Genomic DNA, 135,526 nt, shown 5'->3' with positions numbered 1-135,526 from the left:
TTTAGTTTTACATCTTTTAAAACAAATAAATAAGTGTCCGAGAAAAATTACAAGTAAGTTGCCGTACCTTGTATAATCACAGAAATTCAACATTAACAGCAGTGAAAAAATCAATGGGGAGGGAGAGACTTCCAAAATTAACTTATTAAATTAAATTTAATTATTCTTCTCTATGTTAATATTATATTATATAATTTCATTGCAGCTGTAATTTTAATTTTAGTTCCCATTTTATTTTATTTTCTATATTCCATTATATTAATGTATTATATTATATAATTTCACTGTAGCTGCAATTTTAATTTTAGTTCCTATTTTAGTTTATTTTGTATATTCTCTTATAGGCCTATTAATAATATATCTGAACTGCGACCGAACACGAGCGCTGCTCATTCGGTCCTCAAATTTTGTTAATATTACTGTATCTTCTTTTTTATCAGGTTTGTAATCGCAGCTCGCCTCAAGTCCAATGGCTACAGTACCTATTAAGAAGTCCATGGAATAGCGGATACCGGAAGTCTTTGGCGTATTGATATTATAACATTTAAACCTGGAGAGACAAAAGGTTATATTCTGGATCCTACCATCAGATTCGAGACGTATCAGAATCAACCTGAGGAAGTTAATCTAGAGAAAAGGAGAATTTATGAACCAACTATCCCGTAGGCCCTATTGCAAAACATCATATAAACTCAGAGATATAGAAGTCATCGGATTAATGGTGGGCGCTAGAGGGACCATAACAAAACAATTTGTGTCATTCTGTCATAAATTTGGAATCCCAACAACAACAATTAAGCTATTTTCTGCAGATTTTACGGCGACATTTGTATTTCAATTCAAATTACAGTTGAATTTTCTCAGTCTATTTTTTTATCTGCATTTTTATAAATTATCATTATGTGAAATATTATCTACTGCAAATTTTAGTTTCTTGTAAACAAATTTTTTTAAGTCATTTTTAATATCATCTTAAATGTTACTGTTTAACATTCTTTGTCTTTGGCAACCTCACCAAGTTGAGGAAGATTTAATTATTTAATTGAATTAATTAGAGCTTACCCTGAGCTAAGTACACTTAACGCACATAGATTTAAGAAACAAATCAGATTAATTATTTAATTGTTTAAGCTAATTGAGTTAAAAATTGATACTCTAATATTTATGTACTTTTGTATTTTCTATTTGTATATAGAGCCTATTATTACATGCTGTATTATTTTACCATTTATTAATGTTATTGTGCTCAATGAACTCTCTTAATTTTGTGATATATTTTGTATAACTGATCTGAACTGCGCCCGAGCACGAGCTTCTGCTCTTTCGGGCTGCAATGCCTAATGTAGCTCAAGTGTAAAGTATTAAATAAATAAATAAAATAATTAAATTATTTTTTTATTTCTATTTCTGTTGTAATTATATTCTGTATTCTATATATTTAAATTTAAATAATAAAATAATAAATAATAATAATAAACTTTCGCATATACACCAATAGGACGCAGAGATCAGGGAAGACCGAGATATCGGTGGAGGGGTGAAGATCATCTTTTTTAGAATACCGTCACAGATCTCATGATCTAAACGAAGAAGTTCATGATGATGAAAACCAATAGATATGTTATTTTCATTAACTTGTCAATGTTGAGATCTCTTGCGCACTTTCATAGAACTGTTTCGATCCGAAGTTACAGAACTTGCTTTCTCAGTGTTGTACAGCTCGTAGGCATCAATTCAATCGTCGTTGCGGGAAAGTTTGATTGAGAAACTTCGTGCGCCTGTGTGATGATGCAGTGAAACTGCTTCTTTCTTCCAACACTGGCGACATCCAGCTGAGAAATAAGACCATCCGTAACATGTACACTGTCTGGGAAGGATGAATCCATGAATCTGTGTTCGGCTAACAACACAAGACACGTTGTATCTCGATACTTTAATAAGGTTGTTCAGAAGTCCACATGATTATGTTACGGTGATTGACTTTGCCGGCGACATTGAATGCTGCAACGTCACTTAAATCTATCAATCTATCTTATCCGGTAAGAAATTGTCCTTCAGTAGGCTATATAGACACAAAAGCTGAGCTACAACTTTCTGTCACCGAAGTGTAGCTTGTACATCAGCTGTAAGTTGCTTAACACCCTTCACTCTGTGAAATGACAACCACCACCAACTGCTTCAGTCGCTGGCCTTGCTCATATCTTTGGGGGAAAAAAAAAAAAAATGCATTTCCTTACAGACCTGGGAACTCTTAACCTTATGCACAAGATCAATATCACTTACATTTTGTATCATATTATTATTTAAAGTCAGAAACCTTAGTGTCAGTCTGTTCCTCATTAAAGCACTGTATACATAGAAATGAATGCCACGTATTTAATATATTTTTTTCTACGGTAGAGCCTAAAGTTTTATTTTATCCACTGTTGTCAGCGCTTAAAGTGAGCCTTTAGAACTCTAGGACGTAAAAAAATAATAACTTTATGCACTGCTATTGATTTTACGCATTGCCAAAGAAAATTCAAAATCCAGTGCACAAACTTTATTCAGTAAGAAATTAATTAATTGTCTCCATCTTTCATGATGTAAATATTACACGTAACACAAATAAGTAACAAATTTAACATTCATATATACATTTTAGCCCGTATTATTCTGAAGTTACGTTTGTAGTACACATTGCAACAAGTTAACCGCCAATTTAGACGGCCATGAAATCGTGATTTTGAATGAAACAAGCTATCATTCTATAGATACTTATTTTTTAATGTCTCAGAGTTTATACGACCGCGAAATCGTGATCTTATAATTTCTCTAACAAAATATTTATTTAATTTAAATTTGTGCTAACATAGAAAAACGTTATATGATACACATTCGTAAAGTTATATTATTGGCCCTCGTATGTTTATGAAACTCAGTTTTGCCTCTTTTCACGAACTTATACTCGTGTCAAAATGATAACCTTTAAGAACTTGTATCATAAATAATTACAATGCATATTATTGCAGCAAACAAAAGGAATAGATAAAAATATGAGGATGGTGATAATTAGAGGCGGGAAGTTTAGCAAAATGCCTTTTTACTCGGTGGAAGTAAATCATTATTTTCATAGATATAAATATGATTTGGAGTAAATCAAAGTGATAGAGCTGATTTTTATTTTGTCTATTTTGCCTTTTTAAGGTGTTTCTTACTAATTCAATAATAAATGCCTTTTTTGTCATTTTAAAGCAATAGTTCTTGTTTATTTTCAATTTTCTAATTAATCGTAATTTAATGTGTATGAAATTTAAATATATAAAACAATGACTCACTTTACTAACAATAGTAAATAAAAGTAATTTATTTCGGTGCTTAATCTGCTAATAATCGTGTTTTAATACTGTTGGTGTAATATGAATAATGGTGGACAATCGACAGTTAAAATATAATATTGTCATGTCTTCACGGTATCAACAATCAGCTTTATAATTTTAAACATTAAACTCGTTCTCATAGAAGTTGTCACATAGCATTTTTAATTGTTTGCTTTCATATTTTAAAATCTTACTGTTACAATTTTGTGCTACACGTGTTTATTATTGTAGGAGAAAGAAATTTGAGTGAGGAACAGTCACCTATTGTCGGGTGACAAAAGGTATAAGATCATTAGCTAGAATGCCTAAATTCAGTAAACCATTGAAAAGTAAACTTCATGCTTACGTTAGTGAATTTGGTGCCCATGTGTTTTCAACCGATGGAACAGTTTTCTTATGTAAGGTTTGTGAAAATACAGTTAATCACGAAAAAAAAAAAGTATTTTATAAGTCAACATTGTGTCAACTACGAAGTAAAAATGTTAGTTATGTTGACATAATTTATATTTATTGCTAAAATATATTATGCTTTTTGTAAATTTATAATTCCTTTTTCAAAATTTATTGTGCCTTTTTTACGTTTTTATTGCCTTTTTGCCTGCCTATTTTAACTGTTATAAATGCCTAAACATCGGGGCGCTAGTGATGATGATGATGATGATGATGATGATGATAATAATAATAACAATAATAATAATAACAACAATAATAATACAGCAATGATAACGGGAGAGGCCTTCACCTTTTGGGCCCCATGCTATTTGCCAGTCCAGTCTCACCCTGTAGTTACGCCTCTTCTTGTTTTTGTCTTTGCTTTCACTTTTATTTCTATTGATTAAGGTAAAGATATAAAATATAACTACAAAATTCTGCAAAACTTCCAACACTAATAACTGATTTGAATAACTATTAATAATTAATTAATTAATCAATGAATTAATTAAATGTTCAGTATCTCCATGGATTACAAGAACATGTGTACAACTATAATTTTATTTTTATTTAAAAATTAATTAATTAATACTTGTGAACCGCCTTAAGCTTAATTTCCTTCTTAATAAGTGTTGTTACACAAAACCAGCAACATTGCATGTTTCTTGCAGTGCATTATAATTGTGTAGTAAGCACAGTCATTATTAAAAAATAAATACGTAGGTATTTAATAACATGTAATGAGAAATAGCGATAATTAAATTTTTCCAGGGTCGCATGGAGTATCATGAGGCGTGAAAGGTGTTTTCTGACGTCATATCCTTTACACCTCGACCACACAGTACTCTCTCCTACTTTCAATACAGAGCTCTCGAGACAGAAGTGCTCTTTCAAATGGAAGACCTGTTGTCAGTTGAGTCCGTGTTTATCGATGCGTATACTGATTCATGTCCATTTAACAATTGAAGACCTATCTTAACTTACCAAATGCATGTTGTATACCCCGAATAATTTGTCGCACGAATGAGTCATTTGAAGGGTTCAGAGCCGCAGTGGGCTAAGCGCCATTTATTAAAAATGGAGAAAGCAAGGGTTAAAGTTAAGTGAATACCATAGTTTAATGAAGATTGACATATTATTTAGTTTTAATGTGTATACTTTATATTATTTTCTATATAAACTAGGGTCTGTTGGACAGTCGGACATGTTGGACACTCCGTACTTTAACGTGTTACCACGCCACTTGTGGGCACCACATTCTGCTAGAAGTCAATGACGGAAGTAGCCCCACTCATGGCTACTTCCGTCATTGACTTCTAACAGAATGTGGTGCCCACAAGTGGCGTGGTAACACGTTAAAGTACGGAGTGTCCAACATGCCCGACTGTCCAACAGACACTAGTTTACCCTATGTGTCCATTGAATTGTCCACACCTGTGGAGTAACGGTCAGCGCGTCTGGCAGCGAAACCAGGTGGCCCGGGTTCGAATCCCGGTCGGGGCAAGTTACCTGGTTGAGGTTTTTTCCGGGGTTTTCCCTCAACCCAATACGAGCAAATGCTGGGTAACTTTCGGTGCTGGACCTCGAACCCATTTCACCGGCATTATCACCTTCATATCATTCAGACGCTAAATAACCTAGATGTTGATACAGTGTCGTAAAATAACCCAATAAAATAAAATAAATCCATTGAATTATGATAATAACTTCATTTTAACCCTTGTTTTCTACGGTTGTAGTAAATGGCGCTTGGCCCCTATGGTTCTGAACCCATTTACAGGTGAGAAACAACAGAACCCATTTATATGATATTCTCGTATGGATGTACACCGTTTGACACGGAAATTGGTCGCTGTTCAGAGACTAACTCCCTCTTAGGATTGACTCGAGAATCATTGTATGCGCTTGTTTATGCGCGTGCGTTTTACATATAGAGATTCAAAACCCGGTCTTTATAACCAAAAGAAAAAGCTCTATCGCTAAGCCACAAAGATTTCGTAGGGAATATATCGTTTCATGACATACAGATACGTCGCTGCTATGACTTCACTTCATCCTCGGACCTCTATATTTCCCCGTTTCAATCTGCTGTAACCTGGACGACACTTAGACATTCACTTTACAGGAAAGCAACCATTTGCTGTGTCAAAGAATGTACCTCCATTAGATTGAATAAAATTACATTAAAAAAATTGGTACTTAGCCCCTTTGGGAAAATATATCTTCAATTTGTCTCTCTTTGCCCACCTCTGTGGAGTAACGGTTAGCATGTCTGATCGTGAAACGAGCGGGCCCGGATTCAAATCCTGGTTTCGGACAAATTACCTGATTGAGATTTTTCCGGGGTTTTCCTTCACCTCATTAAGAGCAAATCCTGGGTAATTTTCGGCACTGGGCCCTGGACTCATTTCCCTGCCATCATCATATTCATCTCACCCAGACGCTAGATAACCATAACAGTTGATAAAGCGTCGTAAGATGAAGGGTGGGTGGAACGGAGAAAAATTCTCTCCGGCACCGGGATTCGAACCCGGGTTTTCAGCTCTACGTGCTGACGCTCTATCCACTAAGCCACACCGGATACCCATTCCGATGCCGGATTGAATCCTCTGAATGGGCATCCGGTGTGGCTTAGTGGATAGAGTGTCAGCACGTAGAGCTGAAAACCCGGGTTCAAATCCCGGTGCCGAAGAGAATTTTTCTCCGTTCCACCCACTCTTCATCATATGATGACGCAGAATTTCTGCATGGAAATATCATATGTACTTCGGTACATCGTACTAATAAAGCGTCGTAAATTAACCGACTAAAAATTGTCCCTCAAATCTGACTGTGATAGGTGTTCTCCCAGCAGAGCATTTCAATATAAACTTAATCATTTTGCTCCTGTGATATCAGTCACTTTACAATTCACTGTAACTCAAACGTTTCATTTCTACCTGCCTCACTAATCCGATGGTGTTGAGAAGCTGAAGCATTTCGATGTTTTGGTGCATTTACAGCCTTATGCCTTCTTGGCATATCGCCGAATCTCATCGGGGACCGAGGTAATTTTTGAATCCATAAGAATGGCATCGTTTCATATGTACCAATGAGCATTCATAATCCACCTCTGTACCTTGTTCTGGTAGGCTTATGTAATTTTATGACACGTTTCTTGATGCACCCCACAGTTGCACACCATAAGTCCAAACGAGTTTTAACATTTGTTTATAAAGCAGCAGTGGGCTTGCTTACTTACTGGCTTTTAAGGAACCCGGAGAATCATTGCCGCCCTCACATAAGCCCTCCATTGATCCCTATCCTGAGCAAGATTAATCCAGTCTCTATCATCATATCCCACCTCCCTCAAATCCATGTTAATATTATCCTCCCATCTACGTCTCGGCCTCCCCAAAGATCTTCTTCCTTCCGACCTCCCAACTAACACTCTATATGCATTTCTGGGTTCGCCCATAGGTGCTACATGCCCTGCCCATCTCAAACGTCCGGATTTGATGTTCCTAATTATATCAGGTGAAGAATATAATGCGTGCAGTTCTGTGTTATGTAACTTTCTCCATTCTCCTGTAACTTAATCCCTCTTAGCACCAAATATTTTCCTAAGCACCTTATTCTCAAACACCCTTAACCTATGTTCATCTCTCAAAGTGAGAGTCCAAGTTTCATAACCATAAAGAACAACCGGTAATATAACTGTTTTATAAATTCTAACTTTCAGATTTTTTGACAGTAGACTGGATGATACAAGCTTCTCAACCGAATAATAACAGGCATTTCCCATATTTATTCTGTGTTTAATTTCCTCCCGAGTATCATTTATATTTGTTACTGTTGCTCCCAGGTATTTTTCCACCTCTTCAAAGGATAAATTTACAATTTTTATATTTCCATTTCGTACAATATTCTCGTCACGAGACATAATCACATACTTTGTCTTTTCGGGATTTACTTCCAAACCTCTCTCTTTACTTGCTTCAAGTAAAATTCCCGCATTTTCCCTAATCGTTTGTGGATTTTCTCCTAACATATTCACGTCATCCGCATAGACAAGCAGCTGATGTAACCCGTTCAATTCCAAACCCTCTCTGTTATCCTGGACTTTCCTAATGGCATACTCTAGAGCAAAGTTAAAAAGTAAAGGTGATAGTGCATCTCCTTGCTTTAGCCTAGAGTGAATTGGAAACGCATCTGACTATATTTTTTTATTGATAATTCGAAATGTTTTCCTAGAAACCAATAGATATTTCTGAATTTAAAATTAAGCTTTCCTTCTTAACAAACATTTTTTTCAGCGCAACATCTGGTAATTCTAAATAGACATGCACATAATGTAATTTCCTCTATTTGCTTTATGTTTTGAGGGTACTTGTGATATCGAATTTGTAATTTCTGTCAATTTTCGGTGTTTGTATATTTAATTTAAGTCCTGTTATATGTTCACACAGCCTAATTAGATCCCTTAAAGATACTATTTTGGGCACCTGTTATATAACGTATTTAGAACCCAGAAGCACGCTAATTGCTACACAATTCAACCCATTTGTCTGCACCTAAGCAATGCTTCGACACAAGCCAGCATTTCATTAACACCAAGTACCTGTACATTTCTTATATATCTTGTATATTGAAAGTCCTTATAGGTGCTAGTCCCTCATAGATGGCAATTATATGCTCTACTAACATTTCTACTCAATTTTCTTCTCTTAAAATTTCAATGCTCACGCTGAAAACGACATATTCACCTCTAGATTTCGCTTTGGCGTAACAATACTGTTCGCCGAGGTGGATCGGCAACTTCTCTGACACTTTGGTGCTGCAGGTAGTCTACCCGTAGCGCTGCAGGGTGAGGCTTTGTGTTTCTCGAGCAATGCCGCAGATGGAGTAACTAACCTACTTATGACAGAGAAAGAGCTCTAACCAGAAAAAGAAAGAGAGAGAGGTGCGGTAATTGTTATAAGATGTTATACCTTCATGGTGACAGTTCAGAAGAATTTTAGATTTTCAACATGTGCTGAGATGTAATATTTTCAACATTTCCGAACGACGTGGCCTACTCACAAGAACCATCCAATCGACGGGTCCGTTATATCTGGCTAAATCAGGCAACCGCATCTTTTACTGCTTTTTTTGTAAGAATTAGAAGTAGGAAGAGAAAGTATTGTAAGGCTTGCAAATCGCAAATCGTTTTCAAAACTACTGAAATACATGTTTTCAGCTGATTTTACACGCCGGGTACTGAATTGGAACACACACCACAGGGATTTCAATGCTAAAATATAATTTGTCTTGTCATATAAGTTCCCCTAATTATTATATAAAATAAAATTATTATGCCTACAGTTCTTTGTAAAGAAAAAATTCTCCGGTCATTCATACCATTAATTTTTTTTTTCTTTGTACAACATCATAAATCTAAAAAACCCGAGGCAGTTGGCTCAGAGGTAGCGTTTGAGACTCGCATTCGAGAGGTTTCGGGTTCAAATCTCGTGGCCAACCAATTTGACTGGAGCTTTCCTGGTTCCTCTCAGTCACAAACGACAAATGCCGACTTGGGGATTTGCGTACCATGATTCATCACCGCCTCAATCACCGATATCATGAACATTGATCGGGATCTGAAGTCAGTTACATGAACACCAGCCATCTGCAGCTTATGGTTGAAACGGAACTCAACAATAGTGACAAAAAAAATTAAGGCATATTATTTACCAACTGAACTGATTTTAATGGGTGCTAATCATAGTTGGTCGTGGATTAGTAGGCCTGAAAAAATTTGAATTCAAAATTTTGTCTCATTTTATTTGTTATTCACTTTAACACTTTTATGGTATCTATAAAATTCTGTTGTTTACGGTTCATTTATTAAACTGAGAAAGTGTATTCCATGAAAGAAAAAGTTCACATTATTAAATGGTATTATCACAGTCTAATATATACAGTCACGAAGCTCAATACGTAGTAAATATGCATCCATAGATAGTTGCTAACCACTAGGATCGCTACTATCGCCTCATTACAGACAATGCGAAATAGTACCTGCACAGTCTATTGTTTCTAGTACCCTCAACAACTCAAGCTTCGTGACTGTATATATTAGACTGTGGTATTATGCTGGAAATCGTGAACATAGGATAGGCCTATGTGAGATATTTAATGAGAAATATCCAATAAGACCGCACTAAAACCCAGTTTCCATGGTGCTTGTTTCCTTGCTGACCAGCAAGCTTGGTGCTCTGATGGGTATGCTGCTGGCTACCTTGTTTGTTACTATGTTGGTTACTATTCATACGCAACTAGCTCTTTTCACAGTTCAAATTGGAAAATCATCTGCTGCCAACACTCATGATCAAAAAGAAACTAAACCGCGAGTGGAAAACGACTAAAGTCCTACATTAACAATAGTAAATGTCGTAATAAGGTAATTAAACCAGAAGTGTAAAACGGCTAAAATCTGATATTTAATTGCAGTTTCTTAGAAACTAAGGAATAGAGAAAAAAAAACATATATAACGAGTGTTTCAGACCACCCGTATCAGCCTTTTTTCTCGAAAACTGTATGATACTGGTTGTTCTTAAAAACATTTTGATAACTAAAACCTATGTAAAGAATCGATTGCTGGTAGTACCATTTAATGGAATGTTAATAAATACAATACAATACAATTTTTCGTAACAAACCGGAAGTAGGGTTACCTGTGGTCAACTTCGAAATTTCAAATGAGAACATGGGTCATTGAAGGTACCATTGGAAACTTTTGAAAAGAAACAACTTTTACTGAAACTTTATGTTTCTAACTTTTATTCTTACTACCACCAGCAATCGGTTGTTTACATAGGTTTCGGTTATCAAATTTTTTTTATGAACAACCAGTATGATATTTTTTTTTAGAAAAAAATACTGATACGAGTGGTCTGAAACACCCGGTATATGTAGGCCTACGTTAGGTATATTTCTTAGTAGTTATTTATATAGTATTTAAAGTGGATAGATTCTCAGTACGAGACATAGGTGAGTATCGAAATTATACGAGTGCAATAAAACCACATACCTGCTGCAAATAAGCTGCATACATAATTTTGTTATTACCAAAGAAGAACATATTTTCTAGAAGAAATTGATTCTACCACAGTCTAGTATATACAGTCACGAAGCTTGAGTTGTAAGGGTGCTAAGAACAATAGACTGTGCAGGTACTATTTCGCATTGTCTGTAATGAGGCGATATTAGCGATCCTAGTAGTTAGCAACTATCTATGGATGCATATTTACTACGTATTGAGCTTCGTGACTGTATATACTAGACTGTGATTCTACTCTCATATTAGAAAGAAAATATATCCTGCCCTGTCCAAAGACAACATACTCTCTAGTAGGTTACAGTAGGTCATGGACTGATTTTTAACATTAAGGGGAGAGGATGGTATTTTTTTATGAAAAATGACTAAATTTTCAAAAAAAAAATTTAAAATACTCTGTGATATGTGTGGATCGCCATTTTTAAACTTCCTGCATTGTGGATTTTTAAATCACTCGCCCACTTTTACTGTTGTTTCCGGTAAATTAAATTTTCAAAAATTTTGTTTCCTTTAAAATACCCTTTGATATGTGTGGAATACATTGTATAACATTTTGCGGGTATTTGTGCCCTTATCGGATGTTGAGACGTCATTTTAAACTTCCTGCGCTATGGATTTTTAAATCACACGCCCGCTTTTATCGGTTTCCAGTAACTTACATTTTTTTGCTACATTGCCAGACAAAATGGATAGAATTTCTGAACTATTAAAGATACATGCAAGAAATTTAGAACACACATTCTTTAGACTATTAGGAAACTTTTCTCTGTAACAGAATTTTGTTAATTGATTTCATTTTAAAAATACATCCGTTTGTTTGCAAGAAAGGAAATCAGAAAATTGTTATTAAATTTTAATTGTTTATTTTACAAACGTAGGGACTAATATCAAAATTCTGTTACAGACAGTTTGTAGAACATACTTTTGCAAATACATTGCAAAACTGTTTGAATCTATCTTTAAAAACGGTTTAGATATATCGGTTTTAGTACAGTCCTGCATTGGGTATATTTTTTTTTTCAAATTTGGGCCCCCAAATATTTCTTTTTTCAAAATATTTTTATTTGGTTGACTTGCCACAGCTATGAGCTCTCTATATACAAAAAATTAATAATTTACACCAAATAGGAAAAAAGTTTTAAAAAATACCATCCTCTCCCCTTAATAGTAATACTAATGACTACCTCTGCGTGGCTGAGTGCTCACACCTTCAGCCTTTCACGCAGGCGGCCCGGGTTCGAAATTCTGTCACTACGGATTTTTCAATGAAAAATTGTAGGAGTGACCGGGACTCGAACCCGGAATGCCTGTGTGATAGGCTAAAGCGTCAGTCATCGCAGGGATCACTGACTACTTGCTTCTTGTTTTGTTTCGACATGTTGACTGCCTTACACACTGAACAGCAGACCTGAACTTTGTGTCTGAGGTTCAGTGCCACTGATCTATACCCCATACGCAACTACACTGTTGCGGATTGCTTGGTGGCTCTAGGTCACCAAACGCAGGACTCTACTAATGACATTCTATTACTATGGTGGCAAGTGATATAATAGAGCAGGTCATGAAGTATGCGGTGTTCAGAAAAGGCTTAGGTCTATTTGCCATGCACAAAATTGTTTAAAAAATCTCTACGTTTTGTTATGGTAGTAAATAAAAGTAGTTTATAGGCCTACTGCCGAAGAAAATAAATTATTAGACTAATGTAAAATGCAAATGATCTCTTATGACTGGATTTGAAATTATGCCATCTTATTGTCATAATTTCAGACTTCGACAGTGCATCGTATTAAGTTCGAATCATTGATTCTGAATTCTGATTGTTGCTTTCTTTCTTTCTTCGACTTGAGCATTCTAAGGATTCTTCCGATACAAAAAGAATAAAACAGGATGTGTTAGTCCCTGGTACATCACAATATTAATGGACTACAATATCTAACTCCGACACATAATTTAATGTTAGTAAAGTAGGCTCTTTGTAGAAATTACAAAAATGCATATTATATTATCTTGTAAATTATAAAATATAACGGTAAGATATTCGGAAGCAAGAACTGTCAGCATGATATAATCGATTCTGTTAGCCCATTTCGAGCACCTGCTTTTGACACGTTTTAATTTTTATTTATTTATTTGCTTATTTATTTATTTTTTCCATTTTTGTCATAGATTTATGATATTATATCAAATTCTATGGTACCGGTATCTTTGTATCTTTTAGAGACGGATCATATGACCGAATTTCAATATGCATTCATCCTTTGTATCTCGCCTTTGAATTTACGCTCATCTCTATTTAAAGTATTATGTAATTGTACGATCTGATTAAGTTCAAAATTGTCATCTTTTTTCGTATTTGTTGTTAACGTTTAATATAGTTTGTGCGCTTGCCGTAGTATGTCGCTAGCTTTCGGACAGTGTAAAGCCAGTACGAGTGTGCGCTCTTCGTTCCTGCAGAGTTGTTGTAAGGTCTTTGCTTTTGGAAACTCAACCGAAGGTGAACTTTCTACGGCATATTTAAGTTTTTCTTTGTGATTTAAATGGGCACTAGTAGGTAAACTTCGTGTTACAACAAGAGAAGGATTCATCAGCTAAGTGAAAAATACATAAATACGTGTTTTAAAACAAAATGTTCTTTGGTTTAGAGTCGCAGATGTGCTGAAGGCTCAACTCTGTTGGGGTATGATCATCCATTTTTTTGATGTAGCAAAGCTTTACTTCCGTGGCGTAGGATGAAAAATAGTTTAATTTTGTTCATTTTTGATCGATTTGTTAGAATTAAAACCACAAGCGGAAGTAAACAAAGGTTAGGAGTGTCTAATGTTTCACAGTAAATACAAAACAGATTGAGACGTTTTAAGTAGGTCTTTATTTCTTTAATGGCTATTCTTCGAAAGTTTAATTACTCGCATCCAACAAAAATTAAGTATTATTATATGTATTTCTTAACTTTATTCTTTTCAGATCGTGCTAAGAAACAAGATATAGAATCCTTGGGACCATGGTTTCAACTCGTCAGTCCAGCAGTGTTTGTAGTGGTGGTGGTGAGAGTTCGGGGGGAGTATCAGAAGCAGGCCCCTCGAAGTCCATACGTCACAATAATGTTCCACCCCCACCTTTGCCAGAACCGAGTACATCAGGAAGTATTGCAGAAGTTTCAACCACCCAGACTATAAATTTGATGAATCTTCCGCCAGAAATATTGCTGAAGATACTGGGATATCTCTCCTACAGAAATGTTGCTCATTTACGTCCGGTGAGATTTAATCAATAAAGTATTTATTCTCCTGTGTTGTGTTAAGAAATGTATGTATGTAGGTACTTAACGCTTTATTTTACATGCATAAATGGAAGGTTTGATATTTGATATACAAGACCAAGCAACCAACGTAGATCTAGTTTTGCTGTTTGTTCAGCTTAAAAACCACAACCTAACTACATTGCTTTGTTTTCTGGGTAGCAGAGAAAAAATTGTTCATATAAATTTTAAGACCAACATGGGGAAAATTGCAGTATACAGTTACCTCACAATAATTAGGCTATCTCAAAGTACCGTACTAAAAAAAAAAGAGCAGATTTGTCTGTGTTTGCCGAATGTGCATCATCATGTTTACGAAAAGGCACTTTTCAGTGCCAATAATTTATTTTATGTGCACATGTTGGAATTCTGGAGGAAGAGGGGAAGGAAGGTAGGTCTAACTATGTTCTGAAATTTATCTGTAACTTGCTTAGATTGAAAGAAGTAACTTGTGAGGCGCATAATGGAAATACAAAGTATAGTATTTAGAAATTAGGTTGCTGAACAAGTCAAGGTTATGTATGTTCCAGATTTCACAGGTATAGTGTATTTATTTAAATGTGAATGTATCTTTACTCTTCAACTGTACATAGGTGGCCTACCGCCAAGTTCTTGTTTTCTTTCCAAGAACACCTAGATAAGTAATTTTATCTGAGGTGAAACTAGCGCTGAGGTCCCGTGATTTTGGAAGTGAAAATAGTTGAATTTATAAGCGATTTTATGTGAATATGTAGTTGATCGTATACGCAAGGAATAACAAAAGTTTAAACTAGCCAAACCTAACCTGTCACAGATTCGTATATGCAAGGTCTGTAGGCGGAGTACAAAAGGAACTATTTCAGCGCTAGTTTAGCCTTACCAGGTTGCATTTAGCCCATTTTGTGTTCATGAATTGCTTAATATGGAAATTAAAAACCTTTGTCTTTCTATATGGAACACTTCCTATCCTTCAATATTCAGCTTTTCTTTTAATTGATATGATTTTGCGGTCATTTCGTTTCCGGGTTTCCCTTACGCCATTGTTACAGCTTCTTCAAAACCTTGAAATATTTTTACTTTAAGACAACACATTTTCCGAGTACACTTCATATACTGTTAAATGAACAGTTTGGATTAGAGAAATTCTTACTGTTAAGCTTGACTTCCCCGACAGCAAATAGAAGTTGACCCTTTCTCGAGTATGTTAGCACAGTCTAGTATATACAGTCACGAAGCTCAATACATAGGAAATATGCATCCATAGATAGTTGCTAACCACTACGATCGCTACTATTGCCTCATCACAGACAATGCAAAATAGTACCTGCACAGTCTATTGTTCCCAGTACCCTCATCAACTCAAGCTTTGTGACTGTATATACTAAACTGTGATGTTAGTGAGTGATTAACTTCTCACTCTCAAAAGATGGGTTGTGGAAGTTCGTATGTTTCGATTAAATGTTGTTTTTGCAAGTCCTATGATTTGTAGTGCAAATGGAATGAATAGCGACTTTGGTATGAAGATCTTGCACTGGAATACAATGTTCTCCCCTCCCCAATAGAAAATAATTCAGTAATTTCCTAATTTTCAAGGAAACGTCGTTGTCCCTTCATCTAGTCTCACCTAACCTCAAGGAACAAGACTGAAATGCAGGAGCGATAAGAGCACAGGGGAACACATCGACCTTTAATTGAAAATAGGCCTAATCATTATTTAACTTTGGATTTCTAGATACAGTTACAGCACTGTAAGTTAAGTAGTTTTATGAAAACACCATCTGAGTGTAATACAGTGAGAATCTTTTAAACTATCGGCTCGCAAGTAGGCTTCTTACTGGAAAAACCCCCTCGAAACTGCCTGCATCTCCTTCCATGAACGCACTGCACCACAACATTTCACCCTTTTAAAACATAGATACTGCGCTTTATATAAATAAATATTCTTACAGAAGATACTGAAAGTGTTGCCCTTTATATTTGATGCACAATTTCTATCTTCTTAACGAACTTATTTACATCAGTCAGTTCCTCTGCATTGATGCTCCTATCTTGAAGTTTTTCTTCTGTCAGCACAAGACATATTCGTTTCTTCTTCTGACCACTCACAGAACCTGTTCAGTCAAGCTTATTCACTAAATCTAATATTGTTGTTTTTCATTTTTGGATTGGGCTGTTAGGCAATTTACGTCTAAATTTTTGCCTTGTTCTACTGCGCGATTCCTTGAACTTCCTCTGCGTCTTCAAATTATACGATGACGCATTGCACAACATGTTACATATTACTGCACTGCCCCAAATGAAGTGTGACTCTCAACTGATCTTCCCACAGTCCATGACTTTGTGACTTTGATTCATATGCCTTGTCACTGAAAAATCTGGATTTCTTCTCAACACTTGCCCATTTAGCCTTGTAATAAACACAACTTACAATACCAATATGTTACAATTAGAAAAGTTGTGAAATAGCTGTTTATAATTGAATTTGTTGATTGTTTTTTATTTTATTTTATTTTATTGGATTATTTTATGACGCTATATCAACATCTAGGTTATTTAGCGTCTGAATGAGATGAAGGTGATAATGCCGGTGAAATGAGTCCGGGGTCCAGCACCGAAAGTTACCCAGCATTTGCTTGTATTGGGTTGAGGGAAAACCCCGGGAAAAACCTCAACCAGGTAACTTGCCGCGACCGGGATTCGAACCCGGGCCACCTGGTTTCGCAGCCAGACGCGCTGACTGTTACTCCACAGGTGTGGACTTGTTGATTGTCTATAACAGCAGCTATGTAGGTAGATTGTGCACAAGTATAGTAATTGCAGCCAATAACTCCAACACATTCCAATCTTCAACAGAAGCAAATCTCCTTAAAATATGTGATTGGTTCTCAGGCAATAAATAGTATTAAGTTGTAAAAAAAAACTAACGTAATCCAATTTAAATTCTGCCGAAATGCAACCTCGCAAATTTAAAGCGCAATAATTAATGAGAGGTCCCAAATAGAAACAACAGCAACCAAATTTCTTTGCTTACAAATCAATAATATATTAAATTGGAAAAATCATATTAAAGAAATTGCCCCCAAACTAAATTCAGCATGTTTTGCTATTGGGTATCTTAAAAACAATATAGCCTACTTTGCATAGGCCTACTTCCTCTCAATAATGAGTTTTGGAATAATATTCTGGGGAAATTCTACAGATAGTAACAGTATATTCCTACTTCAAAAAAGAGTAATTAGGGTAATAGTAGGTGCGAAATCTAAAGTATCATGTGGGACCATTTTCAAAATAGTAATGTCCATGGCTTATCAGTGTATTTTATCATTAATAAACTTCCTCCTATGTAATCGTGAAAACTTTGTAACTAATTTAACAGTTCATAGTATAAATACTCGTCAAAAAATGACTTTCATATTCCATTGACAAGTCTACCGTGCTATCAGAAAGAAGTGTGTTATAGGACAGTAAAAATTAATAGCCTCCATAGATGTAAAAAAATCAAACTGAAAACATTAGATTATTTAGAGCCAAATTAAAGAAGTACTTCATTTCTCATGCCTTCTATTCTGTAAGTTCATTTATGATGTTCGACAACGATGCATGAATATTTCTGTCTTGCATTTATCTATACTAACCTCTTGTATTGTATTAGTACTGTAGGCCTATATTGTAAAATCCTTCTGTATATATTTTAACAAGACTATGACTATGAATTAAGACTTTGTAGTACTATTAAGATTTTTTTGACATTTTCCATATTCTAGCTGTGAAGCGATGTTCGAATACCATGGAATGTAAATAAATAAAATACAAATTAGAGACTGGTTGCTTCATAGTGGTGACCTGGTGGTGACCAACCATGGTCAAAGGCAAAGCATTTTATAAAAGTATACAAGAGTAAGACGGGCCATGTAATCTGTTTTAAACAGTCCTCTCCTGTTTTGTGATGTTATTCTGTCGAATGTAATTCAAACAATGGTTTTTTTATGAAGACAAAAGAAACCAAAAGTAATGTTCCAGATCACAGAAGTTATTAGTTTATTGCACAAGGTTTTTCAGTCTGAATTGAATACAGAATGAAGAAAGATTCATTAAATTAGTAAATAGATGCTGCGCACATCTTACAAGTAAGAACAAGTATTATTACGAGGTACCAAAGTACATATGATATTTCCGTGCAGAAATTCTGCGTCATATAATGAAGGATGAGTGGAATAGAGAAAAATTCTCTCCGGTACCGGGATCTGAACCCGGGTTTTCAGATCTACGTGCTGATGCTCTATCCACTAAGCCACACCAGATTCCCATTCCGATGTTAGATCGAATCCTCTCAGTTTAAGTTCCACCTCTTGGGTTCCCTCTAGTGGCCTACCCTCATGCACTGCGTCATAGATGTATGACAGTGGCACAATGTCCATATATGTGCAGAGGTGCATTTGTTATAAGTTACTAAGTGGCCAGGATCCGATGGAGTAAGTGCCATCTTACCCAAGAGGCGGAACTTAAACTGAGAGCATTCGATCCGACATCGGGATGGGAATCCGGTGTGGCTTAGTGGATAGAGCGTCAGCACATAGAGCTGAAAACCCGGGTTCAGATCCCAGTACCGGAGAGAATTTTTCTCTGTTCCACTCATTCTTTATCATAAGAATAAGTATGTTATGCGGAACTTTACTCTTAATTTTTTCGTTACTTTATTCATAGCTACCTATTACAAAACAAATTAAAAGAAATTTTGACTTTATTTCAAACAATTATGAGGGAAATGGATAAATATTGTATGAATTTGTCACTTCATGTACGGTTATGACATTGTAAGATATATAAGTTTTGTAAGCTTATTTTACTGAGCGTGGTAGAATAATGGTTGTAGTTTCAACTTGTATGGGAGATCTGTTGTTCGTACCCTGGAGCCAGCTATCCTGAATTTAGTTTTTCGTTGCTTTTTAAGTTCCTCAAAACCTAGTGCTGGAATAGTACTTATTCAGAAGGTCTCAACATGCCTCCACCTTAATTCTAATTAACTTTTCACCACCACTTTTCATGTCATGTCATCAGTCATAATAGACCTGTATCTTATGCAGGTATTGCCTCCAACATGTGCCCTCTGTGAGCATGATTGAGGATCACAATTTGTTGATTTACTTATACACATCATTTTTCAATAAAACTAAAAATTAAAAAGTTACCAGATAAGTTCCATACGTTTACATCACTGTGTGTGTGTGTGTGTGTGTGTGTGTGTGTGTGTGTGTATATATATACAGGGTGTTTCAAGAGGAATAATAAGTATTTTAAAAGGTGGTAGTGTGGACTGTTCTGAGTAAAAAGTGTCCAATTTTCAATGGATATGGAGATACAGCTGTTTGTTACTCAAAAAAAGCCTTACGAAAGGTATGACACACATTATAGACCTAGCAGTCAGGTGACATCTAAATTTAACTTATCGTCGCTGTGCCTCCAAAATCTGCTGTGTGTTTTTAAAAAGATTTTGCAGGAGAAAGAAAAAAAGCATTGTCACTTATAACTTCAAAGCTACTTTCTGTATAATTTTATAATTTTTCTGCTAATGATTGGAATTATACCGAAAATGGCTTTGAAAATTAAGAGAATTAAAAGCGACTATTTCTTTTAAAACACATAGTGGGTTTTGGAGGCACAGTGACGATATCCTGAACAATGAATTGGCCACAGTGGTCTAATCCTTGAGATTATATCTCTGGGGATGGATGAAAAGCGAAGTCTACAAAGAAGAAGTAAACATAAGAGATGAATTGGTTGCTCACATTATGAATAGTGCTGCTCTCATAAAAGAACTCTGAGACGACCTTTAACTGTTGCAAATTGATATAATTCAAATAAACAATAAATGTAATCAATAAGTCGTTTTGTCTTTCCTTCATACCTTTTGTAAATGCAGAATCATTTGTCCCTCCTCCTTACCACTATTATTTACTATTCCTCCTGAAACAGCCTGTATTTAGTATATAATTTTATTTTAAGGTGTAGCAGCTTAGAAGTTGAAAATTATTGTTCTCCACAATCTCTAAGCTATATTCAGTGCTTGTGTGTGTGTGTAAATCATGTGTGTTTGTATTAGTGTTAGTCTTCACTTGATTTGATTGTATACTTGCAGTACAAGGTCACGAAGACCTTTAATGCTGTGCCTTCTTTTTACCATGAACATGAAAATTAAAGCTAATGGAAAGCTACTGCAGTAAAGTGATGTAGCATAAGTAGTCTCATTTAAATGGCATAAACCATATGTTTCCAAGAACGTTAGTTGCTGTTACTGCACTTTTTTTCTTCCTTTGCTTCATCATCATCATCATCATCATCTACTTCAAGATTTAAACACTCGAAAAGCTTAATCTTGGCCCTCCATCACAGAAATAAGGCAAGAAAGAAAGAAAATCATTTATGCAGTCATCTCAAAATTGTTCCACATTCATTGTAATTGCTGTGTTAACAAAGAATGGGCTTTTGTATAAAATAGTACATAAAACTGATGTAGATTCGTAAAAACTAGTAGTAGAGTCCCAATTATACAGACTTTGATTTTCTGGTCTTCCGTGCTATCAAGATCACTTTTTTTTTCAATTACAGTAGTGTACGTATATACAGTACTGAACAATAACAAAGTTTTTTTAAAGTCAATTACATAAATAATTTTTAATCTCCCTCAACTTGATGAGGCTACCAAAGACAAAGAATGTTAAGCAGTAATATTTAAGATGTGACATCAAAAATGTCTTACAAGAACTTTGTATACTGAAATTTATAGTAGATAATGTTTTACAATAATTAAAATTTGCAGTAAAATAAAAAAACAATGAGAAAATTCAATTGTAATTTGAATTGAAGTACGAGTGTCGCCGTAAAATCTGCAGAGAACCCTTCAAAGCTATCATAGAAATTATAATTATAATTATTAATTGTTGTTAGGACTCCAAATTTATGACAGAATGAGACGAATTGTTTTGTTATGGTCCCTCTAGCACTCACCATTAATCCAATGACTTCAATATCCCTGAGTTTATATGATGTTTTGTAATAAGGGATAGTTGTTCATAAATTGTCCTTTTCCCGAGATTAACCTCCTTGGGTTGATTCTGTTGTGTCTCGAATCTGATGGTCAGATCCAGAATATAACCTTTTGTCTCTCCAGGTTTGAATGTTGTTGTTGTTTTCTAATGCCAGGTGTTTGACAGTAAAGTCATTTGACCTCTTGCACTCCAATATTTTTCAAAGATATTATCATGGTCAGCCACTGAAGCACAGATTTTGAGGTGTTCCGAATCCATTTCTTTGTTTGAGTTGCACAATGGGCAGTTAGGGGACTGATATATTCCAATTCTATGCAGGTGTTTGGCCAAACAATCATGGCCTGTTGCCAACCTAAATGCAGCTACAGACAATTTTCGTGGTAAATCGGGAATTAACTGTGGATTATGATGCAGAGAGTTCCATTTTTTTCCCTTGAGATTGTGTTATCAAATTTTGTTTGTTGAAGTCTTAAGTATGTAGATTTAATAAATCTTTTCACAGAGTAATACGTAGATTTAGTAACAGGTCTGTAAGTAGCAGTGCTGCCCTTCTTTGCTAAAGCATCCGCATTCTCGTTTCCTAGAATTCCACAATGGGATGGTATCCATTGGAATACAATTCTTTTATTGAGTGATATTAATTGAGAGAGGTTTGAATGTTATAATATCAATACGCCGAAGACTTCCAGTATCCGCTATTCCATGGACTTCTTCATAGGTAGTGTAGCCATTGGACTTAAGGCATGTTGTGATTACAGACCTGATCTTGTGATGCCTGCTGTGTGCTGTATTATGAATAATAACTCGTTTATTATGTACCTGTGAGTAACGTCTTTCTACGTTACTAGGTTCAACCTTTGTCCCTTTACGGTTAGCCTACAGAATCAAAAACCACATAGCATTCCCTCCCTTCATATATGGATTGCCCTTGGCCTGTATAACCCGGATAATTGGAACTCTACTGTATATGTAACACATAAACTTTTATCATACAATTACTTCATGATCGTAAATTTTCTTCCTCGACCCAGTATATAGCCACTGCGATATTTTGATGCTAGGAAATAAATACTGCACATACTTCCTCATTTACATATTCCAGCAGCAGTAAATAAGTAACAGTTCTTTCATATAAATGGATTGTGCAAATGTTTATGAGAAAGATGTATGTTTAACAGCAGTCATAGTAAAATGTTTTGACAGCATGGACAACTAATAGGTTCAAAAGTATGTGGATAAACCATTTTTGATAATAGATTTATGTCTGGGCTTACCCAACGCAGGTTATAAATCAGGGGTACACAGGGAATCAAACCTGGGTTCACGGATTCATGAGTCCAGTGTTCTGGCTGCTAGACTTCCCCATGACAGCTAGTTTTGGAGACATACAGTCTATATTGTATCGTTTGCTACTTCATTGTGTAAAAACATAATTCAAGAAGAAAGTCATGAGTATTATTTCTTAATTAAAATGCCATTTTGTGTTATTTGTCAGAAGATACAATACATTTTAGTAAAAATAAAATATATAATTGCAGTTCAGGTATAACTTGACATCTAAAAGCATAATCTGAACAAAATCATGTCCATTGGTTTAGGAGAAAACTGTACATAGACCAGTGATGAAACTATATAAAAAAAATTCGGTGTGGGGAGATATTGAAAATATGTATTTTCGGAAAAATCTCTAAACCACTTAATTGCAATATCACAACACTTCATACTCCATGCAATGAAAGTAAATATATTGAGTTCCAAATAAGTTGCCATTTTTGTTACTTCCCTTATTTTTCAAATAAAAATTGGCAGTTTAGCCATTACAAGACTTTCTCCATACGACCTACTTTCAAAAAAGCTGATAAAGTTCAGGGCCTTCTATAAAATAGTCGAACTTTCAGTTACTTTTAGTTGAGGTTGTGGCTAATATATACATCTGTTATCAGGCAGTACATCTCACTTGACGTTTTGTGTCAGAGGAAGAACAGTATTGTTTGTATACATCTGAAATCTGATTAGTCTAATATGTTATTAGTCAGTGATGTGTGCAATGGAGGAGGAAGGGAACTGGCCATCCTACCTCATTCTCTTCTGGCTTAGTTGTCTCATACGTGATGCCTTATTGGTATCACTTATGAGGTTCAAACTTGTCTTCAGACAGTTGACTGAATAATAATAGTTGGGATTATTCAACTAAGAATCTGTAAATAATATTAATTTAAAATGTGATCATATTAATGAATTGATCAGTTATTGAAAATGCACTGAAAGCAGACACGAAACTCTTCAATGAACATCAGAATTAGACCTCATTTTTTTAATTCTGAATTCCTCTGAATGTTTTGTTATACTGAATTTGAAGAATTCTGGTGAGATAGTATTGAAATTACGTTATCCAAAAATGCAAATATATTTCTTTTGTAGAATATATAGGATTTGTAAAGTAAAGGTATTCCTGTTGTAGGTCATGTAGGCCCACAGGGCAGTGGGAGGTTAGGGCCCCCACTTTTGCAAACATTTGGCATTAATAGTAGTAGAGATGTCATTTCTATGTTCTTAATATAATGCAGGTAGGTTGATACTGTTCAGGCCATTGCATTCTTCAAGATGACTGCTATTTATTACAGCATTTTCATTATTTATTTTATACATCTAACTCCGATAAGATTTGTCCTTAGACACAGAATACTAAAACAGTAATTTCATACAATGGTTTTTGATTAGGTTAAAAAGAAAGATAAATTATTGAACTGTTTCCTTAATAATTAAACACTATCTTTCAACAGATCTTCCTTATCAAGTCTTTCTTATGATTATTTCAAGTTTTATCATTTATAGTCATTTAAATCTTGTATCCTGCGTCGTGGTCTAAGACATCTTGCCTAGAACTCGCGTTACAGAATGTGCGCTGGTTCAAGTCCTCATGGGGGAAGAAATTTTCTCATGAAATTTCGGCCAGTGTATGGGACCGGTGCCCACACAGCATCGTGATGCACTTGGGGAGCTACGATAGGTAGCGAAATCCAGTTATAAAAGCCAGCTATAACAGTTGGGAGAGAGAATCATTGTGCTAACCACACAATACCTCCATTCTGGTTGGATGATCATTCATCTCTGCTTCGGCATGTGGAAGTGAGCCCAGCAGCCGGCTGGTCAGTCATGGTCCTTCATGAGCTATGATGCCTCAGATTATACAATAGATATCTGCTTTATATTGATAGTTCTTAATCCTTGAAGGAAAATGGAACAAAGTATTAAAGATAGATGAAAATAAAACAGTAGTAATGAAGATATGAAGAAACCCACACCCAGTAACTAGAATTAAATTAAATAGGATATATTTGAAGGGTACACGGGAATAACGATCAAGGTCCATTTTAGAAAGTTTCGAGAAAAACGAATTTTAAAGTTTAAGCACTTAATACTTTGTTATGTGTGTAGTTAATAGAAATTAACGTAGTGGAATGTCAAGAACGATGATTTCTTATTACTAGCTAGACCACATGGTAGTACAACTTTTCCACTATAAGATAGCATTATTATTTCGATTTTTGATGGACCTTGATCGTTTTTCCCGTGTACCCTTCATTTAGGAGTGGAAAATTTCAGTTATTTATGATGTGAAGCGAATAAGGACAGAAGAAAGGAACATGAAATTAATAGAAAAATATATTTTTTTACTCGTACTAATGACGGGAACTTTACTGCCCATTTGAAGCCAGTTGTGTAGACCAAATTTACCGTTAGAGTTGTTACCCAGGGTGTGCCATTTGATCTACACTACTTGTGAGATGAGATGATGGTGGAGATTTGTTGGAATACCATGGGAATGGAGCTCCCAGAGAAAACACCAGTGTTACCTGGATCACGGTCTTGCTCAATAGAAGTTATAAATCGAAGGTATGCCAGGGATTGAACACAGAATTATAATTCTAGTGCTCTAGCCAGTGGACCAGTGGCAGCTTGTAGAAAAATATGTACTAGTTCTGAATGTTGCCGTCTAGTAAAACATTTATTATGAAATAAAGATACACCTGTAAACTGCAAGATAATTATGTATAAGTAATATATTTAAACCAGTTTTGACAGATGGTTTAGAAACATGGATAATTGCAAAGCAGAATCGAAGCAGAATTCAGGCAACAGATGAAATTTCTTCACAGTATAGTACAGAAAACAAGGAGAGAGAGAATGAAGAAATACGAAACATTTTGCGAACTGAAAAATTGCAAGATAAACTAGAAGATAACAGGATTAGATGGTTTGAACATGGGTGATGAAAGACCTAGGACAAGATAAAAAGATCAAGCTGTAGAAAGATGAAGAAATTCATGGTTAGAAGTAATCAAAGGGAATATGTAGCATGGTCGAGAAAACTGGAGGCTGATATCTCACACTCGACCCCATAATTGGAGAACATGATGATGGTAATGATGATTGTGATTGTAATTTCTTAATCCAGAGTAGAAATACAAAAATATTTTCCTTTCAAACTGAATTTCTGAATTTTCACCTTAATAAAACGTAGTCACATGGTTATTACATGAGCTGCTGCATTGATTGTTTAGTGAAATGCACTGAATTTTAAGACTTGTTCTTCTTGCAAATCTAGTCTTTCAGGTAAAGCAGATTTGAATAATTTTAAGGGAAAAATTGTTCCGGGGCTGGGTATCGATCCCGGGACCTCTGGTTGAACGTACCAGCGCCCCGGAATAATTTTTCCCTTGAAATTATTCTTGTTCTTCTTGTTTGGAAGATGTTGGCTTCCAACATATTTTGTCTTTTCCTGCTGTACCTTCTTCACTACTTTTCTGTCCTTTCTTTGCTGGATTTAGACAATTCGTTACCTCAGAATAACAGTGGGATATCTTGCAAAAATCATATTTTAAATAATGAGGATAAAAATTGCTATTGAACATCGAGTGCAATGTATAAACAAACTTTTGATTTAATATGAAGCTAAAACAACAAAAAACTTGCACTTGATGTTCAGTAGCAATTTTTATCCTCATTATTTAAAATATGATTTTTGCAAGATATTCCACTGTTGTTCTGAGGTAACGGACGTTACCTCTTGTGACCTCAAAAGACCTTTAACCCCCTTTTCCTCATAAATCCAGTACTTTAATTGTTCTGTGTGAATCAACTGTCTCCCATTTTATGAAAATGTTTCAAACATTTTGAATGATTTATTCAAAGCTTCTCTTGTGTCATTTAGTTAGTCAAAAAAAATCTACAATTAATGGTTGTAATATACAGTAAATGAATATTTATGAGTGTCTGACATTTCTGTGGCAGGTGTGTCGCAAGATGGACAGCATATGCTGCACCATCCTGAACTCAACGTTTCAGCGACTGCAGGCCCAGATGTTGCAGCGCTTTCAGGGCATCAAGGCCAAGATGCCGCGCCGTGAGTCTGCCCGACGCAACCACCCACTGGCATGCGAGTCCGACATCATTGAGACTTTGCACATGCGTCTCACCCTGCTGCAGATGACATTCGGCAAGCACATCGAACGCAAACACTGTTGTTTTTTTGCAGGCGAGGTTAGTGCCAGAAATTACATTCATTGACAAAGTATGTGCTGTTCCATACTATTGGCTAGACCTGCTGATGACTAGATTTGTGGGTGGCTTCAGTAGGCGGTGTTCACTTTTCAAATGCAAGTTCAAATGAACGGTTCTACCATTATTTACAAATAGCAAAAGTTGTTGTTTTCTAATGCCAGGCATTTGACAATAAAGTCATTTGTCCTCTTGCACTCCAATATTTTTCAAAGATATTATCATGGTCAGCCACTGAAACACAGATTTTGAGGTGTTCCGAATCCATTTCTTGGTTAAATGGCAAGTTGTAGCTGATTTAAGTGAATACCATATTTTAACGTTTTGGTGGCTACTTCATTCACACACAACCCCCAGAATGTCTGGAGGACCATACCTGCTGTTGGTCGATGGGTCCATTGGACTTAGCTGGGAGATCTTGTTGATCACCAGCTTTCCCTCCTTAAGGGGACACTCAACTTAAAAATTGGAGAAAAAGTGTCATAGAAATGAAAAATTAAATTTCTACACTAATTTACGTGACAGAACTAAATCAATATGCAGAATTCTTCCCCTATTCATTGAGAAGTCACAGTCAAGTGCACAAAGCCAAAAAATAAAAAATGATAATTAAAAGTGATATTTCAATTAATGATTGATTAAAAATTGAAATATTTTTCATTTTGAAAAGTATTGGATCTAATGAGCTGAGATTTTGCATGTTACTTTCCATGTGTATATTAAACTTTTTCTCCAAATTTGAAAAAGATTGGTCAAATAGGAAAAAAGTTCCAAAATATAGTTGAGTGTCCCCTTAAGCCACTGGAGGACGATTTTAGTGCCATAGCAAGTCAGCACTAGGAACAGAAAAGTAGAAAGAGGAGGTGGGAAAGAGAAATGAACCCCTAGGCCTCAAATGCTCTAATGCCGTCGGGGTCGAAGAAAGTAAAGAGTTCAGTCAGAGGACTGGATAGGAAAGGGTAAAGAGGGAATTAGGTATTGAATAGAGGAAAATTATACCGAATTCAATCATTAACTCATCAAGCTGACCGGTGCTAATTGATGAGTAGCCCCTCCCTTTAGTTCAGCTTGTAAAATTATGCCTACTAACATCTGCATCACGGGAAGGCAGGGATGGGGCATTGGGTATTTGTCCAGGTTGGTTCCTTAAACCTTCAATGGGAAGGATTAATGGCTCTCTCCCCTGTATCTGACAGATACCCTTTTGCAGCCACAAATAGATAAGTACATCACTAGATTCATTCTCCAGTCTATTTGAGCCAGTCCTGACATCATATTCACTCGAGTATACTCAGTGCCATTTTTAGCTTTTAAATAATAAAATCCATTGCCTACTTACAACATTGTAACTTAACACATATCGTAGGTTTGCTTTATGAAAGCACTGCAAAAGGATCTTGATCCAGTTCTGTGATATCATTTTGTTGCAGATACTGGACGAGGTGTACCGAATCCTGTACTACATTAAGGTGACTCAAAAGCTGTCCCGTCCATACAAGGTGACGGACGAGCTGTTCGACCTGTCAACAATGGCCATGGAGTACTTCAAGGAGCACATTGAACCCACACTGCCAGAGATTGCATATTTTGGCACGGACTTCTTGGACTTCACCGGCACTTTTACAGGTAAACTAACACAACATAGCCAGGGATGTTTAGAGCTACTGTACAGGCTTGGAAGGACATACATTTTAATTATCACGTTTAATTTTTCCGTGTTACAGTAATTCATAAAACTAGAACTACATTGGCCTCCGGTTAATACACGGAATTTCTGCATTACAAACCCAAAAACACAAACATTTCAAAATTATAATAATCTCTGTGAAACTGGAAGAAACCAACACTCTTGTTGATATTGCCAGACTCTTCCCATCTCTCTACAGCTGTCAAAGCCAAAGAAGCGACCTCTGACATTTTTAGTGAAACACATGGAAGGTACAGACCTAGAACAGGGCATTGCAGCTAGCAGCATCCCCTCCCCCAGAGGCAAAGAGTGACAGGCATTACTGTTAACTGCAGAAGGAAGTGGTTACATTACGAGACATCTGAACTAAGGAGATGTATGTTACACCATCATCTTCACTTGCGTTGTTGCACTGGAAAGATGAGTGACAAATTCGGTCTTTGTTGGCTGGTCCAAGTGGGTAGAAGGGAGTTCAAAAATAGATCTTACAGAGCTGTCAGAAGTCGGTTCTTTGCTTGTGACAGCAACATCAATTACTGCTGAGCCAAAGCTTGAATGAATTTATGGTAGATTTAAATTGATCCTTCGGTATGTTACATTCTGTGACTGGGAGATTTCATTCACAGTGAAGACTTAGTCGCAAATCACACATCAACACAAAAAGTAAGAACCTTTCCATTAAATGCGACAATTCACAATGTATTTATGTAAAGGCAATCATAGTAACATTGAATTAAAAGTCTGATAGTTTCAAATTCAAGTTAGCATCAAAGTGAATAATTAAGTAATTTAAAAGACAAAAATGACAGTAATAGAAATCGAGGGAGGGAAATATTATTTTTAGTGTGTTCTGTACTGTAAGAGGGTACATCCACCTTTGAGCTTTATAAATAATAACAAAATTAAATATTTTTTCCTTAGAAACCAGAAAGTGAATTGAACTCAGAATTGGTGTGATAAATACTCACTACCTCTACTTCAGGATCCAATATTTAGATATTAAAAATAATGTATAGTTACCAATAATTAAATATCCAAAATGTCCTTATGAAAAGTGCAGTGGAAATCGTTCCTCATCTAATTTCCAAATTCTTCAATACATTTTGATGATTCCTTTTAAAATGTATTCTTAGAAAATGTACCAGACTCAGTTTTGTAACCTGAATAGTTTAAATAATATAAAATATGTTGTTTTCCAGTGGCCGCTCTTGGGATCATTTAACCCATTTTGCTTCTTGCCTCCCAATAAAGAGCACTCATATTTCTGCACTGCTATACTTCTTTCTTCAGTTTAGTGCACTGAGCAGATATAAAATATTAACTGTCCTAAAAGTTACAAAATTCAGTACTCATGGAATCAATCAATTAATCAATCGTCTTAATGTATCCAGCTTTTTGCTGACAACATAAAGTCCACTATAGTCCACTGTAGTCTATTCAGTTTCTGTTTTTCATGAGAAATGAGGGATATTTTGATCGGTGTTCATTATAGATGCCTGTCGCTAGTAGCCAGAGTTGGGGTGTAGTCAATATATACTGCAGGGCTGTGTCTTCTGCAACTGGTACTGATGATTTTAATTCACTTCTTTTGTGGTTCACGGATGGACAGTATAGAAGAATGTGTTCCAGATCTTCATCATGATTATTACACCACAGACAAGTAGGATTATCAGAAATGTGAAATCGGTTTAGGTACAATTGTGTGACAATGTGACCTGTTCTGGCTCTTATTAAAAATGTTTGAACATGTCTGGGCAAGTTTTTCTACATTTCCAGGTCATTTGCTTTCCTTTGTCAGAAGAGAGCCAATTGTTGATCCATAGGTTTATAAAATGAGACTTTACTGAAGCAAAAGCAGTGGATAGAGAGATCACTTGAAGTACTTATGGAAAAAAAATTTAAATAAAAATATTGTGCTTGTTCCTAAAGAATAAACCATGCCCCCAAATTGTGATAACTGTCCCATAATTTGTTCAGTTACATCATGATGTGTTACAAAATGTTTCACTTTTTCTAAAACGGTAATATAGTCTTTAAGGACACACGATTGAAGAAGGCAAACCAGGGCTGCTTCGAATTTCCACTAATTTCAAAGTGATCACATCTTAACAATTAACACTCATAGCCAGTCTAATTTTGAGCAAATTTGATTTAAAACGTATAAATGACATTTCATATTTCCTGGGGTTTAAAATACGATTGTATAAGTGTGAAAAAAAAGTATAAACGAAAAACATGTAACTGAAATAAATTAACATGGAAAGTATAGGTATTTTGCAGGACTTGAGAGAAAAACGTACCTCTAAGTGTGAAACATATAAAAGAAGTTTTACTGTATCGTTATTTGACATTCTGAAGATAATAAGTGAAAACAAAATATGTTCTCTCTTTATTCGCCAATAATGTGTTTTTCTCTGAACAGAGCACAAATAGGAAATATTCACCTTTATTATTCATTCAATAAGTGTATACCCATCTTAAGTGAATATTGGAGGAGGTTTCCATTTGATACGTTAAAATGTATGTTGTCATTTACTGCAACAGAAGCGCATGAAACATACTGTATTTATCCACATAATGGACGCACACCAATTTTTCGCGTTAAAATTTAAAAAAAATTCCCCATGTAATAGGCGCATCTCATTTTAAACAAAGATCATTTTAATAATATCGAAAGTCATAAGATTAGATGCTCAGCATATGTTTAAATTCAGGTTTTTAAACAACAATGCATGGTATCGTGAGGTAAGGCTAATGTTAATAATAACAATAAAATGTCTCGTCTTATTGTCGCTGTATTCATTGTTACAAGTTATCTGTTTATACAACTGCTGCTAACTATCGATCGTCTTAAGTGCGACGCAATTGATATATAAATTAGTCACCGCCCATATTTCATTACGAAATGTATAGATTATTTCAGCATTTGAGCTGGCACACTTTTTTTCCTCCTCTCATAAAGGACGCACCCTAGTTTTTTATTATAAAAATCGAAAGAAAAAAGTGCGTCTATTACACAGGTAAATACGGTAATTGACAACATTGAATTTATTTAATCTGTGTTTCTTTGTTTTAAAAACTCGTATACAAGTTGGTCCACCTACTAACTAATGTTAAGGATGAATGCACTGTTATGCATATGCCAGTAACAAGAAAAATAATTAATGGCATACAATTATTGTTGATAATGTTAAATCCTTATATTTAAATAATAGTAATTTGTATAAGTATTTTTTTTCAGGCCCATTCGTCTATTGGTTAGGACGTCAGGTTTTCATTCATCATAGTTTTGCAACCAGTCTATTAGAGTCCAGATCTAGACTGCTTGTGAAATTCCATTGTGATTTTTTCAAATGAAGATTTCATATTTTTCTCTTTATTTTTTTATTATTATTATTATTATTTTTTTTTACTCTTACGTATCTCCTTCATTTATTTAATTCTTGTTTCCCCCCTTCCCCATTGGTTTGTCTTTTGGCGTGATTTGTGGTTCATTTTTCGAAGTTCAAGCCATGTGTGTGTCTGTTCGCAGCCTCCTCCAATACTAAGACATATCTGTGCCTGGACTCGCCCCCCCACAACAGCATCAACAAGGGAGACGAGTCACCCAACATTGAAGAAAGAACTCCTGAGCCTCTGCCCCAGTCCAACATGGTGCTGCGTAAGCGCATCCGCAAGATTAAGCAGGGAATGAAGAGGTGAGTAGAGCATTGTTGCGGTTGTTACCAGTATGTTCAAGGGGAGAGGAAGGTTAAATATGGTGAAAATCAGTAAATTTTCTTTGAGATGTGAAAAATACATTTCTTAAAATCTAATGTCTGCGCATTTATGCCAAAGTTAGCTGCTGTGACGCCATTTTTTAAGCTTTGGTGCACAGTTTTTTTAAATGACACTAACATTTGATCGTAATTTCCCATAACTTTAACTTTCTCCTTCGTTCCATACAAAAAGTTATATATTTTCGGAAGTATTAATAGTACTGCCCGTGTCTCACGTCCTGAACCGAGAGTTCCCTAGTGCTTATAACCATGCCTCTTAGGTCTGCTCGGAACGTCACGGGAGGTGCAACGTGGCGGCACGGCAGCATATTACATGTTCTGAAAACATTATCCTACGCCATCGCAGAGATCTTTACTGGTTATAATACTGGATACTCTAATCGTGGTTACCACTATCGCTATTATCTCTGATGGCGATTTCCTAAAATGTAAGTACACACTACGCCACTCTTCGTTCAGTTTGGACAACTGCTGAATTACCATAGAGCAGCATTTCTCAAAGTATGTTCTGGGGTTCCGTGAACCTTATATGATTTTACTTGGTTATTTAACGACATTGTATCAACTACTAGGTTATTTTGCATCGATGGGATTGATGATAGCGAAATGATATTTGGCGAGATGAAGTCGGGGATTCGCCAAAGATTACCTGACATTCGCCTTACAGTTGGGGAAAACCTCGGGGAAAAAAACCAACCAGGTAATCAGCCCAAGCGGGAATCGGACCCGCGCGCGAGTGCAACTCTGGATCGATAGGCAAACGCCTTAGCTGACTGGACTCCTCCGGTGGCTATTTTATACTTAGTGGATATTATAAAAATACATAAATGTTACGGAAATATGAATAAAAAAATACATTAAACCACCGATAATAATAATAATAATAATAATAATAATAATAATAATAATAATCCAAGAATATACGTAATAATAATAATAATATGTTTAATGAACATCTAAAACGGAAAATACCCATAATATTTATCACTTTCATCACTGGATTCTCTGCGCATCTGTTCACTAAAACAAAATATCGAAAAGACAAAATGCAGAAGTACAATAGAAATGAGACAACTTTCCGCCATAAAACCAGATTGCAGGCTTAAAAAGCAAATACATTCGTCCCACTGAACAGAATTATTGAGATACTAGCTTTCACTTGTCTGTTAATTTAAACACTAATAAAATATTACAGAGATTCCTCAGTTACACTTTAGATTAAAAGGGGTTTCGCGGTGGAAAAAGTTTGAGAAACACTGCCATTGAGGAAAGAGTTTAAGGATGTGTACACGTGATAACCGTAATCGCGATTAGGTCTATAATGTCTTGTAGAGACTGTAGTCTACAACTGGTATTAGTGTTTAGTTACAGGAATTGATGGGGACATAATCTGTTTCGTGAGGGGACAGCCTATACATTCGCTTGTCAATGGCTGATCTTGCTCCATAGCTGACGAAAGGAATCCTGAAAAGGCCGATGTGTTGAACGTAGGGTAGTAGGCACATGCGGTATGCAGCTCCTCCTACCCCTTCCCTCTGCGTCTCGCCCTGCAAAGAAACAGCTCAGGAAGTGAGGCACGGGCAGTATGTGTATATTTGGAACATACATTCTTTAATCTATAGAGAAACTTTTCTCTGGCACAGAAATTTGTTAGTTTGTTCATTTGAAAAATATGCCTTCATATTTCTATAAAAGTACCTCTAAAATTAATTCTTAAAATGTTATTAGACCTACTTATTTCAAAATTTTGAAAGCCAATCTCAAAAATGTGCTTCAGACATTTTAAAGAACTTGTTTTTAGGAGCAAAGTGTTGGAGAAATTTTGAATTATTTTTTAAAATGGCTGAGATAAATTTGTTTTAGTGAATTACTGTATTCTTCCCCCTCACATGGAACTCTCTGCATCAAAATCCACAGTTAATTCCCGATTTACCACGAAAATCATCTGTAGCTGCATTTAGATTGGCAACAGGCCATGATTGTTTGGCCAAACACCTGCATAGAATTGGAATATATCAGTCCCCTAACTGTCCTTTGTGCAACTCAAACCAAGAAATGGATTTGGAACACCTCAAAATCTGTGCTCCAGTGGCTGGTCATGATAATATCTTTGAAAAATATTGGAGTGCAAGAGGTCAAATGACTTTATTGTCAAACTCCTGGCATTAGAAAACAAAAACAACATTTGAGTCCCAATTTTTTTCTTCAAAATCTAACTTCGAATTTAACTTGTTGAAGCAATAATATTTCTTACTTAGAAATGTTTTCAAAGAACCCGGAGGTTCATTTCCACTCTCCCATAAGTCCACCATCGGTCTTTATCCTGAGCAAGATTAAACCAGTCCTTAGCATCATATCCCACCTCCATCAAATCCATTTTAATATTATCCTCCCATCTACGTCTCGGTCCCATCAAAGGTGTTTTTCCCTCAGGTCTTCGAACTGACATTCTTTATGCATTTCTGGATTCACCTATACCTGGTACATGCTATACCCATCTCAAACTTCTGGATTAATGTTCCTAATTATGTTAGGTGAAGAATACAATGTATGCAGTTCTGCGTTTTGTAACTTTCTCCATTGAAACATATAATTATTCATTTTTATTAAGATACACAGCTCCAATACAAATATGCATTAGCATTTCTCATCACTACTTACCACTTTCATTTTCTCTAATAAGCACAAAAATCAGATAGTACATATGAGGCGCCCGAGATCAAAATGGGCTATGTCATAAAAAGTAAATTTCAAGAAAACAGCAAAAATTTCCTACATCTCATACAATGCTGGTACAAATGCGGGAATGCATCTAATTGATGAAGACGACTATAGTAAACATGCCTACCATGTTCATTCAAATCATAGTGTCCAAATATTTGTTTTGTAAGAAAATTAAATTTAAGATATCCCATTTTGATGCATTTATTTTGAAATTCGTTACTCTAATTTTATATTAATTGATATAATGATGCTTTTGAACATGATTTTTTTAAAATCAAGTTTTCAAATTAATTTAATTTTATTTATAATACCACTATTCACAAATTAGTTACAAAACAAGTACAAAATTGGAAGTCTTTTAGAATATTATTATCGTAATTGCAACGTATTACAGAAATCACAACAAAAACACTCTTCAAACATGTACACAAGTATCTTTATCAAGACAAAAGCATGTACCAAGGCCATCTGCGTCCTCTTCTCCATCTTCCTCGCTTTCTGGTACTTTCCCGGCCATGCGGATTTGCAGGTATATCTGCAAACGGGCATCTCCTTCCCAGGACAATCCAAAATGTTTCTGCAGCAATCCTTCTACGTCTCTGATTTTTAATGGATTGATACTTCCAACTTTCTTAGATACAGAGGGCATTGATGCCCCGCGGAAGCATTTCCCTCGTTTGCATAGTCCATTTGATAAATACTGATTGCTCTGAAAGCGAAAACATGCTTCTCCTTTGAATTGGACGACTGTTCCCATTCTACGGAGAAAAAGACGTTTAACTTCTGAGATCTTAAATGGAAGGGCACTGGTCGGTTTCATCATGTCTTTTGCAAATTCCTTCCACTCACGGATTGGACATTCTTCATTTCCAACCTTGATTATAGTTGCATGCTTCCCAATGATAGTATGATATTCTTCTGGCAACACAATCACCTCTTCCTTTTTTATTTGCTTCTCCACGTTTCCGAATACCCTATCACAAGGTAGAAAACTGTGTCCAACGACAGGGAATAGAACCTCCACAAATTTGAGGGATGATGGAGCTTCATTGTAGAACCACCAACAGATCATCGATATCATAATAGAATTTTTGTTTTGAGACCCGCATCCATCTGAGACTAGACGAATCTTCTCAATTCCAATCAGATCAGTAGATGTCAGTCTATGATGAATAATAGATGCAACTTCAGAACTTCCTTTAGGAGACTCATGTTCCATCCATGTGTAAGAAAATACATTATCTGGTGTCAACGTTTTGTCTTGTCTCTGCTCAACTACTGTTTCATTGTACATGTAATACTGCCTAGCATAATATGTTGCTTGATCAGGAAGACGTGGAAGCACCAAATTCTGCTGACAGTCAAAGATCAAAGTGAGAAGGCCTGGAGACATCTCATTCATGATTTCATAAAAGCTTTTCGCTCTTAACAGGTGAATACGTTGAGTAGTCATAGCCTGCAATCTTCTGTCTTGATTTCCAGATTTGATTATCTCTTTGTTTTGCAGACATGTTGAACAAACATCTTTTTGTGGCACACCGAAAGCGAGGTTGAATTTTCTAGTAAATATAGATTCGAAGAATCCGTATTTTACTCTTGGTAAGCCTTCTGTTGGGGCATATTTTTCATTATACAATCTCCAGCAGTTTCGGATCGATTTTAGCTCCTTTCCTACATACACTTTTTTGGAACCTTGGCGACTATAATGGGCTTCCCTGCCAGGCAGCATCTGTATAAACTTTGTCACAGACTCACGGCATAGTCTGAATTTACCTTCTTTTCTGTCTCCACCACGATTCTCTTTTCTGCATTTACCTGTTTCATGGTAAATCTTCAGAAGCCGACCAAGTCGTCCATTGCTGATATTTGGAATAATTGCCAGGAATAGTTTTTTACAAACTTGAATATTCTTCTTGCTTTCTGTCCTTATGAAAAACGAAGCAGAATAATTCTTTTTTCCTTTGTTTCCTTTCATGATGGGCTGTGTACTAACATGTTTCAAAATGAACTCATCTTGAGATTTGTTATCAGGTCTACTCAAGAACAGATTGCTGAAGTATGAAGCATCAGAAGGAGTGATCCTGAAACATTCTAGTTTTCTCTGTGCATGCTTGCAAGCAGGAAGTGTGACTGGCCTCCTCATACGAGAATATCTAGAAAATACACATTTTTCCCTTTACAGAAATTATTACTTTTATATTTCACGTTCTTTAACTTTATAGTATATTACATTATTATTATTATTATTATTATTATTATTATTATTATTATTATTATTACATAAATTTCAATGCATGTGTAGACTATACATTTCATAAACACGATATAATAAGACTAAGTTTTTAAATAATGCGCAATTTCACGTAATTTATTCGTACCTAACATTCTTTTCCTTCAGTCTTTTCCATTGTTGTGGATTTGCTTTCCTCTTCCTCCCCCCTTCAACAGGCTGTAGATGTCCAATAGTCGAGAAGCCTTCCATTGTCGCAATAAATGTAAAGCTGTTGTGTCCAACACCTAACCAAAAAATATAAAATAATATTTTACTAAAGATTCCATAAAGATAAAAGACGTAGTATTTTAGTAGCAATAATTCATAAAATGATGCCTATTACGTTAAATTACAACAAAATTTTATATAGCAGTACAGTCCTTACCTTATAAATTAGAACATAAATGAAGACGTATATTTACTGTGTAACTAAGATCTCAACCATGTTAGTTTTCTGAAAAATCTGGCGGCAAAACTAAAAAAACAAGCTTTGGCACACATAGACCATTATGTTTCATGTGCTCTGGAAATATAACGCAACACTATGAAATATGGCCCATTTTGTTCTGAAGAAAATAACGAATCACATATCCCATTTTGATTAATTCATTAATAATAACATAGCCCATTTTGATCTATGTACTGATTTTCTCCATGCATTTACTCGTCTAAAATAAACAACTTTGAAATTGAACTATTCACTGCTGAAAGCCTTCAACCCATACTTGCCAATGACGTCAATAACTCAATTTCCGAAAAAAGGTCACATAGCCCATTTTGATCTCGGGCCCCTCATATGGAGTAAAACAGTGTTAAAACAGATAGGGAAAGATCATTTGTTCCTGAGAACTAATTTGGTATTAGAATTTTTTGTTGTAGGCTACTTTATCCAAGGAATGAGCTGTTAAAATCTGCAGTTATATAGCTTCCTCCCTATATGTAGATGCAGTGGCGGCCGGTGAGACATTCTGGTGGTGGTGCCAAAAATGAAGAAAGTTGTACGCAAATTACCCTAGTGAAATTAATAATCGCAGTTCACGTTTGCATTATATTAAATAAAACACATTAATTAAACCAGCTATTTTACCAGGTGTACAATTAATAATGTATCTAGTAACAGTTACAATAACATTTCCGAAACTAATAAAGAAATTTACAGATACAGATAATCAAAACTTTCACAATATTGTTAGTCAAATACAAATAATTTTTATAACTAGTAAAATTACTGGCAAAAACACACGAGGTAAACAATGACATAGATAATAAACAAACACGTTTGCACTTTATTTAACAGGCCGATGAATCCAAGGCAGCGGCCTGAATAACACATGTTCATGTCCTGCACAGATCTCGTGTATCGTTAACAGAAGCATCAATACTATAGCAACATTGTTGCGATATTTAGTTGCCGCAAAATAAAACAAATATTACACAAAATTAACAAACAGTTTTACATAATATGAAAAAAATATTTATCTTTCTAAAAAGAACCATGACTATCTCTGCGTTCAATATAGCTAAATGGATAATAATTTACACATTTAAATCCAAGTTATGTGCATTAGTTTTGAATTGGCAACATTACATCAACATTTGGCGCGGAACTCTAACTCATAGACAAATAACGTCTCCAACAACCCTGCCATCTAGCGAAATTTCTGCATTACTGTGCTCTAGCGGTCGGAATATTAACTACTGAGTCAAATTGAATGCGGCTCAAAGTCTGACATAAGAAACGCATATAAACTAGAAGCAGTAGCCTTTTGTACAGTGTTATATGGACGCAGGTAGTGCCTCAGCGAAGTGCCTCCAACGTTCGGAAAAACGCTGCAAGAGTGCGTCCGGATATGTGCTCGCGCTCGTTCAAATGAAATATGAATAAAATGTATAACTATTACAACTGGTTTCTAGGATATTATTTTTGTTTCTTTCATTGGTGGTGCCATGGCACACTGGCACTACCCCAAAAGCCGCCCCTGTGTAGATGCTTATTGTGATGGCAGTGTGTAATCAGAAACCCAGTTCATCATTCATTCTCTGTACTGTGCAGATACAACAATCAACTGGCTCTGATGCGTCGTGACTTGCGCAACTGCAAGGGCAAGATTGCTGAGCAGCAGAAGCAGATCCTGGAGTATGCAAGTCGCCTGGATGAGAATGACAAGAAGAACGAGGAGACATCGCGCAAGTTCAGCACGCTGCTGCAGGAGCTGAACAAGTGCAAGACAGAGCTGCAGTACTGGCGCTCCAAGTCGCCTGCCAACCCGCCGATGTGTGTCACTTGCGGCAAGGTGGTGGCACCCACAGGCACCGAGGATCTGCAGGCGTTGGCCAACCAGGGCGTGATGCCCGAGGACCTGGAGGTCATGCCCATGGCAGGCACCAGCGGCGGTGACGTTTCTTGGCCCCAAGTGGAGGAGGAACAGGAGGTCGTCAAGAAGGAAGAGGAGAGCAAGCCTGTGGGCGTCGCTATGAAGCGGAAAGCTACCGACGAGGTATTTTGTAGCTTTAACTTGCAGGAGACTCGGAAACCTAGACGCATACACAAGAGTCGTAGCAAGCGTTCCAAGTTGTAAGCAGATCAAGTACCGAGAAGTAAGGAGTATTGCTGTTAGAATTGTTTTAACACAAGTAGTTCCTTTACGCGTGGGTCCACTGTGCAATTGGGGCCTGGCCAACTGACACATGGGTTCACTCTTAGTCGGGGACTTGGCTTCCATTTTCTACACCTTTCTGGCACTTTCAAAAATCTGTCAACAGTTGTGCGGCAATGTTTTGGGTGTCGGAGGTGATTTCTCATAGGATATTGTTGTTCAGATGTTCAAACTGGGCGTCTATTCATGTAATATTTCCTTCGTGAAAACACGTTTCTTCTTCACTGTCATCTCTAGTAGCTCTACCCTCTCCATTTGTCTAAATTTAGCTACTATTCTACGAGCTGTAGGATAACACTGGGTTCGATGTAACCCACAGTAACCAGGGACTTGATCATGAAATTTTCTTCGTACCTCACAACCTGATGTAGTAAATGTATAAGAACAAATAAACACTTTTTTCATAAAGTTCGAGTCAGCTTTAACAAACTATGGTACAAATGATTGCTAACACATTTCTGAATTGTCAGCTGAAACTTTGGCAGGAATGCCTAACAGATCAGTTGCAGTAAACGTGCTCCCGTTCATATGCAGGCATTTTACGTAAGCTCTATCCCAAGCATGCTGTCCCGCGCGTGAGGGAACGCTAAAATAATATTTTTGTTTGTCTCCTTTTCTGGTATGTTACTTACTTCTCTCACAAATTCCTAATGTAGCATGATGCAGTACCTAAAGCTCATTATTAACGTTTCCTTTGAAGATGATGGCCAGTGGAACGGGATTGTTCCCCGCCACCACCAGAGGCTGCGGACTCTCTATAGTTGTTACAGAGTAAAACGTAGGGAACTTTGTTTCATTTTATATAGTTAGAAATTTTGAAAATTTTTAATTTAAGAGAGTGTAGTGTGCAGAGAAATTTTTATCATCAGATTTGTGTAGTGAAAGGATTTCTCTATCAAATTTTAAAGCATGTATTATTGTTTGATGTAATGGCGAGCGGACGGCTGTTTCTGGTTGCGTTCCCACATGTATGTAACATAGACCTGCATCGATGTCTGTAAGTAATATTATGCCTTACAAATATTTGTAGCATTTTATGTTGTGAGGGCAATAGGAGTGACGTAGGAGAGGAGCAGCCGATTTGTTCGAGACAAATGGGAGCAGGCTGGACGTCAGTCCATGCGTGAGTTGCGGAGACAGTGGATAGAAGCAGCATAAAGTACAAAAAACCTGTTTGCTTTGAAACAAAACTTTTATCCTGAATCATATTTATTTTCATACTGTGCAGTGCCACTTGTAGTGGGGGATGCATTTATTTGGCATGAGAAACAATCGACCACCTTGAGAAAGGCTTCTTCTTTATGTTTCTAGATGTTATTATGAGACATAATGAGATTAATGATTGTAATAATAATGATAATAATATTAATAGTAATAATAATGAGGAGAAGATGAAGAAGAAGAAATAATGACTTGGCTTCGATAGGGCATTTTGATTTACATTAAGTTGTCATTTGTGTGCGTTGCGTGCTTGTAGATGTGTTACATCCTCACTCGGACACACTGTGATAGCGTCTCACCATGCTGTTCAGTCTGTAGTCACATCCGATGTCTGCCATTGATCTATCCCCACGCTATAATTTTCATTTCTAGTATGAATAGAGTTGCAGAGCAATATATTGGTGGGAAAGGACTTGTGTACTGTGTTGGAACTATGCTTTTTGTATTTTGTAATGGCTAAAATGAATTTAGTGATGCATGTATGTTCCTTCTGTCTTATTTGAAAGAAGATATATTAATACAAATTAAAAAAAAAAATAGTAAAAATATATTTGCTTGCGGTTACACTGTTCCACCTTTCAGCTAAACATTAATTGTTGCATAAAAGGAGTAACATGAAAAAGTGTAGGACAAGATTAGGGCAGAATTAAATACTGTAAAATCATTGCTGTGAGAAAATTTTGCACTTGTGCCGTCCTCTCACTATTGTCTCAGCTTCTATATTGTAGGTAGCACTGTCTCTTCCTCGTGTGGTTTAAGATAACTTAACTCAGGTTTAAACTAGTCACACTGTGATTGTTGCTACATTATTGGTCACAAATCGCATATTCACTTTGGAACTTTCACGTCACATCACAATGATAAACAAAAGAATATATACAGTATATTTTCTTTATGGAGACAGAATGAAGAAGCAAAGAAGAGTTTGTGTTAATTTAACATATTTATCATTATCGAATTGTGACCTAAGCTTAGATTATTATTTAGTTGATAAGGACGTCTCATTCACTTGCATTGTGAGAGTTTCGTTCTCTCACTGTTTTCATATTTTGTAGACATATCGTACACATATAGACATTGCTAGTGATGATGCAGTTCCGGTGAATGCGATTTTTTTTTTTGTATAATTATTAAAATGTAGGGTAAAATTTTATACTTGCAGTTTCAGAAAATTACACAAAGGAACTGCAAAACTGTGGAAATAATGCTGCCATTGCTAAAATTGACATACTAACAGTTGTAAAATTGGAAAAATTATGTAATGTGTGACAAATTCACTCTGTGATTGGTAAGCTGTGATAAATTCACTGGATTTATTACAGTGATGGTAGAAAGAATTCTCAGAATCAAAAATATTTGAAAAGTTGTGAAGAATATATTCTGAACAGTCGTGACAAGAGACTTTGTTTTGAGCTACGCAGTCGCGGTTCACTTGGTGGAGAGGTGTTGCTGCAAGTCCCTCCTCTGTAGCTTCAAATGTGTGCGGGGTGTGAGCAGACTGAACAGTGTCCACACGATTGTAACTGTAAGGTAGAGACCAATATACTTTCTAATAGAGGAAAATTTTCCCCCTTATCTTTAAATTTTTCAATGCATAAATATTTTATGTAAATGTTAAGGGTAAAGAAAGAGAAGGGACATGCTTATCTTCGAATGTAAGTTTTGTGAAGACAAATTAAAAAAAAAAAAAGAGGTGAAAAGAATTTTAAATTTAAAAATGAAGTTTTCAAATATATTAAGAGAGAAGACGCCTAATGATATACTAACGTGTGGAATAGTTTCATTCAAGACCAAAAACATACATACATATACATATATATATATATGAATATATATTGGATTAACTGTCTAGAAGTGACCTTGAAATATCTATTGTATTCATGTGATTTTATTCGTATTTTTACTCATGTTGACATGTTTTGAAAATAATTCCCCCTACCCTTAAGCCTATTTCAAAACAAAAGGTGCAATGTGAGAGCTTACTAATAATGCAGTTTTGTGTGCGTGTGTGCGTGCTTGTAAGAGAACACCACTGGATAATGATTCCCTATATTTTGAACTTTATTATTAGACAAAGAGCAAAGAATATGATTATGTCCAATGTGTGTGTGAATGTTTGTGTGTGTATGTGTGTGTGTGCATGGGTGTAACTGTATATATATCACCTCTCTAATAAATTGGATATAATATGCTTTGTACTTTTTTTTCTTTTCATCCTTCCCTAGACTTAACTGGGCTACAAGAATAGTTTTGGTCCTTAGCATCATGGTTTAAGGCATCATGCCTATACTAAAAGCCAGGTTATGAACCGACTAAACCAGAAGCAACGTTCTGTTGCTTTCTTTCTGAGCTCTATTGCCACATAGTGGCGCCAGATTCAAAGCATGTACAGCGTTTGTCACCGATATGTTTAAAATAACTACTGTCTATAGTTCTCGATAACACTATCAACAATATTAGTAATTAAAATTACTGTTTTTAAGAAAGCACTAGCTAATGACGCTGGTATGAAATGCGACTCGTAATGCACGTGGTACTGCAAATGAACTGGGAAGTTTGGCTACACTGTCTCCGTGATTCTGTTGCCAGATTTTCGTTAGCAGACGACATTTTCGCGTGAGGTCCAATGAAAAGCTCCGTTCTCCTTCCCCCCTCTAACCCACACTTTCCTCTCGCCCTGCCAACTACGTCCTGCATAGTCGGTTCATAACCTGGCTTTTAGTATAGACACGAGTTATCATGGAGGAAGGAATTTTCTCATAAAATTTGGCTCAGTGTCCACAGAATATCATGATGAATTTTCGAAGCTATGCTATATCTGTATTTTTTTTCTGAAGATGGAACATGACAATGGTGCAATAGGAAAAACAACTGAATATCACATAGCATGGGAGGTCTGTTCCTATGGTAACAACAGTTGAGTTGCCAAAGTTAGTTCCCATGTGGTTAGTGCTCAGTAGCTCTCTTTGTCAGTTGTACACACAAAGTCAGCTACTAATACGTTTTGTGTTTCATTCTCTGTATATTTTTGTATTTTTTATACCTTTGCTTGAGACTTTACTGAAGCAAAAGCATTGGATAGAGATATCACTTGAAGAGGTCTTGATTGCAAATATGTAGCCTGTTTTGCAATATAATCGACTTTCTCTTTTCCAAGTATACCACAATGACTAGGTATCCATTGAAATGTTATTTCCTTTTGGAGTCTTTTAGTTTACTTAGTTGTTTCGGAATTGGAATAATTCTATGTGCATATAGGTTTGGTACATATTTAATTATATTAAATATAGCCCCCTCAGTAGGAAAGTTCAGGATAACACAGAGGGTTTGGAATTGAACGGGATACATCAGCTTCTTGTCTATGTGGATGACATGAATATGTTAGGAAAAAATCCACAAACGATAAGGGAAAACGCGGAAATTCTACTTGAAGCAAGTAGAGAGATAGGGTTGGAAGTAAATCCCAAAAAAACTAAGTATATGATTATGTCGCGTGATCAGAATATTGTACGAAATGGAACTATAAAAGTTGGAGATTTATCCTTCAAAGAGGTGGAAAAATTCAAATATCTTGGAGCAATAGTAACAAATATAAATGACACTTGGGAGGAAATTAAACCCAAAATAAATATGGGAAATGCCTGTTATTATTCGGTTGAGAAGCTTTTGTCATCTAGTCTGCTGTCAAAAAATCTGAAAGTTAGAATTTATAAAACAGTTATATTACCGGTTATTCTGTATGGCTGTGAAACGTGGACTCTCACTTTGAGAGAGGAACAGAGATTGAGGGTTTTTGAGAATAAGGGGCAGGGCATGTAGCACGTATGGGCGAATTCAGAAATGCATATAGAGTGTTAGTTGGGAGGCCAGAGGGGAAAAGACCTTTGAGGAGGCCGAGACGTAGATGGGAGGATAATATTAAAATGGATTTGAGGGAGGTGGGATATGATGGTAGAGACTGGATTAATCTTGTTCAGGATAGGGACCAATGGTGGGCTTATGTGAGGGCGGCAATGAACCTCCGGGTTCCTTAAAAGCCAGTAAGTAAGTATAGCCCCCTAACCTATGGATCAACAATTGGCTCTCTTCTGACAAAGGAAAAATTTTACAGTCTTTACAAAAGAAACCAAATGACCTGGAAATGTACGAAAACTTGTCCAGACATGTTCAAACATTTTTAACAAGAGCCAGAACAGGTCACATTGTCACAATTGTACCTACACCGGTTTCACATTTGTGATAATCCCACTTGTCTGTGGTGTAATAATCATGATGAAGATCTGGAACACATTCTTCTATACTGTCCATCCATAAACTACAAAAGAAGTATATTAAAATCATCAGTACCAGTTGCAGAAGACACAGCCCTGCAGTATATATTGACTACACCCCACCTCCACTACTAGAAACAGGCATCTATAATGAACACCAATCAAAATACCCCTCATTTCTCGTGAAAAACAACAACTGAATAGACTACAGTGGACTATAGTGGACTTTATGTTGTCAGCAAACAGCTGGATACATTAAGAAGATTGATACCTTTGCTTGAACTGTCAATGAATGTTTCAACATCAGCTGATTGCGTGGTCTTCTAATTTGGCAGTGTAGTGCTCTAGTTCCAAGTACAAGTGCTTACCTGTCATGCCTCATCTTTCGAAAAAAAAAAAACCGGTATAAGTAGTGAAATCCAGTTTGAAAAACCAGCTGTAACAATGGCAGGAGGGTCTCATCATGTTGTCCACATGTTACCCTCATACTAGTTGGGTAATCGTTCACCTCTACTGAGACATGGATGTGAGACCAGGTGCTAGCGTGCTGGTCTTTCATCCAGACTGCCTAGGTTCGATTCCCGGCCAGGTCTTGATGGAATTTATGGTCTGGAAAGCAGAAGTTGCAGAGGGTTTCTCGGGGTACTCCCATTTCCCTCATTCCATCAGCACACTTCACTTCCCCTCTCATTTAATTATTTGCTGTAGTAAAATTAGGCTGGGTGAAGTCGGGGGTAGTACAGATTTCCGATGCTGATATAGGAAGGGCTTGGAGCTCCAGGCCACTGGGGACTAGACCTGCCTCTTTCAGGAATCGAGGCAGAATGGCCCACCTGTCAGCTTCGGATTCACAAATGCCACCCAGGCCACCTGTTGGACTTGGGCAATCATTGTATATAAGGCGCACAATGAACCAAAGTGTACAGACCCGTCCTGGCTCCAGCCTCTGTAAAGGTAGCCAGAGGCCAGCAATTGGCTGGTGAGCCTTGGCCCTTCATGGGCTGTTGCGCCACAGATTAATTTACTTTTACAAGAGATTTGTCCTCACTCACAGCAATTGAGGCATTCTCTGAAATAGTGTATGTTACGTCATTTGTCCGTTTCCTGCACATAATATTGAATCCTTAATAACACATCTTCCTCCTGACAAAATATTAATTCCCTCTAAAGGTTAGCGTTCACTACATTGTATCGGACGAATCGCACGGATCGGAAAAAGACTATCTTCGCTGTAATTGTTATGTAACCGCGTTCACTACATCGTATTGCATGCATCGGCTCTTGGCAAATCCGTCCACGTTCCTTGGATGAGCAACTTTTCTGATGCATGCGATCATGGCCTTCTTTAATAAATCAATTTTAATTGCTCAACTGTTACTATTATGTTGTGCCATGTTCAGTTTCGGGCCAAAATGGCAGACGGAAAACTTATTTCACTTGTAGAAAATTGCGAAGAATTATATAATTTGAAGTGTTCCCATTACAGTACTCAAGTCGTTTCTTACATATATATTATGTAACCAATATCTCTTTCGTTTCTTCCTCTTCAATTAAGACGCATGAAGCAATTACAAATTCTTATTCGCTAACACTCATAATTAATATACCTAACCTCAACTCCTCTGCTTTCAGCATTGTCAATATCGTACGACGTCATGTTTTAAACAGCTGATAGGGAATCCGATGAGGCGATAAGGTAGAGCCGTTACAGTGAACGCTTACCTTTAACAAGTGTGGTCTAGAAACATTTGGATGTCGTTCTGTGCAATGCTGTTATAAGAGATCTAAAAAATGTTGGATACTCTATATGGAAATTCAAGATTTTGCATCTAAGTTCTTGTTCCAGAGAACGCCTCAATTGCTTTACGAATGTTGCCAAGAAAAATTTGAGATTTAGAATAACAAACTCACAGCAATGTGTCTTTTGACCTTAACTGAAGTTCATCATCAGGGAAAATCCTACTGATTGGTACTTGGATTTAGGGTAAAATTGATAGATTCAAATCACATCACCTGTTATAATGTGAGAAAATGCTAGTTTCCATTGTTGAAACGTGCAGCACATCTTGTCACCATTCCACAGTTTTTGCTTTTCACCCGACTTGTGGAACATTTAGGCCTACTGTATCTTGAAATCTTCCTCATTATTTTAAAATGATGGTCATACAAAATAATGTTGTGACAATTTATATGAGCTCAGTAAAATGATATTTATCAGCTCTTTCTTCTTAATGAATTAGGGGCGTCATTTGAGTTTTTGCTTGGGGAGGAGGGGGCAAGATTTTTTAGGGAAAATCTTAGAGTTTGTTATGTGGTTTACTCCCACCTATTTTGTCTTAATTGAACTATTTCCCATATTTTAAACTGGGGTAAAGTCGAATGTTACGGTTAACTTAATCATAAAAAGGAGGAGGATTTAAATCATATTGGATGCACTAAACATATTTTTAAAATTAATTTTTTTTTTCCATTACTTAGGTATTTTTATTATTTTTATCACGCATAGTGCTAATGTCATGGTTCAATAATTTTTGCTTGTAGTCAGGTTTATTCTACTTATACACTAACATAATTTCCATGCACTTGCTGTTAATATTACGTACATACGAACAAATGAACACACAATTTTATTGATAGAGAAATCTTTACTAGACATCACGATCTTCATTTGAATGGTCCACATCTGTGGAGTAATGGTCAGCGTGTCTGGCCGCGAAACCAGGTGGCCCGGGTTCGAATCCCGGTCGGGGCAAGTTACCTGGTTGAGGTTTTTTCCGGGGTTTTCCCTCAACTCAATATGAGCAAATGCTGGGTAACTTTCGGTGCTGGACCCCGGACTCATTTCACCGGCATTATCACCATTTCATTCAGACGCTAAATAACCTAGATGTTGATACAGCGTCGTAAAATAACCCAATAAAATAAAAAAATAAAATAAAATAAATAAAAAATTCATTTGAATGCAGTGATATAGGCTACAATATAATCTTCATTTTTTTGTAAAATTTAGAGAAATATAGAAATAATGAAATTACTAGCATTAAGAATTATACTGTATATACATTATATCCAAAATCGAGTGGTTACGGGCCAGGTCGATGGCATTTAAGTGTGCTTAAATGCGACAGGCTCATGTCAGTAGATTTACTGGCATGTAAAAGAACTCCTGCAGGACAAAATTCTGGCACATCCGGCGACGCTGATATAATCTCTGCAGTTGCGAGCGTCGTTAAACAAATCATAACATTCGAGGTGTTACACATTTATACAGACGGATCTCTGCAACAAAATAATATTGCTGGAGAGGTACATATTTATATTTTTTGTGATCTCTTACATTTACCTTACACTAGGAGAACACTACATACTATGATAGTGAATTAGACGCTATTAATACGAGTGGGTGAAGAAAGAATGATGCTGAAACTGATCAGGAAGAGGAAAAGAAATTGGTTGGGTCACTGGTTGAGAAGAAACTGCCTTCTGTAGGATGCACTGGAAGGAATGGTGAATGGGAAAAGAGTTTAGTGGAGAAGAAAATATCAGATGATAGACGACATGAAGATATATGAATCATATGCAGAGACAAAGAGGAAGGTAGAAAATAGGAAAGACTGGAGAATGCTGGATTTGTAGTGAAAGATCTGCCCTTGGGCAGAACACTATGCGTATACAACATTTATTTACATAATAAATTCATTTACGAAATTAGCTATATTTTATAATTCATAATCTGCAACTCAGGCTATTATTTCATTAACATCAGAAGAAAAAAGAGAGAGAGAGATATATATATTAAGTTCCTACGAAACACAAAAGTATGCTCTACAATTGATACCTTCTCGTTGTGGATTGGAAGGAGCCTAAAAAAATAATAATAATTCTGCGATTATTATTATCCAGCAAAATTACTGATAGATAAAAATTATAAATAGACAGCATTAAATAAGAATAAAAAGTTATCGAAATTAAATCTTCATGCGAAATATTAAAAATAAAAATTTGATTCCTAATTTCTCCAAGAAGAACAGCAAAGGCTATCTTCAGACTAATAACTGTATTTATTTATTTAAATAAACTTCCCCTAAAACAGGGGTTGCCCTGAAGGACAAAGTATATTACCAAATATACAAGTATTAGCATATATGTAACAGATAATTTGATTACCCCCTTTGATTTGATTACCTGGTTGGGTTTTTCCGAGGTTTCCCCCACCGAAAAGGCAAATGCCGGGTAATATTTTGGCGAATCCTCGGACCTCATTTCATCTCACTACATCTCGCCAAAATGTAAAAAAATTGTACAACATTGTAAAAATTGTAGAAAATTACTAAATTGTAAAACTATAAAAATTTGTAAAAATTGTAATTGTAATATTGTAAAATGTTGACATGTTCCACATCTTAAAGCTTCATTGCTCATGTAAGATCTATGGAATAAAATAAATGAATGAATGAATGAATGAATGAATGAATGAATGAATGAAACTCCTCGCTACGTTAAAATCGGCAGCACTTTGAAGAGAACAACCGCCAGGATCGCCACCCGTCCGCCGTAAACGAATACGAGATGGCAGCACAGTCGCTAATACAATTCAAATGAATATTATCTCCAAGAGATGTTAGAGATTGAATCATTTTATGATTTCATCAAAAGAATTTCAAATAACTTTTCTCGAAAGTTGCTATATCATCCTAACCCTCTCATTCGAGCTCTGGCTACCTCAAGCGAAATTTGATTAATTACATGCCTTCAAGAAAAGGATAACTAAGTTGGAACGAAAAATCATTTTAATATCTTCTTATATTACTTTAAAGTAAAAGCCTTATTTATATATAAGGCTGAAACTTATGTACAAATCAATATCACGACAAAAAAAAAAAAATAATGAATATTATGACGTGACTCCTTATGTATCAACTAGATGGCAGCGTAGTAAACCTGACAAAAGTTGTTAACCTCAAAGCCTATAACCCCAACATATCTGTTACATACATGATCTAGGGTATTAGTAAATGCACACTGCCTGCTGGATCACATCCTATGGCTGTTTACGCAGCTATAGGATGCGATCCAGCAGGCAGTGTAAATGTATACTAACAGGAACACATCTCCTCACGCTTGGAATTTGTACATCACCAAAATGTGTTTTCTACAGGAAAGAAGATTCAACTATGAACTCGCATCACATAGGTCTACTGGATTTCAAACTTTTAAAAATTTCAGGTAAAAGTATTAACAAGACAGATCATTACTGGTATATTAGGAAATAAATAGACAAAATCCAATGTTCTGAGCATTTATTTGGTTAATTACGAAAATATTTACAATAGTAGCAACCACTAATGTAGCAGAGTAGAGCATTTGTTTCATTTAATCGAAGCACTTAACCCAAGAAGGCTTACATCTATAACACAACCCTTAAATTGGCAAAGCTTCATTTCTCACAATTGTTTATTAAACCTTGTCGGACTGTAAAGAAAACAGCTATCGCGATGTCCATATTTTATGTGTTTTGTGAAATTTTAATTTTCTTACCAATTTTTTTCCTATTGTTTCGTAGGATATTTTACGACGCTTTATCAACATCTTAGGTTATTTAGCGTCTGAATAAGATGAAGGTGATAATGCCGGTGAAATGAGTCCGGGGTCCAGCACCTAAAGTTACCCAGCATTTGCTCGTATTGGGTTGAGGGAAAACCCCGGGAAAAAGCTCAACCGGGAATCGAACCCGGGCCACCTGGTTTCGCGGCCAGATGCGCTAGTCGTTACTCCACAGGTGTGGACTTCCTATTGTTCTATTAAAATTATAGCACATAGCCTATTAACCTGTTATATCCTATAGGATACTTTGTCAATTTAAGGGTTAAATACCTTAAATTTTTTTTCTTAAGCGTTTATAAAAGATTAATATTTTTATATTAAAAGTGCCAGTACGTTTGTTTGAACCCTAGTGTTTAATGAGCACTGCTTTCATTCCTAGTAGTAATATCGACCCAAGAATTTATAACAAATTAATAAGGAAACTCCATCTCAAACAATTTCGAATTTAAAAATGTACGTAAGCAATTTGTTATCAGTAAATATTAATTTTATACGTTACTTTATTGCAATTTATGCATGTAACTTTATTATGTATCGAATCCTTCCCTGAGCACGAGATCATTTTCTTTGAGGGGAATGCTAGAATTTTGTATATTTAAAATTCCTTTGTATTACATTTTTCTGGCAAACTATGGTTTAAGTCTGGAAGATCTCGAAAATTTCTGGAAGTCAATCAAAATCGACTCTCTGAAGAGAATTTCTCCCAATAAATTAAATATCGGCAAGCCCGACTAATCGGGCATATTTCCTTCACCCTGTGTCGCAATAGAACCTCCGGTATGGTAGTCGCTTCAGCTCCCGACAACTCAAAAATGGGTATTTTGTCCTCAAAGTTCTCTCTTTAAACCATGAATACTTCAGCAACAAGACGTCGCAGAGAGTTGTTCTTTGCACCTCCGAATTCCTTTCGACGTACTGGGAGCAAAGTAATTCATAAAAATCCCATCACTGACAAAAGTTGATTTTCGTCCAAACAAAGGTATTTGCATTTAATTATAAAACGCATAATAGTCTTTTTACTTATTTTAAAGTATTGTATTGTTCCTTCAACCTGCACGTTATATCGCTTGCTCCCTGTATTGCAACTCCCCATGGATTACAATGAACTCTTCCAAGTAGGTTATATATGCGGACTCAACTTGTGTATGGGAATGGATGACTTAAGCATTTCCCAGGTAACCGAAGTCTCATTTCCATTCCAAAATTCCTTCAACATTTTTATGTTAATATAGGTGCAATATAGACGTTACACGTGAAAAGAAAAAGCAAGCAGTGCTTGTATTTTCACGATCTACTTTATTAGATTAACCGTAAAGAATAAAATTTAGGACCTTAGCGAACAGCAGATCAAGGCTACAATAAATGTGTTATAACATTATGATTCTATATAACAAAATGACTCCTATTTAAATTCCTTCAAAACGATCCTTCTTCCGGCTATAATGCCGCCACTGATTGCGGGCGAAATCGATCCAGTCCTCCTTTCCAACGGCCTTGTATCCCCTCAGATTTTAAAGCCAATACTTTGTAAACATTCCTTCGTGCCATGTGTTCCGCCTTTCACAGATGCCTAGCTTCAAGAGCCCTCGATATGTTTGCGAAGCAATATTATTCGTCGAATTCATACTACGTATTTCTGAACCTAGAAAAGGCTTTTGACAGAGTGGATTGGAATAAACTGATGGGGATCTTAAAGAAAATTGGTGTGGATTGGAAAAAGAGAAGACTGTTCATTAATCTTTATGAAACAACGAGTCAAAGTGAGGATAGGAAAAGAAATGTCAAAAGGAATTGAAATTGGGAGAGGAGTGTCAAGGATATCCTTTATCACCTACCCTGTCCAACATCTACTTGGAGGATTTAGTAAAGAATTGTTTTCAGAACATAGGAAGAGTGATAGTAAGAGGAAGAAGAGTAAAATGCATAAGATTTGCTGATGATATGGCATTGTTAGCAGAAGAGGAAATTACAGTATACTAAAGGATATGCTACTGGAGCTAAATTACAGCTGTGAACAGTATGGGATGAAGATAAATGCAAATAAGACAAAGAGCATGGTCATAGAAAGAAAAATACAGAAGATAAACTTGCGAATTCTAAATGAGGCACTAGAGCAAGTGGATAGCTTCAAATACTTGGGGTGTACTATAAGCAGTAACATGAGCTGCGGCCAGGAAATCAGAAGGAGGATAGCAATGACCAAGGAAGCTTTTAATAAAAAAGAAAGAGAATTTTCTGCGGACCTCTGGAAAAAGAACTAAGGAAGAGACTAGTGAAGTGCTTTGTATGGAGTGTGGCATTGTATGAGGCAGAAACATGGACATTACGACGAAGTGAAGAGAATCGAGTGGAAGCATTTGAAATGTGGATATGGAGAAGAATGGAACGTGTGAAGTGGACAGAGAGAGTAAGAAATGAAGCTGTGTTGGAAAGAGCGGGTGAAGAAAGAATGATACTGAAACTGATCAAGAACGGGAAAGGGAATTGGTTGGGTCACTGGCTGAGAAGAAACTGCCTACTGAAGGATGCACTGGAAGGAATGGTGAACGGGAGAAGAGTTCGAGGTAGAAGAAGATATCAGATCATAGACGACATTAACATATATGGATCATATGAGGAAACGAAAAGGAAGGCAGAAAATAGGAAAGATTGGAGAAAGCTGGGTTTGCAGTGAAAGACCTGCCCTTGGGCAGAACACAAAATGAATGAATGATTTTGCCGTAATATTTAAGTGTGCCGGATGAAGAAATGAAATAAGCTATGAATAACAGCCAATCCTCTAATAATAATAATAATAATAATAATAATAATAATAATAATAATAATAATAATAATAATAATGATAATAATAATAATAATTTTTATTAGGAATATTCCATTATACAATGGTTCTTCTTTACCAATCTGCTGCCGCCAAATGTCCTTGGCCATAGAATCGTCATCACTTCCTTACTGCGTCGAACCCCATCTAACCAACATTCTCATGGTCTACCCCACAGTCTAGTATATACAGTCGCGAAGCTCAATAGTAGTAAATATGCAAACATTAGGTAGTTGCTCACCACTAGGATCGCTAATATCGCCTCATTACAGGCACAGTCGCGAAGCTCAATGCGTAGTAAATATGCAAACATTAGGTAGTTGCTCACCACTAGGATCGCTAATATCGCCTCATTACAAGCAATGCAAAATAGTACCATCACAGTCTATTGTTTCTAGCACCCTCAAAACTCAAGCTTCGTGACTGTATATAGTAGACTGTGGTCTACCCCTTCCTCTCGTCCCTTCCGCCGTCCAATTCAGTATCTTCCATGGTATTCTGTTCTCAGTCATCCGTTTCAAATTTCCATACCAACTCAAACGTTTTCCTTCGATTGTTTCTAAAATATTTCTGTCCACCTGCATAATTTCTGTGGTTCTATTACAGTAGAGCGTCTTGTTTAGGCACAGTGAAAACGTAAACAAAATACAGGTAACGCTTGGGGGGAGGACGAGCCGTACGATAAGCACGAGGGGTGCACAAGGTTTTAGTTACAACATTTATGGTGGAGCATTAATTGAAATTATATTTTCCAAAAAAAAACACAAAACAAAAGAACACAAATTGCATAACGCTATCATGTACACAGTTTAACAAACAAGCAATTGTAACGTTGAAATAATTCATTATAACAAATCAAATTTTGCTACTTTTATGATGTTGCTTTCAAGCAGCATTTTTTACGGTCACTAATTTCATTCTCTGTAAGACTAACATAATATCACCGTCTTCTGTGGCCGAATTAACAGAACTACAGTATATTGGTCTGTGACAACACTATTTCCTAAACATAATCATCCCTTCTCATAGTTCAATTTATTCAGATACAGTAGCAAAATTGAATTTGTTATATTGATTTATTTCAACGTTACAATTGCTTATAATATATTCATATATAAGGCTTCGCCATCCTGATTGAATAATCAAGACTATTTGTAATCAACTTATAGATACCTATTATTATAGTTACAATAATTGTTTGTTAAAATGTATATATGATAACGTCTCGGCCTCCCCAAAGGTCTTATTCCCTCTGGCCTCCCAACTAACACTCTATATGCATTTCTGGATTCCCCCATACGTGCTACATGCCCTGTCCATCTCAAACGTCTGGATTTAATGTTCCTAATTATTTATGTCAGATGAAGAATACAATGCGTGCAGTTCTGCGTTGTGTAACTTTCTCCATTCTCCTGTAACTTCATCCCTCTTAGCCCCAAATATTTTCCTAAGAACCTTATTCTCAAACATCCTTAATCTCTGTTCCTCTCTCAAAGTGAGAGTCCAGTTTCACAACCATAAAGAACAACCGGTAACATAACTGTTTTATAAATTCTAACTTTCAGATTTTTTGACAGCAGACTAGATGACAAAAGCTTCTCAACCGAATAATAACAGGCATTTCCCATATTTATTTTGGGTTTAATTTCCTCCCGAGTGTCATTTATATTTGTTACTATTGCTCCAAGATATTTGAATTTTTCCACCTCTTTGAAGGATAAATCTCCAACTTTTATAGTTCCACTTCGTACAATATTCTGGTCACGAGACATACTCATATACTTAGTCTTTTCGGGATTTACTTCCAAACCTATCGTTTTACTTGCTTCAAGTAGAATTTTCATGTTTTCCCTAATCGTTTGTGGATTTTCTCCTAACATATTCACGTCATCCGCATAGAGGAGGGAGGATAATATTAAAATGGATTTGAGGAAGGTGGGATATGATGGTAGGGACTGGATTAATCTTGCTTAGGATAGGGACCGATGGCGGGCTTATGTGAGGGCGGCAATGAACCTCCGGGTTCATTAAAAGCCATTTGTAAGTATATATGATAACGTTATGCAATATGTGTTCTTTTGTTTTGTGTGTTATTGGAAAATATAATTTCAATTAATACTCCGCCATAATTGTTGTAACTAAAACCTTGTGCACCCCTCGTGCTTATCGTACGGCTCGTCCTCCCCCCCCCCCATACGTTACCTGCACTTTACGTTTTCACTGTTCCTAAACGAGACGCTCTACTGTACCTGAAAAGCATAAAGCCTGAGACAAATTCACGACCAGAATTCGAAGCATATGAAAAGTAGATGCCGGAGTTACTCCATGACAGGGTAGATCTGGCAACATAGTCTTCAGTCAATCCACGCAGATAGGTTTCAGTCACGCACCATCATTTCCTATGCGAAGTATAGCATGTTGACAGTTGCTTGTAGGTTAGAGAGCGGGATGTGCAGCGAAAGGAATGCGGGTTCTGCTGCATGTATTTCAGGCTTGCGACCCTTTCGATTTTGGTAGTAAATACAGATTGTCTTAGTTGTTTCCTTTTGTCGGCTGTACAGGACGAAGGCTTTTATCACGACAGTCTACTTCAAAGTCTCTTGCACATTTTATACAGGGACATCATTTTATTTTTACTAACATTTCTAATATTAACCTGGCTATACCTTCGTATCAATGGTTGAGAATCGGAAACAACGTTTGCTACCCCCTTCCACGACTTGAATTCGATGATACTGGCGTAATATACAAACAAATCACTTTACTAGGTATAGGAGGGAAGAAAAGTAGTTCATCCATTTACGTAAACTAGGAAATATCACGCTTTTGAGTTTAATAATTTTCATTAGGTTTTTCTTTAATCAAAACACAGTACTGTATTAACAATGAGTGTTTTTACTCACGAACTGAACTGTCCATTCGGACGTAGTCATTATGCAGTGTATATTATACTGTCTGCAACACATTAGCGTGCAATATAGAGGTAAGGTAAAGGTAAAGGTATCCCCGTAACATGCCATAATGGCACTTCGGGGGCATGGAGGTAGAGCCCCATGCTTTCCATGACCTCGGCGCTAGAATGAGGTGTTGTGGTCGGCATCACGCTCTGACCGCCTTTTACCCCCGGGAAAGACCCGGTACTCAATTTTATAGAAGGCTGAGTGAACCTTGGACCGTTCTGAAAGTTTGGCAACGAGAAAAAAATCCTGTCACCACCTGGGATCGAACCCCGGACCTTTCAGTCCGTAGCCAGCTGCTCTACCAACTGAGCTACCCGGCCGCCCCCAATATAGAGGATGAAGTTAAATTGAAAAATAATCATAATATGGATATTTAAACACATTTTTGAAAATGGTGGCCGTTCATTTCGATACAGGCTTCAGTTCTACTGTGCATATTATAGCACTATAGACTATTGTACCTAATTCCAATTACAATTTTCGTCCTTCCTACCAGTAACTCATGCTGAATTAACTCTGTACCTACTCTATAAAAGAGTACTTTACGTAGGCCTACTGTTAACTCAATCTTCACTTCTGCCCGATCCGAAAAGATAAAATTACTCAGATATGCTGTCTATTGTCCGTCTAAGTGGTTATGTCGCAGGGTCGTAGAAAAGGAGGAAATCACGTGACAGTTAATTACTTAACGAGACCCTTTTATTTTAGTTATTTTAAACAGTTGTATGGATATAATATTACGTAGACGTCCAATTCCTAACAGAAATTAACGTTCTCAGAAAAGAGCTAAGACAGCCCAGCCACTACCCTTTACAGAGACGCGAATAGAAGCAGGTGGGGGAAACCGGGATGCGACTTAGGCAAATGGACGACAGTACTTGTGCGAAAATGATTCAATATTGAAAGCTCTTTCGTCACTGGAAAACGCGAACATATTTTTGGAACGAACTGTTTACTATGACCGTAAGGCTACTATGGCTGTATATCCGGTCTTGGATCTGTATGGAGGACGGTTGAACTTCATTAGTAGAAGGGGTGGGAGTGAAGTACATTAAAAAACTCAGGTACAATAAAAATTGAAGTAAAAATAAAATGATGTCCCTGTACAATGTAATGGAACCTTGTAATATACAGTACTTAAAGGGTTCTGTTTGGAGTTCAGGCACTGAACTGAGAATAAATTTAATTTCAATACAAGCACCATTTTGAGGATACTGTCGCCTGAAAAACAATACAAAATTGAGAATAATTTACTGATAGTGTATATAAATATGTGACGCGCAATAACGTCGCGGTTAAGGTATTATTATATGCTCTCAAATTGGAAATTATTTCTCCCTTACTATAATCTAATATTTATCTAGTACAAGTACTTTCGCACAATATCAATTATAATTTACAGTAATTCTATGCAGAAATGAGAGGCTTAGTATTGCGCTGTAAGCCGGAACATCGTGAGTTTGATTCCCGATGTGTATTCCCAATTGAGTGACTCAGTGCCAGAGTTGCCTAAGCCACAATTACACATATTATTGGACGATCATCCAACCAGAATGGAGGTATCGTGTGGTTAGTACGATGATCCCCCCAGCCGTTATAGCTGGCATTCGCAACCGGATTTCGCTACCTATCGTAGCTCAATAGATGTGTAATCCATAACAGGATGATTCGTTCACATCATGAAAGAGTAAACAATTTGGACAATTTTTATTCAAATGTATTTTTATAAACAGAAAGTAACAATATGGCAGCCTAAGGGTGACAAGCAAGCGTAAACATAACGGCATGAAAAATATAAAAATGAGTATAAAACACTTCACAATGACCAGTACCTAGACAATAATGAGCAAATAACTTATTTTTAAAGCTACATACTATTACTACAAACTTGGTTCATTACAGAAAGTCAAATATACAGTGTGTCTCGAAATTCTCGCACACGGACTACATCGTGTGAATCCTTCGAAACGATTCACACATCGATATGAAGACAATGAGTTGTTCGAAATTGTAATGAATAATAATGTTATTACAGAGAATTAGATTCATTTGAAAATTAATACCTCAGTGAAGTACTTAGAATTAGATTTCGGTAAATTTAATATTTCTGTCTTTATACTCCCCGCATTTATTTGTGTAAGAATAATTTTTTATTAAATTAAAAATATTAGTAATTGATTAACTAGCGGACTTACTCGTGTTAATTATGTACGTCTGTGCGGCTTACAGCTGTTTCGGTGCTTCATCACACCATCCTCAGAGCCTACTAGATCTCGGCGTCATCTCGAACTTCTCTGCCTGTTGTGTGGGTGCGTTTGATTGTTGAAAAGTGTTGAAAAGTGGAGTCAAATAGTGTGTGTGTACTGAAATTGAGCTGTGTGTTGAGAATTTGATCGGGGTGTGTTTTAGTGTGTTCGTATATTTCGTATTGTTCTAGTGTGTTGAGTTTTTGGTTCTTGGGTTGTATGTGTAGGATTTCCATGTCCGCATTTATGTTATTGTATGTATGGTTAGCATTGGTTATGTGATCGGCGTATGTAGATGTATTGTGTCCTCTGGTTATTGCTTTAATGTGTTCTTTGTAGCGTGTTTGGAATGATCTGCCTGTCTGTCCAATGTAGAACTTGTCGCAACTATTACATGTGAGTTTGTATACGCCTATGTGGTTGTATTTATTTGTTTGTGTTTTTTGTGTGTTGAGATGTCTTTGTAGTGTGTTTTCTGTTCTGTATGCTATGTTGTATTTCTGCTTTCTGAATGAAGATGCGATCTTATGTGTGCTTTTGTTTTCATATGTTAGTGTGATGTAGTAGGCTCTGAGGATGGTGTGATGAAGCACTGAAACAGCTGTAAGCCGCACAGACTTACATAATTAACACGAGTAAGTCCGCTAGTTTATCAATTACTTATATTCAAGTGTTAAAAGTAGTGTACGCAAGATTCAAAACGGATTATGAAAAATATTAAAACTGAGTTGAATATTTCGTGAAACTTTTACATTTTTTTCTATACAGGTTCTCAGCCTGAACGACTTTTATCGCATACGTTACGTAGCGCGCTTGGATGACGTCATCGTATTAACAGAAAATACGACCACATTTCTCGAGTGTAAAGCATATAAACGTTTCACGATAAAACATAATTTCTTCACTTTTTCTACTGGGTGTTCATTTCAAAGTGTGTCATGACGTCACTGTTGGTGAGTCAGCGATTTGAAGCGAGTTTCAGCTTTTATGTCAGAGAAGTTGCCTATTAATCAAGGCGTTCAATCTGAACTTAAGAACGTGTACGGTATAACTTGAACGTCGTAGCAACAGATGGCGGTCTGTACGGTCTGTGTGCTACTATAACCTCTTTCGAACTGTGTTTTGCGCGGGCAAGTCGTACCCAGGGTATATGTTATCATCGGTTGCGTACGGCAACATTCCACAATACAAATCAAATGCTTCGTGTCCATGTTGACCGTCGAAGTTAATGTCAACAAATACTGTACGTAATTGTCTTAACCCTCTCCCCATATTCCGACAGTAAGAAAAAAACTCACCTCAGTACGTGTTTCCAAACAGTTCACATTCCTGCCACTGCAGGCGTTACCGTACGTATCGGTAAGTACTCTTCAGAATGAACGCCGTACTTGGTAGGCAACTTCTCTTGCATATAGGTAATACGCCTTTGCGGAGATGTAGGAAGATTGAATTCTCTAGGCTCATCGGCTAGCCACATGACGACATACAGCGAGCCATGACACACTTTGAACTGAACACCCAGTAGTAGTTTAAATTTTCGTGTCTGTCTTGTTACTGGCTGGATAATGCAAAATAACTTCGACAGTTGAATTTGAAGTTTTCATCAGTGACTTATATAAGACTTTAGCAAGGGTTTGGCTGTTAGATTTCATGCTGAGGTCATGTGTACGATTGCTTCTCGTTGTGAATAAGTTTAACTTAGCCTATTGAACATGAGGTTTACACAGGCAGATGATTGTGTGAGGTATGCATTTAATATTGCACATGTTTTATATAATAGCCTATATTTAAAATGTGTTAAAACATAAAACAACATAACATGTTAACTTGGCTCTTGATAGTCCATTGTACTATAAAACAGTGTCACGCCGAAATACGCGACGCGACGACGCTGAGCGGTCCATTTGACACAACACGCAGGGCAGGGTGCATAATGTATATTAGCAGCCTAGCTGCAATCTCTGACGTCATCAATAAATTATTGTGAACTGATTCTCCCTCAGGTTTAAGCCAAGTGATTCTTGGAGTCATGTCTGATTGTGAGTGTATACTGTTTCAGTAAGCTGTAAAACTGAATTCCTATGGTTTTACGTTAGTGACAGTCCACATCTTTTGAGCGAACACCAGTAGCTACTATAAAAAAAAAATTACAGCTGAAATCTCTCTAAGGTCTTACCTTAATAACAGCGCCACTTTTCTCTCTGACTATAAACGCATAGCACCAACAAATCGAACTAATCTCTCACTAAATTTTACTCAAGTAACTGCTCGAGACATGTCTGAGTGTTGCCACATATGTGCCTCAAGTGCATAGCGCTGGTCTTCCATCCAGACGGTCCGGGGTGTCGATCTCCTGCCAAGTCGTGATGGACAAAGCAGACGTAGCAGAGGGGTTTTCTCGGGGTACTCCCGTTTCCCCCTATCATTCCACCAACACTTCACATTTCGCTTCATTTCATCTATCATCTGCAAGATAAAAATGGGGATATTACTGGCTTCCGATGCTGACATACGAAGGACTTGGAGCTCCAGGCCCCTCGGGATTATCCTCAGGCTACTCGTATGTGGACGAGACTAGGCTGTATCAGGGGATGAGACAGGACGGCCCAGCTGTCAGCATTGGATTCACAAATGCCACCCACGCCGCCTGTCGCATACATAGAGCGAGCAATGGGCCAAAACGTACTGATCCGTCCCTGGTAAAGTCAGCCAGGTTGAATTGTCCCAAAATTATTATCTGAGTTAAAGCCCAAATCTTCTAGTATAACAGCGTACCACGAATTAGTTTCCCAATAAATAAACTGAACTATATCCATAGTTTCTCCTATGTGATAACCTAAATCGTCTGTCTTAGCATGAGTATCTACAACCAACTACTGAGTCAGTATATCAAAATTAACTCTAAAATTTTACCGAGTTTTATATCTGATTATGGGTTGTTTCAGCATTTACTGTGCTAGAATATTAACTTGAATTTGTCCAAAGATTTTACCTAAGTAATATCCCGAGTCTTCTCTTTGACAGAGTTTATACGTTTACTACCAGTTTTTGGGCTAATGTATCATTTTGAAATTTCTCCGAGGTTTTACTTTAGTGACAACCCGGATTTCTGTCTGTCAGTGTTTAATGCAAGCTACTCAGTAAATATGTCAAACTGAATTTTTCCTAAGTAACAACCCGGTCTCCTGTCTGGTTGTGAGTGTACAACACTAGTTACTGTGCAACTAAACTGTGCTGAATTTTTCATGAAGTTTAAATTAAGTGACACCCCAAGACTCCTACCCAACTGTGAGTCTATACCACCAATATTTCAAACTGACCTTTCTGTACGGTTTGACCCAAGTGACAGCCCGAGTCTTCTCTGGGTATGAGTGTTCACTACAAGTTACTATGTAAATCTAGCAAGCTGAACTCTCTAAAATTCTCTCTATCTAAGTGTTCGAATATGAGTGTGATAACACTTCGGTTTCACCTGCTCCAGTCATATGTGCATATGAGTGCATAGCATCAATTATTGTTCCAAAATATCAAGCTGAACTGATTAAGTGATATCTCGGTCTTCTGTCTGAATATGAATGTGCACCACCATTTAATGCACATCTCATTCTGAGCGCTCTCCAAGATGACATTGCTCTGAGCAGTTACTGTGCCTACGCATGTGGCTGATCTATCCCAAAGGTTTTACCTTAATGACGCCCGAGTTTTCTGTCTGAGTATACAGTAACAATAATTACGATTTCCCTGCCCCAATCTCGCGTCTATTTATCTCAGGGGAAGGGTGGGGTGATGAATCTCGACGGCGGTTGCACTACGTCCGTCTCTCTGCCTGGCCTCACCCTGCCCTCGTGATTGAGAGACAATATTTTTGACACAATATTAAGATCTTCCTGAGGCGTGCCACCATTGCTCTGGAGGTCACCCGCGACGCCCGACTGGAATAGCAAGTTCTGAAGCTGGTTATTTAGCGTCTGCGGCCTCGCGCTGTTCGCTTTACGGAACAAGAAGTCTTGGGGCTGCTGCACTGCTTGGGGCTGCTGCACTGGGATGTCGACGCTCTGCTGGAAGTCCACGATGCCAGTCCCCGTCTCCTGTCTCTGAGGCCTCTGCAGTCGCTGCTGCTCCTCCTGGAATAGCTGTTGCTGCCGCTGTCTAAGCTGTTCTTGCTGCTTGAGCAAGTTCTGCTGTTGCTGAAACTGTTGCTGCTGCTGGAAAAGAAGCAACTGCTGCTCTAAGAGTCGAGTCTTCCGCTCCAACTCCTCTTCGCGCGTCAGTTCCGGCTGGAAGCGTTGAGGCTGAATCTGGAAGCGATGTTGTGAAAATTGCTGTGGTTGTTGCTGTGGAAAATGTTGAGTTTGTTGCTGTGTAAAATGCTGTTGTTGTTGCTGTGTGAATCGCTGTGATTGTTGTTGAAATTGCTGGGGTCGTTGCTGTGGAAATTGTTGTGGTTGTTGCTGTGGAAACTGTTGTGGTGGTTGCTGTGGAAACTGTTGTGGTGGTTGCTGAGGAAATTGTTGTGGTGGTTGCTGTGAGAACTGCTGCTGTGGAAATTGCTGTGGTTGTTGAGGGAATTGTTGTGGTTGCTGAGGGAACTGGTGTGGTCGCTGCTGCGGAAATTGTTGTGGTTGCTGCTGTGGAAACTGTTGTAGCGGTCGCTGTGTCAACTGTTGTGTGTTCTGCTGTGGAAATTGTTGTAGTGGTCGCTGCTGTGTGTTCTGTTGCTGTTGCGCTTTTTGCGGGGCTGGCAGTGGGCGACGCAGCAGTGGAACGACGCTCTTGGGGTTCCCCTTCTCATCTTGCTCCAGCGTGAAGGCGGCAACAAGTGGTGCCTGGAATATGGACACCTCCTGATCATCAGCGTTCGCTTTATCATCTCGTGTGGAGGGCGCCACTTCGTTACCCTTGACAACAGCCTTCTCATCCGCGGTGGATGTCGCCACCGCATTCGAGTCTTGCTCAGTCTTTTCTGTTTCCGACGGGATCACGTTGGACTGGATGTCATCTTGTGGCACAGGTGGAACTGTGGCTTGCTCGTCTTGGAAGAACACCGCGTTATCTTGCGGCTCCTGGGTCAGTTCTTCTTCAGGCTTGTTGTTGTCGTCTTCCGGACTTTGGAAGGCGTTCTCGTAGTTCCCCAGCAGCTCTTCCAGATCGCGTTTTATGTTGGCTTCCTGTTCCTCGTCCACAGGGCCTCCGTCGTCCGGGGGCGTGTGCTCCCCAGAGCCTACTGGGCCTCCTACCGCTTTTCGTTGTGCCTCGAGCTCCAGCTGGGTGAGCGCCCTTAGCAGAGCGCGCCGTAGGATCGGGTCCAGCTTCAGGGGCGGGGACGGTGGACTGTTAGGCTCAGGCACATGTTGGGCGCCGACCAGCAAACACGTCGTTAATACCACGACAATCTGAAACAATAGCCATGGGTTTATGAAGGAATGGACGAATTACTATTTTATATATTCACCCGTTACTTGAACAGAAGAGAATGCGAAATGAACCACTTATAACGTGACATAAGATGAAGACACTATTATAGTCCGGGTCTTCATATTTTATACCAGCGGTCGTCAGCACAGAGCACCCTGGAACTAACGTCTCTTACCCGCGGAGAACACAGTGCACCATGGTACACTCGTAGCTGCTAACGGGTATGCTCTCTACCTCTTCCTGCTGCACGACGGGGCTCACAGAACGGCTCGCTTACCCTTTGCACACTTCAGCGAGTGCTGACGACCACTGTCTTGTACCGTAAGGATGAAACCTAACTATTTCGCTCCCATTACTATATTATGCTAGTCTACTAGTGTATTATAGATGATATTCTAGTTGTTAGGTTGAATTTTCTTTTGTCAACTTTGTTTCGAATTTCGGTATTGACAAATACTACAACTGGTATTTACTTTCTAACTGTTACATTGACAGCATCGTTTGTCTTTGGAGACGTTACCAACCTTCATGATCCAAGATTATTAGCGAGAGTTATTTTAAATTTGAACGTAATTATTAATTAATAATATTAATATAGTGTACGATTCTTTTAGTGTGTATGGGGTAAACGCGGGTGAGTCGGATCATTTTTAAAATAATTAAAAATTAAAGTGGTAATACGCTGTTAATTCTTGCGTCTCTTACTGCCCGCTGCAAGATAATTTCATTAACTTTAAGTCTGACGCAACAGTCTGTCAGAAATAGTTATTATGTTTTATTTTTCTTCAATTTAATTGGTTGTTAAAATTGATCAGAATCATCCTCCAGTGGCGGGTGAATAGGATTGGTATTGCGGGTGAATCGGATTGAAAGAAAAAGCAGTGGAAACTTATTATTCATGCTATAAGATACAAAATTAGAAGCTCAGTAATAGCAAAATCACATTTCTTAGTTTCTCTGTTTTCAAACACATTTTCCACAGATAAACGTCTTTCTCCCCTTAGCTCCCACACACACCCCGTGGTACCATTCACCCTTACGTTGGCACTGGATCCATTCTCCTTTCTTCACAGACTTGGGATCAGAATATTTCAACACACAAAATTGGCAAATGTCATCACTCCCTTCATTGTCTATTTCTACAACCACATCCTCATCCTCCTCACCATAATCACCATCATCATCGTCGTCGTCGTCGTCATCACTATCGTTAATCTCAATCATGTCCTCACTTTCTCTTTGCACATTTTTTCTGTTCATTCTGCATCCTTTCTTACTATTTATCTTCTCGTTTTTTAATTCTTGCTTTTTCTTCATTTGTGCTATGTTCTCTGGTGAAGTGAGAAGACAAGCAATTTGTCTGGGTCTTCCTCGTGCTAAAGTCTACCCATCCGGAATTAAAAAAAAAACAATATTGCCATTTCTATATAAAATAAGCAATTCAAACTACCCGCCATTCACTGATCCGTTTCTCCTGCACATGCACAGAAATACATATTTGCAAATTGGCAGAACTGGCAGCAAATAAGTGAGAACATCAGGTGAGGTTATAGAATCAAGACAGACTGTTCTTTCCTACTACATAACTTGTTGCGTAAGTTTTAATAATGTGTGTTCAAAAAATTGTTTAATCCAGAGCTAAAAAAATAACAAAATGGCAAATTCAGAGCATCTATGTAACTCAAACTTATAAAAAGTAGTCTATTTATCACCAGCAGGTCGTACACACGCCAACTTCTTATGGTCATCGAACTCAAATACTAGCATTCTTTGACTTCAGAGGATGGTATCAGCAAGAACTCACTAGCGCACTCTAGAACCAGTAATTTATATTAAATGATCCGATTCGTCCTCCAATCCGATTCACCCGCGTTTAATCATTTCATGTAATCAAACAAAATAATTTTTTAAGTTAGATCTCATGAATCGTAAACTGCTTAGTCAAACCAATAAATGTTATGTTGCCAGGAAAGAATACATTTTAATATTATATCAATCAATCAATCATAAATAAATAAATAAATACACAATTAATATTATTATTTCAGTACATAGCGTTGTAATTTTATCTGCTTTGGTGATATCTGGTAACAGTTGGCAACAGTAAAAAGACGACCATATTAGCTTCTTAGGAAGTAATTTTACGAGAACCCCACTGCAGTCACTGTAAATTGTTTTTCATGTAGAACTATGTCTTTTTCCTCACTAGTATTGGGAAGGATACTATTGTATTATTAACTTATAAAATTTTGTAGTGTGTAAACCTTTTTTTGTTGCTGGTCGAGTGGAAGAGAAAGCCTAATGGCCTTAACTTCTCCGGAATAAATAATTTAGCAAGTAAGTCAGTGAGTGAGTTAGTGAGTGAGTGACTGGGTGAGTAAATAAATAAAATAGCGGTAACTTGGGAATTGATCATCATATTAAAATGCAATTTCCTTCAGCCGCTAACTTCCGCTAAATTTTCACGAAGTTCACAGCCAACTCACAGTGTTACATTTCCAGTGTCGTAACATTATTGAACACATATTCTTACGAAAGTATACCATAATCAATTTGCCAGCAGATCGAGAATTTCTTGAATTTGTCTGGTAGAATTATAAAATTTCTGCCTTGACGCAGAATTGAGGCGTTCAGAGCTAAAGTGGATCAAGTCCATGAGATGTAGTATCGAGATAATAGGACCTAAAGTTAACTTGCTCTAGTGGATTATCTAATTTCACTAGCAATAATTTTATTACTCCATTCTCAAATTCTAGATTTATAAAATATAAACAATTGTCATGTTACTTGATGCAACGCTTTGGTGACTTGATCCACTATGGCTCAGAACATCGTGAACAAAATAATCTGAGCCAAAAGTGACTGGTGTCACCTACCGAATTAAGACTTGATCCATTACTGCTCGGAAAAATCCAACTTCAGATAATCAAAAAAATGAATTAAACTAAATTTATGAAAATTTGTGACTTGATCCACTTTAGCTCTGAACGCCTCATTGATACTTACAATAAATAGTCCTAATATCTTTGCATCGAGACTCGTCCATCTATACTCAAGACCCATAGTTTGAGGAACGCTGCGTTAAAGCAAATTTTTACATTTGTATTGTCCGAGATGAAAACTTGTGAATTTTTTAATTAACTTCTTTACTCTAAACGTAAATGTGAGCTTGCCATCTGGAACAGTTTCCCCGGAGTTTTCACCATTACAGTTACGCGCCTGTCGAAAGAATTTTACTCTGTCATTGTAGTGAAAGTCTTGGGATTATGCAAAGAGAAAAATCTATTGCGTGATTTTACGGAAATGCCCGGTTCAGAACACCCTTTAAGTCGGTTAGCTTTGAGTCTAAAGGTACATTTTCCTCGGTGCGACTATTGCGATGATCGTTCAACGATAATCGTTGAGCACTATTTCTTTGTATTTTCTATGGAGCTGTTTTCCTCCGAGCGACTGCCGCGACTCTAGAAAATAAAAAAAAATAGTGCTCAACGATTATCGTTGAACGATCATCGTTGAACGATCATCGCAATAGTCGCACCGAGGAAAACGTACCTTAAGGCAGTGATGTCAAAGCAAACGCATTTTTTCTGACCTTGACGTTGTGCGCGGGCATCAAGCGCTAAGTTTGGAAAGAGAAACGGTTGTGTATATGAATAAGCAGCCTGTTGGATTAAGGAAACAGTGGTGCACAAACTTCAGACGGAACGTGAAATTTTATGTCGTTATTTTTATATGGCTTCTTTCTGTTTGATATTATCTATATTGTCTGTAAAACAAAAGTACTAATACCAATTTCTTAATATTGCAGTTGTGTTTTAAACGTTAATAACATAATAAAGAGTCAAGAAGGAATATTCATATAAATTGAATACTAGTACAATTATACTGTACTAAATGGATGAAATACATCAATCATAAAGAAAGTGATATTCCCCCCCCCCAAAAAAAAGAGATTATGACATGATAATTTGGAATTGATATTGATGGTATCTTTAGTCATATAAAAGTAATCAATAAACTAATCAAAACAATATTACAGTACAAAGCAAAGTTACCTAGGTGATGTATATGTTTTAAGTGTAACTAATATTCCATAACAAAACTCTTATCGCATTATCCTTTTAAGGTGATATTGGTTAGCAACTTCCTAACATCGGAATATTAAATTATATTTTCTCGAAATGTCCTGAAGCTATAGAGCTGACATTTTTACAACACATGGGCACATATCTTTTGCTTATGATGTAACAGTAGTTGCTTTGCTAATTAATTTCCTTACAAACAATTTCCATGCGAATATTTTCAAAATTTTCAATACACTATCTTCAGTAATACGTATTTACGGTAAATTAGATTTACGAAAACATTCTGTAAGGCTACTAAATACATAGGCCTATATCCGAAAATTTCACTTTTCTATAAAAGAAGTTGAGAAAATATTTCTTTTGAATAAAAAATGAAACTTGTGAAAAATGAGCATTAAAATTAAAACTTACATTCTTATAATGCACTTATACTTCTCAGACAAATCTAAAAATTAACATGGATACAGTTTTAATAAGTTCTCTTCCCTTTATCTATTGAATCAGTGCTGGCCATCCCTGAATATAGCTCAACCAAGCGGCATATACTACCACTTTCGTCTGTCTCTTTCCTTTCCGCTGTAAAGCGCTCAGGCTCTCCTGAGCTCTAAAGCGAGCGCTTGCTCCTATGGGCATCAATTGACATCACTGGTCTAAGGCAAGGTCATTTATCCACACTTGCCGAATGTGATTGATCGTGTAAGCTTACAATTATAAAAATTGAATAAAAATGTTCACTTAAAATAGCCTAAAAATTCAAAAGTATTTTTTCACTACGTTGGTCGCCCTTTAAAAATCCATTGCTCTCAGTCAACGTCGAACCCGTGAATCTCAGATCGATCTCGTAGCATCGTAACCATTGGACTACATAGAGAGACTATTAAAGGAATGTACTAGAATTCCATTCACTCATGCAATGTGGAGATCGCCAATTCTAATACCTTCTTTTAATTTTGTTTGTAAGATATCTAAAGTCATTAGGGCGACCATTATGCTCCATTTAATAAAGGGCTGTTATGTTTTGTAACGTTATGTCCCTGCCATCACATAAGTTTGATGTAAAGTAAAATCGTATTTCGATCTGTTTTGGTTTTAAATTAATTTCAAATGTGACAGAGATTTATGACGTCAACATGACATCGTTAAGAGAAATCGAAAACACATCAACACTTGGTGTATACGTGTGAGTGCAGGGGTCACGCAGTTACTACAGTCGCTGTTCATGTCTATCAAATTGAATTATTCTCCAGATGTTTGTACGATTGTATGCGGGTAAGGAAGTTTCTTTAAGTTAGTAAACACACGCCGCACTTACTACATGGACAATGTCTTCCTGAATGTTTAGCAGTTAACAAAAATCTCTTCGTAAAGCAGGGTGATAAATAGAGAGCGGAATTTAGGCAAAAACCTATTTTTTTCCTTGATACATACTCGTACAGGCTTGAGATTTAATATTTACATTTTTCATGGAAATATAGGTATATATAAAGGAGTTTTATAGTGCCTAAAATGCCTATTTCGATGTTAGTGCCTATTTTTAAGTTTTAAAATATTTTTGCATCATTTTTCGTAACTGTTTACTGTTTTTCTTAACATCCTGTACCGTTTACATTCCTAACAGTGAACAACACAATAGAGAAGTACCTCTGGGCCAGCCCTTCTCATTCTTACAATCTTTCAATCCTAAAATTCCAACTTTCAGTCGGCCTGGGTAGCGTAGTCGGTATAGAGCTGGTCTTCTGTGCTCGAGATTGCGGGTTCGATCCCGGCCCAGGTCAACGGCATTTAAGTTTGCTTAAATGCGACAGACTCATGTCAGTAGATTTACTGGCATGTAAAAGAACTCCTGCGGGATAAATTTTTATTATTATTATTATTATTATTATTATTATTATTATTATTATTATTATTGTTGTTGTTGTTATTATTATTACATCTTCCTTTGTCTGTCAGCAATTTAACACAAACTCGCTGGGTTGTACCCGATTAAGCATTCTCTTACATTCCAAGACAGATAACAACCCCTTCCTTTTTTCTCACCATTTGTAAGTACAGCAGTGAACGACACAATAGCCACAATAGGTGCAGATCATCTACTGTGAAGAAAACTATGGATATGTGATTGGTGAATGAAAAACACTAACTTAAAAACAGAATGTCTTCATTTTGTGTACGCATGTGTACCCTTGTAAAATGTGAAATGTGTGGAAGTTTCTTTTAACCCTAGAATTTTGCTTAAATAAATATTGAATCTTATATTAGTGACATTCTTTAAAAAAGAAGCCTATTTTTTATTTTGTAGGACCTAAATAAAGGAGTTTAAGAACCTATTTTAGGAGCCTAAAATGCCACTTTTTAGGGCCTAAAATTCCGCTCTCTAGTGATAAAAACTCGAGCTGCAGTGATTACATGCGACAGACAGCCTATGAAGTAAGGAGACGGAGGAAAGGTATTTGGTATGAAAACTACAACCAGTGGTGGTTCCTGTACTAACATCTTGATCAATCCCGCGGATAAAAATCTCAAGCTTTGCTGTATCAGTAATGTCACTGCTGTCATCAAGAGCCAGTGAATAATATACAATTTTCTAAATTCTTTTCTCGAAAAATTGGTCGAAAAATTCGTAGTTTTTTCAAAATTAAGAACTTCTTATAGACAAGTTATTTAAGCTAATTTAATTATTACTTTTTGAGAAATTCTGTTCTATTAGAAGGCTTTAGAGCACGAGATATTTCAAACCTCATTAGGAGCTGACTTCCTTACATTTATTTATGTCGTCTTTTGTCCTAATCTCAACATTTTCAGAGTTACACTAATTTGTTGAAGTTTTTTTTTCAAAATGCCATTATTCTTGAGTTTTAAGGGTAAAAGATTATTATTCATTCATTCTTTTATTCATTTATTTTATTCCATAGATCTTACATGAGCAATGAAGCTTTAAGATGTGGGACAAGTCCAAATTTTACAATATTACAATTACAATTTTTACAAATTTTTACAGTTGTACAATTTAGTAATTTTCTACAATTTTTACAATTTTGTGCAATTTTTCACAATATTTTGGCGAGATGTAGTGAGATGAGGTGAGGTCCGAGGATTCGCCAAAAGATTACCCGGCATTTGCCTTTTGGTTGAGGAAAACCTCGGAAAAACCCAACCAGGTAATCAAATCAAAGGGGTTGATGCCGAGGACTCGCCATAGACCATCCGGCTTCAGTCCCACGGCTGGGGAAAACCTCGGAAGAAACCATTCAATGAGACCAAAGGGGGATCCAACCCAAGCCCGAACGCAGCTCCGGATCAGCAGATAAAGAATGAACTATCCAGGAGTTTTATTTCTTTAATTACCTAGTATTCTGAAGTTAAAAATGTGTTGTGAATTCCATAGTTGCTTCGTACAGATTTTTTTTTTCGATTTTTAACTACAAAATTACATTTTCTCACGCATTTATAACAACAATTGTTACAAATGACGCCACTCTTGTAAATTCTTTAAGACTGTACATTAGGATGCATACTAATTAAACTGTAAAGAATCAAGTTCCTAAAGTCGTATGATTTGTAACAATAATTGTTGTGATAAGTACGTAAGAATGACGTCAATTTTAGTTAAAGATTGAAAAATAAAACCTATACAAAGCAATTAACAACACATTTTTAGCTTCAGAACATTAGCCAGTTAAAGAAATGATACTTCTGAGTAATTCATTCTCTATTTGTAATACTTTTTTACCCTTAAAACTAAAGAATAATAGTATTTTACTAACAAATTAAAAAAATGTAACTTTGAAAATAATGAGATTAGGACAAATGTTTATATGACATTTTTTGCTCAGAATGTCTTCGGAAATAAGCTCCGTAAGTGACGGTAGATCCTCGTGAATCAGCCCGTATATAGTATAGTGAGGATCACGTAAGAGCAGTTCCTAAAAGCCTAATTTGGCCGTCTCTTCAGTGTTGCCAACTAATACCAAATATCACCAAAGAGTGTAACATCATAATGCCATGTACAATAATAATAATAATAATAATAATAATAATAATAATAATAATAATAATAATAATAATGTCTTGCTTATTTATTTATTTACTACATCTCATCTTTATGTTGGGAGGTGTTTTCTAAATGGTTCAATAATTTGTGAAAGAGTAGGTCTGTATTTTCCTCCTGGACCTGTCGCACATCATGTTTGAAATTAGTAGATTAATATGATCAAATATGAAAATGTATTTTGCCTGACAAAATGAAATTCATTGCTTTGACTAAACAATTTACGATTCACGAGACCTAACCTAAAAATGTATTTTGTTTGATCACGTGAAATGATTAGTACAAACTCCGAAAACCGAATGCCACTTTGAAATGTATGCTTAACAATACTTATTTACTCCTAATAATTTTAGTATTCTAGTTATAATTGCTGTCTCCGTGCGCATTTTCTATCGATCACCCAAGTGCATGCATCCCACCATATGTTATATTTATTTGCACTTGTCTGACTATAGGCCTAATCTTGAATTGTAATCACAACGCAACACATGAAATAACTATTAGGATTATGTATTAATATAATACTGATATCAATTAATTGTTAGTATGTTCGAATTTCACTAACTTCCAGTAATTGGCTCAGAAATCTAGAACAATTTGAATTTTCAAAATTTGCACTGCCGACAACAGCTGTTCCTGCTGCCAACATAACAGTTAGAAAATCACTACCAGTTATAGTATTTCTCAGTATCGAAATTCGAAACGAAGTTGGCAAAAGAAAATTCAACCTTCAAACTAGAAAATCACCACAATCCACTAGCATATGTAGTAATGGGGAAAAAATGGCTAGGTTTCACCCTTACGGTATGAAGTAAGCTGATCCGGACTATACACCCAGTTAAAAAGACATTTTGCCTAACTTCCGGGCTGTACGATGAAGATGATATGTAGTAGCAGTCACTAGCTTCGGTTTCAGGAACACTTATCGTAATTTCCCAGTAAAACGCGTGTCAGACAAGTGGCATTCAGCGCGTCGGTTGCAACAAAGAGAAAGCTGTGCGTGCGCCCCTCCCCTCGACCCATGGGCGCGCCCTCGCTTTCTTCCCGCGAGATGACGCAGCTTCTTCCAGGACAGATGGTGAAACAAAACATTTTTATTTGCCTTGCTGCCGTCGCGACCCACACTTTGCGAACCCCTCAGTTTCTCCCTGCTCGTTCGTGTAATAGAAAGCGCCGGTAAAGTTCGGCACGGCTCAGCTCACACAGTGCACCTCCTCAATCAACGGGTCGTTTGTTGACATTTAACTGCGTCGTAAAATTATGAAACTTGCACTATTACTCAGCCTTAAAAAGCCTTTGTGTTAGAGATTTCGAAAGTAGGAGTACAAATAGAATTGCATTAGATGAAGTGAGAATAGATTAATCTAGGGCATTTTAGCCCTAACAGTCTATTGTGCCTACCATTTTAACAGATAAAGGTCGAGTTAATTCAAATAACGAAAATTGACAATTATTCAAGTGAACCATCAATTATTAATATAGGTGTTCCCCAAGGCACAGTTCTAGGCCCTATCTTAATTTTTATATATATTAAAATGACTTATTAAAAATTGACTTACAACAATACAATGGTGTTCATTATTCTTATGCAGTTGACACAGTTTTACTTTTTGGTGGAAAAACCTGGTATGATGCATATAATAATTCAAATAATAGACTTAAATTAATACAAAAAGTGGCTTGACATGAATTTCTTTCCATTCTCATTACCTGAAAAATGTAACAAACCTCCTACATCTACATTTTGTATTAAATTACATAACTCTGATTGTTGCCTTACACAGTGTAAATGTCCGATTATTAAGGAGTCCTCTGAAGTTAAATGTTTAGGATAATTTTCGACAATCATTTAAAATGGAACCAACACATTAATTACCTTTGTAATAAATTACGTAAAATAATATATTATTTTGTTTTATTGAGGAATTACTTGTCAATAAGTTTATTATGCACAATATACTTAACTTCATTTCAATCGGTAATTATCTATGGAATTGTAGGAAGGGTTAACTTATTTAAATCCATTTTAATCCACTTTATTTATTACAGAAGAAAATAATTAAAATATGTCTTCATAAACCTATCGTTTTTCCATCTCAAAAATTCTTTTTAGACTTTAATGTTCTTAAAATAAGACAAATTTATTATATTGTATTAATAAAATTCATACATAAAAATCGAAATAATTTTGAATTGAATTCTTATAGTTATGAAACAAAAGGTATGAATTCTTTAAGATTGTTTGAACCAAAATGCAACACTGCTACAGAATTTAATCACAGTAGTGATTTAGGCCCAAGAATATATAACAAATTTATATTTAAATATCCCAATGTTGTCAATTTTAATAGTTTTAGTATTAAATAAAAAAATTATGTATGGATTTTATAAAAATTGTAAATTTAAATTTATATATTCTTATTGCGTAGTAGACATAAGACAAATTGTATTATATACCACTTAATTTCAATTCAGGAATGCGCTCCTGAGCACGAGTTCTACTCTTTCAGGGGCGAGCTAATTTTTTCTGTTTATATTATATTTTATGTTACAATTATTAGCAAAATAAATAAATAAATAAGTAAAATAATTAATTAATTAATATATTGACCAGCAAAAAAAATGCACCATTTCATTATAGGGTGTCCTAGCTCCATTTTAAACTTTTAGGAAATTGTTTATCTTTATGTAAGGCTCAGATCAATGTTTACTAAAATTAGAAATTATTTTTAAATAAAAATTGTTTCTGGGCATATTTTTCAGCGTTAAACTTTGAGAAAAATTGTGCACGAGTATTTTAGCAATATTTAACCGATGCAAATTTTTTCAAGAGGTTATGATGAAAATTGTTTGAATTAAAAAACTCAGTTACGCGTCGCCATAAGAATCGAATTGAACACACTGCCTACCTACACAATACGTAATTTTTTCTTAACATTGTTATGACCAACCCACTTTCTTTTGCTTCACATTTGGGCTTTGGCGCTGGCTACACAACAGATATTTAGCTTCAAATTCCCGCGACTCCAATTGGAATTTCTACGGAGTACCTACAATATTCTTTTCATAAGCTACACCAACTGAAAAAATAACACTAGAATTTTAAAATGTCGATCAACAGAACTGAAGTTATGACTCAGTGAGAAATTTCTTATTCGTACAGAAATAATATTAGTTGAAAATACACCCATAGAAAAGGTGTCACATTTTGTGTGCTGCTGAATCTAAACATAAAAAATGGAATAAATAATTGACTTACAAAGGAACACAAATTTTGTTAAAGTCAAGTGCAATAATAATGGAAAGCATTCCTTGCGAGTTTCAGCCCCCTCTCTTCTTCATACTTCCCGACGTGAAGGTCTTCATAGATCTTGCAGCTCTCCATTCAGGTGACCTTGCACATATCCAGTACATTCTCTTTCTTCTGGCCATAGAGCTAGTGTAAAACTAACGAGAGGGCATGCAAGTCATTTCCGCTTATGTTTGACATTTCATGGTAAACAAATAAGTTACAAACTGTACAAATGCCAATATCTAGGTTGTTACAGTGCATCTAGAAGAAATGAAAATGCAACCCCTTTGTTCTTATTGGTGAATATTTGTTCTCCTTGTATTTATCTTGTTCTCCTTGTATTTATCTTGTCCTCCTTGTATGTATCTTGTTCTCCTTGTATTTATCTCGTTCTCCTTGTATTTATCTTGTTCTCCTTGTATTTATCTTATTCACCTTGTATTTATCTCGTTCTCCTTGTATTTATCTCGTTCTCCTTGTATTTATCTCGTTCTCCTTGTATTTATCTCGTTCTCCTTGTATTTATCTCGTTCTCCTTGTATTTATCTCGTTCTACTTGTATTTATCTCGTTCTCCTTGTATTTATGTCGTTCTCCTTGTATTTATCTCGTTCTCCTTGTATTTATCTCGTTCTCCTTGTATTTATCTCGTTCTCCTTGTATTTATCTCGTTCTCCTTGTATTTATCTCGTTCTCCTTGTATTTATCTCGTTCTCCTTGTATTTATCTCGTTCTCCTTGTATTTATCTCGTTCTCCTTGTATTTATCTCGTTCTCCTTGTATTTATCTCGTTCTCCTTGTATTTATCTTGTTCTCCTTGTATTTATCTCGTTCTCCTTGTATTTATCTCGTTCTCCTTGTATTTATCTCGTTCTCCTTGTATTTATCTCGTTCTCTTTGTATTTATCTCGTTCTCCGTGTATTTATCTCGTTCTCTTTGTATTTATCTTGTTCTCCTTGTATTTATCTTGTTCTCCTTGTATTTATCTTGTTCTCCTTGCTTTTCCCATGTTATACTTCCGCTCCTCGTATTCTCCCGCCATTCCCCTTGTTCTCCTAGTATATCAATTGATTTTCTTATAATACCATTTTTCTCCTTATCTTCCCCTTCTTATCCTTGTTCTCCTTGTCTTTTCCCTGTTCTCCTTGTATCCTAATTGTCTCTCCCTTGTTATTCTTGCATTTTCCTTGTCCTTCTTGTGTTCTCCTTGTTTTCTATGTGTTCCCATTGCTCTCTTTGTACCAGGGTTTAAGCTAGAAAATAAATCATTGTCGCAAAAATGCACAAATTAGAAATTGTATTTGTGCAAATTGCGAAAACCTTGTGCAATATTATAAATAGTTCTACAGAAAGATAAAATTAATAAAGTATGCAGAAACAAAAAGTTATGTAATTTCTTTCTTGGAGTTGTATTACCTACTTTCAATCCATCTTACCACACTCTAAATATATTTATGTACGTAAATTATTAGACGTAGGTATGTTTACAATCAATTATTACTGAATTTATTACATCACATTAAAATACATTATTTTATGGGCACTCTAAACACTGAAATTCTTTACGAGTAGGCCCTTCAAGATTTATTGTTAGCAGAGTATTAACACTTTTTACTGAAAGGCGGTTTCTAATTCCAGTTTTTACAAGATTCGTGCAACTAATCCTCGCTCACAATTTACAGTATGCGATGGAATTATATAAATCAATTAGAAGAAATTGTTCACTTAACTTACATGAATTGCACCAACTCTTTGAAATCCATTCCTGAACACCTATAGCCCAGTACCTTCTTCAAGCCATTAGCATTTCATTTAAATTCAGATTCACCAGAACTGATTATTTCAGACACATCTCTAATTTTATTTTATTCATTACCATCTTCGTTTCGGAAGTCAAATCTGGTTGTCGCATTTTTGCACATTCACATTGAAAGCTTGTTGCATTTTTAGAAGTCGAGTAGCAAAATGCGACAAATGCGACTGTGCTTTGTACTCCCGTTCCTTCCTTGTTTTCTGTCTTGTCTTCATATTCACCTCGTTCTCCTGATATTCCCCTTGCTAGCACATGTCAACAGATAATCGTATCCACACTTGGTTCTACATAAAGATATACAGCATAGTAAAGCTACATCTTCATCTGTCGATTTGCTATTCCCCTTTTGACATGTAAATTTTTCACGTACTACTGTAGATGCAATTTTCTGCTCTCATGGATTCCCAACGTTCCCCAGTGATTTGTTGTTACTGTACTTCCATTCTAAAATACGTATAATTACCATTCCGTGGCCACTAATCAGTTTTGTTTTTCAGCACTAAAGATATTCTTCAACTTATTCTATTCCTCCATTGTATAGAATAGTAATATGCGTTACAAGAGCGGTATGTTGAAGTTTTCATGTTCGAGGAAAAGTTTCAAAAAGCGAAACGTAGTTGAGCTTTTTTAATTTCCGAGAATTGAAAGAAAACATACCGCTCGTGTATCGTACATTATTTTGTGCGAAGATCGTTTATTACATACCTGAAAGAGGAATTTTTAATTAGTTGCAACGAATCTCCATTTTGGTTTCTGTTCAATGACGGCAAATTTGCAAAACAAAAATATCTATCTTCAACATTGTTGCTTTAAAATGTTTTCTGTGTTTACTATACTCCAGCAGGCCGTGATATACATCTGTCTTTCCCCCCCCCCCCAGTCTATGATGAGTCTGGAATCTTGTTGATTTTTTCACGGCTTCCTTAAAGTTACTTGCATCACGAATGCAGTAACTTTAGTGGAGTTGTAGAGTTTACTTAATTTTTGAAAATATTTAAAAACAATAATTAACAGTGCAATTTAGGTGAAATTGCAGTGGTAAGTTTCCAATTTATAATTATTACTATATTGAACGTCTCTAAAAATAATACGTTAAAAGCTTAAAGCAGTAAAATCAATATGTCACTTAAGCGGTAAGAAGAGGGAAATTGTTATGTGTGTTAGGTTGGGAATACTGAATGTGGAATTTTAGACTTTCCGCGGATTGGTTTTGTGCGGAAACCAAGCAAATACGCACGATCTCGCACAAAATAAACCTTTATTCGTCAGCTTGCCAAATTTTGGAACAAAATTAATCAATCATATTCTGCCCCCATACAATGCCACACTCCACACAAACCATTCACTAGTCTCTTCCTTAGTTCTTTTTCCAGAAGTCCTCAGAAGACGCTCTTTTTTCTATCAAAAGCTTCCTTTGCCATTGCTATCTCCTTTTCGACTTCCTGGCAGCAGCTCATGTTACTGCTTATAGTACATCCCCAAGTATTTTGAAGCTGTCCACTTGCTCTACTGCCTCATTTCGAAGTTTATTGTAATCCATTGAGAGTTTCAACAGATTTTTAAAAAATAATGCCATTCAGTTGTGCTTTGACTGGACGCGAAGCGGATGCATGCACAATACATTCGTAACTGTAGAAAGCGTAAAAGAGAAGTAAACAGTTTTTGGTTCTGAATTTGTCAGTATTCATAAGAAAATTTGCTGAACTCCTTGCTGCAACGAAATCAAAGAAGCCTCATTTTTGACTCCACTGTCCGTTTTGAGAAGGATGATCAACAAGCCAATAACGTTAACGATAAAAAGAAGTCTATTTACAATCCATGTATTCCTCACTTCAGTGAGAGATACAAAATGAATATTAATACATGGGAAGTGAAAGGACTTATTTTTTGGTGCTAGGGAAACTTTATTTAAGTTAACCAAAACCATTCTCCTTTCTCTTAAATTTTATAAGAGGACATTAACAAAATTTGTCTAATGGTATTGAGAGATTCATTATCCATTTTACATAAGAAACATTCATTTTACATAATCACTTGTATAGCATTACGTAATATTATTTACTTCATTTCAACTATTCTTCATTGTACTTTCATCTCATGTTTCTTCGAAATCAAATTGTACTTTATATTTAAATTTATCATTGTTCCACACTCTCTCCGCAAATCATATTGTATTTTTTTTTTTTTTTTTTTTTTTTTTAGTTTAACCTCTGCTTTGTATTTTGGATCATAGTGGTCAGCCGTAGATGTCGGCCAGATGTCCCAAATTGTTGAATTAATAGTAAATGGCGATAATGTTGTGAGGTGACTTTAATTTTGACCTGTCTACTGAAAATCTGAAAATGATATATTTTTTTAATACGTTTAACATATTTTTGACTTGAATGTAGTTTCAAAACCAAACTTACCTCTGTTACCTCCACCAGAAATGATTCTTGCATTGATATGCTGTTTTCAAGAGATGTTGATTCTTTTCATCGTATGAACTATGCGTCTTATTTAGGTAGGCATATCACAGACCAGTTTTAATGGGTATTTAAACAATTAACTCTCACAGATTGTTCTGCAAGTCAACTTCAAGATATCATTCAATAGTTGAAGAAAATATTTTGGATGCTGAGTAAGGGAGGCACTCGATAGCATCGCGGTTAAGGCGTAACGCTGGAAGACTAAAGATCGCGGGTTCGATTCCCGATGAATCCTAGATTTTCTCCATTGCTGCAATCCTACCGGCCGCACTATGACTCTAAAAAAATGAATAGCAAGGGGTATTTCCTTGGGGGTTAAGGCTTTAGGCACGTAGGATTGACATCCCTACTGCCATTAATGCCGATTGTCTGTACAGATGGTAGCCTTAACCTCCCACCACCCTGAGGGCCCTGATGATCTGAAATGTGACAAACTTCCTTTATTGTCAAATGAATAATAATAATAATAATAATAATAATAATAATAATAATAATAATAATAATAATAATAATAATAATAATAATCCGTGGTGTTATAGCTCGTGAAGGGCCTAGACCGACCAGCCGGCTGCTGGCCACACGCCCACATGCCGAACTGGAGGTGGACGATCATCCAACCAGAATGGAGGTATCGTGTGGTTAGCACGATGATCCCCCAGCCGTTATAACTGGCATTCGCAACCGGATTTCGCTACCTATCGTAGCTCCCCAAGTGCATCACGATGCTGGGTGGGCACCGGTCCCATACACTGGCCGAAATTTCATGAGAAAATTTCTTCCCCCATGAGGACTCGAACAGCGCGCATTCTGTAATGTGAGTCCTAGGCAGGATGCCTTAGACCACGACGCCACGGCGCGGGACTTGTCAAATGAAGACACAATTAAATCTTACTGCAAATTGTATATATTTATCCCACTACCTGTATAGACATTTACATTCAATCATAGAGATTTCTTCAAGTCTCCTGTCACTTGTTTTTTTCTCGAGTTTTCTCCAACTGTAGGGCGAATGTCAGGTAATCTCAGGGTGAATACTTGGCCTCACCTCTCCAGGTACTACCACAGTCTAGTATATACAGTCACGAAGCTTGAGTTGTGAGGGTGCTAGGAACAATAGACTGTGCAGGTATTATTTCGAATTGTCTGTAATGAGGCAATAGTAGCGATCCTAGTGGTTAGCAACTATCTATGGATGCATATTTACTACGTATTGAGCTTCGTGACTGTATATACTAGACTGTGGTACTACTCCATCAATTTCATCGATATTATATAATCGCATCATTTTTGTACTTTCCTTAAAACCCGATGCAAAACCACACAATTTGAGATACGTTCGATGGAAAATTTGTAGTGAAGGCAACAATATATTATAACATGGATCTGTTTCTTGCTGTGTGATGCAATTGCGCTGTGTTTCTTGATATGCTTGCAAATTACAACCAATTTCACGAAGGCGTGACATGGAGAAGCGAGAAAGTGGCGCCGCGTGATCTTCGGCCTCCGCTTTGTTTCCATGGGAACGAGGTAGCGTGCGTTACGCAACTCAACTGTTTTATTGGCATCTCGAAGCAGACTCGTCTGCTAATCGGCGATTACGCTTATCGCGGAGAAAGCCGGCAGCGTCGCGTGGAATTTCGAGACTTTCTTTTGTTTTTAGGTCCCTCAGCGCATCGGCAATCAATAACGGGGGACATGTGGGAGGCGTCCGCGAGTTTCTCCGCCATATTAGGAATCGCACGCTCACGGGGGGCCTCGCCCAGCAGCGTAGGAAAATCAGGTGAACTTCACAGCATGAGTGCCACCGATTGACCCTGGAACACCTGGAAAATTGTGGCGATGGTGGAGTGAGGAACTTACGGAGAAAACTTGCACTGTAATCGCTTACCCCTGGATCTGATGGGAACGTCTGGAGTCCTGAGATGGCAAGTACCGTCCAGCAGCACAAGGGAGGCAGGGACCAACACACTTTCATTTTATTCACAATTGGCTATGTAGAAGCTTAAAATTCTCACGATTCCGATTGAAATTCGCGCGGTGTACTTATAATATTCAGTCCATAAACTACACCAACTAGGAGAGAACACTAAAGCCACAAATTCAACCCCATTACAGACAAAATCGTGAGGTTAAGGCTCCCATCTTCACAGATAATCGGCATTAATGGCAGTAGGGATGCCAGCCTACGTGCCCGCCGCATTTACCTCCAAGGAAATATCCCTGATATTACTAATTTCTGTTAGAGGCTGGGTAACTCCAGGGTTATAGTGCGGCTGGAAGGATTAGCTCGAGAAAATCCATGATCACATCGGGAATCGAAGCTGCGACCTTCCGGCTTGCAGCATTACACCTTAACCGCGACTCTACCGCGCGATTCCAGAAAATAACACTCTTCTTCTTCTTCCTACTAACAAGGATTAGGTCTCCAGGATCCGTTCCAAGACTAAGACCCATTCACAATGAAAATTAAACAACGTAAGCGTTAACTTAAAAATGTAAACGTTACGGTAAAATCAAGAAGTCATGCTATTACCATCATTCACGAGGGGAACATAAACATAGCCGCAAAGATACTTGGTAACCATGGAAACATAACAACGACGTCATTTCCTCATATTCTGTCGTATACTTCAGCGCTCCGCGATTGTGTACTGTTTGCAAATCACGTAAGCATAAGCATGAAAGTTTGGAATTCGCAAACTTTCATGTTAACGTCTAACGACAATGTTAATGTCAGTGTTTACGTAGGCTAAATCATTGTGAATGATCCCATTTGGTGATCTGGCCGCAAACTTCTGTGTTTATTTTACGGTTATGTTTAATTTTCATTGTGAATGGGCCTAGGGTCCATCCGTCCAACGCTTTTCAGGTCGTCCCACATTTCTCTGCCGGCAGGTCTATATTGTAATCTTCTTCTTCTTCTTCTTCTTCTTCTTCTTCCTATCAAGGATGGGTAAATCCCGTTCCGAGACTAACGGAATTGCGAAGTCCATCTTGTTTGTGGCCGACCAATATCTCGTCTGCCTTGGGGTTGATAAAAACGTGCTTGCCGTGGGAAACGATCAGGGGGCATCCGTTGTACATGCATATACCATTGTTGTTGATAGGTATGAATTTCTTGGACCATATTTGTTGTTTTAAGTTCTTTCCGTATGTCTTCGCTTCTCATTCTATCCCTTAATGTGACTTCCAGGGTGTGTCTTAGGAACCTCATTTCTGATGCTTCTATTCTTTTTCGATCTTGTTGTCTTAGCACCCATGTTTCACTTCCATAGCGAAGGGCCGGTTTTGATATAATGTTATGCATCCTGATTTTTAGATCTTGTTTCATATTCTTTCCGAAATACCTGTTTATACATCCATTTAATTTATTGTATTTCTGGACATTTTCTTCTAGATCAGCATTAAATGTCTATATTGTAATGCCCACTTAATTATTCTGAGGTCACTCATTTGTAGCAGATGATCCAGCCATGCTTGTTTATACTGCTTGATTTCCTCCACTACCATGTGACTTTAGCTACTGTCTTATTACAGTCAGAATATTATATCTTTGTGTAATGCCAATAAGTGATCTTAGAAACCTCATTGCCGAACCTCAATTATTTTCTCTTCCTGTTTCTTTAGGACCCATGTTTCTTAGGAAATAACACTACAGCAGCAAACTGACGCTGTAAAATAACTTGACATTTCCCCCGTTAAAGCATATACAGTCCATATCCCTTTCAGTTCTTCAATAAAAAATCTTGGCATTTACATGGATAATAATCTCACCTGGGACATGCAAATCACAGAAACCTGCAGAAAAGTATATCCTATTATCCATTTTCTTAAAAGGATAAATTTTCATCTTCCCTCTTGCTTAAAAAGTCCCTTGTGCAGACGCTTGTATTGCCCTATTTTGACTATGTCGACATTTTACTGACTGGCCTTTCCAGCGACAACAAAATGAAACTTCAAATTGATCATAATTTGTGTGTACGTTTTGTAAGCAACGTTCGTAAGTATGATCATATTACCCAATCCCTGGAAGCAATAGGTTGGCTTAAACTAAATAAGAAAATAAATTTACATTCACTTCTCCTTCTCTTCGAAATATTGAACTCTTCTATTCCTTCGTACCTGTCGTCTCGCTTCACTTACCTTTCTTCCCACCACAATCTGAACACACGCTATCGCCATGAAACAGTACTAACAATACTATCTCATCGCACGTCTTCATACTCATCTTCTTTCACAATAGCCCTGCCAAGACTCTGGAATTCGCTACCTGCTAGCATCAGGGACGGTCGAAATAAAATTCAACTCAATCGCAAACTTACTAGGCACTTGGTCAGTAATTGAGACTCGTTCAGACATGGCTTCTTGTAAATAGTTATCTTATTCTAGGATAAAATATTTCAATATCCTGTGATTTCATCACTATATATATAATTTTATTGTCCTAGGTTTAAGTTGTACTTCAGTAAAAAAAATCTTTCTTCGTTCTTAATTCCTATAATAAATTGTCTAGCTTTTTTTAATCAGGCAATCTTTTAGTACTTTGATTCTTATTGTAATTGTAAATTTAATATTAATTGTAATTATAATTGTAATTGTATTCTTAATATTGTAGTTGAAGTCCCCTGGTAAAGGAGAAGAGAGGCCTGATGGCTTTATCTCTACCAGGTTAAATAAACATATACTACTACTACAATTAAAAATATTAACCAATAAGTCTAAAATATTGCCTCACAGTGGCAAAGTGTCTATTCGTACAAAAAATACTTGAAAATAAATTCGTAGAAAAACTTGTATTTTGATTATCCAGGTTGTAACCTAACTTTCAAAATAATAAAGAACTTGAAAATAAAATTAAAAAATTTTAATTAAGACGCCTATGTGAAACGAACAAGAAAAAACACAAAAATAAATTTATACCAAATTATGGCAGTTTAAGTGTTAGCCTACATTACGGAAGCGATAATAGAATATGAGATAGAAGTAAATTACAAGCAGTGGAGATGAGATTTGTTCGTACAATGAAAAGATACACAAGAGATCTGGTAAAAAATACGCAAATAATTAAATATACTTGTCTATAGTATTGGTCATGTTTTATCTATATCATCTTTCTGATAATTCCCTTTGTGTGTAGAAGTGAACTCGTTCATACTGTTGAGTTTATCGTGTTGTAAGCATTTCCAAGGCGACCAAAGTCGTTTGATGTCAGTGAAACAAAACGTTCCTCCAAATCCTTCATTTTTTCTACTAGTTAGGTCGAATATAAATGTAATATTACACGTCAAAAACTTCAAAAACATAACCAGCTAAACAGCCCAATCGGGCTGAGAGAAACAATTTGTAGCGGACATGGTTCAAGAGTTGTACGTATTTTATTTTTAAGTACACAACAAGGAATTGTACTTTTCTGTGATCAAAGGAAATATAGTATTTAAAAAAATGGGCTCAAATAGAGCTATGGTTTTTTGCCTCCAAAAAGAAGTTATGAGGGATAGCCTATTTAAAAACAAACAGTGAAATAATACAGCAATTTTTACAACTTAAAATTTCGGGAAGTTCAATGTTTTTGAAATATGGGCTAAATTCTTAATCATAAGATTCCATTTTTAGTGTCTTTTAAAATTCCCGCCTTCAGTTTTATGTTTATAATAGGCTTTAAAACATCACAAGGGAGAGTGATTTAGGATTAAATTGTAGTTTACCATATGAAGGGTTCAGAACCATAGTGGGCCAAGCGCCATTTACTAAAACCGTAGAAAACAAGGGTTAAAATGAAGTTATTACCATAATTTAATGGAAACATATAGGAAGTAATATAAAGTATACACTTTAAAACTAAATAATATGTAAATCTTCATTAAACTATGGTAGTCACTTAACTTTAATCCTTGCTTTCTCCGTTTCTAATAAATGGCACTTGGCCCACTATGGCTCTGAACCCTTCATATATGCCTAAAGACTTCAAAATCAAATAAAAATGCTCTTGAAATATTAAAAAAACAGTTTGTAAGAATAAATTTAATTTTATATGCTTCATTTTTTCATATGTTATTTTAGGTTTCTAAAATCAATTTATTGTTTAATTTTTAAATTCTCAAAAGTATTTAGTGTAAAAGTGTTAAATTTAATTCTAATGTATCGTCTCTTATTGTACAAATATTTAAAAACATTACTATACATTTACATCTTAGGAAGTTTCACTTCTGATTCACGTAGAGGCTACAAACTCATTATTAATGTTATTTATTTATTTTTGTAAAATCCATCAGCATCAACTGGCAATGAACTTACGTACTTTAGAACAAAACATCAAGTAGAATAATCGTTAGACTCTCGAAGGCTACTATTCCAACCAATTTTCTGTAATTTCTAACGATTTACTCGTTTGTCTTCTGTAACTTTTTCACCGTACATGAAGTTATTCGAAGTCACATAAACATGTATGCACAAATTAGCGTCAAACTGGAAGTTGAAGACATGGAATAAAGGCTCAGCGATAAGGATAGGAACTGCACTGAGAGATAATTAAGTGACAACACTCCGCTAGGCGTCTCTGTCAACGAGCATTTACGCAGTTAGTCTCACGCAAATTGTTTAATAATTATGCTACATAAATCTATAGCGAGAAAGTCTGTGTGATTTATAAAGCTCTTTTTCTTCACTTTCTCATTATAGGAAGTTTGAAGAAAAGGGATTGTCACTATACAAAGGAATGAATGTCTAGAGCTCTAGAAGATTTCACATTTTTTCTCATTAACACAATTATGTTAGCAACATTATGTTACGATTATTATTACTGTTTCTTACCTCAGAAGTTTAATAGTTTAAATTACATGTCTAAGAAGGAAGTAATTATGGTGAGATGAATATTCCACTCTTTCTAAATGTTTCCTTTTCTAAACAATGTATCAAAATGTTATGAAACGTGGTGTTACTGTTAATTATTTAGTTGTCTTATGAGGGTGTCACTTATGTAGTTACAATCAGTCTTCGGACTGCAGACTTTACACATGTACTCATTAAGGTAAGAAAGAACATTATTGAAGTAATTGAATAAAGAAGATTAAAATGATTTGGACACGTGAAGAGGGTGAAAAATGGAAGAATATCGAAGATGATGCTGGAAAGGACTGCTGAGGGAAGAAGAAGAAGAAGAAGAAAACCAAGACAACAATGGATGGATGACGTCAGAAGAAGTATGATTAGAAGAGACCTTGCTGAAGAAGATGCTGAGAATAGAGATTTGTGAAGGAGCAAAATTGTTGTTGTTATTATTATTATTAGTATTATTATTATTATTATTATTATTATTATTATTAGTCTATTATTATTAGCATTTTCCATTAATATTATTTATTTATTTTTGTTTTTTGCACTTTATGTGAAATATTATTTTATACTGTATATTCTTATCTCCGATTGAGGTTCTGGCTGATATATACATCTATTGTATTATCAGGCAGTACATCTCAATTGACAATATGTGTCAGAGGAAGAATAATTTACTTGTATACATCTGAAATCTGATTAGTGCAATATGTAGCTAATCAGCGATGCATGCAATACAGGGGGAGAGAAACTGGCCATCGTATTCCATTATCTTCTGGCTTATTTGCCTCATGAATGATGTCTTATTGATGTCACTTATGAGATTCCAACCTGTCTTCGGACAGTTGACTAAACAATAACTATATATTGTCTTGTAATTTAGAACATATTATGTCTATTGCAAACTGTTGTTCTTAAAAACGATTGATTGATTGATTGATTGATCGATTGATTGATTGATTATGAGTCTGCGCCGATGGCTGAAGCTATAGAAAGTTTCTACAAGAAAGTAAGATGATCATGACAAAAATAACCAACAAAATAAAAATAATAAATAAACTAAAAAATTCCCTAAGCATAAATCCTATTTATAGAAAATGTATATAGTATATGGTAACCGTAAATAATGCCATTAATATTAGGAGGTCATTCTTTCAGATATTTCAAACAAAACAGTTTAATACAATTTTTCCCTTTTTTTTTCTTTGCGAGATAAAAATTGTTTTATATGAAACATTTCATAGCGTGTTTTGAGAAAGCCATAAATTGAATTTCCAATATTATCAGCCAAATAAAATTATTATTATTATTATTATTATTATTATTATTATTATTATTAATTTAAGAGAGCAGGAATGATAAAGGGGAGAAAAGTTCGGGGCATAAGAAGATATCAGGTGATAGACGGTATTAAGATATATGGATCATATGAGGAGACAAACAGAAAGGCAGAAAATAGGAGATATTGGAGAAAGCTGGGTTTGCAGTGAAAGACCTCCACTTGGGCAGAACATTGAATGAATGAATTAATGTATTTTGATAAATTATTGAAAGACTTATAGTTTTGTCCTATATGTGCAGAAATATGATCTGAATAATTAATGTAAATTTTCATTCTGAAAAGAAATTTTAAAATGTTATTTGTTCGGATCAAATTTCTACATATTTAAAGGACAAAACTAAAATTCTTTAAATCATTTATTATCATAATACACTGCTCTCTTAAATTGACTGAGCATATTGGGAATTAAATCAATGACTTTCCCGAAATACTTTATGAAATGTTCCATGTAAAACAATTTTCATCTCGAAAAGGAAGCAAAAACGAGCAAAATTGTATCAAACTTTATTTCAAATATCTCAAAGAATAGCCCCCTGAAATTAATGACATTACTTACGGTTTACTGTGTAGGCCAGGGCTGGGCATCGGGAGCGGAACCAGTCTCTAAACGGGGACGCTTAATATTCATCCATCACTGAATCAACGCTGCGCGGTGTTCGGCGGGGAAGAAAGGGGATGAAGAGAAATCATATGGCTCCCCGTGAGAGAGTAGAATCCGCTCTTGCTGCCCAGCCCTGGTGTAGGCTATAAAGATTATATGGCGGCATTTGACTATTGAAGAGCTAGAAGTGCTTGGAGAAAACTTTCTTCATGATCAATTTATTCGGGATTGAATCCGTGTCTCAGTGTTATACGTATAACCGCACAGCTGATATAACGTCTTTTATTATTAACTGATTCACGTTAAATTCTCGCTCCTTGATGAAGAAGATCACACGCTTTCACCGTTAAGTTTCTTGCGAGCTTTTGTTTGTAAACCGGTGTGGGAGGCCAGTCGGTGCATGCCTAGGTAATTACAGACACATGATGAATCATGTTAAGGTCGTCCTTGGTAGTCTGATAATGTCGAGCTTGCAATTAGAACCACGTTCACAAGTTCAGGCGAGGGCGATGAAAGTACTTATCATGGTTTATTACGGAATGGAATTTGAGCTGAGAGCCAGAAACTTATCCCTATATGAGAGGACAGATTTGCTGACCATCGCTCGCGCTTACCGTATTGAAATCTTCATGAAAAGGGGAATTCAAAACGATCTGAATCTCAAGGTCGATACACCTAAAAAGCTGGATCGGATTATATGCAATACGGATTGAGTGGCATGAAAATTCTTGTCATATTCAAAATGATTTCAATACGCTAAACACAATAACGATCGTCATTTGTTTCATATGTCATCTGTTTTACCAAGAGCGAGCGCATTTTTATGTCGAAAAGTCGTGTTATAACCACTGCCTATAGCTAAGCAACCAAGGATGCGATCCAGCAGGCAGAGGTTATAACACATAATATTTTGTACTTGTATTTTCCCCAAAAGTAATTATTTCCATTCTACATTAACAGTCAGAATATTAAGCTTTTTGCGTCTCATTTAGAAAACGCATCGTTGTTTATAGCCAAGGCCTATAGGATGACCAACATGCTAACATGTCGATGACATGTTAATTACGTATCTATTTTCTATAAATTCAGATTCTGTTCTCAAAATTGTGTTTACTACGTATCGAAATTTGCATGAAAACAGGGTTCGGGAAGATAGTATTCAATACGGTTAGCGTATTCAAATCAATTTGAATATTCCATGAAAATGTAGTAAGTAGGCCTATAGGCTAAGTCACTCAATTTTGGGAATGTATTTACAGTTATGTTTGTTATATTATTAATATCGGGATAATGAACTGTATTTTGGAAGGAAAAAATAAGATAAACGTGCGAATTATAAATGAGGCAGTAGAAAAAGCGGACAGCTGTAAATACTCGGGGTGTGCTATAAGCAGTAAGATGAGCTGCTGCCGGGAAGTCAAAAGAAAGATAGCAACGGCAAAGGAAGCTTTCAATAGAAAAAGGAGCATCTTCTGCGGACCTCTGGAAGAATAACTAAGGAAGAGACTAGTGAAGTGAGTATGAGGCAGAAACATTGACATTACGACGAAATGAAGACAAATGACTACAAGAATTTTAAATGTGGAGCGTGTGAAAAATATACACTCAGAATAAGAAATGAAACTGAACTAGAAAGATTGAGTGAAGAAAGAATGATATTGAAACTGATCAGGAAGAGAAAAATAAATTGACAGGGTCATTGCCTGAGAAGAAACTATCTACTGAAAGGAAGGTGAACGGGAGAAAAGATGGCAGAAGAAGATATTAGATTATAGACAACATTAACATAGACCTATATGGATCGTATGCGGAAGGCGAAAAAGAGGGAAGATTGGAGAATGCTGTGTTTGCAGTGAAAGACATGCCATTGGGCAGAAAATTAATGAATAAATTGTATTGTTAAAATGCATCAGCTTCATCAATGCAGTATTTCACATTGCCAGAGTAGAAGAATCCAAGAAAGACCAAATTGACCTTATCCCGAGAGTTTAGCAACAAACCATTGTCTTCAGACAATATTACTCTTTCAGAAACAGACAGTCACAGAAATGTACTTTTCGCGAATTCTTACCATCGCGGAACTAGTGTTCTAAAGAATGCGGTAGTATGGCGTAATCCGCAAGGAGGATTGCCATTACGCAACGATCACTGCAGGAAAAAAAGAACTTGAACTTAAGTAATAACTAACAACCGTACGCAAAAGCGTGGAGATGAAACGGAGAAACCAAAACCTGAACAAGACAAGTTATAACTATATTTGTTTCGGCAATATAGCCTATTCGTTTCACATTTGAAACGCCTTGCAATGTTCTTCGTGACATTTCGTATTAAGAAGGTATCTTTATATATGAAGGGTTCAGAGCCATAGTGGGCCAAGCGCCATTTATTAAAAACGGAGAAAGTAAGGGTTAAAGTTAAGTGAATACCACAGTTTAATAAAGATTGGCATGTCATTTAGTTTTAATGTGCATACTTTCTCCATGCTGAATCTTTGGTACACTACTTTTAACACTTGAATATAAATAATTGATTAATTGTTAATTATGTAAGCATGTGCGGCTTACAGCTGTTTCGGTGCTACTTGACACCATCCTCAGAGCCTTCTGTGTCTCGGCGCCATCTCAACTTCGCTGCCTGTTGTGTGGGTGAGTTCGTGTGATGAAGAGTTGTGTCAAATAGTGTGTGTGTTCTGAAATTGATCTGTGTGTTGAGAATTTGATTGGTGTGTCTGTATATTTCATATTGCTCTAGTGTGTTGAGTTTTTGGTTTTTGGGTTGTATGTGTAGGATTTCTATGTCTGTATTTATGTTATTGTATGTGTGGTTAGCATTGGTTATATGTTCGGCATATGTAGATGTATTGTGTCCTCTGGTTATTGCTTTAATGTGTTCTTTGTATCGAGTTTGGAATGATCTGCCTGTCTGTCCAATGTAGAAACTGTCGCAACTATTGCATGTGAGTTTGTATACGCCTGTGTGGTTGTATTTATTTGTTTGTGTTGTTTGTGTGTTGATGATATTGAGGATGGTGTCAAGTAGCACCGAAACAGCTGTAAGCCGCACATGCTTACATAATTAACACGAGTAAGATTGCCATTTAATCAATTATTTGTATACTTTATATTACTTGATATATGTTTCTATTGAATTATGGTAGTAACTTCATTTTAACCCTTGTTTTCTACGGTTTCAGCAAATGGCACTTTGGCCCACTATAGTTCTGAACCCTTCATATGTCAATCGTCTTCTTATCGTGCAAGCACTGGCTGTTAGAAGAAATGTTGCCACAATCGTTTGTAGATTTTCTGATTTTGTTGTAGACAGTTCTCATAGAGAAGAACATGGACGAATTGCAGGCCTGTTTATATAGTTTAAATTTCACAAATTTTGGATAAAAATTGTGGAAGTTTTAAAAATCGTATGTTATATTCAAAATAGGCATTCTAGGCACCATAAAATCCCTTCTAAACGTTCGTATTTTATGCAAAACGTGAAGATATTTAAGTAATTCTAGTTTATACCTATAGAAAAGTAGGCATTTAGCCTAAAATTCGGGATCTAACTATCACAGAAAGCAAGTATTCATCGACTTATAATTCAGTTTTAAGTTAAACTTGTTATAAATAGCTTTAAAATTGAATTATGATAGTTTAGATTCATCTGGAAGTGATAGCAGAGATTGCTTTTGAGTTTCGTGGAGGAATTTCCCCTCCACATCTCAGCCCCGAGTTAATCGCCGGTGCGATGCATGCCTCCGCGTCATTTTCTGAAAGTCTGAAGAGTTAATATCTGACTGTAATTACATATCTAATCGCTTCTGCCAGTTTCGTAGTAGGATCGCATGACTGCTGGCTGCCGTCTTTCTTCGGATCTGTATATGCAAGTGAGAGTTCCGTTTAACGACGCCACATCAACTGGTCTGCGGGGAGTGGCATATAGAACGACGGATCGAGTACTGCCCGCGGCTGTTTAGGAGAAATCCTCAGCAGCCGCGGTCTCGCTGTGCAGGTTTCTCAGGCAATAAATAACGCGAGGTGAAACTACCGGCTGATGGAATTCGAGACGCATCTCCGGTAGTGTCGGGGCTCCTCAACGTCTGGGTTCATTACACCTGCCGCCGCGCCGCCGTCCGGATTTTCCGGTCTCCTTGCAGGCGTGAGATAACACGGTACAAAAAATGAAGGTCAATATCTTGCTTAGTGAGTTTCTTTTTCTCTTTCTGAAAATGAAATATATGACTTCTGTATTAGTTTATCACTTGGGAAAGTTTCCACAGATGTGCTACGCGGACATTTCTGTATTCAAATCTAGGATAGAAAATATGCCCCAACTATTCTTTAAGCCAGAATCATTCATTCCTATGCTACCCAGGTTGGAATATTTGTGTGTTTTTTTTTCTTTTTTTAGATTGCGTGTTAACATCGATCTATCTACAACACTGGATGTCCTACATTACATAGAAGTTATCAGTGTTTTTTTTCTCGCGGAACGCGCTGGAACGGCGTTCCGGCACTTTTTGTTGCATTCTTTATCATGGAACCGAAATATGTTTGAATATTTAAGTTTTGAATATAATTTTTCTTTGAATTCCGCTTAGACCTTAAAAGTTTTAGATGGGCGAAAAGGAGGATAAAAACGACAAAGTTCCCGTGCAGTGAACAGTAATCATCTCCCCGTCTGCTATAAAATATTCTACATAGAGTTTCATCTTCTTTTTCTACAGAAGCAATGCACTGGTTATTATTATTATTATTATTATTATTATTATTATTATTATTATTATTAATAATAATAATAAAAACAAATAAGTGTGTCGCGACGTCGTGGGCGTTCAGTAAAGTGTGTCGTCAGTCAAAAAAGGTTGGGAACCACTGCTTTAGAATGAACATAAAGTGAATTGACTAGTCTCCTCCACACCTGTGGAGTAACGTCAGCGCGTCTGGCCGCGAAACCAGGTGGCCCGGGTTCGAATCCCGGTCGGGGCAAGTTACCTGGTTGAGGTTTTTCCCAATACGAGCAAATGCTGGGTAGCTTTCGGTGCTGGACCCCGGACTAATTTCACCAGCATTATCACCTTCATTTCATTCAGACGCTAAATAACCTAGATGTTGATACAGCGTCGTAAAATAACCCAATTATAATATATATTGACTAGTCTCCTAAATTAAGATGACTTAGCATACCTCTGGTTTTCCGTGATTTTCCTAAGACGCTAAGAAAAGAAGTGGATTATGAACCTACTAGCCATCATAATTATAGTCCTATGCATTTTGGTATTTTTCCAAATTTAAGCTTCCACAAATCGGTGTCTTGGTTTACAAGACTTCTGGACGAGCTACTTTCGGATTTTACTCACTGAATCTAAGGGCAAGCTTCCCCCAATGACTGTAGAGCTCTGACGTTCCCTTTTTGCCTACTTTGTTTCTATGTACAGACCCAGAAACAAAATTTGGGTACATAATTTTACCAAGTTTCAGATACAACGCATTGCGCATGTGAACGCCTAAATGTATGCTACTTGTGAACAGCTTTGCGAAGCTTGTTGCGTAGAGGACTGCTACCAAGATTCGGCCCATTTTTTAATTCCTATTCTGTACTTAAGTTAGGGAAATTAATCCAAAATTCATGTTAAATCATTTAAAAACGCCTGTTTAAGTTTCATACTTCATATTAATTCCTATTTTAGGAACAGGAGTCTATTACCGCCTATTTTGAAAAAAAAAATGGTCTCTTTCGTATTATACACTATAGCCTATACAGGGCTTTCATTTCAAAACGTCCACACCTGTGGAGTAACGGTCAGCGCGTCTGGCTGCGAAACCAGGTGGCCCGGGTTCGATTCCCGGTCGGGGCAAGTTATCTGGTTGAGGTTTTTTCCGGGGTTTTCCCTCAACCCGGATTCATTTCACCGGCATTATCACCTTCATCTCATTCAGACGCTAAATAACCTAAGATATTGAGAAAGCGTCGTAAAATAACCTACTAAAATAAAAATAAATAAAAACATTTCAAAACGTCCCAGTCTAAATAGCTATATATTTAAATTTAATTAAATTTAAACAAAAATAGTACATTTAGATATTGAGGGATAGTTTAAGACCGGCGTTAATTTAGTATTTATTGCTACCGTACATAAAATTAAAAATATTAGCCTACATATTATTGACGTATGCGCACACCCGTTTGAGGAAGCTCGTGTTCGGGGGCGGTTCCTATAAATAACTATTTTGTATTAAAGGTCATAACAAAAATTCAATAAAATTACAAAACCAATACAATTATTACAAAACAGGAATTATTACAAAGATAAAAGTAAAGAATCAAGTCAAGAACGGAATATAAGTTGGAATGAATAAAAAAAAGGCAAAGGGAACATGAATCTATACTAATAATAAATCTGTAGCCGAAATTTTTCTAGTAATTTTCGATTTTCCAAAAATAATTGGTCCTAACATATATAATTAACCACCCTGAAACCGAAAATCGCTTTTTTGAAATTTTTGTTTGTATGTCTGTCTGTCTGTCTGTATGTTTGTTACCTTTTCACGCGATAATGGATGAACGGATTTCGATGAAAATTGGAATATAAATTAAGTTCGTTGTAACTTAGATTTTAGGCTATATGGCATTCAAAATACATTATTTAAAAGGGAGGTTATAAGGGGGCCTGAATTAAATAAATCGAAATATCTCGCTTATTATTGATTTTTGTGAAAAATGTTACATAACAAAAGTTTCTTTAAAAATAATTTGCGATAAGTTTTATTCCTTAAAATTTTGATAGGACTGATATTTAATGAGATAAATGAGTTTTAAAATTAAAATAACTGCCATCTTAAGGCCGTGTAATGAATTAAATAACAAATGACTTCGTCTATAAGGGGCCTTGGACAGCAACAATCGAAAGCTATGAAAGATAGCCTACAGATAATGTTTCTGCGTTTCTATGAAGTAATATCGGAAGCTAAATTAACCGATTTGTATAATTAATTATTAATTCACCATTGGAAAGTGTAGTTTCTCTAGATGGATATAATGCTATAATGTTATCACAGAACTTCTGAGTGAATCTAGGACAGGTAAGATTAAAATAGATTCTTATGCACAGAAAACTTGATAGGCTATTCTGTATATTCGTTTTCTGTATTTTCTAAACTAATTTTTATGACCAAATGAGTGGTCTCTGGATCAAAATGATCGCATTTTAATTTTTTAATTCAATTTAAATTAAGTAATATAATAAACGATTTATCCTTCTATCAAACACGAATGTTCCCTGGATCAAATGTCCTATTTTAATTATATAATTAAATAGAGACGTAGATGGGAGGATAATATTAAAATGGATTTGAGGGAGGTGGGGTATGATGATAGAGACTGGATTAATCTTGCACAGGATAGGGACCGATGGCGGGCTTATGTGAGGGCGGCAATGAACCTTCGGGTTCCTTAAAAGCCATTTGTAAGTAAGTAATTACTTTATATTTATTTCTAATGGGTGCAGCGGAGCGCACGGGTACGGCTAGTACTAAATAATTTGCTTGGTTTTTTTTTTCTTAAATTTATTAAACTCAAAATAACCGAGGTCAGGATTTATTATCAAAATAGAGTTAGTTGTATAACCTTGGCCTGTAACTCGGCTATGATTTATTCCAGTGGTTGTGTAACATTTCGGTTCAGCTAAAGGACATGTCAAATTTCTTCTGGTAGAATAAACATGTTGTTCTTCTTTATATTGTAGACAATTTTATGATAATATTCTAATAATGTATATCTATATATCTGTTCAATTTGGAGAATATTAAAATCGGAATAAATCAAATTTGTAGGGTAGACTAATCAATTGATTTGTTTAAGCAAATTTTAATTATCCGCTTTTGAAGCAATATGAGCGCAGAAAGTGTATTTTTGTTGCCCCTCCCCTTCCGACTATACCATACTGGATGACAGATTGAACCAAACCTAAATAAACTAAGCGCAGAATATTTGTAGGTATGTAAGAGCCAAGAATTAAATACTTAAATTTGAAAGAGTATTCAATTGTTTATACATCTTATTCATTTGTTCTCACATCTCGTGTTTTCTGACGTCGCCTGGTAACCTGATTTTTTGTTATTGTTAATTAGAACTGAAGAGATTAAAATTACTAAGACTATAGTTGATATTATAGGTTGTTTCAGGTAGTAAAACAAATTAATATTAAGGAATATTATAGTTGTGTATTATAAACCTATTCTTTAAAAAGTTTAAACAGGATAGAGGATAATAAAACCGAAGATTGGATTTACGTTATTTATGTATGGTTTTGATATGTGGCAACGCTATGCAGAGTTCCGAAATACGCTGTAGTATACAGTCACGAAGCTCAATACGTAGGGAATATGCATCCAATGACAGTTGAACTTTAGTTGCTAGCCATTAGGATCGCTACTATCGCACAGTCTATTGTTCCTAGTATTCTCAGTTGCTAGCCGCTTGGAGCATTGTGTCGCGAGAAATGTAATAAATCACCTCAAGCTTCGTGACTGTATTTACTAGACTGTGGTATTACTGTCCAACCAACAATGGAGCACGTTTTGAAAATTTAATTCAATAAATTTAATTAATCTGGTCAGTATGTTGAAAGCCATAGCATCATAGTTGCAGTGATCAATGTTGTGAGGTTAAGATGTAATTTATTGTAAGTATTTCAAATATTATATCATTTTATTGGTCTCATTAGATCGTTTTATTCGAGAAATAGTCTTAATATAAAATACAACTTGCAATTTTTAACTTCTCTAGATAATTCTGGTCGTCATTAAAGTGACTCGCGAACTTATCGATAAGTTCAAAATCACTCGTGACTTTACGTAGATCTATGATAATGCAGAGCCGATATATTCCTTGCGCATTCCAGGGCAGAAAACACATTGAGAAATACTATGGTAAATTCTTTTATCAACTGCGACGGAGATGGAGAGAATAAGAAGAGCTGCTAGAGTATCCAGATTGAAAAGGAGAAGGGATGAGGATGTGAGACAAATGATGGAGATGGAAAAGTCGGTCATTGAAAGAATCGAGAGGCGAACCCTTCAATGGTATGGCCACGTAAAAAGGATGAAAGAAGAAAGATGGCCAAAGATTATTTTGGAATGGTCACCTCGGGGAAGGAGGAAGCGTACTAGACCAAGAAAAACATGGAAAGCTGGTGTCATGCAAATGATGAAGGACCGACATATGCAGGAGGAGGATTGGCGGGATCGAGAAGGATGGCGGAAGGGAATTCAGGGCAACTGCTGAAGAGTGGAGAAGTCCACAAAAGAAAAAGTAGATATTCTTTTATTCGAATCTAGTTATTCCATTACCACATCACTCGTTTTGAGATTGACTGAAATCTTCGTCTCGGTGTAAGCTTAAACATAAAAACTTGGAACTACCAAGCTTCTAGATTTACGTCAGTATGGTTACGCTACTTAAACGTACTATAAACAGTTGCATTTAATGGTGTGGTTACTAGCTTCCATGTCAATGTTAAGTTCAGTTTTAAGCTTGCGCTGTGAAATGAGGCCGTAAACTATGCTGTGTGTTTGGTCAGGCATCTAAATGGAAACAGTAAACTCAAACTCGTCTAATGGTAATTGGCCTTCACGTGGACAATTATTGTAATAGGATATAGACTACTCGTATGCCTAATAGTGTAAATGAGAAGAAAAAGGGTAAAAGTGTCTGTATACACTCTACCGAGACGGAGAAGTAGAACTTCTATTCTTTCTTCGCCTTGACATTGTACTAAATCTTGTAGTGTTCGAGAGTCAAAGTAAACACAATATTGACCACAAACATAGCTCCGGGTATCAGGTGTCTCGTGATCTGATGTACGTTCAGGCATGGGTTCGAATCTCGCTTGGGCTGATTATCTGGTTGGGATTTTGTACGTCTTTGTATTCGGTACGGTAGGTTGCCAATCACACGGTAACAATGTACCAAAAAAACTGTTAATAGTACATGAGAATCGCTTATAACTTTTGAACAAATAAACATAGTTTATTTATTTATTTATTTATTTATTTAAATTTAAATATACAGAATAAAGAATATAATTACAAACAAACAAGAGAAATAGAAATAAAATAATACAAACAATATAAAACAGGAGATACAGTAGAGCAGACGTGGACAAATTATTAGCAAAATTGAACATTTTTATTATATATTTTCACAAAATATCATTCTTCAATTTAGACTACAGTTGACATTTTTGTGTATTTCCAAATTATTAGCAAAATTGAAGATTAGTGTTGCATATTTTTCAAAATTTAACTCCTCAATTTGGACTACAATTGATATTGTTGCATATTTACAAATTATTAGCAAAACTGAAGATTTTTATTGTATATTTTTACAAAATTCGATTCTTCAATTTGGACTACAGCTGACATTTTGGATATTTCCAAATTATTAGCAAAACTGAAGATTTTTGTTTTATATTTTTACAAAATTTGACTCTTCAATGCAGTTGACATTTTTGCTAATTTACAAATTATTAGCAAAATTGAAGATTTTTATTATATATTTTTACAAAACTTGACTCCTCAATTTAAACTACAGTTGACATTTTTGCATATTTCTCTCTACTGTAGTGATGGAAATATCCAAAATTGTCAACTGTAGTCTAAATTGAAAAGTTAAATTTTGTAAACAAAATATCATAAAAATCGTCAATTTTGTTAATAATTTGTCCACGTCTGTATTAACAAAATTTGAGACCGAATGAGCAGCGCTCGTGTTCGGTCGCACTTCAGATATAGTGAAACGAAAAGTAGGCCTATATCACTGTGTAGACAAAGTTGCCCCGTAACCGTAAATATCCACATGAAACCGGTCGGACCCTCAAATCCGGCGAGATGGGTGGGACAAAACATGCCTCGAAAACTGCGTTCCAGTGGTCATTTTATGCGCATGACTCCTTGAGATCTGAACCAATCCGGACGTTTCAGGTATCGATCGATCGAATGTAGCGAGATTGACTAAATAAATACGGAAAAATAATCCGGGGTAAATCTAAACCTCAACTTTAAAAAATTTGTGAACTTCCAAAATGTTTCCAAATTTAAACATTGAGAGAATGCAAAAGTGGAGACGAGTACAACAGAAGAAAAGGGCATGCTAAGAGGAATCAAAGAAGCCTAAGATCACCCCTGAGGAGTACAAGAGACAGCGGAGGGGGAGAGAGAAAGTTCAAGAAACGACGGCACAAGTCAACTCCGTGGACTCTGGCTGTTGAACGGTGAGACGTGTCAAACAGTGAATCAGGTTACTGTACACTGGCGTTCGAAGATACTTGATCCTTCTTATCTATAATGATCGATAATATGTTGATGTAAGTGTGGCTTCTTTAATTATTACTTCTAAGAATAGATCGCGAAGATAATAGTCAGTGTTGCCAATCCTACATAAATGTACCGGGATTATAGAATTCAATATTTTAGCTCCCTCTGCTGATTGTAAAACAACACTGAGATTATCTGGAAATCGCTGATATTGTCAATTATGAGATTAATTGAAGGGTTCAGAACCATAGTGGGCCAAGCGCCATTTATTAAAAACGTAGAAAACAAGGGTTAAAATCAAGTTATCATAATTCAATGGAAACATATAGCAAATAATATAATGTACGCACATTAAAACTAATTGTTCGTCCATAAATTCTTCGACTCACTTCATTAGTGAACCACCGCTGTTCTTTTCCTAATTGTAAAACTAAATAATGTGATGTAATCTCATGGTGAATACTCAATTTCATCTTCAAAAATACCATCTGGCTATAACCAATTCCACAGACGCTAAATAACTGCATGGAGTTATTATTATTATTATTATTATTATTATTATTATTATTATTATTATTATTATTATTATCATTATTATTATTATTATTATTATGTATTTATTAATATTACATTTGGGTATAGACCTACACCCGTTGGCAGTGATATATAATATACAATAATAACATTACAATAATTATATTAATGACATTTACAATAATAACAGCAACAAAAAATAAAATAAATGTAAATTTAATCCTAACTATAAATAAATGCAATAAACCTAGGACTATAAATAAAAACTATGCTATAATAACGCCTACTATAAGCAAAAGTAAAACTAACTTATAAGTACGACTATTAAACCCAACTATTATCAACTGAAGTAATTACAAGTCACCTTAATTAATTACATATCACCTTAATTACATATCAACTTAAATACATATCACCTTAATTAATTACATATCAAGTTAATTAATTACATGACACAACTTAATTACACTGCACCTACAATTAAATTTTCAGTCTAATATTCTCAACCTTTCCTTAAATGTATTGATTTTGAGAGAACCGCCCTGAAAGATTGCTGCAGGTATAGGCCTTGAAACAAACAAAAAATAACTGTTTCAGAGAATGTTTAAAAATTACGATTCTTTCAAATGCTTTGATATGTAACACAAAACAAATGTGTGTATTCATATGGACTAGCCCATGAAACAAACAAAACAATAACATAACTGTTTCAGAGAATGTTTAAAATTATAACAAATGTTCAAAATGAGAACAATGCCCTAGTCTATCACGGAAGCAGTCCATTGACTTTCTCACAGTTTCAGGAGTGATCAGCTCCATCTCATTACCAATGCTTAATATCAGGTCTTCAATACTGTTCGGTCTATCACGATACATATCAAAGCATTTGAAAGAACCACAATTTTAAACATTCTCTGAAACAATTATGTTACTGTTATGTTTGTTTCATGGTCTACTCCATATGAATATAGGCCTACACATTTATTTTGTGTTACATTATCAAAGCATTTGAAAGAACCATAACATTTACAAGAGAGTAATTCATCATTTATGCTGAGTCAAATTTCTACTTGTACGTAAATTTGGATGGAGATTTCAAGTATGTAAAATTTAATATAGAGTGCCATTTAAACAAAGTGTTATTTCTTTGCCACACCCTATACATGATTCAATACTTTTGTGAGACCACAGCCATAAGTTTCAATTAGATATCTCCAACAATTTTGTTTTTGGTATTTTTTCATAAAATGAATATATAAAGAGTTATTAGCAATATTCCGTACTTAATTAACACACTGTATAAATAACTCACTTTTCTGTTTAACATTTTATAGATTAAAATATAATACTAATTTTAAGAACTAATCTAATGTCATTACTTTTCTAAGAAATTCATATAATTCCCCATCAACATATAATAAAAATAGTGAACTCTTATACTTAAAACCAATGACTTTTTTTTTTTCAATATTAAATTCATTACTTATACGCTTCCTTTCACTATCTACACTGTACCTCTATCTAGTCTATTCATGCGGTAAACACCTCGCTTCCATAATACTTACTTACTTACTGGCTTTTAAGGAACCCGCAGGTTCATTGCCGCCCTCACATAAGCCCGCCATTGGTCCCTAACCTAAGCAAGATTAATCCATTCTCTATCATCATATCCCACCTCCCTCAAATCCATTTTAATATTATCTTCCCATCTACGTCTCGGCCTCCCTAAAGGTCTTTTCCCCTCCGGTCTCCCAACTAACACTCTATATGTATTTCTGGATTCGCCCATACGTGCTACGTACATGCCCTGCCCATCTCAAATGTCTGGATTTAATGTTCCTAATTATGTCAGATGAAGAATACAATGCGTGCAGTTCTGTGTTGTGTAACTTTCTCCATTCTCCTGTAACTTCATCCGTCTTAGCCCCAAATATTTTCCTAAGCACCTTATTCTCAAACACCCTTAACCTATGTTCCTCTCTCAAAGCGAGAGTCCAAGTTTCACAACCATAAAGAACAACCGGTAATATAACTGTTTTATAAATTCTAACTTTCAGATTTTTTTACCTCGCTTCCATAATAAACTTGAAAATTATTTTGCTATTCGATCTGATCCCTTTCGATAATATATCATCATTCTAATATAAAAATTCAAGTTAAATAGGCCTATGTCATGTTAAACAGGATGTGGATTGTCAGTTTGTAAGGGACGTCGCTTCTTCATTATGGCTTGTTGCTTGCTATGAAAGAGAGAAAATAACTAATTAACTCTTTTTACTAAGGAAAGTACTGTATTCAAGTAATAGATTTAGTATATGGGACATATGAGTCGCCTAGAATTCTCTAAATTATTAAATATGGGATTAAGATATATTTCAGTGCAGAATTATGTAGGGAATGCAATAAGCTACTAGTTTGGAGCCAAACTGAAATTTATTTGCTTTAACTTTGGTACTAAATTCACCGTTTGAAGTCTATCTGCACTAGGTTCTTTGCTTTTCTGACAAGTCAGATTTTTATAAAGTGCAACTCATAAAGAAGAATTTGATAATAATAATAATGATAATAATAATAATAATAATAATAATAATAATAATAATAATAAAATTTATATCAATAAATAAAAGTAAGATGGTTCATCTGAGTTAATGATTTCGTAATTATAACGTGCTGAACTTTGAAGGCGGGCGGGAGTGTTGGCTTTGCGTGCGTACCGTAAGAGGTCACGAACCGGCGCCCCTTCGCTTTCTAGGGTGGGAACGTCGTGACAAACGAAGAGTGTCGCCGCGGGAACTTTCTATGGCTACGCGTCTCAATTAATTCCAGATCTGCGACCTTCCTCTTGTGATAATTGTCGCCTCCTTATAAAGGAGTAATGGCAGAAACTGAAATAAATTATTCCCTGTACCACTAATTGCAGAGAAGGAAAGCTTCGAGAGCCCCACCTAAGAAGAGAGCAAAATATACAGCACGCAGACGCGTGGTTTCTTGAAGAAATGTCAAAGTTTCTAAGTTCGCAAGGATACGGTTGTAAATAATGCGTTTCGAAAAGAATTTTCAAGTGACAGTCGGACATGTAATAATAATAATAATAATAATAATAATAATAATAATAATAATAATAATAATAATAATATAACCGTCGACTATTAAATTGCTGGACTAGTCCGAAATACGGATATATTATTTATGTAGTAAAATCCCCATTATTTCACGTTAATAATACATTATGAAACTCGCTTGCGCTCGTTTCATAATTTTCATACGAGCGTCTTAATTACCATTATAGGCAAGTCTTATACGACTTTTAATGCTCGACCATATTTCTAACTTGAAATTATTCATAAGTATTCATGTTATTCTTATCTGACTGGAGAGCGGAACTGACCTTGTGCAATATCTCGTAAATTGTGAGATATGCGCAGACGCGAAAGTATTGATTTTTTCCGAAGAACAAATGTCATTGACCTTGATATAATCTAGAGAGTAAAATAAACATTAATCTTGATATAACCTTGAAATTGATTTAGACATTGAAAAACGAGATGCCAAATTGTATTTATTTGAATATTATTTACAATTAACGCTAATTATTATAGTAACAGAACATAACCTTCTGCGACAGTATTGGATTTCCTGCCTCCGTGACGTTTCGCTAGTTGTCTTTCGATTGCATATCCGGGAATAATCGATACTTGCGCTTTCATATTGCTACAATGGTGTTTTCTGATTGGTGGAACACCTGAACTTTAATGACTAGGTGTACTTTAATGAGGTCCATTAAAGGGCTGCTACCAGATGTATAATTACTACATTTCTGCATGGTCGAGCATAAAATAAAATAACGCATCTAAAATAATGTACTAAATAAAATATTAACAAAGAGATGAAAAATTAGCTGATCTGAGGTTTGAACCTGGATTCAATTACACCACGGCCTTTGACTTTGCCATTATGCTACAGACACCTATTTCTAGTATATTGGTTGAATTACTCGTACGTGCTATGATTGGTTTCATGTTTGGTGCCTATTATATTTAATTTTAAATTCTTAAAAAGTAAACAAATAGTAATATGCGTTACAAGAGCGGTATGTTGAAGTTTTCATGTTCGAGGAAAAGTTTGAAAAAACGAAACGTAGTTGAGCTTTTTGAATTTCAGAGAATTGAAAGAAAACATACCGCTCGTGTATCGTACATTATTTTGTGCGAAGATCGTTTATTACATATCTGAAAGAGGAATTTCTAATTAGTTGCAATGAAATCTCCATCTTGGTTTCTGTTCAATGACGGCAAATTTGCGAAACAAAAATATCTATCTTCAACATTGTTACTTTAAAATGTTTTGTGCGAGATCGTGCGTATTTGCTTGGTTTCCACACAAAACCATTCCGCGGACAGTCTAAAATTCCACATTCAGTATTCCCAACCTAACACACATAACAATTTCCCTCTTCTTACCGCTTAAGTGACATATTGATTTTACTGCTTTAGGCTTTTAAGATATTATTTTTAGAGACGTTGAATATAGTAATAATTATAAATTGGAAACGTACCACTGCAATTTCACCTAAATTGCACTGTTAATTATTGTTTTTAAATATTTGCAAAACTTAAGTAAACTCTACAACTCCACTTTTTATTTTTTTCACGGCTTCCTTAATGTTACTTGCATCACGAATGCAGTAACTTTAGTGGAGTTGTAGAATTTACTTAATTTTTGCAAATATTTAAAAACAATAATTAACAGTGCAATTTAGGTGAAATTGCAGTGGTAAGTTTCCAATTTATAATTATAATTATATTGAATGTCTCTAAAAATATTATGTTAAAAGCCTAAAGCAGTAAAATCAATATGTCACTTAAGCGGTAAGAAGAGGGAAATTGTTATGTGTGTTAGGTTGTGAATACTCAATGTGGAATTTTAGACTTTCCGCGGATTGGTTTTGTGCGGAAACCAAGCAAATACGCACGATCTCGCACAAAATATGTTTTATGCCATATCGTTCCTCATTTGCGTAATTTTAAATTAATATTTTTCATCGTCCTGATATAAATCATCAAACAAGGGGTGGAATAGTCCGCGATTCAGTCTTTCCAAACTAATGGATGAACCCAGACTCTTCTTCTATTTTTAAGTTATGCTATTTCTGTATGAGCAAATCTGCCAAAAGTATATCTCCTTCTACGTCCATGTTCGCTGGAAGACTGAAAAATTCTCTACAAAAATTTAGCAGTGCCACTAAAAGTGACCTCGTCTGAAGGGACTCTTACATTGAGCCCAGAAATTCAGGCATTTATTTTGGTTAAAATAGGCACTTAAAATTCAGGAAATAGGCAGTATAATATACAAAAAAGTAAAAAGGTCAAGGTATCCCCGTCATATGCCATGAAGGTACTTGGGGGGCATGGAGGTAGAGCCCCATGCTTTCCATGACCTCGGCACTAGAATGAGGTGGTGTGGTCGGCACCACGCTCTGACCGCCTTTTACCCCCGGGAAAGACCCAGTACTCAATTTTATAGGAGGCTGAGTGAACCTCGGGGTCGTTCTGGATGTTTGGCAACGAGAAAAACCCCGTCGCCACTTGGGATCGAACCCCGGACCTTCCAGTCCGTAGCCAGCTGCTCTACCAACTGAGCTACCCGGCCGCCATAATATACAAAATAGAGATATAAAAATTACGAAAATAGGCAAAATCATTGAAATAGTAATTTAATATAGGTTATTTAATAAACCTGTGTCAAATTTATTTCAGTGCTTGCTCTTACTTTTCTTGTTTACATGTCACAAGATGTTTTCTTTTTTCAAATTCCAAACTGTCATAGACAGTGAAAATTTTTTCATCACTGAAAAAGATCATTCCACTTCCACCGAAGTGATTAGAACATACTTACAACATGCTGTTGTGGATAGACTTGTATCGGTAACAAAAGAACTTTCACCTTTCAGAACATCACGAATATTTTTAAGTTTTTCTAGTCCCTAATACCACTCGTGACATCACACGTTTACACTTCTCACTAACAGCAAGCCCCTCGACTCCATGATTCTCGCAGCTGACTTACAGTATATCTTCGAGTACCTCGCCTCTTTTCTCTAACTTCGCAGTTGCTTCCGGTAAAAGATAATGTGCCGCTGTAAATGCGAGAACATTGTTGATTTCTTGTTGACACAGAAATTTTTTCGCCTCGCGAATTGAACCAGCTTCTCTTCTACTCAACTGGCATTTCATCATAAATCATTTAAATGTATTTATGAAGAGTCTGATTCTCCGAAGAGATTCGCTTTACAAGAAAATATTGTTTAATTTGCGTAACTGTCCTTATGTATGAAATAAAAATGAAATTAGTGTGCCTCACTTATATATATATATATATATATATATATATATATATTGCTCGACCATGCTATAATACGCTCATTATATGTAACGTAACTGTACCTTAATGACATACATTAAAGTACTGCTATTCATTATGTTATTCCAACTAAGCATATACGATATTAATCGATATTGATTAATATCGTACGCGCAAGAACCCGCAAGCCTTGAAAGGAGCAATCCTAAATGGCAAGCATAAATTGCACAATCAACAACATATAGGCCTATTTAAAATAAAATAAATTCTGTTCGTGTTAATGTTAATAATCTAATAAATTTAGTTTATTTCCTGTGTTTTAATGTATTTTGATTTGAGGTTAAAATCGTCAAACCAAAGCCCTGCAAAAAATCAATAAATACGATGTACACGCAGAAGTGCTCCGTGCCTGCCATCTGTTGCATTACTTGGGAACACGCTGAAAAGACACTGTCATCTGTAGCAATAGTCGAGAACACGCTGAAAATACACTCATTGTCATAATTTCTCGCATACGCTCGTTTCATAAACATGCTCGGGTCTTAATTAGTATCATTATAGGTTCGTTGAATAATATACTATTAATGCATTAGAATTCGTACATTTTTTTATTTTCTTTGTACAAATTTATTTTATTAAGGGTAAATAATAGCAGAAAATCCATAACAAAGCAAATAAGGTAAAATAACCTTGAAATAGGCAACAGAAGATAAAATAGGCGAAATGAATACTGACTCTACCGTCCCCAATTCTGCAGGAATATGATTATTTGTATTTAATGCATTCATATATCCACCCAGTTAAAGATACATTAGCATAACTTCCGGAATCTAGTTTTACACGGACTCCCTATGTATACAGGAATGGACTCGTACATTATTGAATTTATGGCGTGGCTAACGAGAAAGACAGGCTTCGGCACGAATTGGAGTCACGTGATTATCATGGTCTAGTCATGGCCATATTGACAATCGCCTAATATAAATACATGTCATGTTCAAAGTTCTACAAAACAAAGGAATTGCTATATTAAACTCCTGTTAAAGGTGCATTTATATATAAACTTGTTCAAGGTTGGCCATGTTATGACTAAGAATGTGACGTCGCGCCATAGCCTGTCTTTCTAGTTAGCCACGATATATTGGATATGGCGTAAGTTTTTCCATGGCAACGGAATTCAAATTTCCGTCCCGCAAAATCCTTTAAATTTCCTATTAGTCTAGTCCTAATATAGACTTTTTAGAGACAATAAATACGAGTGACGTTATTCAACGGAGATACGGAGATATTCCTTTAATGAAAAACCAAGGAAATTTTCCAAGGTAGTTGCACTTATTTCCGACTTAATAATAATAATAATAATAATAATAATAATAATAATAATAATAATAATAATAATAATAATAATTTATTTTAACTGGCAGAGTTAAGGCCATTCGGCCTTCTCTTCCACTCAACCAGTATGATAGAAAATTACTACATTTATATGAATATAACATAATTAATACAATACAATACAAAGCAATACAATATAATACATAATTAATATAATAGAATGACAATTCTTTTTATGATCATAACAACAATAAAATAATTATGTAATAATAATAATAATAATAATAGTAATAATAATAAAAATAGTCATACCTAAATTAAAATAAATTATTAAACTCGATCACAATTATAACTTCAATTTGACTGCGCCCGTAAGAAATCGTTTAGCCTTTTCTTGAAAGTGGTTGTTGTCTGGCAGCCCCTAATTTTCTGGGGTAGAGAATTCCATTCACGGGGGACTGAGACAGTAAAAGAGGATGAATAGTGGGATGTTCTATGGGCAGGAATTGCTAGGATTTGGCTCTCCTGTGACCTGGTGTTTAGATTGTGATTGGAGGATAAGTAGTTAAACCGGGAACGAAGATAATTTGGAGTAGAAGTGTGGAGAACTCGAAACAGAAGAGAGAGCGAATGAAGTGTTCTACGTTTATTAAGTGGCAGCCGGGATAAAGATTTGAACGAGGGTGTAATATGGTCAAATTTGTGAGCATTGCTGATGAATCTGACACACACGCTGCAGCTTGTTCGAAACTTCGGTTGTCAAGTCTGTAAGTATTACGTCGCAATAGTCAAACAGTGGTAGTACGAGGGTTTGCACTAAAGTCTGTTTTAATTCTGGCGGGAGGAAGTTTCTGAATGGGCTAAGAGAATGCATGGTATAGCACACTCTCTTGGATATTTCCTTTATTTGGCATTCCCAATTTAAATTTTCGTCCAAGAAAATGCCGAGGTTTCTGACGACGTGATGGTACGGAATAGTGGCATTATTTACTGTATACTGTATTTACTGTTACTTACGCATGTGTCGAGAGAAATCGTTGAGTAGCCCGGAGAACATGGAACTTTCCTCTGAGGAGAAGTTGATGTAGTGGCGCTTTCTTCGGCCTTGCTCAAGTGCGAAGCGTACCGCACTTTGTTTATTGATACTCGGCCCAACGCGAGGCCCGCGACCCGGATTTCACCTGTCGCATCACACAGGATATGATTGAAGCGCTGCGCTGGCGGTGTTTGCATAACACTCTCACGTGTTACAACGCAGTTCACACTTTCCTAAATTTCTATCGCTTAAGTTCTTAATGGATCCATTTCCAAGCATCTGTGAATGATGTCTGTGAAAATGAATGGACCGCGGTTGTTTGAGTTATGCGGAAATAACAGTCTTGGAGCATTTAACATAGAATGTAACCAGAAGCGAGCTAGATTTGTGTAGTTTAATGAAAGTATGCTTGTAAATTGAATTAATCTGCTTACTTTGTATTGTATATGTTTGTATAGTTTTGGCCGATGAATTTTATATGCTTTAAATTGAATAGTAATCTGTATAGCTCTATTGATAAATTGTTTGTGTTTGTAATTCGAAGTAGTTTGCATGATATGTAGACTATTATCAATTTCTGTATATCACAACTGATTGAATTGTTTATGCCTTAAATTTAATTAACTTAGGTACTTGTTTAGTATTATACATATAGCTCAACTGATGAATGATCGTTTGCGTTTGTAAATTTAATAATCTGATTCGCTATGTATTGTATATTTTTAGTAGAGCCATCGATGTAGATCAGTTGGCAGACTCGCTGGGCTGCTGATCCGGAGCTGCGTTCGGGCTTGGGTTGGATCCCCCTTTGGTGTCATTGAATGTTTTCTTCCGAGGTTTTCACCAGCCGTGGGACTGAAGCCGGATGGTCTATGGTGAGTCCTCGGCATCAACCCCTTTGATTTGATTACCTGGTTGGGGTTTTCCGAGGTTTTCCCCAACCAAAAGGCAAATGCCGGGTAATCTTTTGGCGAATCCTCGGACCTCACCTCATCTCACTACATCTCGCCAAAATATTGTAAAAAATTGCACAAAATTGTAAAATTTGTGGAAAATTACTAAATTGTAAAACTGTAAAAATTTGTAAAAATTGTAATTGTATTATTGTAAAATTTTGACTTGTTCCACATCTTAAAGCTTCAGTGCTCATGTAAGATCCATGGAATAAAATAAATGAATGAATGAATGAGATCAGCTCTTTAATTCTAATATCTTTGTACCTACCTTTTAACTTACCTATAGGTGCCTGAAGTGACAATTTTGATCAGTTTCTGCGATTCTGGAATTTTATGATTCTTTGTTATTTATAGTTTCCAAAAAAAAAAAAGTGTTTAGCCTCTAAGCGCGTCGGAAGTGAAACTTCTTCAGTTGTAAATTTGTAATAATCTCTTTAAATGTTCGTACAATGAGAGACGAAGGTTAGGGTTAATTTTAACATGTTTTTCCTGATGATGATGACCATCATCATAATCATCATGAACCAGAATAATAGGACTTTTGTCCTGTTTCTTATAAATCACAAATGTGTTTCTAAATTCGCCATATTCTTCTCGGTCTTCCCAAATCTCGCTTGCCTCTGGATCGATACTGAAAAGCCAAGATGGGGAGACGATCTGGATTCATTCGGTTGATGTCCTCCCTCCAATGTAACTGATAATTGAAGGGTTCAGATCCATAATGGGCCAAGCGCCAATTATTAAACACGGAGAAAGCAAGGGTTAAAGTTAAGTGAATACCATAGTTTAATGAAGATTGACATATAATTTAGTTTTAATGTGCATATTTTATATTACTTGCTACATGTTTCCATTGAATCATTTTAACACTTGTTTTCTACGGTTTTAGTAAATGGCGCTTGGCCCACTGTGATTCTGAACCCTTCAATTGCAAATGTCATCAACAATGTTGCTAACATCTAATTTTTTCCCATAGTTATATTTCTCTATCTAATTTTGTTAAACCTAATACATGTAAATGTCTCAAGAATTGCATATGAGCAGCTTTTAACTTCTTACATAAGACTTAACTCTCACAGTCATATAAAAGGGCAGATTTCGATGCTATACTACTATGCAATCTCAATTTTGTAGTCAGCGACATTTGTTATCAAAATTTATTTTAGTAACACTATTTAACTGATTGATTTCTGCTGTTTTCCATCAACGTCCCTCTTTCATTCTCAGTAATTTTCTGAATTCAAAAACGAATACGGTAGCTAAAATCATATATTAAAAATGGAGCACACAAAACCAAATCAACTGTTCATAAATTGCTTTTCAAATATTTTATTAGCACTTGTATTAATTTCAAAGTCTCTATATGATTAACTATGTTTTAATTCTAAATCACTGACACCAGTTGATTGGGCATTGCGCTCTATGATTCTTCGTTGATTGACGGCGGAATAGGAGCATTCACTAAATTGTTGATACTGCAGAAGAGAGGTTCCAATAATACACCTTCTTTCCTTTCTCGCAATCGTAACAGTCTATTCTTTTTCGCTACCGGACTTACTCGTGTTAATTATGTACGTCTATGCGGCTTACAGCTGTTTCGGTGCTTCATCACACCATCCTCAGAGCCTACTAGATCTCGGCGTCATCTCGAACTTCTCTGCCTGTTATGTGGGTGCGTTTGATTGTTGAAAGGTGTTGAAAAGTGGAGTCAAATAGTGTGTGTGTGTACTGACATGGTGTAATGAAGCACCGAAACAGCTGTAAGCCGCACAGACTTACATAATTAACACGTTAAGTAAGTTTGCTAGTTAATCAATTACATATATTCAAGTGTAAGTAGTGTACGCAAGATTCAAAATGGATATTCTTTTTCGTTTTTGGATTCAATTTTTCTTAGTTTTTCTCAATTTTCGGTGTTCATTTACATGATTTCTTTCACGCCACGTTCTCGTTCCTTCAGTCTCTGATTTCGGCATATTTTCTAGTAAAAATCTTCTCAATAATATAATTTCACTCACTGGTTTCGATTATGTAACTTCACATCACTACACAGAAGATGTACTGCCCGACGGCAGCTCCACTCCTACTAAATTATATATTAATTTATGTAAATTGGTGGAAAACCGCAAACATCAGCAAAATTTATTTACGCGGTAACATAGCTCTGTAGCAACAACACGAAGGCCATCTTAAAACTTCCGTTACAGAATTTTGTGTAATAATGCTCAACCCGTGCCCTGCTTAAACAAATTTCGTTTCAGGAAGTATCACAAAGATGATACACCACTTTCTCATTACACGTTTTACGATTTCGTAATACTGTAATTACATTTCTTTTATCTTGTCATGCATTATACCACTGTTAACAGTTTATTTTCTTGAAGTATCATTAAAAAGATGTAACTACGTAAATGAAATCATTTTCTGCACGCTCTAATAATGAGATGAACTTCCTTTTCCTACATTGCACATTAATTATAACAAAAGTGAGCTATTTTACTTCACTTATAAGTCGTTTAAGTACGTCTATGTTGTTATTGTTATCAAATTTATATAAATTACCTCATATATTGGGATGTGCGATAACGTCGAGCTACAAGACGGTAGGTCGCGAGTTCGCTTCCCCATTGACCTAATCCTTTCGCCCGTGCTGTGGTCTCTAACAGAAATAAATACCAGGGCGTTTCTTTGGGGACAGAAGCGGCCATAGTACATCCCTACTGCTACTCAATGCCGATTATCTCATGAAGTAGAAGCCTGAACATTCCGCCATCCACATTAAGGATTTCTTGGGGGATTTCTAATGGGATTTCTTTGTTTTGTTTTGACTTCGAATGTAGTAATTATTTCTGATATTCTTACACTAATGAAAATTAGTGTACAAAATGCTAAAAAAGTATCGGTTGTTCATATCGAGATTCTAAGCATAATTCTTTCCCCGTCATTTACTATCTTCTTCGCAAGTTCAACCAGCATAACAAGAAGGGTTTACAAGTACAAGTATTCACCGCTAATCTTTAAGAAAGGGAAAGCCCGGAATAGCTTTGTGATCAGAGGAAAATAAAAACGTCAGTCTAAACTCGAAATAAAAAAAAGGAGAAATAATGTTTATATGATAATTTCCTCAAAAATGGTTATTATGCTAACCAGATTATTGTATGTATACCTAAAATCACGAAGAAAGTAGCGAGATTGAATAATTAGTAAAATAGGACTTATCACTATTTTAAATTAAAATGAAGGTCCGTTAATTTTATAATAAAATTATACAGTATTGCTGGCCCGCTGTTGTGCCTATGTGGATAACGCGTGCGCTTCTCGACCAAGTGGTCCGAGATTTGATTCCCGGTGTGGGCAATGGAAGAAATTTGTGGTCTAAGGTATTAAGCAATACTTATTCTTTCTTTCTTAGTCGCACTTGTAAGATGTTTAGTGTGTGATTTAGTGATTCTCTCTCCCCTACCTACAGGGGCTTGTAAGACGGAAAAAGGGAGGTTAAATCGACTAAGGAAGAGAGAATAAGTATTGCTTAATACCTTAGACCACAACACTATGACGCGGGACTACCTATTATTTATTTGTATGTATTTATTATTATTCCTATTATTATTATTATTATTATTATTATTATTACTATTATCATTATTATTATCATTATCATTATTATTATTATTATTATTATTATTATTATTATTATTATTATTATTATTATTTTCTGCAATGGCAGAACGTTATTTGCCCCGACTCTACGAGAGTGTTCATATATGTCGCTAGTGCAAGAAACGTAGACCACTGTCAGAGATTACCCATAATGCACCAGAGGCAGTGGATCTAGAACATGGGTGTCCAAACGCTTATAGAACCAGGACATTGCACGTCAAGCATGCTCTGCTAAGGTCAATAACTTTCCATATAAAATAGGAAAAACGACCTTAAAGAATATGCGCTGCGGGTTGCTTACGCCAGGGGTTACCTCGTACGAGTTACAATTGAATATCTATGATCTAGAATATATTCTGATGAATAAAGATGATGATGATGATGATGATGATGATGATGATGATGATGATGATGATGATGAATTAGGCCTATTGGGATGCCACAAGGGAACCAGAGTACCCAGAGAAAACTCTTTCTTGCCTACAGCACGGGCTTGCCCGACAAGTTATAAAGTCAGGATAGGTCGACCGGGATTTGAATCCGAGCTCCCTGACTTATAAGCCAGCACGCCAGCACAGAGCCACCATGGCGGTTATTATTATTATTATTATTAGTAGTAGTAGTAGTAGTAGTTCTTTTGGTTGGTTATTTAACGATGCTGTATCAACTACTAGGTTATTTAGCGTCGATAAGCTGGGTGAAAGCGAGATGATATTTGGCGAGATGAGGTCGAAGATTCGCCATAAATTACCTGGCATTCACCTTACGGTTGAGGAAAACCTCAGAAAAAACCCAACCAGGTAATCAGCCCAAGAGGGGATCGAACCCGCGCCCGAAGTAGTAGTAGTAGTAGTAGTAGTAGTAGTAGTAGTAGTAGTAGTAGTAGTAGTAGTAGTAGTAGTAGTAGTAGTTAAGGAGTTTAATGTGTTTTATGCAGGATATTTACACCGAAAATAAGTTAGCATGAACTCTTTTTGCTGGCCCTCTCACTGCTCCCGCCGCATCGCCGCTGCTCCAGGCCAGGAAGCTGTGTGCTTCCGTCTTGAGCTGTTGGTGCCCGATGAGGCGCGAATCCGCAAGGAAGAGAACTGAGGCCCTTTCTCCAGTTAAACACGTTTATAACTGTCGCCCAACGGCTATTTCTATCATTATTATTATTATTATTATTATTATTATTATTATTATTATTATTATTATTATTATTATTATTATAGCGGCCTGATAGCTCTGTTGGTATAGCAGCTGGCTACGGACTGGAAGGCCCGGATTCTATCCCGGGTGGTGACGGAATTTTCTCCTTACCAAACTTCCAGAACGTACCCGAGGTTCATTCAGCCTCCTATTAAATTGAGTACCAGGTCCTTCCCAGGGGGTAAAATGTGGTCGGAGTGTGGTGACGACCACACCACCTCATTCTAGTGCCGAGATCAAGAAAGCATGGGGCTTTACCTCCATGCCGCCAAATGTCTTCATAGCGTGTGAAGGGGCTACATTTACCGTTATTATTATTATTATTGTTATTATTTTTATTATTATTATTATTATTATTATTATTATTATTAAAAGAAACATATAAGGCTGCGGTAGTATAAGTTATATATATATATATATATATATATATATTTATTTATTTATTTAACCTGACAGGATTAAGGCCATAAGTCCTTCTCTTCCATCCTACCAGATAGCACATATAAATACAAAAAAGAAGTACAAACACTGATGAAAATAAACACATATGTAAAATTTGTACAATGAACGGGTATGAATAAGAGAAAATGAGAATCTGTGGTGAGGTTGCTGAGGTCAGTGACTGGATTTCTCTTCTCGATTACCATATGAATATGCACATATATACATTATATACATATATATTATGTATAATGAAGAAACCTAGCGGTTCTGCTGTACTGCCTGATTTTAAATCGATGCACGATTTCTGACACTTCGTTTACGAAAGAAAGAAAGAAAGAAAGAAAGAAAGAAATAAAGAAAGAAAGAAAGAAAGAAAGGAAGAAAGAAAGAAAGAAGGGAAAGAAGAAAGGAAGAAAGGAAGAAAGGAAGAAAGAAAGAAAGAAAGAAAGAAAGAAAGGAAGGAAGAAAGAAAGAAAGAAAGAAAGAAAGAAAGAAAGAAAGAAAGAAAGAAAGAAAGAAAGAAAGAAAGAAAGAAAGAAAGAAAGAAAGAAACTAATATTTTAAGAAAAAACGCAGTTTCTTCATTTTTATGTATTTATACAACGGCTAGGGTTAGCCTACGTAAATTTTGAAACTAAAATTTGGCATGGAGAATTTTCAACTATTAGCGCAATTCTTGATGTTTGCGAAATCTGGTCACACTTTCTGTTAATACGGTGGCGTCATCCAAGCACTCTACGTCACGGAAGCGATAAGAACTCCACTGTTCCGCTTAAGCTGGAAATATGTACAGTAAATGTAAAAGCTTAACAAAACAGTCAACATAATTTTAATTTAATAGAATATTATTATTCCTACACAAATGGGATGATTAATAAATGCGTGGAGTGTAAAAAAGTTGCTAATTGAACATAGTATAATCTTAAAGTATTTAACAGTCAATAATAGTAACCACGGCCTACTGGTATACCCACAGATCCTAAACACACAGATGTTAAAACGTGTATAAATAAACTTAACATATAACTGAAAATAAAAATAAAGAAGGCCGTGACAAAATATATAAACCGCAGTAAGTTTACTATTTTAGTGTAATAAGGCCCGTTCACAATGAAAATTAAACGCAAATGTTAATGTAATCTTCAAACCTTGTACATTTTTATGTAATGAAGACATTTAAAATAAATTAATTAAACTTAAAATTATACGTTAACTTACGACCTTGCGAACTCCAGACGTTTAGGTCTAATTTTTAGTGGAGCTATCAGAGACAGACACTCAAAGCAAAGAAAATCACTGATGAAGAGACCACATCTGATAAAATTAAGTCGTTTGACGAAAAATTTATAAATTATTTTATTTCAGCAGCATAGATGTCTTTATGACAAAAAATATAATTCATATAAATATGTAGAACTGAGAGAAAATGTCTGGAAATGAATTGCAACGGAATTGAACTCTGAAGGTAAGCGAATGAGCGTAAGAATGACAAACTTTTATTCAAATGAACGTATAGGGTTTTTCGTAAGTGGGAGGTAACTTTAGTCGCACATATTTTATACATTTTCTACATAATTTTAAGTCCTTCGACCCTCCTCTCATTAAATGTCGTAGGTTTGCTCAAGAACACACTTTTCTTCTGACAGCTTCACAAACAATAATCTGCCATGTTAATATCTGGCGATATTGCAGGCCAAGTTAAAGGAAAGTGCCTGCTGATAACACGATCACAAGAAAAATCAGAAAAAAAAAACTCGTTGTCATGGTGATACTAAAAACCTCATTTCTTCTGTAATAGGCTAATGCCAAAATTTTTAAGATTATGTAGAAATGGAGAAAATATGAGAATTAAATTTATCTCTCACTTTTGAAAAAATCCTATATATAACGGTTTTTTTTCTCAATTTTCTTGTGGTCGTGTTTTCAGTAGGCACTTTCCATTAACTTGGCCTGCAATATTCCTAGATATTAACGTAGCAGATTATTGTTTGTGAGTCGTGATACTAAAAATCCTATTTCTTGTGTAATAAGCCAATGCCAAAATTTTTAAGATTATGTAGAAAATGGAGAAAATATAAGAATTAAATTTATCCCTCACTTTAAAAAAAAATCCTATATATATATATAGTCGACCTGGTTAGAGAGTTGGTATAGCGCTGGTCTTCTATGCCCAAGGTTGCGGGTTCGATCCCGGGCCAGGTCGATGGCATTTAAGTGTGCTTAAATGCGACAGGCTTATGTCAGTAGATTTACTGGCATGTAAAAGAACTCCTGCGGGACAAAATTCCGGCACATCCGGCGACGCTGATATAACCTCTGCAGTTGCGAGCGTCGTTAAATAAATCATAACACACACACACATATATATATATATATATATATATATATATATATATATATATATATATAAAACTTTAACCTAAATTGCATGATAGAGTTCCCGCACATACACATTTTGCTAGTCTTATGTTCTCTTCCTTCATTGATTATCATTTAGGCCAATATTAAGTTTTTACTATGAATGACAACAATCTTTTTTTATTTCGCTGTTTAATTAAACGTCATAATTTGCACGCTTAATTTTCATTGTGAACGGCTCTATATTCTTATTAATGTTATGAAGTAAAAGCATATTAGTAACTTAAAATCAGTTAAAATCTATACTAATAATAAATCTTTAGCCGAAATTTTTCTGGTAATTTTCGATTTTCCAAAAATAATTGGTCCTAACATATATAACTAACCACCCTGAAAGCGAAAATCGCTTTTTTTAAATTTTTGTTTGTATGTCTGTCTGTCTGTCTGTCTGTATGTTTGTTACCTTTTCACGCGATAATGGCTGAACCGATTTCGATGAAAATTGGAATATAAATTAAGTCCGTTGTAACTTAGATTATAGGCTATATGGAATTCAAAATACTTTATTTAAAAGGCGGGTTATAAGGGGGCCTGACTTAAATAAATCGAAATATCTCGCTTATTGCTGATTTTTATGAAATATGTTGCATAACAAAAGTTTCTTTAAAAATGATTTCTGATAAGTTTTATTCTCTGAAAAATTTTTATAGAACTGATATTTAATGAGATAAATGAGTTTTAAAATTAAAATAACTGCCATCTAAGGCGGTGTATTGGAATAAAAAACAAATGACTTCGTCTATAAGGGGCCTTGGACACAACAATCGAAAGCTATGAAACATACCCTACAGACAATGTTTCTGTGCTTGTATGAAGTAATATCAGAAGCTAAATTAACCGATTTGTGTAATTAATTATTATTTCATCATTGGAAAGTGTAATTTCTCTGGATGGACATAATGCTATAATGTTATTACAGTAACTTGTGAGTGAATTGAGGACAGGTAAGATTAAAATAGCTTCTTATGCACAGAAAACTTGATAGGTTATTCTGTATATTCATTTCCTGTATTTCGTATAATAATGTTTATGAACATATTCATTTTTATCTCAGAGAATTAACGAACAACGAGAGTGTATTGATTTAGTATGCAGTAATAGTACGTTAGCTTAGCAATCCATTATTTTATAATTCGAATTTTAAATATGCTCAATTGAATCGTGTTAAAATACATAAAATACATATGCAATAAATGCTATGCAAAAAAATTGGGTAATGAACCAAGCAGATTATGTTGCGCTGTTGTAAAAGTTGTTCCTCCTGAGATTCAAGAGCTCCCACAACAAATTAAAAACTTTCTAATTCGAGTACATCCGTTATCAACACACTTTTTCACAATATAATATAATATAATATAATATAATATAATATAATATAATATAATATAATATAATATAATATAATATAATATAATATAAACATAATAATAAATCTGTAGCCAAAATTTTTCTATTAATTTTCGCTTTTCCAAAAATAATTGGTAATAACAATTAAGAAACATGTTAAAGGAATTGTCATTGCGCCAAATGAGTGGTCCCTGGATCAAAATGATCGCATTTTAATATTTTAAATACAATTTAAATTAAGTAACATATTAAACAATTTATCCTTCTATCAAACACGAATGTTCCCTGGATCAAATGTCCTATTTTAATTATGTAATTACTTTATATTTATTTCTAACGGGTGCAGCGGAGCGCACGGGTACGGCTAGTAAAATAATAAAATGAAAATGCTATCATATTATTTCTTTTTTTCTGGAATTAATCTCATGTTTCCTGAAGTCCTCGGAAAACAATACACATTTCCTGTGGGAATATTAATGTGTATACTTACGGACAGACGGCGTGTCGAAGGCATGTATACATGTAAAGATCTCGAAATCAATATTTTCATAGCACCACGATATTTCTGCTATATATTTCGTATAACGAGAAAGTAAAAGTAGTTCATTGAACTTCACCTTGGCATGTTGGAGTCCGAGGAAAGTCACGACCGCCAGTATGATAGAGCAGTACAGTAGTGTGGTCCTTGGTACTCACCTGCTTCATGGCTCGAATGCGTCGTCTTCCGGAGCGGCTGTGGCACTGCAGCCTCCGCGTGCGTTCCCGGCCTCATGTACCAGCCATCCCCTCCTCTGAGCGCGACCGGTCCTTGATTCAGCGTCGTTAAACCAGACAGCAGTTCCCAGCATTGTGTGTTACAATTAAAATAATTTAGAGCACAATTAAGACCGGGACGTCCAGGAAGTGAAAATCAGCACCACGCCATGCAGGCAGCAACGAAAGCGTAAGCACCGTCCATCCGATGAATCAATTCGGTTAGCTTAGAACCTCACGAACAAAATAGGAGTTTGAAAAAATCAGTCACTCACTTGCAACATTTCAAATTTTAATTTTCGCTGCGGAGTAACGGTCAACATGTCTGACCGTGCAACGAGTGGCCTGTGTTCAAATCCTGGTTATCTGGTTGAGTTTTTCTGGGGTTCTCCCTCAACCCATTAAGAACAAACGCTGGGTAACTTTCGACGCTGGACCTTGGACTCATTTCGCTGGCATTATCACCTTCATTTCACTTAGACGCTAGATAACCAACGAAGTTGATAAAGCATCGTAAAATAAACCAATTAAAAACAGTCCGGAATATGTATGATAAGACTTTCTTGTGTTAAATTCTAACGTACCTTGTTTACATGTTTCGACCTATTTATGGTCATCCTCAGAACTGGTCGTTGTTGGTCTTGGCGCCTCTTGTTTTGTTTCCTGTGAGGGTGTGTTCGTGTGATATAATGTAGAGTCAAAGAGTGCTTGTGTTCTGAAATTGAGTTGTGTGTTGAGAATTTCGTTGGGGTGTGTTTTCGTGTGTCTGTGTACTTCATATTGTTCTAGTGTGTTTAGACATGGAAATACTACACATCCAACCAAAAAGCCAGAAACACCCCAACGAAATTATCAACACACAACTCAATTTCAGAACACACACACTCTTTGACTCTACATTATACTACACGAACACAACCTCAAAGGAAACAAAACAAGAGGCCCCAAGAGCAACAACGACCAGTTCTGAGGATGACCCATAAATAGGTCGAAACATTTACCTAAACAAGGTACGTTAGAATTTAACACAAGAAAGTCTTATCATACATATTCCGAAGTGATACAATGTTAAAAGTTGTATAATCAAGATTATAAAAGAACAGTAGTAAGTTTTCAAGCGGTAGCAATTCCCCATAAAAATCCAGAGGACCTTCGATTAACTGCAGGAAGTGGATATTATTTCTTTCGGTGTCGTCCTTTGTTATCTTAAATACTGAGCTTGCAACATAATATAGTTAGCACAGAGTGCCATCACATGTAAATGTCTGAATTTTGGTCATAACTTCAATGAACTCATATCAAAATCTTACCTTAAAATGCGTACCTACATAATCTTCATAAATACAAAAAATGGCAGGGGATTCATCGAATCGCTATAACTGCGTGAAACATTTATGTTGTTCGTAATTTTTGTCGTTATCTTGCTTGGGATTGTGAGGATGTTTGGGATTTGAAATAAAAGTTTGATATTTATTTTTATTTTGTCTTTATACTCCCCTCATTTAAATATAGCTAAGCGTTTAACTAGGCGGAGCCTTCTCGTTAATTACTTCATAATTGCTTCCTCATTCCATGAGGCCAAGTCTCCAGACAACAATGTAATTAATAGTCGCAAACCACGGCCTACTTGATGCTCGCTTCGCGAAAACAAGCGAGAAGGGAGCATCAAGACGGCCGTGCGAAAACATTCTCAAATCAATATGACACCAGTGAGTTGTATAGAGAATTTGATTAATTTGAAAATTAATACTACAGTTAAGTACTTTAGAACTAGAGTACATTAAATTAACCATTCCTCTGTTTATACTCCCCACATTTACTAATTACCCCATTTGTGTACGAACAGTATTTTTTATTAAATTAAACTCAAGTTCAATATTTCGTTTAAAAAGTGTTTCATATTAAACTTTTCCAAGTCCATCTGATACCGAAGTGACACATCTACAGCAACTGTTTTAACACGGTCCCTTTGTATAAAAATATAAATAACTGAAACGAAGAAGAATCAAAATATATTTTTCATTTATTAATTAATAAGTCATCGTTACTGTTCAAATTGCCTGTATGAAGAGATATTCCGAATGACTAGGTAGTTTCCATATCCTAGGCCATAAATGAACATATTAAGGTATAATACATTGCAGGCGGCATCGATGCAACTCCCTCCCATAAGGGACAACATTGTATTTTTTTTTACAATAATTTTTCTCCAGTGGTTTACAGGAAAATATTCTGCTTTAAAATACTTTGGGTACAGTATGGGTACCGGTAATGTTAAATTAAGACACTGAAATATTATAGAAAATTATAGGATACTTATTTTTCCTAATAACTTCATTACTTTAATTTCTATATACAGGGTGCGAATTAAGATTTCTTGTGAGGGGGGGGGATAAAATCCTAGATAGAGAATACCATACATATAATAATAATAATAATAATAATAATAATAATAATAATAATAATAATAATAATATTGATAATAATAATAATATTATTATTATTATTATTATTATTATTATTATTATTATTATTATTATTATTATTGCTCATTGCTTGGTCGTACTGAGTTGTTTGTCTTGTATCTTGATCATAATAATTATTATATCCATGAGCAGACTTAAGATAAGATGTGTAATTCCTGAGTTATTGATTTTTGTCAGTTTGCCGGTGATGATAATACATCAACATTATTTTCTTTGCTTACTTTTCACTTCATAAAGTATACTCGTATTGAAACTATTGAATCGGTCGGAGCTAAAAGGAACTAAGTCAAAATATGCTGTTTTGGGTTATGCAACAATTTGAACAACGGATGTCATGAGCATCGAACGGTGAAAAAGGAACTAAGACTTTTAAATATTCGTTTGTCTTCTATAACATAAAAATATAATATTTGTGTTATTAGTGGAATGTTTTTTGCTTCTCCTGAAAAGTTGTGAAAAGTGACTTAGTTCCTTAATTATATTTTGTGAGGGGGATAGAAGTTATCCCTGGCAGGAATGTTATTATGGATTTATGAGAGGGGGATAACTTTCCAATAGGGATAAAATCCCCCATACCCCTCGTTAATTCGCACCCTGCCTATATAAATGTTACAAGCAATTATGAGAATTTCCTCGAATCTCCTATTATCTTCTGCCGAAGATTTCCCCAACTATAAGACAAATCTCATGCAATCCTACGGTGAATCCTTGAATTTATTCCGCCAAATACCACTTTGCTATCACCAATTTCATCGAAGCTAGGTAATCGCAACATTGTTGTGCGAGTTACGACCGAAAACACTATTAAATGACACTCTACAGTTTTTTTTTTAATTTTATCTGAAAGGACAAATTTTTTATCCAATACTTCATTTATTTTATTTAAACTCCTGAGTCCTAAGAATGTAGTTTACTATACAATACTTCATACATGATTATGATACAAGATATATGTGCAGTATAGTATAATATACTTGCATTTCTGCCCTAACTGTAACCCCAGATCACATATAGATTGCTCTTTTCTATGTTAAAATCGGTTGCACTTTGAAGAGAACAACCGTCAGGATCGCCACCCGACCGCCGTAAACGAACACGAGATGGCAGTACAGTCGCTAATGCAATTCAAATAAACAACTACAAAACATGCTTGAAATAGAATCATTCTACGACATTATACAGAAATTTACAGAAAACTTTCATAAGGACTTGCTGTACCACACCAATCCTCTGATAAGAGCCCTGGCAACAAGAGTATAAAATAACAACTACCGTCAAGATCGGTCACCTCAATTAAATATAAAATGTTCCTGCTTGTTAACCATCTCTGTTAAAGTAAAAACCTTTTAAGGCTGACACTTATGTACCATACATGTTCCTGTTAATAATAAAAAAAAAATGGGAGTTATGACGTGACTCCTTATGTAACAACTAGATGGCAGCATAGTAAACCTGATAAAAGTTGTTGCCGTCAAAGCCTATAACGCCTAGCAATCTGGGTATATATGATCTAGGTTGTAACCTACAGAATTGTTTCAGCATTTTTCCTAATTTGAGTGACTCTTTTTGAAGCGTAGAATTGTATTGAACTTTAAAAATAAAACAACAAAAGTCTCGGGACTTAGGAGACTAAGAGGCACTATAGTTATGTTTACTGCTGTAACAAATTTGTTGTTGATGTTTTGTTAATCGTTGTGTTGTGAAAGAAGTTATTTATTGATGAAGTCAACATAAAATAAGATGATCTTAACAGAATATGGGAGAACTGAGATCCTGATAATGATAGGATTTGATGACAGAAAACGTAGCCTACACAACAAGAGCTCTGCAGTTAAGAAGTTTCCTGCCCATCGCGTGACTGTTTGTAATGATTCTTCTGTGCTGCTGACAGCACAACTTGGACGGAAATCGCAACCAAGAATAAGAATAATTCTATTACCTAGCTACATAAAAACTAATTTCTCTGGAGAAATAATTTTTCTTTCCATACGAACTATACCATTCCCGTGACATAGCTGCCTGGTGTAAGGCGTCGTGTTGGACAAACGAAGAACAATGAGCGCTGATTCGAGTCTTCACGGAAGAAATTCCCTCATAAATTTTCGTCCAGTGTATGGAACTGGTGGCCACCCAGCATCGTGATGAATTTGGAGAGCTGCTATGATTAGCTAATTTGTTTTCATAAGCCAGATATAACTGCTGGGACAGAGACGTCATTTGGAGATGGCAAGGGAGACAATTCCCCCCCCCCCAAATTAAGATTAAAAAAATAAATAAAAATTGATTAGTACTACTAAAGAAAAATGTGGAAAGTGCACTTTGATATTAACTGTAGCCAGCAATTCCTTATTTGAAGTAGTTCTTTTTGTTTAATAAGCGCAATGTAATTAGTTATATTTTTTAAAGGCTGAAAGCATATATTCAGAATCTTTCTGGACCTGATTGAAGGCAAAAAGCTTTCCCTGGTTTTTATATATAGAAACACAACAAACATTTGGGTTTTTGAGCTGTTTTTAAGAGTATTTAATATGCTAATAAACTACGTAAATCCTCAATATAGTAGAACCTCTATTATCCGTGGTAATGAAGGGTGTGAACTGAACGGTTAATCGAAAAAATCGGATAATCCATATCATAAAATATTTTCGTAAATTAAGTGGACAATACTTGTACTTTCGTAATTTTCTCCGTGATCTTGTGTTTAATTGCAAGGTAGTGGATCAGAAATTCACTCATTCAAGTTCGGTTTTCAACGACTGGTTTTAAGGGGCAAGGAAACTCCTTGTATGTCAGCGGAAAGATAGGAATAGTAAAGGTCTCATGTTGTAGATTCGCATACTTTATACACTTCATCCTTGACTTCTTATTAAATTGCGCACAGTTGTAACACCAGTCTCGTATTCTGATGCGAGATGAATCACAGTTTCTCTTTCCCCAAACTACTCAATTGTTTGCACTTTTATCGATAGTTAGCAGAACACGTTTTATTTTGACATTTTATACAGAAGTTGAGTAGACCATACTGTGTAAGTGAAAAGGCATGTAATAACACTCTCTAGTAAAAATACGTTCATATGTTTCTGCAGCAAAAAAAAAAAAAAAAATAAATGCGAGAGACAATCGGATAATCCGTCAATCGGTTAATAGAGTGACGGATAATCGGAGTTCTACTGTATTGGAAAACAAATGCACACGCAAAGTGCAGTCGACCTGGTTGGCAAGTTGGTATAGCGCTGGCCTTCTATGCCCAAGGTTGCAGGTTCGATCCCGGGCCAGGTCGATGGCATTTAAGTGTGCTTAAATGCGACAGGCTTATGTCAGTAGATTTACTGGCATGTAAAAGAACTCCTGCGGGACAAAATTCCGGCACATCCGGCGACGCTGATATAACCTCTGCAGTTGCGAGCGTCGTTAAATAAAACATAATATATATATTCCGCAAAGTGCATCCCTCAAAGTACACGCGCGCTATCTATTGGTGTTAGTTTAGGATACCCCTATTGTGTAAGCTTCTCGTACAGTACGTACACCAGCCATTCTTTTCAGCGTGTTCGTAACTCAATGAGACAACGAACAGAGGAATGCAATATGGAAGGGGTGGATATTTCGAACATTTATTGTAAGATAATCAAAAGAATGCAACATTACAGGAAATTCAAACAAAATGTGATAAATCAGAAATTACGAATTTCCGGACCCATGTTTATACAACCTTTCCTTCTGTTGTACATATGAGGAATCCAACCTTGTAATTTTTCCATGTATTTTTAAGCACACTGTAGATCCTCAATATGATCAAAATGCAACAGTTCAGGAGAAAGCGTTGTACGCACATAAACGGGAAGAAAGGATGTCCAAAACTTTCTTCTCTGTTAGGAATGCTGAAAAAAAGGTACTTCCGTTAAATCTGAAATTGATCATAGATAATCGTGTAATGAATGAGTGAAGAAAACACGAAACTAAAAAAAAGAACTTTGCCGTTGATATGGTTGCAGAGACACTTGTATGCCTACGCGTCAATCAAGTCTGGTGGAGTTAGGGAAGGAAGTAGGTCGAAGCACTCCTTTCTTACGCATTATGACCTTGTCAGGACTTGGCCTTTTGCCCTTCAGGAGATTTCAACCTTAGACACTATAGAAGAACGTGATGGGACTTCCATAATGTGAAACAGACACGAAGCCGGACCTCCGACTATGACAAACGAGTATCACATATTTGCGCTAGATAGAGTTCGAACCCACGTACTGACCAAAATGTTCAGTCTATCACACACTTATTTATTAAATACTATTCCTTGAAGAGGCGGTGCATTGCTTTCGATGGGAAGCACAGACGATGCGACCTGAATAAGCCGACGAATGTGAACGAATCTCACTCCGACTCATCTTACTAAATACTCTCTCGCTATCACCAATTTCACTGACGCTAGGTAATCTTGCAATTGTCGTTAAGTAAGATTAAAAAATTAGCCGTCGAGTCTGAAAGTTTGCTGAAAACTACGTATTTCCTTTATACATGGTTTACGCTAGAAAATATTTAATTGACGCAAAAGTGCACAAATGGAAAATTATATTTGTGCAAATTGCGAAATGCTTGTGTAATACCTATTTTATAATTAATTAATTGAGCAGAAATAGACAATTAATAAAGTATGCGAAAACAAAAAGTTACAGTACGGAATTTGTTTCTTGGAGTTTTATTACTAAAGCCCGGATTTTTAAGCACAATCAAACAGTAAAATAAACAAGCAAATAAGCACGAAAAATGGTGAAAATAAACACCAAAATAAGCAAAAACGAAAATAAATAAATAAATAAATAAAAATATTTTAGATTATAATCAAAACTAAAATTTATATCGCTATCAATTTATTAAGAATGCTTAATCCAACATCGAGGTCGCAAACCCATTTATCAATAAGAACTCTCAAAAAAGATTACGCTGTTATCCCTAAGGTAATTTAATCTTATAATCAACAAATTCGGATCAATCATTCATAAATAAATGTATTCTATTAAAAAAGAGTTAATTAATTCTTCCCATCACCCCAACAAAATATATTAAATGCTAAATAAAATCAAGCAAACAAAAAAAAAAACAAATAAATATATGAAAACTCTATAGGGTCTTCTCGTCCCATAAATAAATTTAAGCTTTTTAACCTAAAAATTAAGTTCAACAAAAATAATAAGAAACAGTATATTCCTCGTCCAACCATTCATTCCAGTCCACAATTAACAGACTAATGATTACCAAAATAGATAAACCCAAGGCACCTTCACAAACAGAAAATGTTAAAAAAAACTATTCTAAAAAACAGTTCATAATTAAAACCATTTAAATAAACATAATTCTTGATGGATAATTCAGTCATTAATATTTCTTTTATGTTTTTTATTTATATTTTCTATGTCTGATATAATATGTAATGGGCCTTAATTACGCAAAACATTTCAGGGGGCCCGCGAAAATGAAGAGTGATCTTTAAGGGCTGTGTTACGTTGGAAAGGTTGGGATCCGCTGTTATAGAGAGAATATTATGAAATTCCATGTGATTATTTCGCGTACGAGCCTTAGGCCATTTGCATTAACGTCAATAGAATCTGTCTGTGTGGTTAGAGAAGACTTGACAAAAATCAGGGACACTGGAAACTTGATTTTTCCGTCAAATCGTACAAGTACGCTTCGCAGTAGTTTGTTTATCTCGTGTCTAGAGGCATGAAGACCTCTTTTCGCAAGCTGTCTCCCATACTGGTTCCTCACCAGTCTGTCACTTTCCATTCTTGTCGCACGTGCATTCCACCAAATCAGTCGATATCAGTAGGATTTCCCTAGCTCTCACTTGTTCCGTATACATGGATCTCAGTAACACACGTCTCGGAAATATTTCAGAACAACGATTTTTAGATACGTAAATAAATATTAGAATTACGTGAAAATACTGTCCTTCATGTAGAGCATTTTAGAATTGCATATCATTTGCTCAAATGTATGCACCTAATGCATTGTACTTATGGGGTTATTATAAAGTAATTAATATAATTATAATTAATGTAATTTATAGACAGATTGAGCAATCAAGATGAAGTAAGGTGCTATGGAACAAATACTTCCAATAGGTGAAGTGAATAAAAAGTAGTAAATGCTGTTATCTCTAGTTTTTAAGCAAATACTTGCATTCTAGTGAAAAAAAAGGTTCAGTATGGACTTTCATTTATTAGTAAGTACTCAATATTAAGGAAATACTGGTACAATTAGTACTTAACTGAGTTTAATCAGTACTTTTGAATAAAAGTAAGTACTTTTACTTATTTGTATATGCCAGCAAGTACTACGAAATTTTCTAATATGTTACATACCATGATTATGTTTTAAAGTACCGGTAATTGTAACACCTCATTACGTCATTAATAATGACGCATTTATGAGAGTGAGAGTAGACAAAATGAGTCAAAACTAGAGAAGAAGATCACCAGAGTTTGTTCAGATTCACGGAGAAAAATATGAAGTGGTTTGTATCTTACTTTTTGAAAGAAAATAATGAAACATGAAGAGGGGCCTTAACCAACAAACAGAATATGGAAATTTCTCTTAGATTTTTAGTGATCCTGGCTATCAAATTGGTGTTGTTAAAGATATTGATGTTCATCGCACAACATTATGCAAATCATTCCAATTCCTTACAATATTTTATTTATTTATTTATAAATTTATTTATTTATTAGTTTATTTATTTATTTATTTACCTACTCATCTATTTATGTATTTATTTGTTAATTTTTATTTATTTTTATTTATTTATTTATTTATTTATTTATTTATTCGCTTATTTATTTGTTTGTTTGTTTACAATATTATGTACAATTATTATACAAAAAAACAATTGCAGAGAGAAAAAGTAAATAAAAAAATAAATTAAAAACACAAATATAAAAATGCAAAAAGATCGGAAGAAAAATGCAAGTACAAAGATAAAATCGCAATAGATACAAAAAAGTGCTAAATAAATAATGACTGTCTATTTTTCGAGTCAGAACTCACACTGAATAACTAAAATTAATTAAGTCGCTAAAAATTACTAAAAGTTTGTTAAAATAAAAAAATTGAGGTTATATAAACCTCATGGACACTGTTGATTGTTTTAAAATATCATGACCGACTTTGAATAATTGGTGATAATAATTGTTATAAAAACCATGGTCTACTATAATTAGCCTATTATGTAGCTTGTACAATAGGTAATTAAATAGGAAGTAGTTACTGGAGTTTTTTTCAGAATCGACTTATAAGCACTAATTAAAGATTATTTACTGATACAAAATTAAGAAAAACTAATACTTGTAAGTATGAACTAGCAGTAATTACTAGTACCTACTAGTACTTAATAAAACTAGTATCTACTTAATTTTTATTCACTTAACCTGTTGTTTTGATGCAGCAATTAAGCTTTGAGAAATAAACAGGAGTTTGTTAGTTACTTGGCTTCTTTATTACACAGTTTCCGTGTTTGAGAAAACGGTCTTATACCTTCAAACAAGAATTGGTTTGATGCAATGTTATTATGAATATGATAGAAATTTCACTACCGGATTAAGAAGATTTCGGACAAAAATGCATCTGAGAAACGGCCCTTGTATCATGTTTTCTTAACGTGCATTAATTAAGAAGTTTGAAGAAACTGGTTCAGTTTATGATAGAATGATATCAGGGAGACCAAGAATTAGTGATATTCAGGTTGCAGAGGTTCTTCATGGAAACCAAAGCCTAGGTAGAGAAAACCGTTATCAGTCAGCAGTGCAAATATGTTGAGAAAATGCCATACAACACCGTTTGGAAAAAAAATTTCTCAACCTCCTGAAAATACATCCACATAAACTGCAAACGATATTTGTACTAAAGACAGTTGAGAATGAAAATAAATATAACTTTTCATTACCTCAGATGGAAACTGAATCGGAATGGTTATCTCGAATGTGAATTTATGAGTACAATTTACTGTCAGTGATGGAGTTAATAATCACAGTTCTTGTCGAATATGGACAATAGACAATCCACGTACATAGAGTATATCCATTCTTAACACATTCTATAGACGCTTAGTTAATGTTGATTGCTCAGTTTCTTTGGCAATTGTATTAATTTTAACTTTGTTAGCTACTTTATAATAAATCTGTATAATAATAATGATAATAATAATAATAATAATACTAATAATAATAATAATAATAATAATAATAATAATAATAATCAAAACGTAAATTGTCCATCTCCGGTAAAAATTGAATTTGGAGTGGTTTTCGATAGATGACGGAGTTCTCTACACATCTGAGCAATTAGAATTCTCCAAATCGCAACCTGTTCCATCCATTTTTACACAGTTTTGTAAGGAGCAACTAATCAACGCGTAAATTGGGAAGTGAGAATGTGTGTTTTAATCGCAGAGAAATGTCCGAAAATGAGGACTCTGGAATTTAAATCCCGGTTACAGAAGTATTTAAATTCCGACATCAAAAGTTAAAAATTCATTGGCGGCAGAGTTTAAACAGTACCGTATCCAGACAGACAACGCAACAAACATTAAGCGCCAACGCAACATAGAATGAGCAGAAATTCGCGTTTTCTTGTTAAAATAAGATTGTTACCAAACCTCATTAAACATTAATTGTCCAAGTTAAGTAATGTTGTAACTTCTATAACATTGATTTTTAGTGAGATATGTGGTTTATTCACTTTCAATCATAGATTAAAACAAGATTTTATTCATATTTTTACTAGAAATAGTTCGGAAAATACTCATTTTTGTCTCCCCGGAAAATTTTGTCTTCTGTGACAATTTACGTTTTGATTAGTTGCTCCTCATATACAGTAGTAAGACACTTAGTTAATAAAGGGACAAATCAGAATAATTCGGTACGTATATTGTATTTTAGAAACCTGTAGATATTACTTTTCAGTGTCTTCCAAGTCCCCTAAAGGCATAATATACGCCTATATTACATTTGTTCCATCGCTCCACAAGCTTTCTAATTCCTGTGGAGAATAAATTTGTATGCTAAGGTCGTAGCCAGTCTTATACTTTTGTTTTCACTTGATCATCATCTTCCATTTGATTCATGTGAGGGCATCTTATGGACCAAATACGTGATAGTGTAATGGTGAGGCGTCTGGTCTACAAAAGAGATGTGGCGAAATCTCCCAGCACTGCTACTCAACGCATTCGATGAGAAGTCAGGCATTATATTGAAAAGAAGAATCCCCCTTCTTTGCATTCTATTGCGTCTTTGCAGTAACGATGACTTCATTTTCTTCTACAGTAATTCGGTAGACTATAGTTATTCGCTGTTTACAGTACGACGAGTTACCAAATAATCACAGTAAATTACTCCTAAATTCCGTTCGTGACGCGACAGCTGACTATTGGCCTCACGTCCACATACCTCAACAGAGGTGAACGATCATCTAAGCAAAACGGGGGTATTGTGTGTTTAATACGATAATTCCCCAGCCGTTATAACTAGTTTTCGAAATCGGACTTTGCTACCTACGTAACTCTACAAATATCATCACGATGCTGGGTAGGCACCGATCTCATACACTGGCAAAAATTTTATGAGAAATTTACTTTCCCATGAGGAATCGAACCAACATTTATTTCATAACACGGGTCCAGGCATGATATGTCTTAGTCCACGATGCTACGGCACGGGATACCCCGTAAATTACTCCTTTGTTGTTGTTGTTGTTGTTGTTTGTTGTTGTTGTTGTTGTTGTTGTTTAGTCAACTGATCGAAGACAGGTCTGAACCTCACAAGTGATACCAAGAAGACACCACTTATGAGGCAACTAGACCAGGAGATAATGGAGTAGGGTGGCCAGTTCCTTTCCCCCTCCATTGCATACATCGCCGACTAGTTACATATTACACTAGTCAGACTTCAGATGCATACAAACAATTGTTCTTCCTCTGACACATATCGTCAAGTGAGATGTACTGCCTGATAATAGATGTACATATCAGCCAGAATCTCAGTCAAAGGATTATTACTCCTTTAATATCTCAAATTATCATCATTACTTCACCTGAAAATTTTTTCATAACAGCTGCTGATGGATGTATCCGCTCTCCACTCCATGCTCCGTCTCTTGGATTCTGGTATAACGACTTCTTAGATCACTGCTTGTTCTATACCTCGTTTGTTCGTCTGTCAGCTCATTCGGAACTCGTCTTGAACGAGTTTTGTGATGGTTCGGACGGTTATAGATAATCGATTATAAACATGTGCGGAAATTGACGAAATGATTATCACTGAAAAGTGAAAAATTTGCAATGCTGTATATGACCTAATTTGACTGTACACTAAAGTTCATTACAAATCCCAGTAAATTTTTATCGTTTTGTGGAGACTTCGTTAGATAGAAGATGTTATAGACTCTGTGACATGTTCACTCGGCATCCACTGATGTTTATTTTCCATTCAAACTTCTAGTTAAGTTACATCATTATTTCGATTTAAAAATATTTTGTGCGAGATCGTGCGTATTTGCTTGTTTTCCGCACAGAACCAATACGCGGTAAGTGTGAAATACCACATTCAGTATTCCCAACCTAACACATATAACAATTTCCCTCTTCTTACCGCTTAAGCGCGACATTCATTTTACTGCTTTAGGCTTTTAACATATTATTTTTAGAGACGTTTAACATAGTAATAATTATACATTGGAAACTTACCACTGCAATTTCACCTAAATTGCAATGTTAATTATTGTTTTTAAATATTTGCAAAAATTAGGTAAAGTCTACTACTCCACGAAACTTATTGCATTCCTGATACAAGTAACATTAAGGAAGCCGTGAAAAAATCAACGAGATTCCAGATGCCGATGTTATTACTGCAATATGTTATATAAACAATATTGTTAAAATATTAACATGAAAAATAAATCGTTACATAACCTTACCATTTGTTTTAAGTTCGCATTTATAGACTGGGGGAAAAAAAAAGACAGACATATCACGGCCTGCTGGAGTATAGATATTTTTGTTTTCTAAAGTTGCCGTCATTAAACAGAAACCAAGATGGAGATTTCATTGCAACTAATTATAAATTCGTCTTTCAGGTACGTAATAAACGATCTTCGCACAAAATAATGTACGATACACGAGCGGTATGTTTGTTTTCATGTTCTCGAAAATTAAAAAAGCTCAACTACGTTTCGCTTTTTCAATCTTTTCCTCGAACATGAAAACGTCAACATACCGCTCTTGTAACGTATATTACTATTTTCGGCGTAATATTCGCAATTCACAGTACGATGGGTTGCCAAAGAATGATAGTAAATTACCCATTTAATATTATAGAACAGTTATCATTCCTTACGTGCAGATGGTTCAGATTTGATTTTTTTTTAACGGTGAGGATGGATGTTTCCACTCAAGCTCTGCCTCTTGTATTCTGGTTCAGCCAAATAACGATTCCTCGGACCACTGCGTATTCTAACCTTGTTTGTTTTTTCTCATCTGCAAGTTCAGACGGTTATGGATAATTTATATGCCTATCTTGTATTTTGGGAGGAGAATTTATGCCGCAGCAGGATGATTAACGGAGCAATGGTGAAATTCAGGATGAGAAAACCGAAGTATCCCAAGATAACCTTTCACGCCGACCACAAATTCCACTTGGGCTCACTTGGATACGAACCCGGACCTCTAACTCCAAATCCAATGCTCTAGACCAGCGGTCATCAGCATACTGCACTCTCGGGCTAGCGTCTCTTACCCGCAGGTCTCACCAGCGTGCATCCGTGGCTGCTAGCGGGTATGCTGCCTTCCTATCCCTTCTGCACGACAGAGTTTATTTTGTATATTTTGTTGCACTCCTTGTACTCTACCCATTTCAGCGAGTGCTGACAACCACTGCTCTAGACGTTTGGCTGAACGATTGGTTTTTAAAATGTTTCCATGGAAACCTATTTAAAAAAATATATTTATTTATTTATGACAATCTTTCAACAGTTCCACGACAATCTCCCCATCCAGATTAAGGCCATGAATAGCTCTGTACTTCATCGCTTGTTATGACATGCCATATGGTAAAAAAAATGCGAATGTTGCCTCATTTAAATATAATGATTTTTTTTGCACATTCTACTTTGTCTTCTGTAATATCCGCTGTGTAAATTATGTGTTTAATGATTTCTTTTCAAACGTGAACAAGAAACAAATTTGTGTGTGTGAAGAAAGTAAGCCTAGAGCTTATGCATCACAAAGTACAGGTATATATTATTATAATGTACCGAAGTACATATGATATTTCCATGCAGATATTCTGCGTCATCATACGATGAAAGAGTAATGGAACGGAGAAAAATTCTCTCCGGCGTCGGGATTTGAACCCGGGTTTTCAGCTCTACGTGCTGACGCTTTATCCACTAAGCCACACCGGATTCCACCCTGGCGTCGGAAGAATCGTTTCAGTTTTAAGTTCCAACTCTTGGGTTCCCTCTAGTGGCCGCCCTCTGCACTACGTCATAGATATCTATGAACCTAGGACCGAAGTCCACACATGTGCTGAGGTGCACTCGGAATGAGTGACTAGTTGGCCGGGATCCGACGGGATAAGCGCCGTCTTAAATCATGAAGTGATTTACGCATATCATATATATTATTATAATGTACCGAAGTACATATGATATTTCCATGCAGATATTCTGCGTCATCATACGATGAAAGAGTAATGGAACGGAGAAAAATTCTCTCCGGCGCCGGGATTTGAACCCGGGTTTTCAGCTCTACGTGCTGACT

The 135,526-nt window shown here is 35.8% G+C and overlaps 2 protein-coding genes and 1 long non-coding RNA gene across 4 annotated transcripts in view; 2 read left to right on the top strand and 1 right to left on the bottom strand.

Annotated features, from left to right (window-relative positions):
* Positions 1–1,347, top strand: part of LOC138699578 (uncharacterized) — a 177,811-nt gene extending 176,464 nt beyond the window's left edge. Inside the window, exon 4 of the long non-coding RNA XR_011332033.1 lies at positions 441–1,347. This is a non-coding gene — a long non-coding RNA (uncharacterized lncRNA). The remainder of the gene's footprint in view (positions 1–440) is intronic.
* Positions 1,348–13,258: 11,911 nt separating this feature from the next.
* dmpd (F-box protein dmpd) lies at positions 13,259–43,283 on the top strand. 2 transcript variants are annotated; one of them, XM_069825573.1, is made up of 6 exons: positions 13,259–13,364; positions 13,832–14,123; positions 26,486–26,734; positions 28,183–28,378; positions 31,972–32,137; positions 39,268–43,283. In XM_069825573.1, the coding sequence occupies exons 2-6, from the start codon at positions 13,869–13,871 to the stop codon at positions 39,791–39,793; spliced, it is 1,392 nt and encodes a 463-aa protein (XP_069681674.1). In that variant the 5' UTR covers positions 13,259–13,364; positions 13,832–13,868; the 3' UTR covers positions 39,794–43,283. The 2 variants fall into 2 exon arrangements, with proteins under 2 accessions (XP_069681674.1, XP_069681673.1); XM_069825572.1 differs by having other exon boundaries at positions 13,321–13,547.
* A 15,157-nt stretch (positions 43,284–58,440) lies between these two features.
* LOC138699573 (uncharacterized) lies at positions 58,441–120,241 on the bottom strand. The gene is made up of 2 exons (XM_069825571.1): positions 120,179–120,241; positions 58,441–64,387 (listed from the first exon to the last, which is right to left on the bottom strand). Exons 1-2 carry the CDS (start codon positions 120,185–120,187, stop codon positions 62,762–62,764), a joined length of 1,635 nt encoding a protein of 544 aa, XP_069681672.1. The 5' UTR covers positions 120,188–120,241; the 3' UTR covers positions 58,441–62,761.
* Between the last annotated feature and the right edge of the window lie 15,285 nt (positions 120,242–135,526).

The sequence above is a fragment of the Periplaneta americana genome, chromosome 5, assembly GCF_040183065.1.
Source record: "Periplaneta americana isolate PAMFEO1 chromosome 5, P.americana_PAMFEO1_priV1, whole genome shotgun sequence".
Lineage (NCBI taxonomy): Eukaryota > Metazoa > Arthropoda > Insecta > Blattodea > Blattidae > Periplaneta > Periplaneta americana.
The sequence above is the reverse complement of the archived record's forward strand: the minus strand, read 5'-3'. Positions and strand labels throughout refer to the sequence as shown.

Excerpts from the sequence above, each read along its gene's own strand:
- dmpd (XM_069825573.1), top strand. The coding sequence starts at position 13,869 with ATGGTTTCAACTCGTCAGTCCAGCAGTGTTTGTAGTGGTGGTGGTGAG. Across the intron at positions 14,124-26,485 it reads ATGTTGCTCATTTACGTCCG|GTGTGTCGCAAGATGGACAG; the intron begins GTGAGATTTAAT and ends TTTCTGTGGCAG. Across the intron at positions 32,138-39,267 it reads ATTAAGCAGGGAATGAAGAG|ATACAACAATCAACTGGCTC; the intron begins GTGAGTAGAGCA and ends TGTACTGTGCAG.